Source organism: Cetorhinus maximus, chromosome 26 (assembly GCF_964194155.1).
Source record: "Cetorhinus maximus chromosome 26, sCetMax3.hap1.1, whole genome shotgun sequence".
Taxonomy (NCBI): Eukaryota; Metazoa; Chordata; class Chondrichthyes; order Lamniformes; family Cetorhinidae; genus Cetorhinus; species Cetorhinus maximus.
In genome coordinates, this window is record NC_135904.1 from 33,279,407 (window position 1) to 33,423,585 (window position 144,179).

General features: G+C 45.8%; 1 protein-coding gene across 1 annotated transcript; it reads left to right on the forward strand.

The window, feature by feature from the left end:
• The first annotated feature begins 37,598 nt into the window (after nt 1-37,598).
• On the forward strand, nt 37,599-119,110 carry tmc3 (transmembrane channel like 3). Its single transcript, XM_078530452.1, has 22 exons — nt 37,599-37,767; nt 38,255-38,401; nt 69,476-69,551; nt 69,986-70,067; nt 71,140-71,246; nt 73,168-73,266; nt 73,379-73,521; nt 75,140-75,287; nt 75,751-75,794; nt 75,901-76,048; nt 76,131-76,240; nt 78,384-78,462; nt 86,653-86,874; nt 88,695-88,823; nt 91,780-91,847; nt 101,109-101,237; nt 104,067-104,177; nt 104,306-104,431; nt 104,747-104,825; nt 104,932-104,974; nt 107,476-107,737; nt 118,231-119,110. The coding sequence occupies exons 1-22, from the start codon at nt 37,652-37,654 to the stop codon at nt 119,093-119,095; spliced, it is 3,333 nt and encodes a 1,110-aa protein (XP_078386578.1). The 5' UTR covers nt 37,599-37,651; the 3' UTR covers nt 119,096-119,110.
• Nucleotides 119,111-144,179: the final 25,069 nt, after the last annotated feature.

Here is a 144,179-nt window from a genome sequence, read left to right on the forward strand (position 1 = left end):
TGCATCTGCTGCCATTGTCCTTCTAGATGGTAGCAGTCCTGGGTTTGGAAGGTGCTATCCAAGGAGCCTTGGTGAGTTCCTGCAGTGCATCTTGTAGATGGTACACACTGCTGCTACTGTTCATTGGTGGTGGAGGGTGTGAATGTTTGTGATAGGATGCCATTCAAGCGGGGCTGCTTTGTCCTGGATGGTGTCAAGCTTCCTGAGTGTTTTTGGAGCTGTGCTCATCCAGGCAAGTGGGGAGTATTCCATCACACTCCTGACTTGCGCCTTGTACATGGTGGATAGGCTTTGGGGAGTCAGGAGGTAAGTTACTCGCCACAGGATTCCTAGCCTCTGACCTGTTCTTAGCCACAGCACTTATATGGCTAGTCCAGTTCGGTTTCTGGTCAATGGTAGCCCCCAGGATGTTGATAGTGGGGGTTACAGCGATAGTAACGCCATTGAACGTCAAGGACGATGGTTAGATTCTCTCTTGTTGGAGATGGTCATTGCCTGGCACTTGAGTGACATAAATGTTACTTGCCACTTGTCTGCCCAAGCCTCGATATTGTCCAGCTCTTGCTGCATTTGGACATGGACTGCTTCAGTATCTGAGGGGTCACGAATGGTGCTGAACATTGTGCAATTATCAGCGAACATCCCACTTCTGACCTTATAATAGAAGGAAGGTCAATGGTGAAGCAGCTGAAGATGGTTGGGCTGAGGACACTACCCTGAGGAACTCCTGCAGTGATGTCCTGGAGCTGAGATGATTGACCTCCAACAACCACAACCATCTTCCTTTGTGCTAGATATGACTCCAACCATCAGAGAGTTTCCCCCAATTCCCATTGATTCCAGTCTTGCTAGGGCTCCTTGATGCCACACTCAATCAAATGCTGCCTTGATGTCAAGGGCAGTCACTCTCACCTCACCTCTGGAGTTCAGCTCGTTGTCCATATTTGAACCAAGGCTGTAATGAGGTCAGAAGCTGAGTGGCTCTGTCAGAACTCAAGCTGAGCATCAGTGAGCAAGTTATTATTAAGCAAGTGCTGCTTGATAGCACTGTTGGCACCACCTCCATCATTTTACTGATGATCAAGAGTAGACTGATGGGGAGGTGATTGGCCAGGTTGGATTTGTCCTGCTTTTTGTGTACAGGACATACCTGGGCAATTTTCCACATAGCCAGGTGGATGCTAGTGTTGTAGCTGTCCTGGAACAGCTTGGCTGGAGGCAAGGCAAGTTCTGGGGCACATGTCATCAGTACTATTACTCTCTTGTTTCTGAGAGAGCAGAATGGGTAAGTGTAGGTAGATTGGTATGCACTTGTCTGCAAAATATAAGCTCTGCTGGTGATGGAATAGGTGCCCTTAAAGGTGTCGTTCTCAGATGTGACATTGCAATGTAAAGATCTTGCTTGGTCTGTCTACATTTGAAAATTAGGGAGTTCACAGTGTGAATCATTCATTCAGCTAGGCCGTTAGATCTAGAGTAATGAGGAGAAGAGGTAGTGTGATCTATATTCCACTTCTTACACATATCCTGAAATGGCTTACCAATAAATTGTGGGCCGTTATCTGTAATTATCATTCTAGGAACACCAAATAAACTGAAAATAGCACTCGAAGTGCACTCTACAGTTATGCTTGATGTATTGTGCATATGTCAAACAATGGGTACTTGATAAAAGACGATGACAGTGAAGTCATGGACATGAAAAAGGCCGGATGTAATTTTGGTCCAAGGATGGGCAGTATCCTCATGTAGAATCAATAGCTCTTTGTGCTGACTTGCCATATGCTCTTGACATGCGTCGCACTTTTTGATGATGACTGCAGTGTCATTGTTCATACCCTACTCATAGACTGTCTCTCTTGCGAGTGTTCTCATCTGATCTATGCCCATGTGTGAGTGAGTGATGGCATCTATGTTTTCCACGAGATTTATGATGTGAATCATGTGCTCCCCACTCTTCACCTTGTTGTGCACATCATTGTCATTTCCTGGTTTGTCAATCACCTCGTAAATGTTTCTGACAGGACATCGGGTGGTCATCCTTATTGTTTGAAGGAACCCATTGTGTACAGTCTGCTTGGATCAGTGCATGGCTCTTTGTAGCTGCATCAGCCTTTGCTCGAGTGCACTGCTGCTGCCAATGGCCCTTTCTGTCACATGCCTTTCAGAATTAATGGAAAGCTGGGCGTGCCTTTGGTACATGCAGAAGACCACACATTCCACATGTCTTGGTAGGTTTGAGTGTTCTAGTAAGTGCGTCAACAATTGAGATTATGCTTAAGACCTGTAACCTTTGGCAACATGTGAGGATCGCTTCGTACTTACATCCACCCTTGAGTAGCTCTTTGATGCTATACATTTGGGCTTGTCTATCACAGAATCACAGAATTGCAGTGCAGAAGAGGCCCTTCGGCCCATCGAGTTTGCATCAACACGAGGGGAACACCTGACCTACCTACTAATCCCATTTACCAGCACTTGGCCCATAGCCTTGAATGTTATGTCTAGCAGATCTTTCTGGAATGCTTCCATGGGAATGGATGCAATCTCCAACTCAACAATTCTGCCTGCTAGCTCTGCCTTTGAAAATTCACAGTACGTAGCCTTTTCTCTGCATCTGCTGATGGAGTGGGGTCTATGGATTGTGTAGGCTGTTGTCGAAATGGCATGAACTCCAGTTGATGAATGTGGATGTTTAACCTGATTCTCAACCGATCTTCCAATGTAGTCCAAATCATTTGGGGAACCTTTAGCTCTTCTGCTGTTAATCCTGATGTATTCAGCCTGTGTAGACCTTCATTCCCAATTGCTCGGCAAATTTTTATGGCTGCTTTTCTGGTTCAGATACACTAGAATCAAGAAACCACACCTCTGTACACTGTTTAAACATTTTGAATTCAGAAAGTAGGTCAACTGCATCCCAATTCAAACTGGGGAGTTTTTTGGGCATTCTGAGAATATCCCTTTGACCTTCCTTCCCTAGTACCTGGGATGAGTGTTGCTGTAGTTGCTTCGGACGCTTTTCCAAAGCTCCGCCTGTTATAATCTCAACCTTGTCTGGCCCGATATTTAGGACTTTTCTTTTTGCATGGTCGACTCTCCCTCACTATCGATCCAGCCCACGCCCTGGTCACTCGCCCTTCCCCACTGAGCTAACCTGATGCTAGCCCTCTCGACACCCTGTCCCACTTACTGGACTGACAGGGTATGTGCTGCAATCTCATTACTAGGGATCCGTCTACTTACCAGCTCTTTATTTGAGCAATATCCTGACACTGTGGTAATAACATTTACATTTTAAAATATTGATTGAGCGTGTCCTAAGTAAGACAAAGATCACAGTAATAGTTGGAAGAAAATTCATTTTGAGGGGTTGAGAATGGAACTAGAAAAGATAAACTGAGAAAAAAACTGACCAAAAAAGAAATAGAACAGCAGGAAATATTTAAATGGTGATCAGAAGAAATATTTGTCTCTAAAAACAAGAAGAAATCAAATAAAAAATAAACCAGCACGGCTGAATAAATATGTAAGGGTAAAATTGAAGTTCAAGGAAAAGGAGTACACTAGACTGCAATAATAATCATGATAAAAATAACCTGCTCACTAACGCTCGGAATTAGGTCCATCCAGGCCATTCGGTTCCAGATCTCATTACAGCCTTGGTCCAAATACAGGTAAAAGAGCTGAATTCCAGAGCTGAAGTGAGAGTGACTGCCCTTGACATCAAGACAGTCTTTGATGTGAGTATAGCATCAAGGAGCCCTAGCAAGATTGAATTCAATGGAAATAAAGGGGAAACTCTCTGACGGTTGGAGTCATACCGAGCACAAAGGAAGATGATTGTTGTTGTTGGAGATCAATCATCTCAGTCCCAGGGCATCACTGCAGGAGTTCCTCAGGGTCGTGTCCTAGGCCCAACGATCTTCAGCTGCTTCATCAAAGACCTTCCTTCCGTCATAAGGTCAGAAGTGGGGATGTTCATTTACGATTGCACAATGTTCAGCACCATTCGCAACTCCTCAGATTCTGAAGCAGTCCATGTCCAAATGCAGCAAGACCCGGACCACATTCAGACTTGAGCTGACAAGTGGCAAGTAACATTTGTGCCACACAAGTGCCAGGCAATGACCATCTCCAACAAGAGAGAATCTAACCAAGTCCCGTGGGTGTACAACAGCATTACCATTGCTGTATCCCCCACCATCAACATCCTAAAGGTTAGCATTGGCCAGGAACTGAACTAAACCAGCCATATAACTGCACTGGCTACAAAAGCAGGTCAGGAGCTGGGAATTCTGTGGCAAGTAACTCATCTCCCGACTCCCCAAAGCCTGTCCACCATCTACAAGGCACAAGTCAGGAGTGTGATGGAATACTCCCCACTTGCCTGGATAAGTGCAGCTCCTACAACACTCAAGAAGCTTAACACCTGGACAAAGCAGCGCAGTTGATTGGCACCCAATTTACAAACATTCATTCCCTCCACCAGCAGCACATAGCGGCTGCATCGTGTACTATCTATAAGATGCAAAGCATCATCTTGCTGGGGGGGTGGGGACAGTGCTGTAGTGTTAACATCACTGTACTAGTAATCCAGAAGCTAATGCTTTGGGGGCATGGGTTCAAATCCCATCATGGCAGATGAAAATTGAAATCAATTTTAAAATATTAGAATATAAAGCAAGTCTTGGTAATGGTGACCATGACAACCATCATCAATTGTTGCAAAAGCCCATCTGATTCACTAATGTCCTTTAGGGAAGGAAATCTGCCATCCTTACCTAGTCTGGCCTACATGTGACTCCAGCCCCACAGCAATGTGGTTGACCCTTAGCTGCCCTCTGAAATGACCTAGCAAGCCACTCAGTTCAAGGGCAATTAGGGATGGGCAACAAATGCTGCTCTTGCCAGCAACATATGTATCCCATGAAAGAATAAAGAAAAAAATGGCTCCTTCAACAGCACCTTCCAGGTTGTAAGTCCGCAGGAAAGTTAGGGAAAATGTTAGGATGAAACCACTTCAATGAGAGGGAAGCAGGTAATGGATACCTTATGGATAGAATTAGGAAATAAGAGAGGATTGAATTGGAAGTTTAGTGGTAGCTGCAAGCAGCTGTGGACTGGGTAGATTGTACAGTTGCAGAGATTAGACTATGCAGCAAAGGCAGACTGGTTGCAATGGGAGATTTTAACTTTCATAGAGCATCAGACAAGCAGGCAGCTCATGTCAAAAAGGCAGTGAATTTTTTGTGTCTGCAATAGTTTTCTGCAGCTATATGTCCTAGGGCCAACAAGAGGGCAATGCTGTATTAGATGTGGCACTGAGGTGCTGGGTGGTCTAATTGTGGTGTTTAAACTGACTAAAGGAACTGATAGCATTGATAGAGAGAAACTGTTTTCTCTGTCAGAGGAGTACAGAACATGGCCTTAGAGTTACAGCTAGACCAGTCAGGGATGATGCTGGGAAGTATTTCTTTACACAATGGATATTGGGGCTCCAGGATGCTCTCCCCAAAAAGCCATTGAGGCTGAGTCAATTGAAAATTTCAAAACTGAGTTTGATAGATTTTTGATAGTTCCATAACCTTTAATATCAGTGCCTAAGTCAGGTGGACGAAGTTAACATAATAGGTCAACTATGATCTAACTGAATGGCACAACAGGCTCGAGGGGCTGAATGTGCTTCTCCTGTTCCTATGTTCCTATAGCCCGTCCACAAAAAACAGGCAACAACTATCCTGTTAGCCCCCATCATCAGCAACGTGATAGGAGGATTTGTCAACAGTGCTAGTAAGTGGCACTTACTTCCCAATAACTCACTCACCTATGTTGAGTTGGTGTTCAGGCAGGACCACTTGGCTCTAGGCTTTACGCAGCCTTTGTCCGAACATGAAGCAGAATCTTGTGCCCCCCGTGGTGAGGGGTGGGTGAGGGGGGTGGAGGGTGGGGGGGGGGGGGTCACTTAATCAGGCAAGAGGGTGGCCATTAAGTCCATGGCTGGAAGACCCATGGATGGCCTTCCCACCCTGCTGCCAATTGAGCTCCTCAAGTCAGCAATTAATACTCAAGGCCTCATCCCAACATCGCTAGTTTTAACCCAGCAGCAGGGGGCTCACCCTACTGGAAGCACGACAAGCAAACCCTGGCATGGTTGTGTGCAGGCCCCCAGGGTGTCCCTCGTTCAAAGGCATTCAGTGCCTGCTCAAATGACCCGGCATCGGGAAGTGGGGGGGTGGGACACTGAAAGCCACCCTCCTGCCCTTGCTGCTGAACACCTCCCCCATGACCCCATCCTGCAGCCTCCACCTATCACTCACCTGTGCCTGGATCCCTCCTCGATCCAGGACCTCAGGTGGATGTAGTACTGGCAACAGCCACTGCCTACCTGGTGGCGCTGCTGAGTACAGTGGAGCTGCCAACCTCTGATTAGCGGGCAGCTCTCAGCAGTGAGACTTCCGCCCCTGGCAATGCCCACCCTTGGCCTGTCAAGTGCCTGAGTGACACAAAATGTGGCGGACCTTCTCAAAAAGAGGCAGGGTTCTCACTAGGTCTCCACCCAGCAGCTGAGAGCCCCGATGCCTCCACAAGATTCTGCCCATGGATATGAGCACAAAGGGAGATCGTTGTGGTGGTTGGAGGCCAACCATCTCAGCCCCAGGACATCTCAGCAGACGTATCTCATGGCATCAACCTTGGTTCTACTATGTTGAGCTGCTTCATCATAAATTCAGGAGTGTGGATGTTCATTGATGAATGAACAGTGCTCAGCGCCATTCCCAAATGCTCAGATAACAAAGCAGTCGATGCTCACATACAACATGAACTAAACAGCATCCAGGCTGATAGTTATCAAGTAACATTCACACCACACAAGTGCCAGCCAATGATCATCTCTAACAAGAGAGAGTGTAAATACTTCTCCTTGATATTCAATGGCATTACCATTGCCCAGTTCCCCACATTCTGTGGGACACCATTGACCAGAAACTCAGCTGGGCCTGCTATATAAATGCAGTTACTACTACAACAGGTCAGATGCCGGGCAATCTGCAAAACCATGGCTGCCATGTGTACAATAGTAACTCAGGAAGGCTTCTCTGGCATACATCTCAAACTCCTGAACTTCACCACCTTGAAGGACAGAGAAAACAGGTGCATGGAAACACCGTCACCTCCAAGTTCCCCTCCAAATCACACACAAATATGAATTGGACATATCCTGTCAATCCTTCATGGTCGCCAAGTCAACTTCCCAGGACACCCTGCCTAAAAGTATTGTGGGAGAAATTTCACCATACTGACAGTGGTTCAAGTATAAGGCTCACCTCCTCAAGGGCAACTAGAGATGGGCAATAAATTCTAGCTTTGCCAGCGACATCCACATCACAAGAATTGTTTTTAAAAATGGAGATAATGCCACCTATAAGAGTAATATCAAAAACAGGAGTGATGCTGGCAATGGGAGTAATGACAGAAATTGGGGTCATGCCAGGAATAGCAGTAATATCAAAAATGGGTGTAATATCAGCAATGGAAACATGGTACAGTCCTACAATGGATGTAACACCTGTAATGGCCCCCTATCCACCACCTTAAACATTCACTCCCTCCACCCCCGATGCCCAATGGCAAAAGCATGTACTTTATATAAAATGCACTGCTGCAATTCACCAAGGCTCCCTCGGCAGCACCTTTCACACCTGCCACCTCTACCACCTAGAAGGACAAGGGGGTCAGACACATGGGAACAGCACAGCCTGCAAGTTCCCCCCCAAGCTCACACCATCCTGACTTGGAAATATATCAGCCGTTCCTTCACTGTCGCTGGACCAGAATCCTGGAACTCCCTCCCTAACAGCACTGTGGGTGTACCTACAGCACACGGACTGCAGTGGTTCAAGAAGGCAGCTAACCACCACCTTCTCAGGGGCAATTAGGGATGGGCATTAAACGCTGTGCTTGCCAGCAATTCCCATATCCCGTGAAAGAATAATAAAAGGAGTGACACCAAAGATGGGGGCAATGCAAACAAAACAAGGGAATATCACTTGAAATAGGAGTAATGGCAGTAAACAGAGTAACACAAGTAATGGGAGTAACAGCAATAGGAATAATACCCACAATAGAAGCAATGCCTGCAGCGTAAGTAATACCTTCAATGGGCATGACACCTGTAATGGGAGAAATGTCTGTCAGGTTCAGCACTTTTGGTGTGTTCATTATTCGGTTATTTAACAAGTGTATGTGAGAATGACAGAGATACAGGGGAGAATGGTAAATCCAGAAAGGGTAGGTTTTGGGTCAGGTGGCCTGTTACAATGTTCAAAATCTGAAACTTGTCTCCAACCCACTGAACTTCCAATTTTAATGGAGGTGGGACAATGTGGTGGAGGGTGGTGGGTAAGTGGGTGGTGGGTGGCGACCAATCCACTCACAGGAGGCAGAATGGCCAGTTAAATATTTAATGAGACTGCATGGCTCAAAATGAACCATCATTTTAAATTTAACCCTGGTGGACTCTGTTTCCTGAGCTTTGGAAGTCCGGCAGTTAAAGAGAGGCAAGGACTGCTGAATTCAGGAGGCTAGTGCCTTTCCACTTACCAGCTAGATACATGCATTATTCACTCGCTGTGATCGGACACCCAGCTGACCCTTCCAATCAATCCTTGACTCTTCCTATCTAGCCTCTCGAACCTTTTGATTTGCGCCCCCCAACCTTTACAATTGCCCTCCCAACACTTCCAATCTTCCCTCTGGCCTCTGGTCCCTTCCTCCTCTCCCTGGCTGCAGCCTGGTGATGAATCCCAGTCCGCCTGACAGCCAACCAGCCTTTCAACCTCGCTGGCCGCAGCCAGGGAAGCAACAGAAAAAATGTTCGTCAGCTTTGTCATTAAATTTGTCAGGAACTGAGGGAGCTCATTCTCCAGGTTTCCCGACTGCAAAATTGCCCTCATCCCACCCCCTGCTCACCTCCGAGGTGAGACTGGGGTCATGGTATTGTTACAGTGTGAGAATGAATCGTGCAGTTTGAGCTTCCTTCATACCTCGTACAGCAGCACACAGTGGAAACATTGCAGCTATCCCCGTGAAGAGACTGTAATACCCTCTTACATTTATGAACATATCTAAAGAATGGTAGAGTGCTTTTATCTTGTGGATAATGATTTTGTACTCCAGCTTGAACATTAACATATCTCATTTGCCCTGAGCAGATTCTCATTCTAAAGAAACCAACATAATAAATGCTAATGGCATCAGTTACATCGAATAGCAAAAGATTTTAATTTACTGCAGTGCCTCTGACTATTAATCAGGTTATAGCTTTTACAGTGTGAAGCTTCAGTGAACACTTTAAGCTGATGCGAAGTCATATAAGTCTTGGAATTGTACTGAAATTCAGTTACAGAGATTCTATGTGCACTTATAGTTGGAGACTGAATGGTCAAATAATAGAATTAGGAATGTTGTTATTCTATAGAGACCAAATTCAGACCTGTACCTTCATAACGTGTTGTGAAGCTGGCTGACCTGAATTGCACCTGACATTTATTTAAGCCATGAAGCAGAACTTTGTTCCCCCCACTGCCTAATGAAGAGGGGAGGTTGGAGGTGGATTATATGTTAACTAAGGAAGAGATCTTGGTGTACAGGTTACTAAAACCATGAGCACAATGTTTCCAGGGTGTTAGGAAGGCAAAGAGAATATTGTGAAGCAGAACAAGATGCATTGTGAAGTGGAGCTAACCTTAGGGCAAAGGTTGTTAGTTGGTAGTGAGGTAGGAGACAGAGATTAAGCATAAAGGAAAAAGGTTCTCTGACTGGGGTAAGGTGATTAGTGTTGTTCCAAGGATCTAGACCGGGGCCTCAGGTTTTCACCATCTACATTAATGACTTAGATGAAGGAATAGAGATTTGTACATCCAAGCATGCAGATGATGCTAATTTAGGAGGAACAGTAAGTTGTGCAACAGGGAACAGCAAGTTACAAAGGGACATAGACAAAATGAGAGGACGTGTGACAGTTGGAGTTCAGAGCGAACACGGATGAGGTCATCCGCTTTGGATACAAGAAAACAAAGTGGAATACTTTCTTGATGGTGAGAGACTAGAAACCACAGAAAAACAAAAGTACTTGAGCGCCCACGTGCACAAATCATTAAAAACTATAACACTGATATAAAAAGTAAATTTTAAAAAGCTAGTGAAATGTTGGCCTTTATCGCAAGACGGTTGGGATACAAATGAAGGAAGTAATTCTCCAGTTGTATGGAACCTTGGTCTAGAGTTTAGTTTTGGCATTGGACCTCAGGGAGGATATTATTGGCATTGGGCCTTGGCTAGGGGTACAGCGCAGGTTTACCGTAATTATGCCAGGGCATAAAGGGTTAAATTATGACAGGAGGTTGAATTGTATTCTGTTGAGCTTAAAAGGTTGAAGGAGGACCTAATTGAAACTTTTAAAATGATAAAAGGATTTGATAGGGATTTTTTTAATTTATTGCTTCACGGGATGTGGAGTAGTCGATTGATGCGCTTTTGGACTAAGGATGGGTAGGAATTTCATGTGGGATCAATAGTGCTTTGTGCTAACTTTGCATATGCTCTTAACATGCCTTACACTACTTGACAACAACTTCAATGTTAGCGCTCTCTTCTCATACAGCATAAGTTGTTGTTTTCCTCTTATACTGGTATTCTCGTGGAATGTCCTGATGAGTGCAAGATGAAAAGCTGTGACATGTCCCTTTTTTCAGCAATACTCAACGTCATTGGTCATACCCGACCAACAGACTATCTCTCTTGCAAGTTTCTGTACTGTGGAATCATTCACAGTTTCTTCTTGTAGCTATTGGCATTCATGTTGCATTAAATGTACCAGGTCAATTTGGAGAACATCTTCAAGTTCGATGTCAATGAAGTCAACCTGCAAATCTAAGGATATATCTCCTGTTTTCACTGGGTTAGACAATCTGCTAAGTGTATCTAATGTGACCGTCAAATTACCTGACTTGTACCTAATCTCAGTCGTAACCTTGAATCTTTATCAAGAGGCGTTGCAATTTGGCGGTGCACAGGTCAATGGTTTTCGCCAAATCATCTCCAGTGGCTTGTGGTTGGTCTCCAACTCAAATCTTTTGCCATATAGGTAGGTATGAAAATGCATGATTCCAAACACTAAAGCTGATGTTTCCCATTCGAGGTTGGAGTAGTTAGCTTGCGTTACAGACAGAGATTTTGAAGCAAATGCAATCGGTTTGCCTTTTTGTAGTACACACGTCCCCAGACCATTTTGCGAGGCATCAATCTCCAGGATAAGCTTTCTCCCTGGGATTGTAAGATTGCAATGTCAATGTTTCTGATAATAACTGCTCCAATGCTTCAAAGAGTTTTGGCAGTCTTCATGCACAAGAAAGGCACATCCTCTCTCAACAATTCCCTTAGCATTGAAGATTTTTGAGTAAAATTGGGAATGTATGGAGACCAGAAATTCATGAGGTCTAATGTGGAATCATCCCAGATTTGCACTAGGTGCGGTAGGGGGTGGGGAAAAGAATGCTTTACCTGCTGGCCGCAATGGCGACTTTTCATGCTGTATCATCCCAAACCCGCCGCATTAATCGTGCATTCCTTGGAAATACACTGTTTCAATGGCGGGCAACTTCTGATTTGCCCACCATGCCATCACCCTGCTGCTTCCTCATGCCGGACGCCATATTTAAAGTGCAGCCACGCGCACACCTCTCAGTGATTCCAGCCCAGGACTGCTGCACAGAAAACATGGCCCCAAAAGGCAAGAAGACTGCAACCCCCCGATTCAGTGACGCATTCCCAGGATGCCTTCTGAACGCCATTGGAGCTTGCCACAATGTCCTCTACCCCCACTCTGGCCACAGGAGGCCCATCAGTGTCACCACTCAGGCTTGGGAGGTGATAGCAGAGGTGGGTCAGTGCCAATGCTGCACAGAAGAGGTTCATCATCCAGTGCAGAAAGAGGGATGAATGATCTAATCCATAAGGCAACCATCTCATCACTCTAAACTCACACACTCACAAGCCCATCACATATCACACATTCACTGGCATCTCACTCACTGCCAGCTCAAGGGACATCACCACCCATTCTCACACACCTTCACATCTCCATCTGGCTTCACCTCCTCTGGAGACTGCCTCCTCAGCCCTCACCCTCTTGAGGCCACTTGCACAAATCAACATGTGTTCCCACACACACACCCTGGGATACCGCCTTCCCCGTAATGCCCTTGCCTGAGGCCACTTATCCACCTTCCCCAAGCAAGCCAGAGCCCTGCAGCCATTGAACATCCACCCCCACCTCACGGCTAGTCTCGTAAGTAGAGGCCTGCCCGTAAGCCCCCTAAAAGTGATGTGGTGCTGCCAGCGAAGCCTGGCACTGATGACTGCGAGTTCTGCCCGAAGCAAGATAGGCAAACAAACTCAAAGTCCCGAGCGAAGTGCAGCTCACCAGGTACGCCGACATACACAGATAATCCAGCAGGGGGGATGATTCCAGCTAGCTGGGCTCATAATGATATGCAGATGTATTACAACGAGGTTCACGACCTCCAATGGCGGGAAACATGGCCTGCCATTGATGGGCAGAGCGGACGACTGCAAACTGATTTCACAACGTTGTGAAACCGATTTTTGGTCTTCTCACCATATCGTCCGCTCAAGCCGCCAAACACGCCCACCACCAATGAACACAGAAAATTCCACCACTAGACATCTTTACAGATCTTCCTTATCTTGAGAAGTTGGCATGGCCTTAATATCTTCTATTTTATTTGATTCAAGACGTATGCCAGGACGGCAATAAATAGAACCGAAGAAATTGATCTGCTGCCCATTGATGTCGCGTTTCGGACTATTGAACACCAATCCTTCATTGCATGCCACTTGCATTAATACGTGCAGATTATGGTCATATTCTTGCTTTGTTCTGCCCACAACAGCAATATCATCTGCGATAGAGATGCATCCTGGCACAGTGCATGTAATGTGATCCATATAAACTTGAAAGAGTTCCTAGCTAAAAGATAGTCAGAAAGGAAGTTGTTGAAAACAGTATCAACCAAATGGGGTATGAAACGTAGTAATCTCTTGGCATTTGTCCACAAGATGTACTGACCAGTAGCCATGCTTGGAATCAAGTTTTGAGAAGAAGTTTGCACCTGCAAATCTTGGATTTAGCTCTTCTAATGTGGGTATTTTGTAAGGACAACTTTTCAAAGCTGTGTTGAACATAGTTGATCAAAGCATACTCTCAATGATCCATCCTCCTTTATGACACATGTGATTGAGCTGCACCAATCTGCCTGCTCTTGTACTCTTCTAATGATTCCGTCTTTTTCCATTTTGTCTAGTTCGATATTCAACTTGTCTTGTATGTGGATGCTGCACTTACGTGGTGAACCAATTGATGGACTTGCATTCTCCTGCAAGTGTAACGTTGCAGCTCCCTTGACACTGCCAATTTTGTCGAAACATTCTGGATTATTCAACGTTACATCGTGAGCTGAGGTAATAGGAGTGGTTTCTGAGATTGATCTGCTTTGTTATGTCTGATTCCATGAATGTTGTAATATCACTTTAAGAGTGATATCCCTTTAAGAAGCTCAACATGCAGATGAGCCAGGTACCTGGATGTCATCATGTGGCTAGGAGCCATGGCCTCTCTCTGCACTGTAGTCCTCTAGCCAACAGGATATGTCTAGAGATTGCTCTTCCCCCTTGTATTGATTCAGCTGTACATAAACTTCACCAGAGATCCTCAAACAAACGGAATCCATGTATGTTATTTGTGTTACTTATACATAGCACAAGGATATCACTACATGATGTACAGCAGTGATTGCCCTCTTTGAAGTGAAAAAGAACAACAAAAGATACAAGCATGGAGACCAAGGGGAGAAACAGCAGACAAGGTTAAAAAGCACTCCAGAAATCCCCATGGTACAGAAAACAGATGAAAACAAGTACTGAACATGGAAGAAACAAGGCTCACTTACTTCACAAACTGTGAATACATTTAGGCTGGGCAAGTCCAGGCGAGCAGCCAGCTGCCTCAGGATCACACTACTTAAAGTAAAGGGTAGTTGGAAGACAGTTGAGGGTACAGAGTTAAATATAAAATGAAAAGAAAGTGCTGAAGGCACGCAAAGAGTACACAAAGTAAATTATAAAGCAAGATAAAAAGCAGAGAGCACAATAGGAACACTGCTGGACACACACAAATATTCCTGCATATCAATAGTGTCTGAAAAGACTAAAGAACAGCAGAAGGATGGATACCAAAACCCCCAGCATGGACTGGAACGCCACCGATGTCCTGTTCAAATTCCAACCTTTCAAACAAAGAACGCAGCCATGCTTCATAGACCAAGTAGTTACAGAACCAGATAAGCAAATCGTGAAAATATTGATAGTAATTGGTAATGAGGGGTTACACAGAATCAATACATCCAGTTTATCTGAAGAGAACCAAAAAGATCCCACAAATGTATGGAAAGTGCTAGAGGATCAGCTTCGGGTAAGACTAAATTTTAGAATTCAACACCTAGAATTGATGTCCCACGTGCAACAGACACAGGAATCAATATACCAATTCGTCAGCAGATGCTGTAGCAAGGACAACAAATGCTTTCAGAGGCTGAATTGTCAGAGCAAATAATGGAGTTGGTGATTGCCTCAACACCTATTGAAGTGTTCCAAAAAGATCTCTTGGGTAAAAAGAAAGGTCACAGCATTGATGCGCTGCTAGAAGATGACAGGAAGTACGAAGCCATTGTAGCTGGACAACAGCATCTTCAAGCACTAGGTGCAGCTCACAGTATCAGCACAATAGACAGGCCACAAAAAGCAAGCAAGCTCTGTGGTAAGTGCAGTTTGTCCTACCCACCATGAAGCTGTCCTGCATTCCAAGATCTGTGCAAGGTGTGCGGTGCAAAAGGACGCTGGGCCTGCCTAGGCAAGAAATCTGGCTCCAAAGACTCAGCCAGAAGGCACAGTAGGACAGGAACAAACAGAAGACAGGCACAGCAGCATGGCAACAGCAACAAGGAGAGAGCTAGAGACCTGTGCACATGCAAGCTGATACACAAAGTTCACAGCAAGACAGAGCCGAGTGGTGATCCAGAGTGGAACAGCTTTCGATCAGAGGATGAACAGACTTTCTGCATTGTGAATGGAACACATTGCGTGGATGAAGTCAGGCCACTGGATGCTTTTGCCACGATCGTGTCATATGCCCAAAGAAAGTTGGGAAACATAAATTCAAGACCAAGATTGACACAGGAGCTGGCGCAAATATCCTACCCGTCCAAAACCTGACGAACATGTACCTGGACCATTGGAAATCAATGGAAACCAACACTTGCTAAATTGACTGCATACAATGGATCACCAATCCCTTGCATTGATACACTAACAATGCAATGCAGCTACATCAATTCAGCACGGAAACCACAAATATTTCAGCTGGTAGACATAAACAGACCAGCAGTGGCAGGACTACCAGCATGTATGGATCTCAACATTGTGACTATCCGCGGGATCACCAAGGTACCAGTGACAGCAGAAGAGACCTGGAACACTCACATTGAGTGGGTCCAGGAGAGCGACAACAATTGTACCCGGACAGGTTTGACGCCAGAGGAGATTTCATAGGTGATGCTGTACTGCACCTCAGAGAAGACGCAATTCTGTCAATCGACCCTCCCGGAAAGTGCAGCCTTCAGATAGAAGCTTGAGTGTGAGCTGGATGATATGGAACACGATGGCATCATCCACCGTGTGCATCACCACACAGACTGGTGCAGTTCAATTACGTGCATTCGAAAGAAGGATGGTGCAATCAGGGTATGTCTGGACCCGAGGAAGAAGACAATCCTGGAAGTGGACGCCTCACAGAAAGGACTAGGAGCGTGCATCATACAGGATGGTAAACCGATTGCATTCAGACCCAAAAGCCTATCTCAAGCACAATCAAATTATTCCAACATTGAGCGTGAGACACTTGCTCTGGTATTTGGGATCACAAGATTCTACACTTACCTGTTTGGTCAGCAGCTCATTATAGAAACCAATCACAATGCACTGGAGAGGATCTGGCGCAAACCACTGGCCCCACCTCCACTACAATGACGCCGCATAAAAGTACAGGGGTATGACTTCAATGTCTGCTACAAACCTGGTACCAAAATGGTAACCTGGGACACGCTGAGCAGGCTGCTGAATGGGAACAAGAATGTAGACATTCCACTGGATCTACCAGTCGACAGCACGGACAGTGAGGTGGATGATGTGCTCAAAATCAATCTACTGCGTTTTGGTCAGCACAAGTGTGACCAACTTCAGCCAGAAACAGCCGATGACCCACAGCTGAAGGCACTGTGGAAAGTTATCATACAAGGATGGCTCGACACGATAAATGAGGTGCCAGCCAAGCTCAGATGTTTCTGGCCATACAGGAATAAACTCAGCATCTCAAGACGCATAATTTTCAAAGAAAAACAAGTACTTGTGCCTGAAGCTCTCTGACAGGACATACTGTCACTACAATCAAGACAAATGGGCATAAAGTGGACAAGACAACTGGCACGTGATAGTCTATTAGCCAGGGATTAACAGTGACAATGAGAAGCTTGTGAGGAACTGCAAGGTGTGTCAGAGACACCAGCCACAGGAACATAAAAAACCTCTACACCCCCACGAGGTTCCATCAGGTCCCTGCTCCAAAATGGCTACCGATCTATTTACCATAAATAGAGATGAGTTTATCTTAGTCACTGATTACTTCTCCAAATCTCCAGTTGTCAGGCAGGCAAGGGACATGTCAAGTGCATTCCTGGCAGACACATTGGATGAAATATTCAGTCTGTTCGATGATGAAATCATTTCGGACAATGGGACACAGTATACAGACAGACCTTTCGGGGACGTGTGTGCCAAGTGAGGTGTGAACCATGTGATGCCCTCACCACACTATCCCCAATGTAACAGCCTTGTCGAGCGGATGGTCTGCACTGCTCAATCGCTTATCCTGAACTGTAGGACAACGAAACAAGATTTTCATATCGCCATGTTACACCTCTGATCCACACCTCTGGATATGGGTTTACCATCGCCAGCAGAGATCATGTTTGGAAGGCAAGTGAGAATGGTCTTACCAAGCCATCACCCATCCAAATTCTTCGAGATGCAGGAGGCATTTCTCAAAAAACAAGAGAGGATGAAGATGATGCATGACTGGCATGCACGTGCACAACTACCTCAGCTACACGTAGGACAAAAGGTCAGGGTCACACACCCCACAATGGGAACATGGTTACCCACAGAGGTATCCAAAGTGTGCACTGAGCCCAGCTCTTATGAAATCAGAACATCCAACTGAGCAGCTTGAAGCAGAACAGAAGCCAGCTAAAAGCAATGCACAACACACCAACAGAGCACACCCAACACGAAAGAACACACCCAGGCGGCAACAATGGGATAGAACACCAGGACCACAACCAACACACCGACAACATGTCTGTGGATCAAGAACAGCCAAGGGTGAAAGCCACATCTCCAGGAGGTTACACCATAACAAGATCTGGAAGAGTTGCCAAACCATCAAAATGATATATGGACTCCTAGATTTCCAAATTCATAAATTTTACAATCATTATTCCTGTACTCGTAAAGCTCTCTCTGTATAACTAAGTTTACTATTACTCAGTGTCTATGTGTCTCACTTGTAACATTCGAGATTTATCTTTGGAAAGAAAGGGGATGTTATAATATCACTTTACGAGCGATGCCCCTTTAAGAAGATCAACATGTAGATGAGCAGGTACCTGGATGTCATCATGTGACCAGGAGCCACAGTCTGTCTCTGCGCTATAGTCCCCTAGACAACAGGATGTTTCTAGGGATTGCTCTACTGCTTTTACTGATTTAGCCATAAATAAACCCCCAGAGACCCTCAGGCAAACAGAGTCCACACATCTCATTTGTGTTACAGACAGATAGCACAAGGATATCAGTACAATGGACTGTTACTTGTGTGAGGCCATGGCATGCTGGTAGACCTGCAATTGCTGGGCCTTTAGTTTCCATGATGTAGAACATCTGTGACCCACAGGAGGATTGATTATACTTACAGCCCAGGACTATGGATCCTGCACATGGAATTAGTGAACTGTTGTACACTGAAAATTTCACAGCAGTAGGTTTTGCCATGGCCTACCGTGTCTGTGGATGCATGTCTTCTAGAATTCACAGGGATAGTATGTTGACACTTGCCCCTGCGTCAATCTCAGGCAAAATGAATAGTTACCAACTTTCTTGGGGCTGATAATTTGAATCTTGGCAAAGACTTCGGTTGGTGTGACAGTATCTATGTTTTCCAAGAGATTGACGGTGTGAAAAATATTTTCACTGCTCTTCGCCTCACCATGCACATCATTGTCTGGGTAGTAAATCACCTCATGTATAAGTTTCTGCCAGGATGCTGGATGATCATTCTTAATTGCTTGAAGATATCCATTGTGTACGGTCTGTTTGGATCAATGCACAGCTCTTTTGTAGCTGCTTCAGCCCTTGCTCTAGTGAACTGCTGTTGCCAATGGCCCTTTCTACCTCATGCCTTACAGAGTTGATGAAAAGCTGGACATTTTCTTGGTGCATGCAGAAGGCCACATTTCCCACATTTTTGCTAGTTTTGTGTGTTCTAGTGAATGCATCAACAACTGCAGTTCTACTTAGGACCTGTAAGCTTTATCAACCTGTGAGGATCACTTTGTACTAATGTGTATCCTTGAGTAGCACTTTGACGCTGTACAATTTTTGGGCTTGCCTAGCACATCTTTCTGGAACACTTCCATGGGAGTGGATGCAATCACCAACTCAATAATTCTGCTTGCTAGCTCTGCGTCACAGTACATACCCTTTTCTCTGCATCTGCTGATGGAGTGGTCTATGGATTCTGTAGGCTGTTGTCGAAATGACATGAACTCTAGTCGATGAATACGAAAGTTTAATCTGATTTGGACCCGGTCTTCCAATGTAGCCCATATCCCTTGGGGATCCTTTAGCTCTTCCATTAATCCCTGATGAGTTCAGCCTGTGTACACCTTAATTCCCAATTGCTAGGCAAATGTTTATGTCTTGCTTGTCTGGTTCAGACACGCCTGAATCAAGGAACCACAGCTCTGTACGCTGTTTAAACATTCTGAATATGAACAGTAGGTCAGTTGCATCCCAATTAACTGGGAAAGTTTGTAAACATTCTGACAATATCCCTTTGGCCTTCCTTCTTCTGTTGAACCTGGGATGAGTGCCACCTTGGCCACTTTTACCCGCTTTTTTGAAGCTCCACCCACGAAAATTTGTTTGTGGGATGTGGGTGTCGCTGGCTAGGCCAGCATTTATCACCCATCCCTAATTGCTTGTTCATAGGACATTGAAGAGTCAACCACATTGCTGGTGGGTCTGGAGTCACGTGTAGGCCATACCAGGCAAGGGCAGCAGATTTCCTTCCCTAAAGGACATTAGCGAACAAGACAATGGTTTTATGGTCATCATCAAACTTTCAAATTTCACCATCTGCCATTCATCCAAACCCAGGACCCCAGAGCATTACCCTGGGTCTCTGGAACACTAGTCCAGTGACAATACCTTTACGCCACAGCCAAGTTGTGGTGGGAACATGCCACAGAGTGGAATGTTGTCTTTGCTTTCTCGCCAATTTATCGTTCAGCAACTCCTGAAGCCACCCGTTATAATCCCAACCTTCTCTGGCCTGATTTTTATGACGGTTTTTTGGGGGTTTTTTTGTTTGACTCTCCCTTGCTCACTATCAATGCAGCCCACACTTTGGTCACTCACCTTTCCTAAACTAATCCAGTGCTGGTCCTCTCAACACATGGTCCCACTCACTGGACTGACAGGCTATGCATTGCAATCTCACCACGAGGGACCTGTCAGCTTACCAGCTTTTTATTGGAGCACTATCTCTGTCTTCAAAGCTTTTCTTCACAGTCAATCACTGTGTTTCCAACACTCTCCGATGCTGCAACTTGGATGCGGTCTGACCAAAACGCCCAGGGTCGTCTCATGCTTTGTAGCACATTCTAAGGCTGTTCACCATGTTGTACTTGTAGTTAATCTTGCTTCCACCTGTCTGACCACTGCTGATCACCATGTCATGTCATTATAATGATACAATTGCCTTGGGCTTATTTACTGTACAAGACACAAGGCACCAATTGCTCATGACGGTTTGGGTAAACGCATTGTAGGTTCATTTATTCAGACTAAGCACGTGAGAACAGTTATACATAGGTAAAAAGCTTAAAGACATCAGAGCTGTGTGTGTGTGTGCTCTGCTCAAAGCAAAAGTGAAACTAAGACTGGATTACATGACACACTTCCCTTCCAATGCTGTCATGCTAATATCCTTAAAGGCACATTAGAGCGATCAGAACATTTTAGATTGATACAAATATGGTAATTGCAACGCTAGAGCCACAGAGGCTTTTTTTCTCCCTGCAGCGAATATATCTAATGTTCAATGGACGCAAATTAAATGACGAGTCCATGCCACTGAAAGAGTAAGTGAAGTGCAGGATGTCACGGTGTGATAGCCTGCAAAACATTAAAACTGAACCTGTGAAAGAACTAGCATAAGATCAAAGTAAGTAGGACTCAAATTCTGGACCCATTGGTATGAAATGAATTTGGTCACTACTTGGATGGTGAAATTCACCTTGAAATGTTTGAGCCCCAAAAATGCATTCATACTGTAATGATCACAGAGTGCTATTTAACCCCACAAATACCCTTTTGCTCTGGATTCACTCTCCTTTGTCTCACTGATAAAACAGCCAGAGTCCATTCTGCACATTGTTCTGTTCAAGAGCCCACCATTTGGGTGAATTGTCAGCTCTTGTTAGTAGAAAGGAGACATCTCGTTCTCAGGATGAGCAATCAAAGCAGTAAGCAACAGGTTGATTTACACCGCCTGTTAACTAACAGGGAAGCGCTTTGAGCAAACCCGCCACAGCTTTGAGGGGGATGTTGGTTTTACATCCTGTCCACCATCTACAAGGCACAAGTCAGGAGTGTGATGGAATACTCCCCACTTGCCTAGAAAAGTGCAGCTCCAACAACACTGTAGAAGCTGGACACCATCCAGGACAGAGCAGCCTACTTGATTGGCACCCCATCCACAAACATTCACTCCCTCTACCATTGACACACAGTAGCAGCAGTGTGTACCATCTACAAGATGCACTTTAGGAATTCACCAAGGTTCCTTTGACAGCATCTTCCAAACCCATGACCACTACCATCTAGAAGGACAAGGGCAGCGGGTAGATAGGAACACCGTCACCTGGAAGTTCCCCTCCAAGTCACTCACCATCCTGACTTGGAAATATATCGCTGTTCCTTCACTGTCACTGGGTCAAAATCCTGGAACTCCCTCCCTAACAGCACTGTGGGTGTACCTATACCACATGGACTGCAGCGGTTCAAGGAGGGATCTCACCACCACCTTCTCATGGGCAATTAGGGCTGGGCAATAAATTCTAGCCCAGCCAGCGAAGCCCAAATGCCATGAATGAATTGAAAACAAAATTTTGGAAGCCACCAATGTCCTCAGAAGCTGTTCCAGGTGTCTTGATGCTGCACCAACCTTGAGCTCTTTCATAGTCTCCAGGGAGTTCTACAGGTCAGGAAGAGCTTCCAGGGATAGGTTACAAATGTAGTCTGTGGACTCCTCCCCTTTTTTGTCTGATGAAAACACCTGTGAGATGTTTTACTATACTAAAGGTGCCATAGAAATACAAGTTGTTGACATTTCTACATTGCAACTGACCTTATTGCCTTGATACAGCAGCTGGGGCTTCTGGCAGATGATGGAAAGATTTTGGTGAACTTGGACCCAAAATCAGATTCTGCCATCAATCCCCAAACTGTCAAAGTAATGTAGGATTCTATTGGTACGGGCTAGTCAGTTATACTGGCTACAAGTCAGTTATATGCATTAATGGCATTCACGTTTTGTACCTCTTAGCCAGGGAACATAATACATTTAGGAATCAGAGCTGGAGTAGACCATTTGGCCGCTGGAACTTGCTCCCCCATTCAATAAGATGATGGTTGATCTCCTACCTTAACTCCACTCTCCTGCCCTATCCCTTGATTCCCAAAAACCTTTTTCTTTCTATTCATTCATGGGACGTGGCCGTTTATTACCCATCCCTAGTTACCCCCTAGTTCAGAGGGCATTAAAGAGTCAACCATATTCCTGTGGGTCTGGAATCACATGTAGGCCAGACTAGGTAAGGACAGCAGATTTCCTTCCCTAAAGGACATTAGTGAACCAGGTGGGTTTTTACAACAATCGACAATGGTTTCATGGTCATCATCAGACTTTTAATTCCAGATTTTTATTGAATTCAAATTCCACCACCTGCCATGGCGAGAATTCGAACCCGGGTCCCAGGGCATTACCCTGGGTCTCTGGATTACTAGTCCAGCGACAATGCCACAATGCCATCACCTTCTACCCCAATGGCAACTATCACAGTAGAATGCTGGAATGGCACAAAGCGGTAATTCAGAGGAGATTCCAGGCCTACCTTTCACCTCCACCCCACACCCCACCCAACATCATTACATTCAGAACTATTATTACCAATAGCTGGAGATTTCCAGCGGTGGTCCACAACTCAACAGAGTTCCAGTAATGATGGCAGACCATGTAATATGGAAAATAGATACCCAAATGGTAGAAGGGAGGCAGACAGTGAGGTTTGATTAGATCATTGTCACAGTGTATTACACGATCATAATCCTTTAATTCAATGATGTCCATATACGGAGATTATGACTCAGGACGTACATTGAAACGTGCTCTCATTGCCAACATCATCAATGCAAACAGAATAATACAATTAGTAGCAAAGGGTGATCCTGACTCACAAAGGAAACAAGTAAAAGGGAATTGGATAGGTACTTGGAAAGGAAAGGTTTACAGGACTAGCTCTTTTATAGAGCAGGCACATTCACAATGGGCTCCTTCACTACTGTATGATTCTATGAAATGAGACAAACTAGTGCTTGGGATGCAACCATTTAAAGTTCATTTCCCTGAGTAAGTTAGTTAATTAAATAATTAGAAGAACATAAGAATATATGGAGTGTGAAAAAGCTTGTTTTGGCCAGTCAGCACATCTGAATTATTCTTATAAAAGCATTCCCCACTCTCCATTTGGCATTGGATTCAACCCTCAACAACGTACATCTAAGAACCGCTGCCTCTCTACTCTGCCGTACACCTAAGGCTATTACCCCCATACTATCCAACAGGGGAATTGTATCCGCTCTTGGAAGCTTTTAAATACAGATCACCTAGGTCATTTAATTTGTTATGGATCATTTAAACAATCACCATACAACACACATGGCTGATTTCCTAAGCAGTGACTTTTCAGTCTGTATTGACAGAGGCTGGATCTTCACACTCACATATCAAAATTATAGAACTGAGTGGATAATTAATTCACAAAATGTAATTATCAATTCATAGAAGGAATTTTAATTACTTTACTATGGAACTCCTAGATGAAATGAAGTGTAGTTAATCATTTCAATGGGTAACATTAAATTAGACTTTGCAGGCATTTTTATTTGATAGCAACAGCAACCATGGTAAATCAATCTGAGTCTGAATGTCACAAAGTGAACTGCATTACCCATTGGTATATGTTACATCAATAGGGTTTTCCATACTCCAGTCTCTCTCTCTCCCCATACAGTCCCTCTCCCCACTCCAGTCTCTGTCCACACTCCAGTCTCTCTCTCTCCCCACTCCAGTCTCTCTCTCTCCCCATACAGTCTCTCTCTCCCCACTCCAGTCTCTGTCCACACTCCAGTCTCTCTCTCTCCTCACTCCAGTCTCTGTCCACACTCCAGTCTCTCTCTCTCCCCATACAGTCCCTGTCCACACTCCAGATTCTCTCTCTCCCCACTCCAGTCTCTGTCCACACTCCAGTCTCTCTCTCTCCACTCCAGTCACTCTCTTTGCACTCCAGTCTCTTTCTCCCCATACAGTCCCTGTCCACACTCCAGTCTCTCTCTCACCCCACTCCAGTCTCTTTCCACACTCCAGTCTCTCTCTCCCCACTCCAGTCTCTGTCCACAAACCAGTCTCTCTCTCTCCCCATACAGTCCCTGTCCACACTCCAGTCTCTCTCCCCATACAGTCCCTGTCCACACTCCAGTCTCTCTCCCCATACAGTCCCTGTCCACACTCCAGTATCTCTCTCTCTCTCTCTTTCTCTCCCTCTCTACTCCAGTCTCTCTCCCCATATTCCAGTCTCTCTGTCTCTCTCTCCCACTCCAGTCACTCTCTTTGCACTCCAGTCGATCTCTCCCCATTCCAGTCTCTCTCCCCACATTCCAGTCTCTCTCTCCCTCCCCACTCTAGTTATTCTCTGCACTAGAGCTTCTCTCTGCTCACTCCCGTCCATCTTCTCATTCCAGTCTCTCTCTCCACTCCAGTCTCTCTCCCTACTCTAGGATTTGTGACTCCCCATTCTAGACCCTCTCTCCTCAGTTGAGGACCCCTTCCTTCTCTAGGCTTTTCCCCTCTCATCTTTCCTGTAAGGCCCTGGCCGAGTGAGCTTTATTCAGGTTGGAAGGGAACACTAAGACCCAGAAATTAGTTGGTACCATGCCTGTTTTAATGGCATTGAATAGGCACATAAACATCAATGGCAGGTGATGCAAGCGCACACATTCTGTGCCAGGTCTGTGCCACCCACCACACTGGTAAAGGCCTTTGCATAGACATCCAAGGTACACACTTGAAAAAATCATTTGGCCCTTTGCATCTCCAAACTGGGAGTTTAACACTGGACAAACTCTGTTTGTGACTGACTGCAGCAAGGCAGCCATGTTTAAAGGGACTGCTGGAGGTTGCCTCCAGAAAGGAATGTTTCCAGTTTATTTACTGGTTACTTACCGTGGGATCTCTCCTCCTGGAACCTTATTAAATTGCTGAGCTGCTGCTAGCCACCGGTAGCCCCCCCGATCCCAACTGTCCTCCCGCTCTCTCAGAAATTCCTTACCACCCCAACTGACCCCTGCGCTGTGCTTCCCCAGGGCTCACCACGACTGGTGCTCTCCTCCGCCCCCTCCCCAAGCACACAGATGAGAAGTAAATGAGGACAATTTTATGTCATCCTCCTGCCTGTCTCATTGGCATGCTCTGCACCAGGGTTGCATCCCCATTCAAATGCAATCCAATTCCAAGGCCTAATTTCTAGGCTTAAATGTCAATAGACTATTCCACAACAGAGCCCAGCCTGATCATTGTCTACACGGTCACCCTTCCTGTAGAGGTCATTCATGACCAAACAGCAGTGGGAACCCTGACTGATATTCCTTTGGTCTATGGGTACGGAGGCCAGGTGTAGCATCAGGACTAACCAAGGGTTAAACCTTTGACCTTCTTGATCAGCATTGGCTCAAAAACTCACAGGACAGGATCTTTGGATGGCGGGATCCCCCCCCCTCCGCAGCCATTTAATCTCCAAACGGGAACTGCACCCCTCGCTCGAGAGGAAGTCCCACCTCAGAGAGCAGCTAGCCAATTAGATTGGTCGGCAGCACTGTGGCCCCAGCAGCGCCACCAGGAGTGGTGGCCACAGCTGGGACTAAAAGCAGCCCCACCAGTGCCGGAGCCCACAGGACCAGGTAGGTGCAGGGTCTCACAGTGGGGATGGTAGGGGAAGCCCAGGGATGGCGGAGGGAGTATGCTGGCACTCTTGATGGCAAGGTCATGCAGGGGGGGTGCATTGCAGTCGGGGCGCAGAACTTATGGGGGGGGCACCCAATCTGGAAAGGGGGTCAGTGATGGAGGCATCCCACCCCCCCCACCTTTCCCACCCGAGGCGCTAGCAGGGTGATCTTCTGGGCTTATACCCCATCCCTGAACTCCTCCCGCTGGCCCAAAAATTGCAGCCAGGCAGGAAGTAGCCCTTATGTGGCCAATACCTGGCTACTTAAGCACCTCAATTGGGCAAGGGTGGCAGGGTTGTTCTTGGCATCCCCCTCATAAAATTGCGGACTGGCTAAGGGTTGGTGGGAAGGTGGTGGGAAGACCACCCACAGAATTTTACAGAACCCCCGCCTACAAATCTGTCAGCTGAAGACTGTGGAGTTCACAGCGTTACCATAATGGGCAAGATCTTAACTCATTCCAATCCCATTACACAGCTTGAGGGCTGAGTGTAATTATAACCTAGCTCACCAATCGTAACCTAACTTTTAACCTGATGGGATCAGGCAAAACATTGGGCAGAATTTTCTGGGGGGAGAAGACTGCTCGCACACCAGGGGGTAAAGTTGGCTAGAAACTACCTTGCTCTGTGCAAGCCTGGCCCACAGTAAGAATACAGCACGGGCAAGCTAAACTGTTTAACAGTGGGACTTCCGCCCCTCACTCAGGAGGATGTCCCAACCTCGGAAGCTGCCGATCAATCTGATTGGCTGGCAGCTCCATCCCTCGTGGCAGTGCAGGAGCTCAGTAATGGGCGCTCCAGGGACTGCAGGAGGAAGGCTGAAGAGGAACATGGCCACCCTGTTGAGGTAATTCTCAGGTTTCAGGGCCCGAGGGGATCCTAGAGCCCAAGAAGGGGAAGAGGGGTGTCGGGGGGCTGGGTCCTGTCGGGCGTGGAAGGAAGGGAGGGTGCCATGTTGGGGATAGTGTGACCCTGATGCACGCAGGGCACCCTCTGAATGAAATGCCACCTCCCCCTTCTTCCTGCCTTTGTTCCTGTAGGTAATGAAAAGTGGTCTGTCCACTCCTGCCCGACTGCCCACGCCAAATGTATTATGGCAATGGGGCAAAGTACTATTCAGGTCAATAGGCAATTGCTAACAAGCCTACTTGACTCTTAAATATCGATTTATATATGTCCAGTCAGCCAACTAGCGTATTATGTTCCAGTCCTACTCCGGCCCCCTCCCACAACTCTTTCTCCGGTACATCGATGATTACTTTGGTGCTGCATCATGCTCTCGTCGGGACCTGGAAAAATTTATTAATTTTGCTTCCAATCTCCACCCCTCCATCATTTTCACATGGTCCATCTCTGACACTTCTCTTCCCTTCCTTGACCTCTCTGTCTCAATTTCTGATGATAGACTGTCCACCAATATCCATTACAAGCCTACCGACTCCCACAGCTACCTCGACTACAGCTCCTCACACCCCGCTTCCTGTAAGGACTCCATCCCATTCTCTCAGTTCCTTCGCCTCCGTCGCATCTGTTCTGATGACGCTACCTTCAAAAACAGTTCCTCTGACATGTCTTCCTTCTTCCTTAACCGAGGTTTTCCACCCACGGTCGTTGACAGGGCCCTCAACCGTGTCCGGCCCATATCCCGCGCATCCTCCCTCACGCCTTCTCCTCCTTCCCAGAAACATGATAGGTCCTCACTTGTCCTCACTTATCACCCCACCAGCCTCCGCATTCAAAGGATCATCCTCCGCCATTTCCGCCAACTCCAGCATGATGCCACCACCAAACACATCTTCCCTTCACCCCCCCGACGGCATTCCGTAGGGATCGTTCCCTCCGGGACACCCTGGTCCACTCCTCCATCACCCCCTACTCCTCAACCCCCACCTATGGCACCTCCCCATGCCCACGCAGAAGATGCAACACCTGTCCCTTCACTTCCTCTCTCCTCACCGTCCAAGGGCCCAAACACTCCTTTCAAGTGAAGCAGCATTTCACTTGCATTTCCCCTAACTTAGTCTACTGCATTCGTTGCTCCCAATGCGGTCTCCTCTACATTGGAGAGACCAAACGCAAATTGGGCGACCGCTTTGCAGAACACCTGCAGTCTGTCCGCAAGAATGACCCAAACCTCCCTGTCGCTTGCCATTTTAACACTCCACCCTGTTCTCTTGCCCACATGTCTGTCCTTGGCTTGCTGCATTGTTCCAGTGAAGCCCAACGCAAACTGGAGGAACAGCACCTCATCTTCCGACTAGGCACTTTACAGCCTTCTGGGCTGAATATTGAATTCAACAACTTTAGATCTTAAACTCCACCCCACCACCCCCGGCCCTCCCCCCATCCCCACCCCGTTTCTCCCCCCTCTTTTTTTTTCCAATAATTTATATAGATTCTTCTTTTCCCACCTATTTCCATTATTTTTAAATCTAAAACTAAAACTTTGTTAATCTTTCCACCCCACCCCCACTAGAGCTGTACCTTGAGTGCCCTGTCTTCCATTCTTAATTAGCACCTTTCTTAGACAATATAACCACCTTCAACACCTCTTTGATCCTTTTGTCTGTGACATCTTTTGATTATCTGCTCCTATCACTGCTTGCTTATCTCCACAATCACCACACCCTCAACTTCTCTCTCCTCCCCACCCCCCCGCCTTAAACCAGCTTATATTTCATCTTTCTCCTAACTATGCTTCAGTTCTGCCGAAGGGCCGTGAAGGCTCGAAACGTTAACTGATTTCTTCTCCACCGATGCTGCCAGACCTGCTGAGATTTTCCAGGTAATTCTGTTTTTGTTTTGGATTTCCAGCATCCGCAGTAGCTTTTAGCTTTTTGTTTTTATATCAGCGTATTATGGGGGTGGTCTCGGGGTGGACAGGAAGGTGGTGGGCTAGCCACCCGATCTATTTTACATGCCCCCCCGCCCCATTAAAAACATGCTCAACGGGGGCACAAAAAATCCAGCTCATTGGTTTTACATTCCACCTGATTATACTCTGCATTAAAGTTATTTGAATAAATATTGGGTGGACCTAATTCTGGGGAACGAAGCCGGACAGGTGGCTGAGGTGGTGGTGGGCGAGCATTTTAGTGATAGTGACCACAACATGGTACAGTTTAAACTTGTTATGGACAAAGAAATAGACAAGTTGCAAAAAAATGTTTTGGATTGGGGAAGAGTGGATTTTAGTAAAATAGGGCAGGATCTGGCCAAGGTAGACTGGGAACAGTTACTCGTGGGGAAATCTACAGAGGAGCAGTGGGGGGTGTTCAAAAAGGAAATGGGGAGGGTACAGGCTCCACATGTTCCCTCTAGGGTGATAGGAAGGAGTAACAAGCCCAGAGAACCATGGATGACCAGAGATATTCAGGATACGATGAGAAGGAAAAGAGATGCTTTTAGCAGGTACAAGGGGAACAAATCAGCGGAGGCATTAGTGGAATACAGAAAGTGCAGGGTGGAGCTTAAGAAAGCAATTAGGACAGCAAAGAGGGGATATGAGAAAGCTCTGGCTGGTAAAAGTAGGGAAAATCCCAAGATATTCTATAAGTCTATCAATGGGAAGAGGATAACCAGGGAAAGAGTAAGGCCCATTTGGGACCAAGGGGGCAATCTATGGGTGGAGCCAGAGGACATCGGTAGAGCATTAAACGAATACTTCACATCCGTCTTCACCCAAGAGAATGAGGATGAAGGTATCGAACTCAGGGAGACAGACTGCGAGGTTCTTGAGCAAATTGATATAGGGAGTGACAAGGATTGAAGGTGTTGGCAGGCTTAAAAGTGGACAGATCTCCAGGTCTGGATGATTTGTGTCCCAGACTGCTGAGGGAGGCAAGGGAGGAGATCGCAGGGGCTCTGACCCAAATTTTTAATTCCTCTCTGGCCATTGGGGGAGGTGCCAGAGGACTGGAGAACAGCTAATGTGGTTCCGCTATTTAAGCAGGGTTGGAGAGATAAGCCAGGGAACTACAGACCAGTGAGTCTCACGTCAGTGGTAGGGAAACTATTGGAGAAAATTCTGAAGGAGAGAATCTACCTCCACTTGGAGAGGCAAGGTTTGATCAGGGATAGTCAGCATGGCTTTGTCAGAGGGAGGTCATGCCTAACAAGTTTGATTGAATTTTTTGAGGAGGTGACCAGGTGTGTAGATGAGGGTAGTGCAGTTGATGTAGTTTATATGGATTTCAGCAAAGCCTTTGACAAGGTCCCATAAAGAAGGCAAATGCACATGGGATACAGGGTAATTTGATAAGGTGGATTCAAAATTGGCTTAGTTGTAGGAGACACAGGGTGATGACAGAAGGCTGCTTTAGTCACTGGAAGCCAGTGTCCAGTGGCGTACCACAGGGATCTGTGCTGGGTCCCCTATTGTTCGTCATTTACATAAACGACATAGACGACTATGCGGAGGGTAGGATTAGTAAGTTTGCGGATGACACAAAGATTGGCCAGGCGGTTAACAGTGAGGTTGAGTGTCTTGGGCTACAGGAAGATATAGATGGGATGGTCAAATGGGCAGATAAGTGGCAGATGGAATTTAACCCTGAAAAGTGTGAGGTGATACACTTTGGAAGGAGTAATTTGACAAGGAAGTATTCAATGAACAGCATGACACTAGGAAGTTCTGAGGGACAAAGGGATCTTGGCGTGTGTGTCCATAGATCTTTGAAGGTGCAGGGGCATGTTAGTGGGGTGGTGAAAAAGGCATATGGGACAGTTACCTTTATCAATCGAGGTATAGATTACAAAAGTAGGGAGGTCATGTTGGAGTTGTATAGAACCTTGGTGAGGCCACACTTGGAGTACTGTGTGCAGTTCTGGTCACCACATTATAGGAAGGATGTGATTGCACTGGAGGGGGTGCAGAGGAGATTCACCAGGATGTTGCCTGGGATGAAACATTTAAGTTATGAAGAGAGGTTGGATAGACTTGGGTTGTTTCCGTTGGAGCAGAGAAGACTGAGGGGCAACCTGATCGAGGTGTACAAGATTATGAGGGGCATGGACGGGGTGGATAGGGAGCAGCTGTTCCCCTTAGTTGAAGGGTCAGTCACGAGGGGACACAAGTTCAAGGTGAGGGGCAGGAGGTTTAGGGGGGGATGTGAGGAAAAACTTTTTTACCCAGAGGGTGGTGGAATGCACTGCCTGGGAGGATGGTGGAGGCGGGTTGCCTCACATCCTTTAAAAAGTACCTGGATGAGCACTTGGCACGTCATAACATTCAAGGCTATGGGCCTAGTGCTGGTAGATGGGATTCACAAATGGTGCTGAACATTGTGCAATCATCAGCGAACATCCCCACTCCTGACCTTATGATGGAAGGAAGGTCATTGATGAAGCAGCTGAAGATGGTTGGTCTGAGGACACTACCCTGAGGAGCTCCTGTGGTGGTGTTCTGGAGCTGAGCTGATTGGACTCCAACAATCACAACCATCTTCCTTTGTGCTAGGTATGATTCCAACCAGTGGAGAGTTTTCACCCTGATTCCCATTGACTCCAGTTTTGCTAGGGCTCCTTGATGCCACACTCTGCCAAATGCGGCCTTGATGTCAAGGGCAGTCACTCTCACCTCACCTTGGGAGTTCAGCTCTTTTGTCCATGTTTGAGCCAAGGCTGTAATGAGATCAGAAGCTGAGTGGCCCTGGCGGAACCCAAACCAGGCATCAGTGAGCAGGTTATTGCTAAGCAATTGCTGCTTGATAGTACTATTGATGACCCCTTCCATTACTTTACTGGTGATGGAGAGTAGAGTGATGGGGCGGTAATTGGCTAGGTTGAATTTGTTCTGCTTTTTGTGTACAGGACATACCTGGGAAATTATGCCAGTGTTGTAGCTGTACAGGAACAGCTTGGCTAGGGGTGCGGCAAGTTCTGGAGCACAAGTCTATTGCCAGAAGTCTATGTTGTCAGACCCCATAGCATTTGCAGTATCCGGTGCCTTCAGCCACTCCTTGATATCACCTGAAGTGAATGGAATTGGCTGAAGACTGACATCTGTGATGCTGGGGACCTCAAGAGGAGGCCAAGATGGATCATCCACTCGGCACTTCTGGCTGAAGATTGTAGCAAATGCTTCAGCCTTCTCTTTTGCACTGATGTGCTGGGCTCCGCCATCATTGAGGATGGGGATATTTGTGGGGCCTCCTCCTCCAGTAAGTTGATTAATTGTCTGCCACCATTCACGACTGGATATGGCAGGACTGCAGAGCTTAGATCTGATCCGTTGGCTGTGGGATCACTTAGCTCCGTCTATCACTTGCTGCTCATGCTGTTTGGCACGCAAGTAGTCCTGTGTTGTAGCTTCACCAGGTTGACACCTCATTCTTAGGCATGTCTGGTGCTGTTCCTGGCATGCCTTCCTGCATTCTTCATTGAACCAGGTTTGATCCCCTGGCTTGATGGTAATGGTAGAGTGAGGGATATGCCAGGCCATGAGGTTACAGATTGTGTTCGAGTACAATTCTGCTGCTGCTGATGGCCCACAGCGCCTCATGGATGCCCAGTCTTGAGTTGCTAAATCTGTTCAAAATCTATCATTTAGCACGGTGGTAGTGCCACATAACACGATGGAGGGTATCTTCAATGTGAAGGCAGGACTTTGTCTCCACAAGGACTGTGTGGTGGTCACTCCTACTGATACCATCATGGACAGATGCATCTGCGGTAGGCAGGTTGGCGAGGATGAGGTCAAGTATGTTTTTCCTTCACCACCTGCTGCAGACCCAGTCTAGCGGCTATGTCATTTAGGACTCAGCCAGCTCAGTTTGTAGTGATGCTACTGAGCCACTCTTGGTGATGGACATTGAAATCCCCCACCCAGAGTACATTCTGCACCTTTGCCATCCTCAGTGCTTCCTCCAAGTGGTGTTCAACATGGAGGAGCACTGATTCATCAGCTGAGGGAGGGCGGTACGAGGTTTGACCTGATTCCATGAAGCCTAATGGGGTCCAGAGTTGATGTTGAGAACTCCCAGGACAATCCCCTCCTGACTGTATACCTCTGTGCTGCCACCTCTGCTGGGCTGGTGGGACAGGACATACCCAGTGATGGTGATGTTTGGGACTTTATCTGTGAGGTATGATTCCGTGAGGATGACTATGTGAAGTGTTGCTTGACTAGTCTGTGAGACAGCTCTAGGCCCCAGATGTTAGTAAGGAGGACTTTGCAGGGTCGACAGGGCTGAGATTACCATTGTCATTTCCGGTGCCGGGTGGTCTGTTTGGTTTCATTCCTTTTTTGTGACTGTGTAGCAGTTTGTTACAACTGAGTGCTAGGCCATTTCAGGGGGCATTTTAAGAGTCATTGCTGTGGGCCTGGAGTCACATGGACAACAATCGACAATGGTTTCATGGTCATCATTAGTCTTTTAATGCCAGATGTTTATTGAATTCAAATTCCACCATCTGCCATGGCGGGATTTGAACCCAGGTCCCCAGAGCATTTGCTTGGGTCTCTGGATAACCAGACCAGCGACAATACCAGGATACCATCAATGCCCATAAAATCTATCGATCCACTGCCCTTCTACGTAGAGAATTCCAAAGACTCACAATCCTCTTAGGGAAAAAAATCTTGCCTAATCTCAGTCCTAAATGGATGATCCTGTGATGATGATTCCTAGTTCTACATTCCTCAGCCTTTGGAAACAACAGCTTACCCCTAAGAATTGTATATATTTTAGTAAGATCACCCCTCATTCTTCTAAATTCCAGGGAACACAGACCCATTCTATTCAATAAAAGCACAGTAAACCAGCCCACCAAATAAATTTTACCAAGCAGTAATTTGGGTTTCACCCATCCCCCCACCACCTTTTAACATAACTACAGTCCTTGCAAAGCCATTATTTCCAACTCTATTTTTACGGAACTTATTTTCAAATGTGAGTAAAAACCCCCAGCCAATTCACTGATGTTGAATATTTCACTTACATCCCAACAAGACTGAATGGGATTGTGTTTAAATAGCCACACGACCACAACAACAGCGATTGTGAACGACCAGTACAGCCGATACCGTGGACATCATTAATTTGTCAAACGTCGGAGCTGATGAATATGATTGTAGTAAAACAAAGTAATTTAGAGAAAAGCTTAGGCTGCAGAGCTGCGCTGTTAGGAAGCTTTGGTTTTATTGTGTCTTCACATTGCAGTAAGCCAAACCGTTTTTTAAACAATCTTTCCTGTTGTATGTGGTGGCTGACAAAATCGGTTATACTGTAATGCTCTGTTCTTAAAGTCATCAAATGCTGGAAACACGCAGCAGGCTAGTCAGAGTCCAAAGAAAAGGTATTTCAGGTTCGTCAGGAGCAGCCCTAATCTTGTGACAGGCGTTACCTGAAATATTGGCCTGGCAATTGGTCTGCATTGATCTCCAGTACTTTTATTTCTGTGTCAATTCATGTTGAAGTCTTGTGGTGCAGTTGGCTAGTGTCCCTGCCTCTAAACCAGAACCTGTAAGTTTAAGGCCCATTCCAGGACTTGATGGTCAAGGGAGATGTGGCCAAACAGATTGAGTTTCAACCTGAAAATCCTTCCAAAACACTTACCACACCTGTGGTAAGAGCGCAGAGATTCCTGGGCAACCATGGGATTGAATGAAAGTTGGTGCCTCTACCATCGCTATCCATAGCTCCAGACTACAACATGCATGTCAAGTGCTTGTTGCCACAGCACCTTGGATCCCTTGAGTGAACTAAATCACAGGATCACCATATTCACATTGTAACTATGATATTTTATGCCGATTCTTCATCAGATTTGAAGGTCAGTACATTCTGAATCCAACACAGATCCAACTAACTTCTTCTCTGTTCTTCAAAGTGGCAATTGTTCATCAGACACCAAAGCCTGAAACTGTCTGTTAGTGATCTATGTGGGCAAATATTTAATACGTTCATGTGGCATTCCCAAGTTGACCGTTTTAACGTAGGAATTAATCCAGCTTAACACTACTAACATAAGAGGAGACCATCATTTGGTTCCATTGAGTGTTCTCTGCTGTTACCTGCAACACCAATTTACAGGCTGGAATAAAGGGTCAGAATCTAAAGCTGAAACATCATTTCAAACCTTGCTACATCGATATACTGGTGAACAGGGCCAGTGGAAGATTATTAGGGGACCTAGGTGAACTTTCAGCCCTGCACTAACCTGCACCCCCGGCCAATCCAAATTAACTTTCAAAGATGAGTGCTGAGCACCAATATAAATAAAAATTCTGCATTTATGATCGCAGATTTAATTAACATCAAAAAGAATATTATGATATTGATCATATTGTTTATACATCCTCATTTTTCTACATAATTCACAGGATGTGCACTCGAAGAACTGTATACTATAATGTGTAATATGGCTCACATTATGTTATACAATGTGTTCCTGCAACTGTTACTAGATGATTTTATGTGCAATTTACAGAATCAATAATCATCACGATAGAGTGGGCTAAATTAAATTACATCCTTTGATATTATTTATTGGTTTACTGTTTTACATGTACCACTTTGTAAAACGGTCACATAAACAGACTGAGGAATATAATATGAAATTTTGGGATGACTGCAAATTAAATACATGGAAATCTATATGTATGTCAGTATATGTGGATGTATAGCATTAGAATTAGACCTTTCATTCCAACTGCTGAAGCCTGTTTGTTTATTTATGTAGATTCATGAATAGTTAATTCAGTTTTTTGCCTCCCATCCCAAATTTTGCCTAGTTGTTGCACCAGCCTTACTGGTGGAGCGAATGTACCCAAGCGTCTATACCAGTTACTGCTTTATACTTTTTGGGCAAACCAGATTAACAAATAGGGGATAAATCAACAAATTTAACAAAATAAATTAAACAGTTTAAGGAAACAGCCCCTTAAAGCGACACTGTAACAAAAACAAAAATCTCAAAGGCAACTCAGCAAATCGAAACATAATGTCGTTGTGGGGACCAATGATGTGCCCCAACCCCCGCGGTGCCCACCGATCACAGGAGGGTTGCTGCTTTATAGATTCACTTATTTGTCATAATACCCAAGCCAGGAATGCAATACCCCATCTGGAATGGACTAGAATTCAATAATTAGCTGGTAATAATTCTCTACAATGACAATCTCGCATGCTGCAGAATTAATTTAGACAGCCGACGGCTTATCAGATAATAACCTTATTCTCCATCTGAAAAATAAGTGGCAGCATAAATTGACTGAAAATTGAATGCACCCTTATTGAGCCCATCATCAAATGTTCGCTTTTGATTTGACAGGCGAACCCATCAAAAAAACACAACACTCAGAAATAAATATCGGTAACCTTGTGGGGAAAGTGGTCCCAGTAGCAGGTGCCAAACTTCATGATGGGCTGATCATTAAAAGGATTTTAATATTTGTGGATTATTTTTACCAGGTGCTGTACTAGAAGCTTAAAGGAGGAGGTCAATCTATGCCATCTGTCTCAATGATATTTTGCTTGGTGGCTATATCCAAATAATTGTAGAATTGTAAACTTGTGGCAGTGTTTTTTTCTATGTTTATTTTTGATTAGGTCAGCGCTATCTTCAATATTGGGGGTTGGGGAATTGAAATTAAACTTCTTGTCTTTAAATTATTCAATATTTTATTTGTGGATGAAGCATTTCAACTGGCTGATCATTTAAATGAAGCGATGCAAATAGCCCAGCACAACTAATGCGGTGCTAGTAAAACTGAATTATCAAATCATTGGAGTTAATTGCCTTTTCCCACTAAATTCTTCCCCAATGTCGGATTCTATATTACTCCTTGTGCTGTTTAAGGAACTGGCTGCTCCAGTCCAATGTTAATCTGACTTCTGATCACTTTTTGACCTCTGCACTGTTCAAAGGAGTTCTTGTGATGTGGTGGAGCTAGAAGCTCCAGGTTCAAGTCCTACTTCAGGACTTGATGGCCATGGAAACTCTTTCGAGTTATCAACAGTCACAGATTGCAACTCTTTCGAGTACAATCACAGTTCTTGGTTTCCAGGAGTGGGACATGAACCCACAACCCTCTGATTCAAAGGCGAGGGTGCTATGAACTGAGCCACAGCTGACACCTCTTGATGGTCATGGAAGGTGTGTTCAAAATGTGGCTAATAAATCTGTCCAATCGGCCTGATGGCAGGTGGTAAGTGTGGGAAACTTTGCTGTCCAGCCACACTGTGGAATGCAATGGTAAACCACTGCTGTACTTTACCAAGATAATCCTGAACCAATCCAATGCCCTCTTAGGGCATGGTACCTGAAGGAGGAGGAGGAGAGGCTTTGCTCAAGTGCTTTTAAACAAATGTTGAACAAAAAGGTGAAAATCTGAAATTAAAAACAGGAAATGTTAGAAACACTCAGCAGGCCAGGCAGCCTGTGTGGAGAGAGAAACAGAGTTAACGTTTCAGGTCTGTGACCTTTCTGATCAAATTTTCTGCCTCTGTTCTCCTCGTTAAAAAAAAAAGGTTTTGGGTTTGAAATGTTAACTCTCGTTTCTCTCTCCACAGAGGCTGCCGGACCTGGAGTATTTCCAACATTTCAGATTCCCAGCATCTGCAGTGTTTTGCTCTGAATGGATCAGTGTGTCTGTCTGTGTGTGTGTGTGTGTGAGAGTTTGGGGAGTTATATGGGAAGTGCTGTGGGGAACGTCCCCTTTAAGAGGCGGTCGCCCAGGCTCTCGCTGCTCTCTGGCTGCGCTTCCCTGGCTGAGGGTCTTTGATCGGTGCTGGTATCCGCGGGGGGGTGGGTGGTTGAGGGTCGGATGCTGAGCGGGGACCTCCCTGGAGCTGAGCTGAGGGGCAGTGAGCGCACAGGCAGCGCCAATGACCGAGGCGGCCAACAGCAAACCTTCCAAAGCATCGCAACGGATCAAGAATATCCGCAAAAACTCCATCAACCGCAGGATCTACTCGGCAGCTTACGAAGAGCATGAGAACAGGTGAGACTGAGCCCCAGGAGCGTGTGTTTTGTGAGGGTTCAGGGCGGGGGAAATCTCTTATTAAAAAGTGGTCTTTGTGGATCAATTAGATTGATGTCCAATTTCAAGTATTTTGGAAGGTTCTGAATGGGTTTTTTTTTGTTATTAAGGTTTCTTTCCAAACACACACTGTTAACTTAATTGGCACTCATTCTAATTAAGTAATATATACTTATATGTAATTGATTAAATATATATGGATATAATATAGGTGTGTATTTTATGTCAGAGTTTTTCTGATGGGGAATGATGCTCGCATGTTATTTTTATTTTTTTTTTACAAACTACTGCAAAGGTTTCAACAAAAACCTGTGGACTGAAAGTTAAAACGGGATTCATTTCCTGGGAGTCGTTCTCAGTATGTGGTCCTTGCCTGGCCAGTTTCCATGCTATTGTGTCCTCGTATTATAGACTGAGTGCCTCTTGCGTTTGTCTAATTAAATCACAGTCATTCGGAGGACGATGAGCAGGAAGACGACAAGGCCGATTACAAGGACCCAGAAGAAATCTTTCAGAACATTCAGATTCAGAAGGAGATTATCTCCAACATTCGCTGCAGGTCGTGGCCAATGGGCCAAAAGCTGAAGGTGCTCAGGTAAAGCCACGGTGATGGTTAGGGGGTAGGGTTCCTGCTTACAGTCCCATCAAAGATCCACAGAGCCATACCATTCATGGCTGATGACAATCACTAAAGGTTTGCTGGGCCCATTGTGGCCCAGCATCTGGTGGATGTGAGTTGGTTGCAATTCATCTCCTTTAGTCCCCAATCTCTGTGGTCAGTTTCACCTGGTCTGAAGGTGTTTCAAACAGACTTTGCGAGTGACATCTGCGAAGTGACAGGTGGGCCTGCCAGGTTTGTCTGAGTTTTGCACTTCCCCTTACACAGATTCTGAGAGTTCTGCTGTGTAATCCCTGGAATTTGTACCTTTTGTTCCAGTTTTTCAGCCTTTGCAATGTAATATTTCATCTAATCAGAATCAGCCACCCTTTGTCTGCTGGCACGCAGGCTGACTGAGGCCCTGACAATATTAACCACAGCAATACCGCAAACTGTGTACAGCAGACAAAATTATAGAGGCAAGCAAGTGGAGTGCATTAAACCCATTCAAGATTCCAAAGTTTAATGTCAGCTTGCAAAATGACACAACTTTATTTTCAGAAAAAGGTGCTAGAGTGGGAATAAATTTTTTCTTATCCTATTGGGTTTACAATCTCCTGTTATTTTTCACTTGCCTTGTTAAGTAATATCCCGAAATATCAAATTTGCAGTTTCAGATGTTTCCCCACTCTAGCCGCAGTTCATATCCATCTGGAATCCTGCAGATTGCACATGCAGATGTATATCTTTTTCCAATTTTATGTTTTGCTACTGTTTGATTCTGTGATGCAATAAACTCATGATATCAGCATCATTCCTGCAACTGTGTGCCTCTCCCAACAGATTAAATGGCTGATGGTGGGAGGGTGGATGTGGGTACCTAGCTGTGATATTTCAGTCATCGTGGGTATGTGGGGCAGGCTTGGTGGATCAGTTATTGTCCCCTTGTCCTTCTATGTGCTATAATGTTTTTCATTCCCTCTGTCACTGTTGTGCTGCAGATAGCAGTTTGATGAAACTGTAGTGCTGGGAATCTGAAACAAAAAAACTCATAACATGTTGGAAACAGTCAACAAGTCAGTCAGCATCCACAGAGAAGTCAATGGGTGGAACTTGTTAATGGTTTTAATGCCATTGATTTCAGTGCAAATGAAAATCAGGCAAGGTGTAAAACCGGCTGCCTACTTGCTCTTTGACATTACAGGCAAAAACCGATCTCTGTCCAACACTTTGGGTTCCAGTCTTAGCCCAGACTGAGAAGGCAAGATGAACAAGTATTTAAATAAAGCCAGAGCAATGGGGAGTGGGTGTGAGAAGATGAAAGACCCAGAGCAACTGTCTGTGCAATGACCTCTAAAATGCTTAAAAGAAACAGGGGGAATTTTCAGATGACTAAGTTCATATTTTACATTAGAAATGAAGGATCAAAGAAAATTAACCCATTCGCTAGCCAAATGATTAAGGTGATGGGGTCGTATTCCATTATGCTGGGCAGGGTGAGGGTTACATAGTAACATGAAGAGGCTATTCAGTCCCTCAAACTTGTTCTGCTATACAAATAGGTCGTGGTTGATCTTTACAGCAACTTCACTAACCCACGGTTTCTCCATTTCGTCCTTGATACTGACACCCAGCAAAAATCTAACAATCTCAACCTTGAAAATTTCAAGAGTTCCAAATTTTCACTATCCCACAGCCCTGAACTGGGAGTATCAGCATAGACTTTGTGCTCAGCTCTCTGGAGAGACGCTTAAAGCCAAGGCACAGAAATAGGACAATGCTTGATGTTTACACTGTGACCCTGCACCTATTTGAGTAAAATTCCTGGGCAAATAAAGAATGTTGATTCTTAGTTCCTCAACCAGAAGGAAGAGATGAGAAGACAGGGGTTGTTGAAAACAGGCAAGCAAGCTGTAACTTAGGTTTGAAAATAGACAATTTTGGCAAAGCGTTGTTGACTTTTAGAATTGTGAAATGAGAATAAAATACAACAAACCAGTACTAAATTCAGAGGAGGAGTCTCCATGTAAATTGCCTTAAGATTATCAGAAGATTTGCTAAGGTACCTCCTACCTTAAAGAAAATGAGGTTTTAGACAATGCCTGAAGTAATTATTCAGGCCAGGGGCTGCAGAATGCCAGGGAGGAAGAGAACCTAAGATCATAGGACTTAGGAGTAGTCCATTCAGCCCTTCAAGCCTACTCTGCCATTCACTAAGATGATGGCTGATCTTGTTGGGGTCTCAACTCCACCTTCCTGTCTGCCCCCACTAATGCCTGACTCCCTTGTCTACCAAAAGTCTGTCTTAACTCTGCCTTGAATAAATTCAATGACCCAGCCCCCACTGCTGTCTGGGAAGAGAATTCCACAGATGAATGACCCTCTGAGAGAAAAAAATTCTCCTTATTTCCATCTTAAAAAGGAGGCCTCTTATTCTTAAACTATGTCCCCTAGTTCTAGTCTTCCCCACAATGGGGAAACATCCTCCCGGTATCTACCCTGTCAAATCCCCTCAGGATCTTATATGTTTCAATAAGATCACCTCTCATTCTTCTAAACCCCAATGGTTATTGGCCCAACTTGTTCAAACCTTTCTTCATAAGATAAGCCCCTCATCCCAGGAATGAGTTGAGGAAGTATTCTCTGAACTGCTTCTAACGCAAATATATCCTTTGTCAAATAAGGAAACCAAAACTGTACATAGGACAGTAAAGTCCTGCTATCTGCAGGGGTTACGTTCCTGCAAAATCACGTGGAGGGCGAAATCGCAAACAGCGAACATACTTCACAAGGGGAGTGAATTAGATCGGTTCCAGCCGTCGCAAAATTATTTGCCTGCTGTACATCTTCCAAATGTGGAAACCTCTTCAGCTCTTTACCTATCTCTTCTGAGCAGTGACATCCCTTAAATTCACACTCCGAACGTAAAAATGTAAAATGCCCTTGAATTCAATCATCATAAACAAAAGCTCCATCACCACAACATGCAATTAGAGTCTTAACTTCACCCAGTATATCATTGTTCTGCAGTGCCAGCATGTTATTTAGCAGCTTGGCTTTGAGTTTATTCACACTTCATAAAGAAGCTCGATGAACTGTTAACCCTTTCACCCAAACAAATCTATATTTCTGCTTCAACTAATTAAAACCTGCAAAGCATTAATCTGTAAAGTGGATCAACAGCTGACTGCCCATCCCCTCCCTCCCTCCCCCACCCCCACACCCCTCCCCCAATCTATACAGTATTGTGTCATCAAATTTGACCACTGACTACCTAGGAAGTCCATTTTTAGGCTCTTTCCCTCATTTGTCATCCCTTGAAGGTGATAAACAGCTATTTTAAAATGAACCTCAATAGAAATTTTCCAATTTCTGAAGATATTTCAGGACCAATACCATGGATGGGCGAAGATTTAGACCATGACGCACGATTGGGTGTACAAATCCTTTTGCGTGGGTAAACAAATTCCTGAAAGAAGAGGTCGCAAACTGCGGGAGTTTACGGTATTCCAGATGTGGTCTTGCCAAGGCCCTGGACAGCATGTAGTAAAATTCCCTACTTTATATTCCGTTCCCCTTGCAATAAACAGCAACATTCCATTTGCCTTCCTAATCACTTGCTGTACCTGCATACTAACTTTATGATTTATGTGCCAGGACACCCAGATCCCTCTGTACCTCAGAGTTCTGCAATCTCTCTCCGTTTAAACAGTATACTGCTTTTCTTCCTGCCAAAGTGAATATGTTCTCAATTTCCCATATAATCTGCCAAATTTTTGGCCGCTCACTTAACCTGGCAGTATCCCTCTCTACCTTCTCTTGACAACTGACTTTCCTACCCACCTTGGTGTCATCAGCAAATTTAGCTACCATACATTTGGAACCTTTAACCAAGCCATTAATGTAAATTGTAAGTAGTTGAGGCCCCAGTACTGATCACTGTGGCACGCCACTAGTTACAGCTTGCCAACCTAGAAAAGACCCATTTGTCCCTACTCTCTGCTTCCCATCAGCCAACCAATCCTTTACCCATGCTAATATGTTACCCCCTACACCATGTGCTCTTGTCTTGTGTAGTAACCTTTGATGTGGCACCTTATCAAATGTCTTCTGAAAATCCAAATACACCATATCTACAGATTCCCCTTTATCCACCTTGTTTGTTACTTCCTCAAAAAAACTACTAAATTAGTTAATCACGATTTACCTTTCACAAAGTCATGTTGACCGGGCTTGATCACATTATGATTTTCTAAGTATCCTGCTATAACCTCCTTCAAAATGGATTCTAGCAATTCCCCTATGGCAGATGTTAGCTAACTGGCCTATGGTTTCCTGCTTTCTGCCTCCTCCTTTTCTTGAATAAAGGTGTTACATTAGCTATTTTCCAATCTACTGGGATGCTTCCAGTATCCAAGAAATTTTGGAAGATTATAACCAATGCATCTGCTATCTCTGCAGCCACTTCTTTTAAGACCCAAGGATGCCTCCTGGAATCGAGCGACTATTAGGGCCCCTGCTGTGTCTCCATGACAGGAACATTCTCACTGAGGGTATGTCCACTGCCATCAGCCAAACTGGAGTCAAATGTGCACAGATGCAATGTGAGGATGCATAGTGTCTCCTCACTGCATGTTGTCATCCTCCACGAATCTAGCAGCTATGAGGGCCTCCCGAGCACGCCTGCCACGTCTGGCTAGTATGGTGGCCTCATTGCCATTGTCCTCACCTTCTAAGACTACCTCACCCTCATCCCTGTCGATGTCCTCATCAGAGGACACATCCAGCTCCTCCATCTCCTCCTCAGCCAGCTCCTCTCCCCGTTGCAGCGCCAGGTTGTAAAGGGCACAGCAGGTGGTGATGACAATGCCTCACACCCTCTGTGGACTGTATTGCAGGGCTCCACCAGACCCATCCAGGCATTGGAACCTCATTTTCAGCATCCCGATGGTCTGCTCCACCAAGTTGCAAGCTGCTGCATGAGCCTCATTATACCTTCGCTGTGCTGCAGTCTGAGGCTACCGCACGGGTGTCATCAGCCACATCCCCTGCAGGTAGCCCTTGTCCCCAATGAGCCATCATTGCAGCCTCTGTGGACCTTGGAAGACGTCGGGGGCCTGAGACCAACTGAGAATGTAGGAGCCGTGGACACTCTCTGGGAACCATGCGCAGCCCTGCAGGATGCGTTTGTGGTGGTCGCACATCAGCTGACCCATGAATGGATGCCCTTGCGACTGACATAGTTGACCGCTTGTTCCCACGGAGATCTGAGCGCCACATGAGTGCAGTCAGTGGCACCCTGTACCAGTGGGGAACCTGAGACCTGGGTAAATCCCAACACTCTTGCATCCTGGCTTTCCTGGTCCCAGGCGAAATGCACAAAGTTGTGTGCCTTCGCGAAGATTGTGTCCCTGATCTCATGGATGCATTTGTGGGTGAAGGCTTGCGATATCCCACAGAGATCACCTGTGGAGCCCTGGGAGGTGCCACTGGCATAAAAAGTGAGAGACACAGTCACTTTCACGGCCACGGACAGTAAATGCCCTCCATGTCCCTGTGGCGCCAAATCCTGCAGCAGGTAGCAGATGTGATTGGCAGGTTCCCTGGACATGTGCAGTCTTTAGGGGCACTGGTTCTCGGCCATCTGCAGGAATGAAAGGCGGTGTCTATAGACCCTGGGTCTAGCAATGGCCCGCTGTGGCTAGTCAGCAGTGTTTGCGGGAGCCCCAGTCACTCCTCCTTCCTGAGGGTGCTGCCCCTCCCTCCGTTGCTCTCTTCTCCTTCATCTCTGATCTCTCTAAGCCATGAGACATATGGCTAGGTCACCAGGCTCCATGCTCCTGATATACTCCTGCGTGTTGAAAGAGGATGGGTTAGCTTGAATGTTCTAAGAACCTCTCTTGGTTTAATCTGAAGGCCCCTTAATGCACCCCAGAGAGTGTTGGCCACCATTTGGATGGCCAGAGTCTAGTGGCTGCCAGAAACCCCAACCACCCCCACCCCACTTCACCTGACCGATTGGCAGCAGCTTTGCCCACTGGACTGCATGCTGTGCTCTCAGCTCAGGCACAGGCATTCTCCTAACCCACACTGCAAGGCTGCGCTGTTAGCTTGAACCATGGGGGAGACTGGTCCAAACCGGGATGATGACATTGCAAAGGGCTGTGAGCACCTCCAGCAGTGACTGCTCCATGACCAGATTTAGCAAGGAGATTGTACAACGTGCCCCGTCGTCCAACTGTTCTGCAGCCCACTAAAACACTCATTAATTTGCAGTCTGTGCCCGAGGGGGTGAAAAGCTCTGGAGCAATTGGTGGCACTTTGATGCCTCTGCATTGCTTGAGTGGGCAGATAAGCTAGAGGCCCGACCCCACGCATATCAATGCGACTGCACCTGAACTGTTTCAGCTGCAGAGAAATGGTCATTTTATACAAGGTTTCCCTGATGCGTCACCGCTCCTGGGAGGGAGCCCCCACCACACGTGCTTGTGCACTGTCATCAACCACAGTGCAGCCCTTAGACCATAAGACATAGAAGCAGAAATTAGGCCATTCGGCCCATCGAGTCTGCCCCGCCATTCAATCATGGCTGATAAGTTTCTCAACCCCATTTTCCCGCCTTCTCCCCGTAACCTTTGATCCCCTTACCAATCAAGAACCTATCTATCTCGGGCTTAAATACACTCAATGACCTGGCCCCCACAGCCTTCTGTGGCAATGAATTCCATAGATTCACCACTCTCTGGCTAAAGAAGTTTCTCCTCATCTCTGTTCTAAAAGGTCTTCCCTTTACTCTGAGGCTGTGCCCTCGGGTCCTAGTCTCTCCGACTAATGGAAACATCTTCCCCACGCCCACTCTATCCAGGCCTTTCAGTATTCTGTAAGTTTCAATCAGATCCCCCCTCATCCTTCTAAACTCCATCGAGTATAGACCCAGAGTCCTCAAACGTTCCTCATATGTTAAGCCTTTCATTCCTGGGATCATTCTCATGAACCTCCTCTGGACCCTCTCCAGGGCCAGCACATCCTTCCTGAGATATGGGGCCCAAAATTGCTCACAATATTCTAAATGTGGTCTGACCAGAGCCTTATAAAGCCTCAGCAGCACATCCCTGCTTTTATATTCTTTTATATTGCCCCAGCGCCCACTGCCAGCCAGGAAAATGCAACTTGCCTGTGCCCTTGACTGAATGCGTGGCATCTGAACCTTGGAGTCCAACAAGTCCAACCTTACTGTGCACTCACCTCTGGTTTCCTTCACAGTGCAGCCCACCAAGTACACATATATGTTGTTGTGAAACATGGCGTGCAGTCATGCCAACGTGCTTGGATTATCCAGCGTAGGGGGATGATTGCGGTGAACTTGGCTTGTAATGCGATGCAGAAGTATTACAGTGAAATTGCCGATGGCTGGAAACATGGCCCGCCATTGAATAGCGGTGCGGACGATGGCAAACTGGTTTCACGACATTGTGAAACCGATTTTTGGCCTTCTCACCATATTGTCCATTCACGCTGCCAAACACGCCTGTCACCAACAGACACAGTTCCGTGCAGCCAAGAGGCCTGAGTAGAGACGATTGTGTTGCCTGCCCAGTGCCAGGGCTGGAGAGGACCAGTGGGAGGGGGAGGATCCAGTTGTTGTAGTCCACATTAGTACCAATGTCATGAGGTAGGACTTGAAAAAGAGTTTCTGCTTCGGGATTTTGAGCGGCTAGGAGCTAAATTCTGCTTTTTAATTTAGCTTTAATTTAGCTTTTTAATTTAATTAATCGTCTCTACTCAGGCCTCTTGGCTGCACAGAACTGTGTCTATCCCCCCCTGACTATACTATTCCCTATTATGGCTACATTCTGATTTACTCCTCCTACTTCAATAGCTTCCTGTACCACATTGCCATGGTCAGTTCGCTCATCCACCTTATAGACCCCTCTCTCATCCATACAGGCTGCAAGAACCTCAAACCTGTTGGACAATTGCAAGGGCTGAGGCTGCTCTCCCTTTACTTTCTCAATTCCCTTGCCTGCCTGACTCGCAGTCACATCCTCTGGTCCCTGACCACTGACCAAATCAGAAGATCCTATCCTGTGGGTGGGGTGGGGTGGAAATCACCTCCTGGAACAAAATGTCCAGGTAACTTTTCCCCTCCCTGATGCATCGCAGTGTCTACAGCTCAGCCTCCAGCACAATGACTCTGAGCCAAAGCTCCTCAAGCTGCAGACACTTACTTAGATCATCCTGGTGTCCAGGAGTCCCACATTCTGCAGTCGTAACACATCACCTGCCCTGCCAACTTTATTGTGTGTTAATTAACATTATTTTTCTTAATAAATTTATAATTAATAAACCCTATTGTTCCTGATAAGCTTGTTTCAGAATGTAGGTTCCATCGGGAAACTCGCTGACTCTGATGGAAATCTCGATCCCGCTCGCCACCGCATTCACTCTCGTTCACCTCCCCCCGCCTCTCGCTCTCTTCACCTCCCTCCACCTCTCTCTCTCTTCACCTCCCCCCACCTCTCGCTCTCTTCACCTCCCCCCGCCTCTCTCTCTTCACCTCCCCCCGCCTCTCGCTCTCTTCACCTCCCTCCACCTCTCGCTCTCTTCACCTCCCCCCACCTCTCGCTTTCTTCACCTCCCCCCGCCTCTCGCTCTCTTCACCTCCCCCCGCCTCTCGCTCTCTTCACCTCCCCCCGCCTCTCACTCTCTTCACCTCCACCTGCCTCTCACTCTCTTCACCTCCCCCCACCTCTCACTCTCTTCACCTCCACCTGCCTCTCGCTCTCTTCACCTCGACCTGCCTCTCACTCTCTTCACCTCCCCCCACCTCTCGCTCTCTTCACCTCCCCCCACCTCTCACTCTCTTCACCTCCACCTGCCTCTCGCTCTCTTCACCTCCACCTGCCTCTCGCTCTCTTCACCTCCACCTGCCTCTCGCTCTCTTCACCTCCACCTGCCTCTCGCTCTCTTCACCTCCACCTGCCTCTCACTCTCTTCACCTCCCCCCACCTCTCGCTCTCTTCACCTCCACCTGCCTCTCACTCTCTTCACCTCCCCCCACCTCTCGCTCTCTTCACCTCCCCCCGCCTCTCGTTCTCTTCACCTCCCCCGCCTCTCACTCTCTTCACCTCCCCCACCTCTCACTCTGTTCACCTCCCCCGCCTCTCACTCTGTTCACCTCCCCCACCTCTCACTCTCTTCACCTCCCCCGCCTCTCATTCTCTTCACCTCCCCCTCGCTCTCGCTCTCTTCACCTCCCCCACCTCACTCTCACTCTCTTTACCTATCCCCCTCGCTCTCTTCACCTCCCCCCACCTCTCGCTCTCTTCACCTCCACCTGCCTCTCGCTCTCTTCACCTCCCCCCGCCTCTCACTCTCTTCACCTCCCCCCTCGCTCTTGTTCTCTTTACCTCCCCCCTGCTCTCTTCACCTACCCCTCTCACTCTCTTCACCTCCCCCCTCACTCTCGCTCTCTTTACCTACCTGCCTCGCTCTCTTCACCTCCCCCCACTTTTCACTCTCTTCACCTCCACCTGCCTCTCGCTCTCTTCACCTCCACCTGCCTCTCGCTCTCTTCACCTGCCCCACTCACTCTCGCTCTCTTTAGCTCCCCCCCTCGCGCTCTCCACCTACCCTCCCCACGCTCTCGGTCTCTTCACCTCCCCCTCTCCGCTCTCGCCGACTTTTGGAGGGGTGTCCCCTAAAGTTACTGTTCCTTGCGATGAGCTTCATTGGAACAAAGCACTAGGCCAAAGGCAGAGATTAGACTTGGAATCAGAGGAAGAGTTTAAAATAGTGATCTTGGGGGTACACTTGGATACAAAGTGGAGCTTTTCAGCAAAGCTTGATTACCTAGTCTCCTAACGCAGCCTTTAGTTCCTGCAATGTAGAGGAGAGCATTGAAAGACATAAGGAAATTCTTCAACTCCTGATGTTTTTACAGTTGGAGAAGAGCTGGCTACCTTGTCAGTCATGTTAGTGTTAAAACTACTGCAGCAGGAATGTTATTTTCAGTTTGATGCCTATTCACTGAGGTCCTGTACCACAAGATAACAACCAAACTGAAGTTGCTGGCACTGGCTTTTCAGTGTTCCATTCTTTGCTGCACAATGACCATTTTAAACCCACTGCAGGACAACACAATATGAAGTGTAACTTCCTGACAAGTTAACTACATCCCATTGATTAAGGAATGGTTCTAAGGTAGACGGCAGGTAAAACGCTGATATACCCACCAGCCACGTTGGTGGGTTTTCACACCGCATTTCCCAAACCCGCCACATTATTTATGCATTCCTGGGAAACACGCCGTTTCCAGGGTGGGCGGGCTGTTAATCGCCCAGCAGCCATCACCTCACCGCTTCATCACGTCCAGCCACGTGCACACATCTCAGCGCTTCCGGCCCACCACTGCTGCAGGGAAGAATGTCCACGAAAGGTAAAAAGACTGCAGCCCCCAGGATCAGCGACGCGTCACTGGAAAGCTTTTTGGATGCCGTGGAGTCCCACCCAGATGCCCTCTGCCCCTACTCTGACCACAGGATGGGCAGCGGCATAACCAACCAGGCTCGGGAGGTGGTCAGCGCCAACGCCCTTCAAATGCAGACAGCCACCCAGTGCCGCAAGAGGATGAATGATCTCCTCCGTTCCGCCAGGGTGAGTCACCCTTCTCACACTCTCCACTCACACACTCACAAACCCAGCACACACCCACAGGGCCCTCACTCACTGCCAGTTCAAGGGACATCACCATTGTCATGACTCACTGGGGACAGTGCACTGTGGTATCAAACCCCACTGCTCCCTGAGCCGTGACAAATGTGAAAAGTTTGATTTGACCACCAATTGCCCCAATTCTACCTACCTGGTTAATTTAGGTTAACAAAATACAAGCACCAGGTTTGTAAACTTAATAAGTAAATAACTGTTTATTAAACAAATTGTCTGTAACCAGTGGCAAAAGAAAGAAATATGAACTGCTAACTTTTAACTCTATAACTTAAACTGTACCCTTTCTTAAACCCCTATATACACACACACACACACATACACATAAAACATGGATTGTAAGGGTGAGATAAAACAGTTCAATAGCACCAATCTGGGGTTCACGATTAGATGCAGTGACTTTGTTTGCTTTCTTCCAAATTCCTTGTAGCTTGTTGTGGCTGACATGAGGTGGTTTCCCAGCACTTTCAGTCTGTGGTTCTCTGGTTGAAACTTACTTTTAATGTCCCTACTGGTGATTTTCCCCCTTTTCCTTCTGACAGGGGTTTCTCAAAGAAAGCAGGATACAGCAATGTGAGGAATAGCCAGCTAGCTACTATGGCAGGACTACTGGAGTCTTACAAAACACAGGAGAGAGATGTTTCAGGTCTTTCCTCTTTTCAAGTTAGGAGCTGATCCACTGCACCAGCCTCACACAAAATCTGGCCACTTGGTCAGGAGCCAATCAAAACATTGTTGCTAGGTAATCTCCTCTTAAACTAGGTCTCCTTTCCAGCACCATTCTGTCCAACCTGGCACATACCGTACCAGGATAGCAACATTGCAGATTTTCTTCTTCCTGCTCCATTGAGCATCTCTTTTAAACTGCAGCCATGGTAGTTTTTAAAGCCACAGTCCAATCTTAAAGCCACAGTCCAAAAAATAAAAATATGTTCTTTACATGCCCCCACCTTTAAAGAGAAGAAACGCCATTTTAAAAATACATTTCATCACAGGGTATGTGATACATAAACAACAAACCCGAGACTTACACTCATTCATGCGTCCTTCCCCCTCGTACAATCTCAAGTATTAACTGATTTCAGTGATTTACACCTGGGACAATGCATCCGCAATCACATTATCTTTACCGGCAATGTGAACAATCTTCACATTGAATGGTTGAAACAATATCCATCTAAACAGTCTCACATTTTGAGTCTTAAATTTCTCAAAGAACGCCAACGGATTATGGTCAGTATAGATTAGTATTTCTTTGTTATCATCATCTTTTTTCTGTTCTTCATCTCTGTTCCTTTGACCTTCTTTGCTCCTACTTCCATCCCTTAACTTACTTTGGGATTTTACATTTTTTCTTGATCTTTACTCTTGCCCAGTTCTGCATCATTGCTTCTGGATTTAACCCAGTTTTCTTTGTGTTTTTGTTCCATGTCTCTACTTCTTGAGCTCACATGTTTTTCCCTTTCTTTACTTTTTCTTTTACTTCTAGATTTACTTTACTTCTAGATTTATCCCTTTCCCCTCTATCATTGTCTTTACTTTGTTCTCTATCTCGGCTTCTAGATTTCAGTTTGGTCCATTTTGCTCTCTCTTGGCTATTACTCTGTTTATGATCTCGACTTCTGGATTTCCCCTCTTTACTGTTACTCTGCTCTGGATCACGTGTGCTGGATTTTGACTTGACTTGTTTCTCCTACTCTTTTCCATTAGTCTTCTCTCTTGCTACTTTACATGCTCCTGTTTTCATTTTGGGTAATGGCCCTACACAATCTACTAATACCCAACTAAATGGTTGTCAAAAACCGGTATGGGTATTAAAGGTCCTGGTTCGATTACATGTTGAGGTTTACCTACTACCTGACATGCATGACACGTTTTACAAAATAGCACTACGTCTTTATGAAGTCTCGGCCAGGTAAAATACCTGTTTATTGATGCTTGGGTTTTCCCTATTCCTACATGTCCTGCCATGGGAATCTTGTGTGCTACTCGCAATATCTCCTTATGATATTTGGGCGATACCACTACCTGATGAACAACCGTCCATTTCTCACCCGCAGGTCAGTGAGGGTGTCTCCACTCCCTCTTCAGAACTCCGTTTTTAAGGTAATAGCACTCCGGAACTCCTTCCACCTCAGCTTCAGTGTGAGCAGACTGTGCTAACTTGTTTAACTCTGGATCTGCTTTCTGAGCCACAGTTAAAGAAGACACGCCAAATGCTTCCTTTGAATTATCCTCATCCTTAAAGAAAGTTTCGGCTATTCTAACATCTGCTCGTGGTATTACTTTGACCGATGGTGATGAACTTTGTTTAGCCGTTGCCCTGGTCGCCACACACGATTGAAAAATACCAGGAATTTGTTCTTGTATCTGCTCCGTCTCTTTAGCCTCTCTCGGACTTTCCGTAATTATGGGCGAGGCTATAACCTTCACTCCTGCCAAATCATTCCCCAGGAGAAAATCAACTCCATCCACGGGGAAATTCTTAACCATTCCTACAACCACCAATCCAGACGACATATCACATTCCAATTGCACTTTGTACAATAGAATCAGGATATGCTCTCCACTTATCCCATTTACCAATACTTTAGCTCTCATTGAACTCCCTGGAGGGAAAACAAGTCCTTCTCCAGCAAAAGAGTTTGTGTAGCTCTTGTGTCCTTTAATATCATTATTGCTTTAGCTGCATCATTTTATGAAAAAGGGTTTATCTTCACTTTAGACAAAAACCCTTTATATCCCTCATCTACCTTATTCACTCCATCTGCATTCACAGCAGGTGTTTACCTACAGACCCTTATTTCTGTTAAAGCTATAATTTGATCCGTGGCATTTTCTTTTTGAGTTCCCTTTTTAGACTCACTCTTATGAATTCCAATAAGTCCCATTGGCTTCCTTCACAACTTCCAGCGTTCTGAACTGATGTTACAGTGGTAACACTTTGGCCTTCGAGTTTCACCTCCACCCTCAGTACCTTCATTCCTGGTCTGGGGAGGAAACCTCAAAGTATTCCCAGCTATGCATTCTTCCCCTGGCTACTTGTCTTCCTTTCACTCTCCCACTTTCTATCCTTTTCAAGTTTATGGGGGTGATGAAGAAAAGAAAGGTTTAGTTTTATAGTTCGGCTCATAATCGCCAGCCACTACTACTGCCTGTCTAACCATTGCAACCCTTTGGTCTTCCACATGGGTTCTTATTACAGAAGGTAAGGAGTTTTTAAACTCTTCCAAGAGAATGGTCTCTCTAAGAACTTCATAGGTTGTTTCAACTCCTAATGCTCATAACCATCTGTAAAAACTGCTTTGTTTAAGCCTTTCAAATTCAATGTAAGTTTGCCCAAGCTGTTTCCTTAAATTTCGAAACTTTTGTCTAACTGTTTCAGGGACCAACTCCTATGCACTCAAAATGGCCTTTTTCACCACAACATAATCGCTAGAAACCTCCTCTGACAGTGAAGCATAAATTTCCTGTGCTCTACCTGTCAATTTGCTCTGCATGGACAATGTCCAGTTTTCCTTTGGCCAGTTCATCTGTTTAGCTATCTTCTCAAATGAAATAAAGAATGCTTCAACATCCCTTTCCTCAAACTTTGGAAGAGCTTGTGCAAATTTAAACATCTCCCCACTGGGTTCTGATCTGGAAATACTGACGTCCCTTTTTTAACTGCCAGCATTCTAAACTGGAATTCTCTGTCTCTCTCTTCTCTTTCCTCCTTTTCTAACCTCACCATTTTTAATTCCCTTTCTTGTTTTCTTTCTCTCTCCTGCCTTTTGGCCTGTTCCCTTTGGAATGCTCTTTTTCCTTTTCTTTTTGTGCTGCCTCTGGTTCCAATTGTTTTATTTGCAACTGAATTTGAGCCCATTCCAATGAATCACCCCTTGGAGAACTCGGTATCTCGGGTATTCCTTCCAGTTTTAAATGCTGTGCTATCCCTCCGATTATCTCTGCCTTCCTAGCTTTGGCAGGCAATCCTACTCGTCACTTACTTGCCAATTCGATTAACCTGGCTTTTGGAATCCTGTGCAAAATTGTCAGGGACATCTCTTCCACTTGCAGGAAGGTTTTAGCAGTTTCCAGTGCCATCTTATTTTTGATAGGTGTTTCCTTTTAGATTTCATTACATACGAAATCTACACCCAAATCGTCATTGTCTTTTGTTTCAAAATATCCTGGACTCGAACCCCCAAACTTTGTCACGACTCACTGGGGATAGTGCGCTGTAATATCCAACCTCACTGTTCCCGGAGCTGTGATAAATGTGAAAAGTTTGACCAAACTACCAGATTGCCCTAATTCTACCTACCTGGTTAATTTAGGTTAACAAAATACAAGCACCAGGTTTGTAAACTTAATAAGTAAATAACTGTTTATTGAACAAATACTCTTTACCTAATGGCAAAAGAAAGAAATATGAACTGTTAGCTTCTAACTCAATAACTCTATCCCTTCTTAAACTGTGAGATACAAACAGACACACACAAGACACACAAAACATGGATTTTGAGGGTGAGATAAAACAGTTCAATAGCACCAAACTGGGGTTCATGATTAGATGCGTTGACTTTGATTGCTTTCTTCCAAATTCCTTATAGGTTGTTGTGGCTGACACGAGGTAGTTTCCCAGCACTTGCAGTCTGTGGTTCTTTGGCTGAAACTTGCTTTTAATGTCTCAACTGGTGATTTTTCCCCTTTTCCTTCTGACAGGGATTTCTCAAAGAAAGCAGGATACAGCGATGCAAGGGATAGCCAGCTAGCTACTATGGCAGGATTACTGGAGTCTTACAAAACACAGGAGAGAGATGTTTCAGGTCTTTCCTCTTTTCAGGCTAGGAGCTGATCTACTGCACTATCCTCACACAAAACCTGGTCACTTGGTCGGGAGCCAATCAAAACGCCGTCGCTAGGCAGTCCCCTCTAAAACCAGGTCTCCTTTCCAGCACCATTCTGTCCAACCTGGCACACACTGTTCCAGGATTGCAACATTGTAGATTTTCTTCTTCCTGCTCCATTGAACATCTCTTTTAAACTGCAGCCATGGCAGTTTTTAAAGCCACAGTCCAATCTTAAAGCCACTTTCCAAAAAATAAAAATATGTTGTTTACACCATTCATTCTCTCACACACATCATTGTCCTCATCCCGTCCACTGGATGACTCACCACCCACACATGCCAGGCATATTTATCATCTGGCCTGCAGGCGTCCTGCTTACACTTTCTCCATCTCCATTCATGCAGGAGAAGTAGACACACGGCAAGAGGGAGAGGTCGGAGACCGGTGGAGGAATGCCTGAAATCAAGGTTCTCACAGACTTTGAAAACAGAGCCATCCAGCTACCGGCGAGGATCTGGACTGGTCCTGTGCTGACAGTGAGGTCGGCAGTGAAGGCACCCTTCTTGAAATTCTGTCACAGTGTTGACCCACACCCTCCCCCAGCGCAGAGACATGCACCTCGGTGGGACCTAGCTTTAGAGTAGCCCCAGGATCACAATCTGGTGAGCACATCGCACTGTCTGAACCACAGTGGGTGGCAGCAGAGACCACCCTGGTGCCCAGCACTCAGAGGACTGCTGGAGGCCAGAACATTACTGAGCCCAAGTCAGGTGAGGAGCCTCTGGATTCGGTCATACCTCAGTTGCTGGAGCTGCAAAGACAAGCTCGGGAACATCAGGAAGGGATGTCCGCTGCACTCCTCAGATTGTAAGTCCATCCGCCTTTACTCTGAGGTGATAGCACCGGAATGCCAATGCACTGAGGTCAACACTGGTAGGGTTGCGGCCACCATGGAGACCTTGGTCCAGGACTTCGCTCCTGCACTGCTGCGCGGGCCCAACTCCATAGCTGATGCCATTGTTGACCTCCAACAGTGTGTATGTGAGAGGGGTGTGGGGTAGCTCGATCTCACTCCAGATACCCCTTCTCCTCAAGGGTCAGCCTGGGGCCCTCGGGCACCCATAGGGAGGAGGATCAGCAGGTGTACACTCCGGACCCATCCATCCTGGTGGCTCCAAGAGTGTCCAACCCATCCGACTCCCCTCTTCCTGTGACCTCAGCAGTTCCAGGCCCACAGGCCGAGGAGGGTACCACTGCCACACAGCAGGACCCCGAAAGCAGGCCAGGGCCCTCCAGGTCTTATCCTTCCAGAGGACACCCACAAAACTCATCACAGACAGGGGCATTGCAGCCAGCAGGCTGCCTCCGCCTCCACTGTGGATGTCCGGGGGGGCATCTTTATGTAGCGGCAGGGTTAGGAAAGTTATGGAGAATTAGCTGCACAGCCTGAGCACAGGTATTAATCACTTGTACACACTGTTCACTATTGTCAATAATCTCCTAAGAATGTCTCCCTGCCTATGGCTCCTTGTTCTGATGAGCAGTGTTCGTGTCACTCAGATGTGAAACCTTTCTGCACAAGATAAAGGCAGGTGTCTCAGACCAGGGCCTCTTCCCTGTGCTTTGTGCAGCCTTCAGACCAAAGTGATGGTCCGGCCTCACACTCCCTGGACACATTACTGATGCCTGCACCTCGATGGTGCTGGTCATTGCTGCAGAATGTAGTGGGCAGGTGTCACAGAGTTCCATCATTCTCTCTGTGTGGCTCTCAGCACCTTTAAGGTGGGGCTGGCCCCCATCTCTTCAGCATCTGTGACCAGTGATGCTGTGCTCCTGAAGGGCTCAGGTGCTGAAGGCGAACAAAGGATCAGATACATTTAAAGTTTCATGGCTGCGTCTCCGTGATATGACCCTGATCACAGAGCATGAGGGAGCTGCCCTCAGCCAGACAGGAGTCAGACATTCTCAGAGGCTGTGTGAAGATCTATGGAGTGTCCTCACCGCATGTTGTCATCATCCACCTGCAATCAAACGACTATTAGGGCCTCCACTACGTCTCCATGACAGGAGCATTATCAAAGAGGCTATTTGTGCTGCCATAAGCCAAACTTGAGTCAAATTTTCACAGACGCAATGTGAGGATCTATGGGGTCAACTGACTGCCTGTCATCATCATCCTCCACAAATCTAACAGCTATGAGGGCCTCCCGAGCGCGCCTGCCTCGTCTAGCCAGTGCGAGGCCCTTATCTCCATCTTCGGCGCCTTCAAGGACTATTAGGGCCTCCACTACGTCTCCATGACAGGAGCATTCAGCCTCATCCCCATCGGCGTTCTCCTCATCGGAGGAGACCTCCAGCTCCCCCATCTCCTCCTCAGCCAGCTCGTCTCCCCATTGCAGCACCAGGTTGTAAAGGGCACAGCAGGTGATGATGATGTGTGACACCTTCTTCAGACTGTATTGCAGGGCTCCACCAGACCGGTCCAGGCACCAGAACATCGTTTTCAGCATCCCGATGGTTTGCTCCACCAAGTTGTGAGCTGCAGCATGAGCCTCATTATAGCGTCACTCTGCTGCAGTCTGAGGCCGCCGCCCGGGTGTCATCAGCCATGGCCTCTGTGGGTAGCCCTTGTCCCCGAGAAGCCAACCCTGCAGCTTCTGTGGACCCTGGAAGACTCCAGGGATCTGAGACCAACTGAGGGTGTAGGAGTCGTGCACATTCCATGAAATCTGTGTGCACACCTGCAGAATGTGTTTCTGGTGGTCGCACACCAGCTGCCCATTCAGCAAGTGAAACCCCTTGCGGGTGATGTAGTCCACCGTGTGTCCCGACAGAGATCTGAGCAGCACATGAGTGCAGCGATCGCACCCTGAACCTGTGGGAAACCTAAGATCTGGGTGAATCCAATGGCCCTTGCATCCTGGCTGTCCCGGTCCCGGGCGAAATGCACAAAGTTGTGTGCCCTCGCAAAGATGGCATCCGTGACTTCATGGATGCATTTGTGGGAGGCTTGTGAGATTCCACAGAGGTCACCTGTGGAGCCCTGAAAGAGGCCGCTGGCGTAGAGATCAAGTGCCACGGTCACTTTTACAGCCGCTGGCAGTGGGTGCCCTCCATGTCCCCTTGGCACCAAACCCTGCAGTAAGTGGCAGACATGCGCAGCCTGCGGTGACACTGGTTCACGGTCATCTGCAGGAATGACAGGCAGGGTCTATAGACCCTGGGTGTCCCTAGATGCTGACCAGCGACAGCTCGCTGGAGTGCGGGAGTCCCAGCCACCCCTTCTTCCAGAGGGTGCTGCACCTTGCTCTGCACAGCCAGGAGCCTCAGTCACTCTCTCCTCCATCGTCTTCGCTCTCTGTGGCCATCAGGCATACAACTACGTCACCAGGCTCCATGATCCTGATGTACTCCTTCTGCAGAATGGAAGAGAGAGAGACATGGTTAGCATGGGTATGCTAAGAACCTGTCCTGGTTAAGTGTGAAGGCCCCTTAACATTTCCCGGAGAGTGCTGGCCACCACTTGGATGGCCAGAGATTAGCGCATTGTATGGCTGCCTGAAACCCCACTCACCCCCGCCCCACTCCACCTGACCGATTGGCAGCAGCTTTACCCACTGGACTGCATGCTGTGCTCTCAGCTCAGGCACAGGCATTCTCCTAACCCACACTGCAAGGCTGCACTGTTAGCTTGACCCACTGGTCCAAATCAGGATGATGACATTGCAGGGGGCTGTGAGCACCTCCAGCAGTGACTGCTCCATGGCCAAACTTAGCATGGAGATTATACAACGTGTGCAATCGTCCAACTGTTCTGCAGCCCACTAAAACGCTCATTACTTTACAGTCTGTGCCCGAGGGGTGAAAAGCTCTGGAGTACTTGGTGGCACTTTCATGCCCCTGCGCTACTTGAATGGGCAGATAAGCTAGAAGCCCGACTCCAATCGTATCAATGTGGCTGCGCCTGAACTGTCTCAGCTGCAGAGGAATGGTCACTTTATACAAGGTTTCCCTAATGCGCGGCCACTTCCCTCACCCCCACCCTATCCCCACCCTTCGAATGCTTGTGTGCTATATTCAATGGAAGTGGTTCCCTTGCCCTCGCCTCCCCCACTCCCCAAGTCACCTCAAAGGCAGGGCTGCCCTCCCCTCCCCTCCCCCCCCATAACTCTCCTCAAGTTTGAAGTCTAACAGACGACCCTGGTGAGTGCTGCACATTGTTACTGTGCACTCACCTCCGAGTTCCCCTCAAAGTGCAGCCCGCCCAGTGCACTCACTTTATGTGCTATTGTCAAACCCATTGGCGGGCTGAGCAGACAATCGCGAGCTGGTTTCGCACTGTCCTGAACCTGATTGCACCATGTTGTCCGCTCACACCACCGAACACGCCTGACACCAGAGGGCATGGAAAATCCCGGCGGTAATCTTGCTGCATGTGTGAGTGTGATTAAATTCATAATAATTGGGAAACTGCTTTGATTTTTTTTAATGCAAACATTTTTAAAAGTTGACACTTTCAAATTACATTAGAATTTTAAAAGAAATGCATTCATTGGTTAAGTGCCTCTTTGATAATATTTGTAGAGAATGAATGGGCTATTTGTGGTTGAAGCTATTTCTTACTAACTGGAGTCACATTTAAAAATTCCAATTTGCAGCCATCTGCTTGGGAATTTCAAGCCAGTCGATTATGTTGGGTCTCAGTTAGGGACCGTCTGCAATCGTCACCTGCTTTATCTATGTATTAAAAAATCTTCTCTGGGCCACACGCACCCTGTCCTAAAACCTTGTATCTGGGGGTTGTCAGAATTTTTGGGTAATATATCTGTAATTCAAACTCATCCTATGAATGTTACACAGTGCTGACAATTTCCCCATGTCAACACTGGTCTGTCACAATGTGGTATATAGAAAAAATTAGAAAACTCATAAGATGGGTGGCACAGTGGCGCAGTGGTTAGCACTAACACAAAAACAGAATTACCTGGAAAAACTCAGCAGGTCTGGCAGCATCGGCGGAGAAAAGAGTTGACGTTTCCAGTCCTCATGACCCTTCAACAGAACTGAGTAAAGTTAGGAGAGGGGTGAAACATAAGCTGGTTTAAGGTGTGGGGTGGGGGGATAGAAGTTGGGGGGGGCTTGGTTGTAGGGACAAGCAAGCAGTGATAGGAGCAGACAATCAAAAGATGTCACAGACAAAGGAACAAAGAGGTGTTGAAGGTGGTGATATTATCTAAACGAATGTGCTAATTAAGAATGGATGGCAGGACACTCATGGTACAGCTCTAGTGGGGGTGGGGTGGAAAGACTGACAGGGCATTAAAGATATAGATTTAAAAATAATGGAAATAGGTGGGAAAAGAAAAATCTATATAAATTATTGGAAAAAACAAAAGGGAGGGGGAAGAAACGGAAAGGGGGTGGGGATGGAGGAGGGAGTTCAAGATCTAAAGTTGTTGAATTCAATATTCAGTCCAGAAGGCTGTAAAGTGCCTAGTCGGAAGATGAGGTGCTGTTCCTTCAGTTTGCGTCGGGCTTCATTGGAACAATGCAGCAAGTCAAGGACAGACATGTGGGCAAGAGAGCAGGGTGGAGTGTTAAAATGGCAAGCGACAGGGAGGTTTGGGTCTTTCTTGCGAACAGACCGCAGGTGTTCTGCAAAGCGATCGCCCAGTTTACGTTTGGTCTCTCCAATGTAGAGGAGACTGCATTGGGAGCAACGAATGCAGTAGACTAAGTTAGGGGAAATGGTAGTGAAATGCTGCTTCACTTGAAAGGAATGTTTGGGCCCTTGGATGGTGAGGAGAGAGGAAGTGAAGGGACAGGTGTTGCATCTTTTGCGTGGGCATGGGGAGGTGCCATAGGTGGGGGTTGAGGAGTAGGGGGTGATGGAGGAGTGGACCGGGGTGTCCCGGAGGGAACGATCCCTACGGAATGCCGCCAGGTGGGGGTGAAGGGAAGATGTATTTGGTGGTGGCATCAGACCACAGTGGTTAGCACTGTTGCCTCATAGCTCCAGGGACCTGGGTTCGATCCTGACCCCTGGTGTACTGTCTGTGTGGAGTTTGTACGTCCTCCCCATGTCCATGTGGGGTTCCTCCCACCATCTAAAGACATGCTGGTTACATGGATTGGCTATGGTAAATTGCCCCCTCAATGCTTGTGTGTGTCCTGTGATGGACAATTTGGTGCCCATTGCCTGTCAGGATAGGCCTTGAATCACTGTGACCTTGACTTGGATGAAGTAGCTCTGGACGAGTGAGTGAATTGATAAGGTAATAGGTCACAGATTCATCCTTGTCCATGCTACACTTGTGACAAAGGAAAACTTTCTTGAAAAAGTGGAAGATTGAAAGTTATGGAGAGTGAGTAGGAGGAAAAAAATTAGACAAGTTGGCTCACTAACCTACATGGTCTGCCTGTATGTTATAATATTCTCTGATAAGGCAGCAGAAAAGTGACCTTGAACAGGGTTTTGATAAAGCAAGTAGGGAGAAACTGTTTCCTTTGGTGAGTGGGTCAATAACAATAGGTCATGGATTTTAACATAATTGGCAAAAGAAAATGGAGGTGAAATGAGGTGATATTTTCTCACATAGTGCATTCCAGATCTTAACAATCCTATCTGAAAGTGTGGTGAAGATTCATTAGTAGCCTTGAATCAATACTCGAAGGAGTGTGGAGAGAAATGGAAATAAATACATGTATATATTTTTGAAAAACAACCCAACTGTTGATGACTTGCATCTACCCATTTAATTTTAGAGACTTCCTTTCCTCCAGTATTTGCTTCAAAAAGCAAAGTCAATACGTAACCTTTCCTCACTCTCACTTTCCATACAGTGGGCATTATCCCATAAGGAACAATTAGCAATGTAACACTCATTGTGCACACTATATTCAGTATATTCCTTGTACAGAATCTTACTCAAAATATTTGACAAATACAATTCTATATCCACTGCCTCCAAAAGAGCCAGTGTTTCAGCAGCTAAAGTACTTTTAACAACTATTTCTGTTTGCTTAGCTCCCCAAGCGAAAGGACAATATTTCCCATTTTCACCCAGGAAATATTTTTTGGAGCTAACTGCACTGAAATACTCAGCAAGAAGATTAGTGTGTGGAGAATTTCATGTTCTTTGGGTCACCTAAGGATGGGAATTTAAGTATGTGTTTCTCCATATTTTTAAAATGTTTTATTTTATTTTAAAACATTCTCTACTTTAGGGTGTTTCATATTAGTACTTAAATCCAGTACATGAAAATTAGCATCTGGCCTCATCTGAGTGTTCACCAGTTCAGCTGGCCCATCAAACTTTGCAATTGCTCTGTTACTTCTTTTGATGCAGCATCATATTTTATAATCTAGCACAATTAACTGGAATGGGAGTAACACTATTAAAATATGATTATTGATTTAAAGTTATTCCAGACCTACTCAGATTAATGTCAAACCAATATATTTAAAAGCCCCACGAGCCTGACTCCTAATTTTAAATTCTTCTCTAATCTTATTAAGATTACTTTTCAAATCACTCTTCAAAACCCCTAGCTATTGACCTCACTTTAGCTTTCTAAGCACTTTTTAGTACAAATCCACTTATGTGACAAAACTGGTTGCCCCTTATCTGGTACTGGGGAATTATAATGTTGATTAAGATCAACTGTGAGATCCTGGAAATGTAGACCATTTTCCATATCTTGGAGATCCTCATCTCAATGAAAGCAGAGATAGTAAATAAAATTTATCTTCAGCTCAGCCTTAGGCAGACTGAGGAAAAGAGTATTTGAGGATCAGGATCTCAAACCCAAGATTAAGGTTATGATTTCCCAGGCAGCCATGATCCCTGTGCTCCTACATGCTTCAGAGACTTGGCCAACCTATAACAGGTTCCTCAAAGCTCTGGGGAAATACCACCAGTGGTGCCTTTACAAGATCCTCCAAATACAGTGGCAAGAAATGTCATCAAACAGCAGTGTCCTCTCCTAAGCCAATATGCCCAGCACTGAGGCACTAATCACTGAAAACCAGCTTTGCTGGGTGGGACATGTAGCTTGTATGCCTGATACTAGTCTCCTAAATTGTTCTGCTTGGAACTCAGTCATGGCAGGAGACCCCAGGTGGAGAGCGGAAATGTTTCAGTGGCATCTTCACAGTATTCCTGAAGAGAGAAAACATCCCTTCCAACTCATGGGAGTTGCTAGCTTGTGACCAACCAAGATTTGGGTTTATTCGGGAAGGCAGCAGATACATCGATAGGCTTCAGGAGCATGCAGAGGCAAAGTCAAGGTGTCAGAGAGAGCGCACAAACCTCCAAAAGCCTTATCTACCTAAACCTTCAAGTACCACCTGCTCAGCATGTGGCACAATCTGTTCCAAAACAGTCCAATCAGACCAGAGTGGAAGCAAGTCATCTTTGATCCCAAGGGACTGCCTAAGACCATGACTATGGAATAACCTCCAAAATTTCTGCAACTATTTAATTCATTTATTTTCCTTCTTATTAGTTTATCCTCGCACAGCCTTACATGACACTGGTCCACATTTCGAAGGTGTCTGTTTCTCCCACTCAAGACAGTTGTAGTCATATTATCATGGTGCAGTTGCAGGATTGTGATGAAGTTTCTTGGACATCCAAATCTATGTTAACAGAATCCAAGCCAGTTGGTAAAGTCAAAACCAAGACGCAGATCCTTTTTTCACTGAGAGAAGTTATTGACTTTATTCAGTCTCATAACTCTCCTCACACACCCAAAGTCCCAGTTATCCCCTAAGTACTTAATTAAACATTGCTCTTCACCTGTGTATCCATACAATTTAATTAACATATCATTAACAGATTCCCCGTTCTTTCTTTCACCAATAACTTTATAACGCACTAGAATTATTTCAAAACACATCAACGAGAAACAATTATTTTCCACTTTTCTTATAACCCATCATAATACAAGACGTCTCTCTTCTAGGACCTCCAAAAATTTCTTCAAGAAAGCATCCCTTTTAGTAAAACAGTCTGATAATTGGGGACTTGCCTCAACCCATTTTATCTCGGAGATCTCTGTTCTCTCTAACATTTAACAAGCTCAATGGGCTGAGTGGCCTATTCCTGCTCCTAATTCGTGTGTTCAATCCTTAACCTTTTCTCAGTCATGCTTTTTGTTTACTGTACATTATCCCATAGAGAATTGTTATCCACATAACATAACATTCAACAGGCAAACTTTTCTTTGAATGCCTCTTGCATAGGATTTGCCTCAAAATGTTTGATAAGTAAAACCCCTTATCTGTCGCCTCTACTAGAGCCAGTGTTTCTGCCATTAAGGTGCGTTTAACTACCTTTATTTTCTCTGCTTTCCAGGTCAATAGACAACATTTATTTTTCTTTCCCACTAAGAATATGATAAACCCTGCTGTACAAGAATATCCAGATTGGTATGTGAAGCATCACTAAAAATGACTAACTTCATGGGCGGAATCTTACGGTCCCGTCGCATTGGGGGGCGAGGCCGTAAAATGCAATGAGCCGTTCAAAAGTCCACTGACTTCGGCAGGACCGTAAAATCCTGCCAGCATAAAATTCCGCCCCATATCTTCTGGATCACCAAAGGCCGGATAGTTAAGTGCGCATTTCTCTGAATTTAATTTCTTCAATGTTTTATTTGCTCTCAGAGCCTCCTCAACTGTAGTATGTTTCATCGTAGTGATCTGTTCCAATGTGTCATAACTAGCATCAGGTCTAGTCTAAGTGCACAACAAGTTCAACTGTCCAACCAAACTTCTTAACTAGTCTATTTGTTGTTTGGGTGCAGGATCCTCTATTCGTGAGGACCTGGCCCGATTTATTGGGATGCAATTGACTGTTTCGCTTTAAGACGATTGATTCAAGGTCAGATCTGACTTATTCTGCTTGATGTCTAACCCTATATTAAAGGCCCTGATGGCCTCACTTCCAATTTTATATCCCCCTTAATGAACTTAACGAGTCATCATCCTTGAACCTGAAGTAAGTAGAACTTTCATACTCCTTAACCTTACTTCAGCCTTTAGTATTTAGAGAATCGACTTTAACCAACCCACTCTACTCACTGTGGACATGTATCCACTCTCTAACATAGCACAATTGAATGAGTACGCAGCTAGAACACCCATTACTGGACTAAAGTGTCTGGTGACCAGTACAATTCCTTCTGACTGATCAGTATCATCATCTTCCCCTTCTGATCCTTCCACGTCATGTGTCATTTCAAAGACCCTGTGATTCCGTTTCGGGCTATTCATTGCATAATGATATTTTGAGTCACATCCAAAACACCTGTTAACCATTTCTTGGTTATTCTTGGGGTTCATTCTCCTGCCATAGTTACCCAATTCCTGTTGTCTGTTGGAGCTACCAGAAGGGTCTCTATCCTCATTTCTTGTGTTTGTGATTCTTCTTTCCTTTCGATGCTTGTGCCCCATATCTAAACGGTCTCGAAATGCTGCCAGCAGTGAATTCTCCATCTTGTGTTACTACTGTTAGTGCCACAAAAGTGGCTGGAAATGAATGTTTTCCCAGAATCTTTTTTTAAAGCTTCAGACATCTGTTCCAAAAGCGTATCTCTTTCTGAGAATCTAACTCCAGTCGAGACCAGGAGCCTATCCATGGTCAATACTTTAGCACAATCCAACAGTTTGAAAGCAAGCACTGAATTAGGGATCTCCAAATAGAATTTCTGCAATCTGTTGTGTAACCTGTTATATTCTTCTATGAAATATCCATCCATCCTTCTAAATTTATCAAAGTCTGACCATGCCTCATATGCACTTAACAAACCATCCTTCTTATAAATTTTGTTCATAAATTTTAAGAGTTCATCCAAACCTCCTCAATTCCAATTGATGAACCTCTAGCTCTGAAAATACTCTGCACCTGACCCTGCTCCCAGTGGGGAGCGAAAGCCATACCTTGGTTTTTCTTTCATAAGGATGTAACCTATGTCCGTATATCCACTTCATTCTGCCATTGGTCATAAGGTTCAGCTTCTCAGAACAGTGGTAGAAAATCATACCCTGATGCTTTTCCTTGGTTTAAGCTATTCTTCTCCAAAGTAACTCCAATTACAAACTTCTGCCTGAAAATATGTCTTAGCTTTCAATCTTCACATTTGGCCCCTCCTATCACCCCCACACCCCAACCCTTGCTCTCAGCTACCAATGTTAACAGAATCCAAGCCAGTTGGTGAAATCAAAACCCAAGGCGGCGCAAAGCTATTCTTTACTTAGAGAGTTTACTTAGTTTGTTCGGTCTCGTAACTCTCCTCACACACCCAGTGTCCCCTGCTTATATGTGCTCAAAGTACTTAATTAAACAATGACACTCTGGAGCCAAATCCACAGAGCCTTGCAATTTACTGAGTCAAAGGTTTTGGTCAGGACAACGAATGCAATGAAGAGTTCTGGTGTTGTTCTCAACTTTTTTCTTGGATGTGTTTGCCATACTATTTACAACCACCTGACAGTGGCTATTCACCTCATCAAAGATCAAATGCTCTCTGTTGTCAGTATTAAATACCAGCAAGATGGAAAACTTTTTAACCTCAGTTGCCTCTGTGCCAAAAATAAACTGACTACCATGGAAATACCTGATGTACAGTTTGTGGATGCCTGTAGTGTTGTTGCCCACTCTGCACTAGATTTGTAAGCCACTCTCGATCTCTTCAATTCTGCATAGAAGAGACTCAGCTTGTCCTTGAAATTCCCCAAAACAAAACTGATATATCAACCCAGAACTGATCAGTCAAATATTCCACTGCTCATATATGTTTCAGGAGAGACTCTGGAATTTGTTGAACACTTCCCAAACCTTGGCAGCCTCGTCTCTCAAAAGGCCACCATTGACGGTGAAATCCAACACTGGATCAGCCGCGCCAGCTCAGCCTTCTACAAACTACGGCACCGAGTGTTTGACAACAAAGACCTCCATAAGTCAACAAAAATCCTAGTATACAGAGCAGTTGTTATCAGCACTCTCCTGCTCTGCAGTGAGACCTGGACTTTGTATCAGCGATACATAAGAGCTCCAGAGAAATTCCACAATCAATGCCTCCACCGCATCCTCCAGGTTCATTGGGAGGATCATTGATCAAATGCTATGTCCTTCTTGAATCCAGCTCCACAAGCATTCAGGCAAAACTCCTGCAAAATCAGTTATGGGGAACTAGACACTGTGCCCGGGTGACAGAAAACCATCTCCCGCCAGGTCTCGTTTTCTCAACTCAAGTGCCACTGTTCCAGGGTGGACAAGGAAAACATTACAAAGGCACTCTGAAACTCTCCTTGAAGTGCAGTAGCATTGAAATTAATGACTGGGAGGAGCTTTCTGCCAATCGTACAAAGTGGCGACATCTTGTCCATCAAGCTGCATCATTGTGACCAGCCAAAATGAGTCTAAGTGCCTTAATGATGAGGCAGAGGAGTGGCAGAGGGGAAAGAAAAGGAAGAAAATCCTGCACTCCAGATCCCACTAGCTTTTGGGGTGTTCTCCTCCATGTGCCCAAAGATCTGTGGGTCGAGAATCGGCTGTTCTGTCACATGAAGATCCATGGCAGAAACTTGGGGCCCTGAGTAGACATGATCCTCGAATTAAGGCACAGATGATGACAATGAGTTTATCCTGGAATTTATTGGCAGCCCCCAAAAAACCATAAGTATGAGGACTTCAGCTTCCAGTTCTGTTTTGAGAATGTTCTGTGCCCTTTATTTCCTTGTATAATCTATTCAAGCCACAGCCTTTGCTTTCACCTTCATGCCTGTTGGGACTGCTGCTATGAGATTGTTCTCTTGCAATATCGGAGTGTCTTTCTTCAGTTTGTGATTGTTTTCTGATCCACTATCAGTACTTGCAAGTGTTTTCTTACTCTCCACTCTTTCATTCCATTCTGCCAGTCCATGGACCTCACTTCTTGCCATCAACCTGAATATTCAACCAATATTTAAACTTGCTACTTCCTTTACATTCCACAATTGTCACATGCACTAGATACCTCAGTTCAAACTGAAGCTGAGAAAATTGCTTTAACGTTCCAAGGTGAAGGTGAGAAACAAACAAATCACCCACAGGGGAATGTGAAGAGAGAGACATTTCTTATAATCCAGACACACATTGGAACTCGTAACTATCTAAGGAAGAGACATTAAAAATGCGAAGTACTGGATATGGAAACGAGTGCCCACCCTGGGTTATTAAATATGTTACCTCTGTCCTGTGTGCCATGATCACTCACATTATCACTATCCAACCGTTTATCCACTCCATTCTGTACATCAGGACCTTCATCACAAAACACATGAACACTTGAAGTACAATGTGTCCAGTTTACTTCTATGGGCTGCTTAGAGTCCAAGACAGATTAATTGGAATTAATTAATCCTGAAAATGAACCTTAACAGTTTGAATGCCATGTTTGGTAATCTTTTACAGCCATTTACCTTACCAGATCCAGAGAGAGGGTTCCGGTGAAGAGAAATTTGGAAATCTAAAGAGAAAAGTCAAGACAGTAGAACGTTATAGTGATTTGGTAAAGACAGACAGAATGGAGCAGGTAGGGACAGAGAATTAGTGATGCATGAGCAAGTAAGACTCATTCAAATACTTACAGTAAAAAAATAAAATTAAAGCTCTTTATCTAAATGTACAAAACATTCACAATAAGACACAAGGACACAAGAAATAGGAGCAGGAATAGACCACATGACCTATCGAGCCTGCTCTACCATCCAATCCAATCGTGGCTGATCTTAGGCATCAACTCCATTTTCCCACCCACTCCCCTTGTCCCACAAGAGATAGATGAATAAAGTCACTTGGCAGTACAGAACTTGAATCTTGTTGAAAAGAGAGACTTGTTGCTGAAGCTTTTCAGGACAAACACAAGATGTACTCATCAGGACAACCACAAGAATGCCAAATTTCAAATGATCCCAAAAATTTATCCTACAGGAGAAAATGCACAATGGCTACCAAAATTTTGGTTTTCTGTCTCCTTTTTGTTTCCTTAGTTTCCAACCTTCATCTTTAGGTTGTTACCATGTTCTATTCTGGAAAGGGAGTTGGTGAAGGATAGAACTGGAGCCCATCTTTGCACACTTTTATATCTATTCACAGAGTCACAAAAAACAGCATACATCTCCTAACCGCAACAACCAGTTTTAGTCTCTATTTATAGGGGCTCAGGTGGATGTCCAGTTAATGCCCACTACCAAATTACAATTAAACACAATTGATGTGCAATTAACACCTAGTCCGAGATTCACCATTCTGCAGAAATAGTTTGTCCCTATCTGCCCTATCTATCTCCCTGAATGTGTTGAAAACTTTGATCAAATCACCTTTCAACTTTCGAAAATCCAGGGACTAGATCCCCAATCTGTGTAACCTCTCTTTGTAATTTAAAATTTGGGGTGGAATTTTGCAGCCCTGTCACGGTGGGGGTGGGCCCATGAAATGCGGTGAGCCGTTCAAAATTCTACTGACTTTGGCAGGAACAAAAAAAATCCCACCAGCATAAAATTCCGCCCTTGGAGTCCAGGTATCATTTTGGTAAACCTCCACTGTACCCGAAGCCTTATGCAGCCATTTATCAATGGGAAAGTAGTTACCCTCCACATTATGCAAAAATGGAATTCATAATGTCACAAGGTAGGTATGGGTGAGGAAAACCATTTGGTCCATCTTATTTCATTCATCAAGGAAGCTCTAGACCTCCTCCCATTGTAGTTGTCAACTAGATCTGAAAAAGCATCAGTGTTTCTGCATCCAGTCTATATGGGAACGATCACCACTTGTGAGAGAAAGAACCTTCCTGATATAAGTCTCAAATGTATCTTTTAGTACTTTGAATCCATAAATCCTATTTCCAACTCTCAGAATTAATTAGAAATAATTTTCTCAATTTATGCTGTTGATGCCATTTATTATCTGGAAGGTCACCAATCACATGCCTTTGTCCAGGTTCACGTTTTCTCATACCTCAGACCCGTAAACCAGTTCTATTACTCTCAATCAATTAAACAGGTGTATGCTGGAACAAAATGTTTGCAGCACTGTCCTATGATAGTGTAATTTTACACAGTGTGAAATGATGCTGGAATATTACACTATGTGAAATGAGTCTTTGCTATTACACAGTGCAATGGTGCTGTAATATTGCACAGTGTGAAATGATGCTGGAATGTTACACTATGTGAAATGGTGCTGTAATATTACACGATGTGAAATGATGCTGGAATATTACATTATGTGAAACGATACTATAATATTACACAATGTGAAATGATGCTGTAATATTGCATAGTATGAAATGATGCTGGAAAATTACACTGTGAAATCATGCTGTAATATTACACTATGTGAAATGATGCTGGAATATTATACAGTATGAAATGATGCTGTAATATTACACATTGTGAATGAGCCTTTGCTATTACACAGTGTGAAATGGTGCTGACTGTCAGTTGGTTTTGTTACAGACAAGCCAAAGAGATTGTGTTGAAGTATGAAGGCAGATTAACAAGGACAAGAGGCTATCAGGCTGCAGGGGCAGAAGTAAGTTAGTTTCAGCACTGAGAAACAAAAGCTTAATGGAAATGAATGTCCTGTGAAAGACCTTTAAAACATGCCCATAGGAATTTCCTCCTCTTGCAGTAATTAAGCTTCTCCCATCCTTTGAATATTTATAACACAGGTCACAGGTTTAATTAAGATGTTCAGAATTGTGTAATGAAGACATCCTTTGTTAGAAATGTAAATTATCTTTTTGTCACTTACCTCAGTTAAAGAGTTATTTAATTCAAAGATGAAGTATGGAATCCTTTGTTTGAATTCTGTTATAATAAATATTTAGCTTGGGTGATTTGATTGATGTTCTGATTGCACTATTTGTTTCAGTCCTCTCTGCTTTGAACTCAGTTGTCAGATGGTTTGGTTGATAGGTTTGTTGCTGCATTGTAATTTACTCCCAATCCTCTCTCAAATTTTAGATGTGGAAAAAATTTGGGAGACTGGTGTACAATGTAACCGTGCTTTTTATCCCCTGGGAAATGAGAATAAAGAAAATAGAAAGTAAGTAATTCTAGAAAAAGCTTAAAAATGTGTATTTTATTAGATCGTTGTTTGATTCATTCCCTCCTGTGTCAATGGTCAGGCACTGCGCTGTAGCCCTCTCTTATTGTGGCACAGACTGAAAAATGAAACTAAAGTCTTGCTGTAATGAAAAGCCTGATATGGCATCATTCAACCCCTATATTCACATGGAGAAAGAGCAGCATAATGTATGAATCACAATTTATGTTTCGTGCACTGCTGAATTAAAAGGATAAATTCTCACACAATATTATCCTGTACCTGACCATGTCACACTAATTTGTGTGACCACTAACTCACAGAGGGAGCACAGAGTGTGTGGGTTCAAACATCTATAGTGGGGAACTGGGTGGTGCAGTGGGTTACACTCCCAGCACCAGGACCCTGTTTCCAGTCTAGGTTGAACAAATGAAAGTCTTTGCCAGCTGAATAATCTTAAATGAAATGAGTTTGGACGCTTAATCTCTCGTGCGTATAATTTATTCTGTCTCACTAAGAGAGGTGGCTGATATGGGGATTGGAATGCAATGATGTATTTGCGTAATAGGAAAATGGTTTTGTTGGGGTTGAGGCACATTGTTGGGACAGAATGGAGGAAGATTTGCTCTATAGCTATCTGTGTGCCTGATCTGGGAAGCTTGATGCTGCCAATGGCTACCTGAAATGGGAAGCGTCCATTCCCCACACATCACTTGTCCTGAGGAGGACAGTAGTGCAAGTTAACATCTATCGAACTTTGAAACAATCCAGAACTTATTGTAGATATTTATATTAATATAGAAATTGAGGTAGAAGGTCAACCATGACCTTATTGAATGGCAAAGTTGGTTCAAAGGGCCAAATGACTAACTCCTCCGATCTCTTATCTTATTTTTATTGTTGCTGTCTTTGAAATTTGGTGTTCTTGCATCTGTCCTGATGAGTACAAGATGAAATTCTTTGACAGCATGTCGCTTTTCTCAGCAACATTTCTTATCTTCTTAATAAGACATTGCGCCACTGGGAGTGTGCTACTGTTGTGTGTACTAGTGAAATATTTTATCATTGTTAGGTCACTTTGGCTCTGGAGTTGCTTCGTATTTTATCTTTTTGAGATGGATGTTTGGCATCAACATAGTGCTGACTATAATGACGGGAGCGTTTGTTATATTACCAGAGGTAGGTGGTACTGCATGCTGTTTTTTTTCATTCGTTCATGGAATGTGGGTGTTACTAGCTAGACCAGCATTTATTGCCCATCCGTAATTGCCCTTGAGAAGGTGGGGAGCTGCCTTCTTGAATCACTGCAGTCCATGCGGTGTAGGTACACCCACAGTGCTGTTAGGGAGTGAGTTCTAGGAATTTGACCCAGCAACAGTGAAGGAACGGCAATATATTTCCAAGTCAGGATAGTAAGTGGCTTGGAGGGGACCTTCCAGGTGGTGGTGTTCCCATGTGTCTGCTGCCCTTGTCCTTCTAGGTGGTAGTGATCGTGGGTTTGGAAGGTGCTGTCTAAGGAGGCGTGGTGTGTTCCTGCAGTGCATCTTGTAGGTGGTACACACTGCTGCCACTGTGTGTCGGTGGTGGAGGGAGTGAATATTTGTGGATGGGGTGCCAATCAAGTGGGCTGCTTTGTCCTGGATGGTGTTGAGTTTCTTGAGTGTTGTGGGAGCTGCACTCATCCAGGCAAGTGGGGAGTATTCCATCACACTCCTGACTTGTACCTTGTGGATGGTGGACAGGCTTTGGGGAGTCAGGAGGTGAGCTCCTTGCTGCAGGATTCCTCGCCTCTGACCTGCTCTTGTAGCTAAACGAACGTCTTGTGTTTGAAGTTGATTTGTCCAAAATCCTCTGCTCATATCTTGTCCCACACTCAGCCCTGCTCACCCTCAGTAATTTCTCTCCTCACCACTTTACACAAGCTCCCTGTCTCCAATGGTACATATTGAATGAGTTTTCACTTTTGGGAAGAGTCTAATTCTGGTGATAGCAGATCATCCACCACCTGCCTACAGCCTGCATGGTTTCCTTTCCATAAGACTTGGTCAGTTTTCTAGCCTGTCAAAAGTAAAATTTAATTTGAATTGAATTTAAAAGCCTTACCCCTCTTTGCAATACCTTCTGTGTCCAGCTAGGTCGCCATGGTTAGACATACCCTGGGAGATTTCATCACATGACCTTCCACCACCCTGCCCCTTAAGTCCCGCCATTGGTCGACTGTCAGGTCCATCATCAGAGTGCTGCCCTGCCCATGGCCAATTGGAAAGCAACAGGCTGTTCATTACCTGATTGGATGATTCCTGGCTGTCAATCAAATCGATTTCTTCCCCACATCTCCACCATTTTTATAATTAAGGGGTTGATTTTAAAGTGAAAATAAAACAGCTTTCTTCTATTGCCCCACTGATTTCTCTCCTGACTTTGTTTGCAGCAGTGCCCAAGAGATTGATCTTTTAGTCTTGGAGACTCCTAGACAATCCTGAAGGTTTGGCAACTTCTCTGTGGCCTCACTCACTGCACCTCGGCAAGTTCCTCCAGCCTTCTCTCCCCTTCTATGCCTTCCAGCCCTTTGACCCCAGCCTCTGGACTATTTCCCCCTTCTTGCTTCTCCCCCGTCCTGTCGCCGCACTTCCAGCTGTCCCAGTCCAACTCTTTCCTTAACTCCTCACTGCTGCCACATCCGTCTTTAAAAGCCCCAAGCCTCTCCCGTCATCTCTCCTACAGAGGCTCGCTCCCGGCTTTCCTCCCTGTCTGCGAAGCACTTTGAGACATTTCCTACATTCAAAGGTACTCTATAAAGTCAAGTTGGTGTAAATTGAACTGAAAGGAATGCCCATTACATAAATAGACATCATTCAGTTGGAGCGAGATTACAGTAGCATGAATGTTTCGTCCAATGCAACAAAACAAGATAGATCCTTTAATTTTAAATTTAGTTTAAAACGCTTTGATGTGATATTTTGCCATGTTGCATTGTCTATCATTAACTTGCAGAAATTAACATATTCAATTCCCTTTTCAATCAGTCTAATATGGGTTGACATCAGTTCAGTAAAACCAGTAATGGGATTGCATCTGTTTTGTGTTTTTTTTTTACAAGCTTTTAGCAGGCGCTCCGTTTGGAAGCGTTCCCAGCAAAACTATTCCTGCAGGATACGTCGCATCCGCACAAGATCTGGACACCATCTGGTCACTCGGGGCAAGCCTGTCAACATCCTTTATTACTTTACCAATATTACACCCCAGTGAATTGCTTAAACGTCTAATTAAGCCAGTGCCTTGTTCTGACTTTCATTCTGTCTGCCATGCAGGGCTACCTCCAATATTCGGTAATGTTTTACGGTTACTATGGCAACGAGAGGAAGATTGGGAGGTCAGGCTATCGTCTGCCGCTGGCCTACTTTATGGTTGGGATGGCAGTGTTTGCCTACAGCTTCGTCATCCTCCTGAGAAAGTAAAAACTCTAAACTGCGCATCCTCCTACAATACTAACATGGATTTCTAGTTATTTGGAGTATTTTCTGCTGGTTTGCGATGTTTCTTTGACTTTCTGGTTGCCGCATTAACAGGGAAGTGGGGTGAAACCGGGGGTGGGGGGGGGAAGAAAACCTGGCAAGGCCGGGGACGCACTGAGGCCTTTCTGAGCTTAACAGCAGGACCTCGCTTTAAAAAAAATCCACTTCAGCCTCCTGCCTGACAACTGGCCCAATGGGCCGTGTGGTCAGCAGGTGGGACATTAAGTGAGTGACCGGGCCCTCAGCCGTCAGTACTGGATGGATTAAGGCAGGAGGTTATCATCGGGAGGCAGGTGGAGATGGTGTCAGCGGGGGAGCGGTGACAGCCAGGCGGTAGTGATCTTTAACACTTAGCTTGGCTGGTGAGATCCTCCTGCCTCAGATCTGCTGCTGGGAATCTCACTGCTCGGGATGCCCCACCGTTACTGAACTCCGGTGCCAACGTTGTCACCAGGTTGTGCCTTTTCAATGTTAATCAGGCCCCCACTTGTCATTTGGAGAAGCCTCAGCAATGGCCTGGTTTATGTTTGTTACATTTTAAATAGGTTGGGGTCAATTTGTTTGGATTAGTGGGGAGGGGGGCTTAAAATCGAGGCCCATGTGTCTGTTGCTTCTTCTGCTTGTTTTTCTATTTGGTCCCACCAGTTTTATTCATGTATCTGTTTGTTCACAAGACGTACAGATGGTTATCATCGGTGTTTACAAGACCTGAGTTCAGTTTATCCCCATTCGTATAAATGTCCTTCTCAGCTTTTTAGCCATTTTGCCGACAATGAAACAAATATTGTTACAAGATCAGGTTATAGCAAGGGGAAGAACCCATTTCATAATTGCCAATGCTCTCAACGAACAGAGCAGTGTTGTGTTTGCACTGTATTTGTGAGGCGCTGGCCCAGAAATTTGGCTACCCAGAGCCCATTTTTTGGATACTTTTGCGGCTTCCTAATCCTCCAATATGGCAAAAAGGAATTGCAGAGTCTTCATGCGCTAGAGATGCCCATCGTGTTAGGTCAGGAAATGATTGTGCTGTGTCTGGGCCTGAAGCAGGCATCAGGTTCTTTGTAAGTACAAACAAGGGGGGTGCTAAACCAGTTTGAGACCCTCCTCCTCCCAGTCTAAGGGCGGTTTGACCAGCTGAGGCACTTGGCATCTGCTGCTCTCCGAAACCAGGCCTTAAAGGAGGAACTGGCTGCACACCACGACCAACAAGATGAGATTTTAAAAGATTCTTGCTTGACTGTGGAGCCAGGAGGAGCAGAAATCCACATCCTGACCCCCCCAGATTCAAACCATGCCACCATTAACTCCATACCTGAACGCCCCTCTTCCTCACTCCTCTGTGGATGAACGGCCTAACCTCCCATTGCGTGGCACCAATGAGCTGTGAGTTGCTCTCCTCAGCTCACCTGCTTTTTGGAAACGAAGCCCAAGACCCAATACCACCAGCACCTCAGAGTTTAGTATCCAAGCGCATGTGCCGCATCCGAATTCCTTGTCTGTGAATGTGTCTGTGTCTGTTAAAATGCAGAGTAACCCCTTCATTGTTTTGTTGGTTAGAATGGCGAAGAATTCCCGGCTGAGCATGGCAAGCACTTCAGATGAGAACTACACTTTCTGCTGGAAGGTCTTCTGTGCCTGGGATTATCTGATCGGAAATCCAGAGGCTGCAGAGAGTAAAACAGCCGCAGTGATCAACAGTATCCGGGTAAGAGGCCGCTGACGACCCACCCCCCAGCTGCTAGAAATATGCCCGTACAATCACACAGCACAGGAAGAGGCCACTTGGCCCATCGTGCCTGTGCTGACTCTTTGGAAGAGCTTTGCAATGCTCTTTCCGCGGGCCACTGCAGAATTTTCCTTTTCAAGTATTCATCCAGGATTCCCCTTCGAAAGTTACTTCTGAACCTGCTTCCACTGCACTTTCAGGCAGAGCATTCCAGAGCACAACAACCCATTATGTAAAATATTTCCCCTCATCGCACCCCTCTGGTTTTCTTTTGCCATCACCTTAAACTCTGGTGACCAACCATCCTGCCACCTGCTTATTCACTCCGCAAAAATCCCTCATGTCATGTATATTAATCCAGTGCTCGTTTCATATGCATTCTAGTTTTCACATGAGTGTTGGTTGCTAACTGGTAAACACAAAACGTCCGTTATTTTTGCAGGAGGCGATTCTGGAGGAACAAGTGAAGAAGAAAGACAGAAGCTTGTAGGTGTTGGCCAAAGGGAAAATGCAAAAGCACAACTTTAACATAAAAATTATACCGTTTGTTACTCAATCGAAAATAACAGGTTTCACCTTATCGTTTTTCCAGGGCGATGGTAATAAGTTTAAGGATCCTTGCCAATATTCTGGTACTTCTCTCACTGGCTGGCAGTATTTACATCATTTACTTTGTTGTCGATCGCTCTCAAGAGTTAGAGCGCACCAAGGTTGAGTTGACGCTGTGGGAAAAGAATGAGGTATATGCTTGTCCTTGAAGGTGTTTGGCATTGAAACACCTGATACGTGAATGTACTCACACACTGACTGCTTTCTGTTTAGGTGAGTGTGGTTGTTTCACTCATCACCATGATTGCTCCCTCTGTGTTCGAACTTGTGGCTCAACTGGAGATGTTGCATCCCAGAACCACGCTGCGCTTCCAGCTTGCCAGGTATGAGCTTGTCTCCCTTCCCGTCTGTCACCCAGGTTTGGCATTCCTGAGAAAGGCTAAATGAGTTGCTTGCTGGCATTATTTAATCATTAATGTGTGGTAGGCACTGGGTGCCTCGTCTACATAAAATAAATGTGAAACTCTTATCCACCTAGTGCTGCTGTCAAGTGAGAGTGAGACCCTGTTAATTGTTTAAGGCACAATCTATCCTCTCAGAGCCAAGCCCCAAAGCCTAGAGACAGAAAGATATAGCACCTTCTGTAAAACTCACTGGTAACGGGGGGATATGGAGCTGAATAGTTCTATGAAATGTTGTAAATGTTGGCCCAGACCTTCCATCTCTGGATGGTTGGAGACCTGACATACCCCAGTAGATGTGGTACAGGACCCCTCGGAAGTTCCCACATAAAGATTCCATGGGAATCGCTCGGGAAGTTTGAACTTCCGATGGGCAATTCCCCTGCCCCCAGGGATCCTCCGAAAAGGTCTCCAACTCTGAGTTAGAGTCAGACACCGTGCGGTTCCGACTTACCTGAATAGTTACCCAGGTAATATTAGACAGGGAAAAGCCTATTTAACACCTGGGTAACTATACAACTAACCCCCCCAACCTCCCCCATTTCACCCCCAACTCCACCCCTGACCCCCATGACTCCCCTGACAGCCTTGACTCCCCCACTGACCCCCTCAACTGCCACTGAACTCTCCGACTTCCCCCCTCGAGCCCCAACTCTCCCTTGACCCAACCTGACTAGCCCCCTGACCAGACTTTGCCCCCAAACTGACCTGACCCCACCACCCATGACTACCCCCTGACCCGACCTATCTACCCCGCCCCCCCCCCCGACCCAGGCTGACTGACCCCAACTTGACCACTCCCGACCCACCTACTCACTTCACCCACCTGCCACCCTGCCCACCTCACCCACTTACTTTCTCCCCTGTGGTATCTCAAAGAAGCTTTGGGACATTTAAACTCATTCCCTCCCGGAATATGGCAGCTGGTGCTGTAAAAGAGGGAGCAGCTTCTGAGTGGATTCTCTGCGTTGTTCCCTCGGGGGGTTTGCTGGGCTGAGTCAGTTCTGCAGGATCCAACATTGGAAGATAAGCCAGAAAAATCGGAGGAAGATAAATGTGTATTTTTTTTTCCCTGATCAGAGTTGGAAATAGGGGATCCTGATCGGAAGATCTGGGCCACTATTAAAAATAAAGCGGGATCAAACATAGGGCAGTGATTTAAAAGACACCAAACTATCTAATATCGCATGTTGAGATTTGACTGTTTTCTTCCCTAAAGGATAAAACTTCTTAACGTTCCATAACAGCTGCAGATTTCACTGGAATTGCAATTTATTTTTACTGTTGGTGCTGGAAGAGCTCCCCAGCATTGGACTTGGGGGGGGTACCCCAATGATGCGCTGGGGAACCCCTCTGGGAAGTTCTCAGGTGAGAGTTTGCATGGCAATTGCCCAGAAGTGCACCCTTCCTCTGGACAATTGCATTGCGCTGGGAACCATCCGAAAATGCGAGTTAAATCACAAACTTCGGATGGTTTCACCAGAGTTATACCAATAGTTACCCAGAAAAAGTTAGAAGAATTAAAACCTCTTCTAACTTCTGGGTAACTGTTGTAAAGACCCAGTCCGACCCCATGGGACTCCCCCCACCACTGCCCCGACCTCTGACACCCCCCCACTCCGACCTCCGACACCCCCCTACCCCACTGACCTCCGAACCCCCCCAGACCTCCAACTGACCGCACCCCCCCCCCCCCCCCCCCCGGACTACCCCGGCCCTCCAGCCGACACCCCCACCCCACAAACCCTATGCACTTACCTTAGACACTGATCTTCTCCCTGGCCCTTTACACTTTCCTGCCCAATAGTAGCAAATGCTGTAAATAAGGGGGCGTGTCTGGACACTGGAGCTACATTGCGCTGGGGTCTGCGAGGAGTCTGTCGTTGCAGACCCCAAGCAGCTCCGGTGAACAGAAGTGGCGACGTAATTTTCAAGACCAGGTAAATAGGTATATATTTCTTCTAATTCCTGTGGGCCGGCACTTTCTGATGCTAGTGGGAGGTTATGGCCCCTGGTGTTACTGTTACTTTCATTTTGTTGAATGTTATCTCTGTCTGTAATGCAGGGTGTTGGTCCTATACTTGGGCAATCTCTACAGCTTAATCATCGCTCTGCTTGACAAAGTGAACAGTATGAGCATGACGGTAAGCATTTAAACTTAAGACAATGCCTTTGTATTTCCAGTGGAGGGGGCTAACTAAGGGAGCAGTGAGTTAACATTTTGACAATCACAGTGTCAAAGAGGTGCCAAGGTGAATGATAATTAGAGTAAATCCTCCCCACCCCTTCCTCACCACAGCTTTACACAGGAACAAAATTTTAGAAACTTCTCCCACATAACTAGAGCCCCTTCCTAATTCATTCCAGCGCAATTTGCTAGCCCTATTGGCGAGGGTTTAAACCATCTTTGGCAGGAGTATGGGAACCAAGAGCTGAGAGGAATACCAAGATGCACAGAATACTGGGAGAGAGATAACACTGGAGTAAAAATAGTAAGTTATTAAGCGGAATAAAAACAGAAAATGCTGGAAAAAACTCAGCAGGTCTGGCAGCATCTGTAGAGAGAGAAAAACAGAGTTAACGCTTTGAGTCCGTATGACTCTTCTTCAGAGCTGGAGAGAGACTCTTCAGCATCCAAGGATACTGAGGGAAGTAAGAGTGGAAATTGCAGAGGGACTGACCATAATTTTCCAGTCTTAGACTCAAGGTGGTGTCAGAGGACCGAAAAATTGCAAATGTTGCACACTTCTTCAAAAAAGGGTATAAAAACAAGCAACTACAGGCTAGTCAGTTTAACCTCGATGTTGGGGAAGCTTTTAGAAATGATAATTCGGGACAAAATTAATAGTCACTTGGGCAAATACAGGTTAATTAAGGAAAGGTAGGACAGATTTGTTAAGGACAAATCATATTTAACTAATTTGATTGAGTTTTCTGAAGAGGTAACGGAGGGTTGATAAGGGTAATGTTGTTGATGTGGCTCAAATGGACTTCCAAAAGGCATTTGATAAAGTGCCGCACAACAGACTTGGGAGCAAAGTTATTGTTCATGGAATAAAAGGGACAGTAGAAATAAGGATACAAAATTGGCGGTGGTTGACAGGACCCTCAACCATGTCCGGCCCATCTCCCGCGCATCCACCCTCACACCTTCCTCTCCCTCCCAGAAACATGATAGGGTCCCCCTTGTCCTCACTTATCACCCCACCAGCCTCCGCATTCAAAGGATCATCCTCTGCCATTTCTGCCAACTCCAGCATGATGCCACCACCAAACACATCTTCCCTTAACCCTATTGGCGGCATTCCGCAGGGATCGGTCCCTCCGGGACACTCTGGTCCACTTCTCCATCACCCCCTACACCTCAACCCCCTCCCACGGCACCTTCCCATGCAACCGCAGAAGGTGTAACACCTGCCCCTTCACTTCCCCTCTCCTCACCGTCCAAGGGCCCAAACACTCCTTTCAAGTGAAGCAGCATTTCACTTGCACTTCCCTCAATTTAGTCTACTGCATTCATTGCTCCCAATGCGGTTTCCTCTACATTGGAGAGACCAAACGCAGACTGGGTGACCACTTTACAGAACACCTGCGGTCTGTCCGCAAGAAAGAACCAAACCTCCCTGTCGCTTGCCATTTTAACACTCCACCCTGCTCTTTTGCCCACATGTCCATCCTTGGCTTGCTGCATTGTTCCAGTGAAGCTCAACGCAAACTGGAGGAACAGCACCTCATCTTCCGACTAGGCACTTTACAGCCTTCCGGACTGAATATTGAGTTCAACAATTTTCATGAACTCTCTCCTCCATCCCCACCCCCTTTCTGATTCCACCCTTTTTTTCCCAATAATTTATATAGATTTTTCTTTTCCCAACTATTTCCATTATTTTTAAATGTATTTCCATCCATTGTTTTATCTCTACCTTTTAGCCTTTTTCGATTCTTTCACCCCACCCCACCCCCACTAGGGCTATCTGTACCTTGCTTGTCCTGCTTTCTATCCTTAATTAGCACATTCCTTAGATAATATCACCACCTTCAACACCTCTTTGTCCTTTTGTCTGTGACATCTTTTGGTTATCTCCACCTATCACTGGCCCTCTATCCAGCTCTACCTGTCCCACCCCGTCCCCCCACCGAGGTGTGTGTCTCTGTGTTGGTGGAGGGTGTGGGTGAGCGCTGTGACGAGACTTCAGGGAGGGTGTCTGTGGATTCCTGTGAGCTTGATTGGGGGCCCTGGGTCCTGGACTCTGTCGGCTTTTTCCCAGATGTGCCTGCGAAAGCAAGGGGAGATAATTAGTGCATGGCAGTGGCCTGTGAAACAGGACACATCACTCACAGCATGGTTATCTGATGGATGTTACACTGATGGACCCTCACTTGGTAGAGCAGCACCGACCTCACCGTCAGCACAGGAATGGTCTAGATCCTCGCCGGCCAGCTGGATGGCTGTATTCTTAAAGTCCGTGAGGACCTTGATTTCAGACATTCCTCCATCGGTCTGTGACCTCTCCCTCTTGTTGTGTGCCAGCTTGTCCTGTACGAATAGAGATGGGGAGAGTGTAAGCAGGATGCCTGCCAGGCCAGATGATAAGTATGCCTGGCATGTGTGGGTGGTGAATGGTCCCATGGACGGGTTGAGGACAATGAAGGTGAGTGTGGGAGAGTGAATGGTGATGCCCCTTGAACTGGCAGTGAGTGAGATCCCTGTGGATGTGTGATGGGCTTATGAGTGTGTGAGGTTGAGAGTGATGAGAAGAGTAACTTACCCTGGCAGAATGGAAGTGATCATTCACTGGGTGGCTGTCCTCTTCTGAAGGGCATTGGCGCTGACTACTGCTGGCACTGCCCCCCAACCCAGATTAGTGATGTTGCTGTCCATCTGATGGCCAGAGCTGGGGTAGAGGACATCACGGGGAGCCTCTGGCCTGTCCAAAAGGCGCTGGACAGACATGTCATTAAACCTGGGGGCTGCAGTCCTCTTGCCTTGTGGGGCCATGTATTCCGCGCAGCAGTCAGGGGCTGGAAGCACTGAGATGTGCGCGCGCGGCTAGACTTTAAATATGGCGCCCGGCATGATGAAGTGGCGAGGTGATGGCGGACGGGCGAATGAGAGCCCGCCCACCATGGAAACAGCATGTTTCCCAGGAATGCATCATTAATGCAGCGGATTTGGGACGATACGGTATGGAAAGCCGCCATTGCAGCCAATGGGTTAAAGGTCGTTTTACCCGCCCGCTACAGCACTTAGCGCAAATCTGGGACAATTCTGCCCTATGCATCTGATGCCAATGACATTTCAAAATGCCGACCACCTACACCCACAGTTCACTTTATACCCAGTGTATAAGTCAACCCCGGATCTTGGAGGAATTTTTTGAGGCTTCAAAGATCAACTTATATGCTGAAATAGTATCTGTTTTTTAATGACGTTGGTTGAGGGATAAATATTGGCCTGGGCACTGGGGAGAACTCTGTCGTGGTCTCTTATGGTCCGCTGCCACTATATATGTTGAGGGTCTTGATGTAGACTTCAAGGGATCTGTCTCTATGCTATCCATGCTGAGCAAGATATTGGGCAGGATTTTCGGGTCGTCAGGCGGGCCCAGGAGTGGCCGGGAAATGGCCAATTAACGGCCATCTAGCATGAAACGCGCGCTGACAGGCTCAGCGCTGCCGAGGTGGGGGGCGGGAGGGGAACGAGTCAGCTCGGGTGCGGGGGAGGGCGCAATGAAAGCTCCCTGAAGGCAGAGAGCTGTCTCGGGGAGCTGGAGCATTTTAAAATCAGAAATAAAGATTTGGAAAATCTGAAAAAAATGTTCCCACATAGAACTCACTCACATGAACATAAACTTAATAAAAATTATGTCAAAACATTTTTTTTTAAAATCCCACCCGTGGATGAGGCTTCCTCAAAAATGCAAAGGCCGCCTGGCCGATTCGCCCACCCATCAACCATAAGGTTGGACGGGCAGCGAAAAATCTCTTAATTAATACTTTAATGGCCTTACTAGGCCTCTTAATTGTCGTCGGACACGTTGCCGACTCTCACATGCGCCCACCGACTGAAATATCGCACGTGTGCGCAATGACGTTGGGACGCTTGTCCGTCGCCATCACGCATTACTTTATGCCCAATCAGGTCGGGCCCATTGAGACTGATTAGGGTTCTAGATGAAAACAATTAGATGAATCTAATTACTTGCAATAACTATATACAGCTCTGCACAGGCCTTGATCTAGCCTGGATCCTAACAGTTACATAGGCTGTTTACCTGACTATGTGCCTGATTCACAAAAGTATACATGAAGTCTCACTGATACAGAGTCACAGACAGTACTGAACATCTAACATGGAGGCTGTACCTTTTCTCCTCCAACCTTACAAACGGTGATGTCATAGTGACGTCACTATGCAGCTTCTAAAGATCTATGTCATTGGCTTCATTGGCAAAGTATACAATATCACAACAAACTCCTTCTTCAAGATAGTTTCATAGGATCTTCCACATGCATCTGAGGGAGCAAACAGGACCTGGTTTAGCTTCTCATCCAAAACTTGGCACCCAAGACAGTGTGGCACACCCTCAGCACTGCACTAGTGTGTCAGCTTCGATGTTTTTTCAAGTCTCTTAAAAGGGCTTGAACCAATGACCTTCTGATGTAAAGGCAAGAGCACTACCAACTTGAGTTCATTGGCTGTAAAGTGCGGGACATCCTATGTTTATGAAAGATGTAACATAAATGAAGCTCATTGTTTTCCTTTTCTGATACAGTCCATCAAGGCTCCACATAATTTTATACGCCTCAGTTATGTCTCCCCTCAGCCTCTCAGCTCCAAAGAAAACAACCCCAGACTATCCGTTCTTCCTCGTATCTAAAATTCTCTGTTCCTGGCAACATCCTTGTAACTCTCCTCTGTATGGCCTTTAGTGTAATCACATCCTTCCTGTAACATGATGACCAGAACTATACACTAGCTGTGGTCTAATTTGTGTTTTATACAGTTCCAGCATAATATCCCCGCTTGTCACCTACCCTGCCGCTTGCAAATTCTCCCCCCACTCCCAACTATGGCACCCGATTTTATGCCTTTGGAGGTGGGTAGAACATTCCGGCCTATCATTCCACTGTTTTCTGCAGTATTGAACCCTCAGTATCTGACATAAGCTTCTTTTGCCTTATCCTACTTTTTGACATCCAGAGGAATCTTGATTTGGGAGTCCCATCCTCCTTCTTTGTGAGAATATATTTGTACTGGACTCTCTTTAGCTCCTCTTTGAATACCTCCCACTGCTCTGACACTGATTCATCTTCAGCTGTTTCCAGTCTATGATTGCCATGATTGAGATGAGAGTGACTGCCCCTGACATCAAGGCAGTATTTAACTGAGTGTGGCATCAAGGAGCCCTAGCAAAACTGGAGTCAATGGGAATCAGGGGGAAAACTCTCCACTGGTTGGAATCATACCTAGCACAAAGGAAGATGGTTGTGGTTGTTGGAAGTCAGTCATCTCAGCTTCAGTTCCTCAGGATAGTGTCCTAGGCTCAACCATCTTCAGCTGCTTCATCAATGACCTTCCTTCCATCATAAGGTCAGAAGTGGGGATGTCCGCTGATGATTGCACAATGTTCAGCACCATTCGCAACTCCTCAGATACTGAAGCAGTCCATGTCCAAATGCAGCAAGACCTGGACAATATCCAGGCTAGGGCTGACAAGTGGCAAGTAACATTCACGTCACACAAGTGTCAGGCAATAACCATCTCCAACAAGAGAAAATTCAACAATCGCCCCTTGATGTTCAATGGCATTACCATCACTGAATCCCCTACTATCAACATCCTGGGGGTTACCATTGACCAGAAACTGAACTGGACCAGCCATATAAATACTGTGGCTACAAGAGCAGGTCAGAGGCTAGGAATCGTGCAATGAGTAACTCACCTCCTGATTCCCTATAGCCTGTCCACCATCTACAAGGCACAAGTCAGGAGTGTGATGGAATACTTTCCACTTGCCTGGATGAGTGAAGTTCCCACAACACTGAAGAAGCTGGACACCATCCAGGACAAAGCAGTCTGCTTGATTGGCACCACATCCACAAACATTCACTCCCCCAACCACCGACGCACAGTAACAACAGTGTGTACCATCTACAAGATGCACTGCAGGAATTCACCAAGGCTCCTTAGACAGCACCTTCCAAACCCACGACCGCTACCATCTAGAAGGACAAGGGCAGCAGATAGATGGGAACACCAGCACCTGGAAGTTCCCCTCCAAGTCACTCACCATCCTGACTTGGAAATATATCGCCGTTCCTTCACTGTCACTGGGTCAAAATCCTGGAACTCCCTTCCTAACAGCACTGTGGGTGTACCTACACCACATGGACTGCAGCGGTTCAAGAAGGCAACTCACCGCCACCTTCTCCAGGGCAACTAGGGATGGGCAATAAATGCTGGCCCAGCCAGTGACCCCCACATCACGTGAATAAATAAAGGAAATCACATCACAGCTTTCTAACATTGTCCTTTCCCCGGTTAAAAACTTTTGTTCTTGTTCTACCCTTGTCCTTCTCTGTAAATACACTACTCTAACTGAATTATGCTCATTACCAAAATGTTCTCCCACTGATACCCCTTTCACTTCACCAGCTTCATTTCCTAAAAATAAGGCTACTATTGCCCCTTCACCTGTTGGGTTTGCCACATGCTGGCTAAGCAAGTTTGTCTGAATGCATTTGAAGAATTCTGCATCCTTTATATATTTTACTTTGATTTTATCCAGTTATAATCTGGGTCATTGAAATATCTCATTATTACTGACCTGTTCCTGCACTTTGCAGTAATTTGCTTACACCTTTGTTCTCGCTCCGTCGGACTATTTGCAGGTTTATCGTACACTTCTAGCAAAATAAGCCTGCCTGCCCATTTTTCGTTCCTCAGTTCAACCCACATGACCTCATTTGATGCTCCTTCTAGAAGAATACTCCGTCTCGATCCTTTCTTTAACCAACGTTACGACCACCCCCTCCTTTTTTTTTGACCCTCCCTTTATTGTGTCGGAAAGCCCAGTAACTGGGAATGTTGAGCTGCCATTCCTGCTCTTCTTTCAGCCAAGGTTCAGTAAAGCTGTCTTTCTTTTCGATGAGGTGTTAAACTAAGGCCCAAATTTCCCTCTTAGCTGAACACAATAGATCCCATGGGCTGGATTTTACACTCCCCACTGGCGGGTGTGAAGGTGGGTGGGGCTGGTCAAATCCAGCGGGTGGCCTTCCCACCATCAACCTCTCCCGCCCCCCGACCTGTCCAAAATTGTACAACGGAGGCGTTAGGCCTGCCCTTGAGCCTATTGAGGCACTTAAATGGCCAATTAATGACCGCTCAAGGACCACACCCCGTCCTCGCCAGTATTTTTACCCACAGTGGGGAAGGCCCACGTCAAGTGAGAAGTCTGGCAGCTTTAGCTGTACAGGCTGGTGTTGGGCAAGTGGGAGGAGGGAACCTCCTTTGCAGGTCCCCTGGACCACTGGAGGCACAACCCCCCTCCCCCAAAGGTCTTACCCCCTCTCCCCCTCACCACCCCCAACTTTAACCTTGCCTCTTGAACCCAACTCCCTCACCCCAGACTAACCTGGGCACCTTGGCTTTATGGGACTGTCTATAGTCGTAGCAGTGGCCACCACTCCGGGCTGGCGTTGCTGGGACTGCAGAGCTGGTGGTCATCTGACTGGCTGGCAGCTCCCTAAGACGGGCCCTTCCTAAGAAAGGGGTGGAAGTCTCACCTTAAAACGATTTAATGTTTCTCCCGGCATTAAATTGCTGAGGGGCAGCCGTTGGGATCGTGGGCAGGCTTGCTACCGGAGTGGGAAACGGGGACCGCGGTGCCCTGTAAATCCAGCCCATGGTAATATTCAGAAAAACGTAGGAGTTTTCTCCCCAGAATATCGGCCAATATTCCTGCTTTAACCAACCCCATTATAACAGCTTCTCCGGATTGCTTCCTGTGTGTAACCTCGCTTCCTGCAGATTAGCTGCTGTGTTTTCTACCTACAACCGTGGCTGCACTTCAATAGTACAGTGCCTGTAAAGTGCTTTGAGATGACCTGGTGCTAAAAGGCGCTATACAAATGCAAGCCCTTCCTTTTGTCTTAAAATTGGTTGAAGTGATTGAAATCTAAACTAAAAGGAAATCTGACAGATTAAGCAGTTGCTGAGCTATAACACAGCCTGAACTATTAATAGAGTTTGAAATCGCACAAAAGAAATGGAGTAATGTTTATTCCGTGATTGGAAAATCATTGTGTTGTGCCTGAACCATTTTCTGCAGGATAACTCCAATGATACAGGCACTTCGTTTTTGGCAACCAGAGCTCTCCCTGAGGAGGAAAGCCTCTCGACTATCGTACCGGAGATTAGGCTAAGGCCGCACAGCTCATTCAGCTCAGAGGACAACAAAACAAAACCTTTAACCAAGTTTAATAAGACAGCTTTGTTCGACTACAACATCCTGTCTCAGCAAGATCAGTGTTGGGAAACCTATGTTGGACAGGTTTGTGACTGTATATCTGCATTAAGGCGGGTTCTTTGTAGTTTTACATATTGTTGCTTCTGCGTTAGAATAGCAAGGCGCCTCAACAAACAATGAGCACTGAGATTGCTTTTGGGACTGAAACTGGTTGGATGTATCCCTAGAAGTTTCATCACATGACTTCCGGCCACAAACTGCCCCTCCCCCATAACAGGAAGGGGGACAGGTGTGTAGCCCACCACCTTCCCACCCACCCCCAAACCTGGCCCCATAACATGGTAGGTGGACGGGCGCCGACATCAGCAGCCTGCCCGCCATTTTGAAATAAGTAGTTAATAGGCGACTGAGCTTGTTACTGAGACAATTGGACTACATGTTACGCTGCCCACACCATAATATGGTTGGCACAAGCACGCAGCTGGGAGTGAGAGGGCCTTTTTTTTTAACTTTGTGGAAACAGAGGGAAGGAAATGTGGGGCACTTCATTGGCGGGGGGGAATCCCCTATCAGATTGGCCCAGCAGCTTAAGGGCGGGACTTCCTCCCACTGAGGCCCCACTCTCTGCTTGTTTAGGCCACCAGAAGCACATTATCACTACAGGGTGGCTACAGTTCCAGAGACTCACGACCCTCAGAGAGGAAAAATTTCGCCTCATCTCTGTCCTAAATGGGCGACCCCCTAATTTTCAAACAGTGACCCCTAGTTCTAGATTCTCCCACAAGAGGAAACATCCTCTCCACATCCACCCTGTCAAGTCCCCTCAGGATCTTATATGTTTCAATCAAGCTGTCTCTTACTCTTCTAAACTCCAGTGGGTATAAGACTAGCCTGTCCATCCTTCCCTCAAAAGACAACCAGCCCATTACTGGTACTAATTTAATAAACCTTCTTTGAACTGCTTCTAATGTATTTACATCTTTCCTTAAATGAGACCAATACTGTACACAGTACTCCAGATGTGGTCTCACCAGTGTCCTGTATAACTGAAGCATAACCTCCCTACTTTTGTATTCAATTCCCCTCACAATAAATGATAACATTCTATTAGCTTTGCTAATTACCTGCTGTACCTGCATGCCAACATTTTGTGATTTATGCACTAGGACAACCAGATCCCTCTGCATGTTAGAGCTCTGCAATCTCTCACCATTTAGATAATATGCCTTTTTTTATTCGTCCTGCCAAAATGGACAATTTCACATTTTCCCACATTATATTCCATTTGCCAGGTCTTTGCCCACTCACGTGACCTATCTACATCCCTTTGTAGCCTCTTTACGTCCTCTCCACAACTTACTTTCCTACCTGTCTTTGTGCCATCAGCAAATTTAGCAACCATACATCTGTCCTTTCATCCAAAACGTTGATATAAATTGTGAAAAGTTGAGCCCTCAGCACTGATTCCTGTGCCACAACACTCATCGCATCTTGCCAACTAGAAAATGAGCCATTTATGCCGACTCTCTGTTTCCTGTTAGCCAGCCAATCTTCTATCTATGCCAATATGTTACCCCCTACCCCATGAGCTTTTATTTTCCGCAATAACCTTTGATGTGGCATCTTATGAAATGCCCTCTGGAAATCTAAGTACAGTACATCCACAGGTTCTCCTTTATCCACAGCACATGTTACTTCTTCAAAGAACTCCAATAAGTTGGTTAAACATGATTTCCCTTTCACAAAGCTGTTACAGGCTGAGTGTCCTGAAAGACAGGCTGTAGCATAACAGCAAAAAAGGTCACCATACAGCTAATTGATTTCATCCTTGTGGCCAGCTATTCATGTAAACCATTGTTCATATATACATCACAAGTTAAATAAAGGACAATTTCTATCTTCAGGAAATGCTGAAGCTGTCAATTATTGACATGCTTTTCACCGTGGGTAGCATCCTGCTCATCGATTTCATCCGGGGACTATTCGTGCGATACTTGAGTGATTGTTGGTGCTGGGATCTGGAGAGTAAATTTGTAAGTACTGCGCAGATTTAAATTTTGCACCATTTTCACTATATATTTACAGCAGGCCTCATGCCCCTCTCTGTCCCCCCACCCCCACCGGAGCCAGTTTTCAAAATTCCAAACAAATAGGTGAGTTTCAATGGAAAATTCTGCAATGGAGCTGCTTCTCCAATCACAGGTCGTTTCTCTCCCACGTTTGCTGCTGATAGCCTTTCAGCAGCCAATGAGGGAGAGAAACAGTCTCTGATTGGAGGAGCAGTGAACGCCGGTGTTGGCGAGTGCGCTGAGAGTTGCCAGGCTGAGGGAAGCGAATGTATGGCGGGGCTGCAGCCCAGGGAACCAAGTAATGGTGGGGCTGGAGTCCGGGGAGCCAAGTAATGGTGGGACTGGAGTCCGGGGAGCCAAGTAACGGTGGGACTGGAGTCCGGGGAGCCAAGTAATGGTGGGACTGGAGTCCGGGGAGCCAAGTAACGGTGGGACTGGAGTCCGGGGAGCCAGGTGCATCGGGCCTGTGGAGAACAAAGTTTTGGGTGTCTGGGAGGAGATGGTTCCATGGTGAGTATGTGGGAATGAGTGTATGGGGAGGGCGGGGGGGTAAGTGAGTGTGTCAGTGAGTATGTAGGGGGAGTGAGTGTGTCCCTGTGAGTGTGTCCCTGTGAGTGTGTGTCTGTGAGTGTGTGTCTGTGAGTGTGTCCCTGTGAGCGTGTGTCTGTGAGTGTGTGTCTGTGAGTGTGTGTCTGTGAGCGTCTGTCTGTGAGTGTGTGTCTGAGTGTGTGTCTGTGAGTGTGTGTCAGTGAGTATGTAGGGGGAGTGAGTGTGTCCCTGTGAGTGTGTCCCTGTGAGTGTGTGTCTGTGAGTGTGTGTCTGTGAGTGTGTGTCTGTGAGTGTGTGTCTGTGAGCGTCTGTCTGTGAGTGTGTGTCTGAGTGTGTGTCTGTGAGTGTGTGTCAGTGAGTATGTAGGGGGAGTGAGTGTGTCCCTGTGAGTGTGTGTCTGTGAGCATGTGTCTGTGAGCGTGTGTCTGTGAGTGTGTGTCTGTGAATGTGTTGGGAGGACATAAGGAGGTTGCGGACGGATACAGATAAGTTGAGTGAGTGGACAAAAATCTGGCAGATGGAGTGTAATATAGGAGAATGTGAAGTTGTTCACTTTGGCAGGAAGAATACAAAAGCAGAGTATTACTTAAATGGAGAACGACTGCAGAATTGCGAGGTGCAGAGGGATCTGGGTGTTCTAGTGCATGAATCATAATAAGTTATTATGCAGATACAGCAAGTAATTAAGAAGGCTAATGGAACGCTATCCTTTATTACGAGAGGAACTGAACATAAAAGTAAGGATATTATGCTTCAGTTACACAGGGCATTGGTGAGACCACATCTCGAATACTTTGTGCAGTCATAGTCTCCTTATTTAAGGAAGGATGTAAATACATTGGAGGCTGTTCAGAGGATGTTGACTAGATTGATACCTGGAATGAGAGGGTTGTTTTATGAGGAAAGGTTAAACAGACTGGACTTGTTTCCACTGGAGTTCAGAAGAGTGAGGGTGACTTGATTGAAGTATATAAGATCCTGAATGGTATTGACAAGATGGACGTGGAAAGGATGTTTCCTCTTGTGGATGGGTAGGAACGAGGGGGCACTGTTTTAAAATTAGGGGTTGCCCTTTTAAGACAGAGATGAGGAGAATTTTTTTCTCTCAGAGGGTTGTGTGACTTTGGAACTCTCTGCCTTAAATGGCAGTGGAGATGGGGCCATTGAATATTTTTAAGGCAGAAGTAGATAGATTCTTGTTAGGCAAGGGAATCAAAGGTTTTTGGGGGTAGATGAGAATGTGCAATTTAAAACACACAGATCAGCCATGATCTTGTTGAATGGTGGAGCAGGCTCGAGGGGCTGAATGGCCTACTTCTACTCCTATTTCATATGTCTGTATGCGTGAGAGAGTGTGTCTGTGAGTGTGTGGGTGAATGAGAGAGGGTGAGTGTGTGAGTGTCTGAGGGAGTGAGAGATGGTGTCTGTGAGTGTCTGAGGGAGTGAGAGAGGGTGTCTGTGAGTGTCTGAGGGAGTGAGAGAGGATGTCTGTGAGTGTCTGAGGGAGTGAGAGAGGGTGTCTGTGAGTGTCTGAGGGAGTGAGAGAGGGTGTCTGTGAGTGTCTGAGGGAGTGAGAGAGGGTGTCTGTGAGTGTCTGAGGGAGTGAGAGAGGGTGTCTGTGAGTGTCTGAGGGAGTGAGAGTGGGTGTCTGTGAGTGTCTGAGGGAGTGAGACAGGGTGTCTGTGAGTGTCTGAGGGAGTGAGAGAGGGTGTCTGTGAGTGTCTGAGGGAGTGAGAGTGGGTGTCTGTGAGTGTGTGGGGGAGAGAGAGAGTGTGTATGTGAGTGTGAGGGGGAGTGAGAGGGTGTCTGTGAGTGTGTGGGGGAGAGAGAGAGTGTGTCTGTGAGTGTGTGGATTTAGTGAGAGGGTGTCTGTGAGTGTGTGGGGGAGTGAGAGATTGTGTCTGTGAGTGTGTGGGGGAGTGAGAGATTGTGTCTGTGAGTGTGTGGGTGAGGGAGAGTGTGTCTGTGTGTGTGGGGGAGGCAGTACAAGAGACTGAGGGACTGAGTATGCGGAGGGAGAGGGTTGGAGTGTGAGTCTGTCTTGTGTACACACACACACACGGTGAGGGTGAGGGAATGAATTACCCCAAGTCTGACCCTCACACTCTGATTATTTTTATTAATTAGTATTGTTTAGATTAACACATTATTATTATGACATTGCTGTACTTTTGTTTCTTCCTTTAAGACCTCAACCTGTTTTTTGAAATTCAGTCTATTCTTGTGCCAAACCTTATCTTTCCGAAAGTTGCACATTAGCCCCTTGAGTGAGAAAAATATGCAAATGTAGCCCCTGCCCGAACCCAAACAGAAAGGTTGGACAAGCCTGGTTTACAACATGTTCTCAGTTTTTATTTCAAATCTCTTGCAGCCAGAGTACGGAGAATTCAAGATTGCGGAGAATGTCTTGCATCTCATATACAATCAGGGAATGATATGGTAGGTAGCACGACTCATACAAAGGTCAGCTGTTTCTCATGGGTGAATAGAATAAATCAAAATGCATTAAAACCAAAACATCAGGATGGTAGGAGGCCATTCTGCCCCTCAAGCCTGTTCCCCCGCTCAATCTGTATCCAAAATAATGGGAGGTCGGGATATTTCCTCTCTACCAATTGCAATCCAAAAATTATAATTAATTTGAGATATTGGCCAGATTTGCACTAAGTGCGGTAGTGGGCAGGAAAAAAGGTGTTTTACCCGCTGGCCGCAATAGCAGCTTCTCACACTGTAATATCCCAATCCCGCTGCATTAATGATGCATTCTCAGGAAACACATTGTTTCCATGGCGAGCGGCTCTCATTGGCCCGCCCACACCATCACCTCGCTGCTTCATCACACCGGCCGCCATGTTTAAAGTGCAGCCGCGCGCACACATCTCAGCGTTTCCAGCCCAAGACTGCTGCACGGACAACATGACCCCAAAAGACAAAAAGGCTGCAGCCCCCAAGTTTAATGACCCATCCTTCGAACACCTTTCGGACACAGCGGAGACTCGTCCTCTACTCCCACTCTGGCCGCAGGTTGGACAGCAGCATCACCAATCCAACTTGGGAGGTGGTGGCAGCGGTGCTCAGCGCCAACGCCCTGCAAAGGAGGACAGCCACCCAATGCCAAAAAAGGATGAATGATCTCTGTTCCGCAAGGGTAAGTTACTCTTCTCATCACTCTCAACTCACACACTCACAAACCCATCACACATCCACAGGGATCTCACACCTCAAGGGACAACACCACTAACTCTCACACACCCTCACATCTCCATCAGGCTCATATCCTCTGGAGCTCACATCCTCATCCTGTCCATGGCTCCGCTCTCCACACAAACATTCCACACAGAGCCATGTGTCCTGCTCACACTCTCTCCATCTGTTTTCATGCAGGAGAAGCTGGCTCACATCAGCAGGGAGAGGTCCCAGACCGAGGGTGGAGTGGCCCACATTAGGCCCCTCACTCACTTTGAGGAATGTGCCATCGCACTGACTGGTGAGGATGTGGACCGTGCCTGTGGTGACAGCGAGATCGGTGGCAAACATTCTGGTGAGGATCCTGCACCACATCATCTCTCTCTCCATGTAAATGTGAGTGCTCTCTCTCCTGCTTTTGACTCTGCTGCCATGCACTAATTATCTCTACTTTGGTTCACAGGGAACTCTGCCAAGCGACTGACACCCTCAGCCAGCCAGTCCCTCAGCTCCATCCATGTCCTCACCTCCAGCCAAGAGGACACCTCGTCCATTGAAGAGCTGGAAATAAGCAGCCTGGAAGACCCGTCACAGCGCTTACCCACACCCTCCACCAGCGCAGAGACACACACCTCGGTGGGACCTAGATCTAGAGCAGGCTCGGGTTCACAATCTGGTGGTTGCCGCACGGACACGTGTCCGCAGCAGCAGGAGGCAGGCTCAGCCGAGCTCCCCGGCACTCGGAGGGCTGCTGGGGAAGGGGCATCTGTGAGGTCCGAGTCAGATGATGAACTTCTGGATTTGGCCTTCCAACTCATCGTGGAGAGTCAGCAGAAGGCGTGGGAATATCACACAGAGCTGTTGGAAGCCCTCAACAGAGTGGGACAGTGGAGTGCATCTGCCTGCTCTCTGATGTAGTGGTGCCCACATGTGTGGGTATGGAGGTGTCCGTGGGGAGGATGACGAACGCTATGGAGACCCTGGTCCAGCAGAACGCGGAGATGTGTGCAGACCTGCACTCCATCGTGGTTGCCATGGATGAGTTCCTGCAGTGGCAACACTGGCATCCCTCCAGGTGCTCCTTCTCCTCAAGGAGTCAGGCCGGGGTCCCCGGGCACCCATAGGGAGGAGGAACAGCAGCTGGACACCCCTGGGTCATCCACTCAGGAATCTCAGAGACTGTCCACTCCCTCTGAGCCCCCTTTGCCTGTGACCCCCCTCAACCTCATCCTCTGTCACCCCAGAGGGAGCACAGGAGGCCTTCAGGAGGATAGCCAACATGAGCTGAGGCCCTCAAGGCCTTGGGTCTCCAGAGGACCCGCATCAAAGGCATCAAGACCCATACCAAAGGCATCAAAAGCAGCAAGGCCAACCATTGCACAGGCTGTCTCCACCCCTGCTGCAGATGTCAGGGCAGCACCTAGAAGTCTGAGGCATTAAAAACTTAAGACATTCTGATCACAGTTGGTTGCACGGGTGAACACATTTTGTCATTTTACAATCTGAAAATGTATGCACTTTCGCTGAATAATGCAAGCACTCTCCCACGCACACAGATCCTCCCTCCATCACACTCATCTCAATGTCCTGAGCATTTTCAATGCTTCCTGATGGGGTTCGCTTTCAGTTGACCATCTGAACTCACCTGCGTCTCCGCCCAGCCACTGATCGCACTCCTATGCAGCATCTGATCTCGCCCACCATGACTCTCGTTTCACTTTCAATTTAGCCAGCATGGTGGTAATATAGTGTTTCTTTCACTCCCCCAGTCACCTATTTCCTTTCCCCCATCACTGTTGACCACCCACCCCCGCATCACCTTCCACTCCTCTCTGTGACCTACCAACCACAACCCTTTTCTTTTGGGGATGTCCAGGTGAATGTGTACGTTGCCTTTCTTCCCAAAAATCCCACCCTGAAGTGTTTTATCACTTCTTAACAATTTAGAATACACACACAGCTATCTGCTTCTGAACTCCAACTTCCTGTATGAAAAACAGAATGTTCCTTTATTCCTTATTCCCCACCAGAGGGCAATACATCTGGGACTCAGTACACCCTACTGTCAGGTTTCATATAACAATTCATTTAAATAAAATTTCCTTTTACAAAGAAAGCATAAACATTAAACACAAACATCACACCTCCTCCGCATTTAGCCAGGAACAAATCGGTCTGCAGTTTGCAGATTTGCTTTGGCCCAGAGAGGAGTGTTGGTTTAGGTATCTCTGTTTGTTTGCTTAGAAATGGGAGGTTCTGTTGTTCCACTCGTTTCTGTTCAGGTTCAATAGTTGCAGCTACAGGTTTGTCAGCTGAATCAAGTCGGGTTTCACCAACTGGAGCAGATATTTCCCAGAAATCGTCCACTGTGACTGGAGATCCCTGGAAATTTGGTTCCTTGGATTTGGCTTATCTAATCTGGTCAGTGTGTCTCTTCCAGATTCCACAGGAAGATTCAACATCATAGGTCAGTGGCCCTCGGCGCTTGATGATTCTTCCCAGGAGACACTTCGGTGTTCCACACTCATTTCAGACCCAAACAGACTGATCCAGATTAAACTCACGAGCTGGTTTACTTGTGTCATGTGACCTTTTCTGATCAAGTTGCCTTGAACCAATCTTTCCTTTCAAATCTGGACACAGCAAATCCATTCTGGTACGCAGTCGGCTTCCAAACACCAGCTCAGCAGGAGATACCCCTGTTGTTGAATGTGGAGCGTTACAATACATCATCAAAACGTTCTTCAGCTTCAACTTCCAATCTGTTTGTGTCCTCCCCTTCAATATGGCTGTTTTGAATGTCTGGACAAAGTGCTCCGCTTCACCATTTGAGGATGTGTGGTAAGGTGAGATGAGAATCTGCTTGGTCCCATTGTTTTTCAGGAAATGTTTGAAATTCACATGATGTGAACTGTGTGCTATTGTCAGACACAATCAGCTCCGGCAATCCCAAAGTAGTGAATACATTCCAGAGAGCATCAATGGTCTTTGCTGAAATAGTCAACTTCATGGGAATAACATGAGGCCACTGTTTTCTGGTTCTGTTGAAGGGTCATGAGGACTCGAAACGTCGACTCTTTTCTTCTCCGCCGATGCTGCCAGACCTGCTGAGTTTTTCCAGGTAATTCTGTTTTTGAACTGTCTAGCAGAGTCAGCTCAAATCTACACATGTAGTAAGGTTTAAACTTGGTAGTCACTCCTTGAGGTACACACCAACCCTTTTGTGTGTACAGATAAATTTTGGAGAGCACAGCATGCCTCTGTGTTTCAAGTCGAATTTGATCCACTTTAACAGGTAACGTGTCTATCTGGTTCACATTGAAAACAGTGATTTCACTTCGGGTTGTGGAGCTGTGGTGTAACAGGAGTCTGGAAAATGTGTCCGCTTTTCCATGATTCTCAGTCGAGCGAAATGTAATTTCGCACTGATGAGCAGATAAGATCCGTGCCCACCTTTGTAGGCGGCAGCGGCAAGTGTCGGGGTTTGTGACTTCGGGCTAAGCAACCAGGTCAAAGGCTTGTGGTTTCTAATTAACATGAATTTACGTCCATACCTGTATTGGGTGGAGTTTCTTGACTCCGTGGATTAGTCCAAGAGCTTTCTCCTCAATTTGAGCATAATTTTTGTTCTGCCTTGGACAATGTGCGTGAGGCATAGGCAATGGGCCTTTCACTGCCATCAGGAAGTGTGTGGGAGGTGACAGCTCCAACACCATATCCAGGTGCATCACAAGACAGGCTGACAGGTAACTTTTCATTGAAATGTGCCAGGACTTTAGCAGAAGTGAGCTGTGTGTGTGCTGATGGCTGTATACTTCCTGGAATCTTCACTCCGCTGCATTTGAAAAACTTCCTGTGACCGGTCAAGCTTTGTGAATAATTCACCTCCATTCAGAGCAGCGAACAGGTCCTCAATTTTCGGTAGTGGGCACTGAAACACTTCCAGGAAAGGATTACTGGTGATTTTATAGTCACCACATATTCTGATAGACCCGTCATCCTTCACTAATGGGACTATTGGAGCTGCCCACTCTGCATGATCAACTTTCTCAATTATCTGGAAGTTTTTGAGTCATTCTAGATCCTGCTCGATTTCCTGTCACATTGAGAATGGAACTGAATGTGGTTTGAAGAACCTCGGAGAAGCTTTGGCCTTCACAGCAAGTTTGGCTTTAATGTCTTTAATAACTCCAAGACCTTCTTTGAAGACATCAATGTGCTTGTCTAACCAGGACTGCAACATGGGGTTGCAATGTACCTTATTTATTTTATTCCAGTCCAGCTGAATTTCTTTTAGCCAGTCCCTGCCCACAAGCGATGGGCGATCCCCTTTCACAATAAGTGGCAACCTTGCTATTTGATCTCCGTATTTAGCTGAATAGACAATTTTCCAAGTATATTCACAGGCTCACCAGTGTAGGTGCTAAGCTGCAGGAGAGTTTTCTCCAATGGGCATTTCTTGAAAATTTTCTCCCATGTCTTCTCTGCAGCAATAGAAACAAATTCTCCAGTGTCAACCTCCATTTCAACCATTTTACCATTTAAGACAACACCAACTTTTAGTCCTTCATCTAGTTCTAGAGCAGACTGAATGCAATGCAATTGCTCTTCCTCATTGTCGCTGTTTCATTTTCCGTCTCGTACGGACTCGCATTACTTTAGCATTTTGTTTCCAAGTAATGCGTCTTCTTAAACTGCCTGTTCATTTTCAAGTGCGACTTGTCTGCGTGCTCCTCGTGATGCCCTTTTCTTGGCTGTACTGCCTTATTGTGATCAGCCTTTGATCCACATACACTCTGTATGTGTCCTTTTTCCACAGTGGTGACAATCAGCTGTTTTCCACCTACAGGCTTCTGCATTTTGCCCTATTCCGTTACAGCAGTAATGTGTTTGGAAGCAAGTATACCCTGACTTTACTATTTTAACTTTGACACTGTTGGAATGCACTTTCAAATCTCCAGCTTGTTTCTCTGCCATTTCTATGCTTTGTGCAATCTCGAACACTTTCTTCAGTGTTAGCTCTTGCTGTGCTAACAATCTACGCTGAATTCTTTCATTTCTTAGTCCACAAACCAAGCGATCATGCAACGTTTCTTCCAGGTAACCTTTAAACTCATAATGTTCTGCTAATTTTCTCAACTCAGCCAGGAACTGGGAAACTGACTCACTCTCGTGCTGTTCTCTTCAGTGAAACTTGAATCTCTCGGCATTAATTGCTGGTCTGGGATTGAAGTGCCCACAAGCTCTTTAAAGCTTTTACCTGCTGGTTTGTCAGGAACAATGAGATTTCTCAGTAAAGTGAAATTTTTCATTCGGATGACTGTAAGAAACACTGAGGCTGGCTTTTCCCCTTCAATCTCATTCGCAATGAAAAACTGTTCCATTTGCTCAACATAAACTACAAAGTCAATAGTAGCTGGATCAAAAGTCTCTAAAGCCCCTAATAATGATGATCCCATCCTCGACACCATTTGAAGTGTTTTGTCACTTCTTGACAATTAAGGACACACACACACAGCTATCTGCTTCTGAACTCCAACTTCCTGTATGAAAAACAGAAGGTTCCTTTATGCCTTATTCTCCACCAGAGGGCAATACATCTGGGACTTAGCACCTCCTACTGTCCGGTTTTATATAACAATTCTTTTTAACTAAAATGTCCTTTTACAAAAAAAGCATAAACATTAAACACAAACATCACAACCCCCACCAACATTCACCTCCACGACCTCCTCCTTCCCACCCCCAGGGTCTGTGTCTGCCTCCGAGTCCCCACCAACCAACCTCGCCGTCCCTTATACCAATACCATCAACCCCTCACCGTCTCACCCTGCCGCCTCACTCTGCCCCCTCACTCTGCCCCCTCACTCTGCCCTCAGTCATTCTCACCATTCCCTCATACCAAGCCCACCCTCTGTTCGCTCTACAGGAGGCAGTCATGGGCTCACCAAAGCCCCCCCTTGCACATTCGCCTGGACATCCCCCCAACTTGGAACTCCATCCCCCTCTTGAAACCCCTGCTCCCCCCAGAACCCTTCTCTCCCTTTGAACTCCTGCCCCCCCGGGACTCCTCCCCCGACCCTAGTCCTTCCCCCAACCCCTGGACTCTAGCCCCCTACTCCCCACCCCCCCCAACTTAGCCTTTCCCCCTTCCTGATTCCTTCAGACACCTTTACCTTTTCCCCAACCCTTAGCCCTCCCCCTTCCGGGCTACTTCCTCCACTCATACTTCTTCCTCCACCCTCTTCGTCTTCCATCCTTACTCCCTCCCCTCGCTGCACTCCTTCCTCCCCCTGGACTTCTTCCCCTCTGCACGCTCCTTTCCCCCTCCAAACTCCTTCCCTTTCAGCTTTCACACCCCTTATACCTACCTCTCCAGGTGCCGCCTTCTCCCCTATTACCCCCTCCTCCCCCGTACTCCCTCCCCCCTCACAACCTGCCCGCCCAACAACTTCATTCCGCCCTCCCAACCTCACCCCCTGACACCTCTTCCCCTCCCAGTCAATCCTAGACTTTCCTCTCCCATCGACCATCATCTGTTGTGAGCACCAACAGTGACTTTGCAACTTCCACTGGCTGCTTGGCGGAGGAGCCATGTCCATGAGAATCTACCCAGCGTGCCGTGGTCATTCGCCCAGTTTGCCGTTGCTGTTGGGCTCCAGCGTCTTCTGCTCCTCGGATGTTCGCGATTTGAACGAGGCCCTGGCGGTAAATCCCAACTTCTGCACATCACAGTTCTCAAGACATATTTTCCTGTCAGTGTGGGCGGACGATCCAGCAGTGGGAGGATGACTACGGGCTGGGCTTATAATGATATGCAGATGTATTACAATGAGGTCCCCGGCGGCCGATGGCGGGGAATGCAGCCCGCCATCAACAGGCTGAGCTGACGATCGAAAACTGGTTTCATGACATCGCGAAACCGATTTTCATCCTTCTCGTCATATTGTCCGCTCACACCACCGAACACACTTGATACCAGCGGGCACGGAAAATCCGCCCATTCCATGGATTAAGGGCTAATAATATCAGAGTTTACTATAGTTCCCAGTGTTATCATAGAATCATGGAATGATTACAACACAGAAAGAAGCCATCCAGCCCATCATGTCTGTGCTGGCTCTCTGAAGGAGCAATCCACCTCGTGCCACACCCCTGCCCTTTCCCTGTAGCACTGCATCTTTCTTTCCTTTTCATAAAATGATGCAATTCCCATTTGAAAGCCTCTCAGGCCATGCGTTCCAGATCTAACCACTTGTTCTGTGAGGAAGTTTGTCCTCCTGTCACCATTGCTTCTTTTGCCAATTACCTTAAATTTTGTGTCGGTGGAACAGTTTCTCCCCATCTACTTTGTCCGACCCCTCACAATTTTGAATACTTCTATCGAATCTCCTCTCAGCCTTCCCTTCTCCAGGGAGAACAGTCCCAACTTCTCCCATCTTCTTCCAAACTGAAGTTCCTCATCGCTGCAACTATTCTCATGAATCTTTCTTCTGCACTACATGCCTTTACATCCTTCCTAAATTATGATCCCTAGAACTGGATGCAATACTTCAATTGAGACCAAACTAGTGTTTTATACAAGTTTAACATAACTTCCTTGTTTTTGTATTCTAAGTCAGGTTAATCTGAATTTTGTGCCTTTACATTGGTGTGTGTGTGATGATTTAGTGTATGACATCTCTTCAGATTGGAATTCACGCCCTAGAATTGACCAATACTGCTCCATCTGTGACATTCATTCCCATCTAATACTGCTTCATTCCTAGAGCAGGAGCCACCAAACGTACCTCTGAATAGAATTACTGCAATATTCCACCCACACAGAAGTTAAAACTGCCCCAGATTTAGTGAGGTGATTATCGTGACACACTTTTTAAAAAAATGATGATGTGAAATATGAGCAGAGATGAGGTCATTGTCTGAGTCACCACATTTTTTATACCAAATAATTTAAAATTATGAAAGACTGGAACCATGTAGTTAGAAGCGGACTGTCTTGGTAGTTGAGAGGCCATTGATCCAAGATTAAATGCCCGAGATTTAGAACAGGGGCAAGGAGAAATATCTTCAAAACAGAGAGTTGTGAGTCCGTAGGGTTTGTTTTCAGGGTTATTGGTTGAGGCAGAAACAAAATCAACATTCAAGGTTAGGTTCAATAGATGCATGACGGAAAAGGGCTTGAAGAGAAATGGGAACAGGGCAAATAAATGTCTTTGAGGTTGATATTAGTAGCCTGTTTCTGCCTTGTAACTTTTATGTCATAGATATTATCGTCGCCACTCTAAAATATATGAATAAAAAAGAAGCTTTTGGAAATAGCAGCTGGTCAGTCAGCATTTGGGAAAAGACTGGTTAATATTTTGGGTGCAGCACCTTCCTTCTGAAGAAGGGTCTAACTCCCAGCACAATAATAACCTATCCTTCATCTTCACAGATGCTGCACATTTCCAGCACATCTTTACTTCAGATCTCCAGTTTTTCCTGTTTTTTCTTTTTGTCTTCAATCTTTAGGATGGGTGCTTTCTTCTCACCATGTCTTCCGGCATTCAACGTTCTCAAACTGATTGGCCTCATGTACTTAAGGAGCTGGGCAGTCTTAACTTGCAATGTTCCACATCAGCAGGTATTCCGAGCTTCAAGGTGAGTGCACCATATAAATAGCCTCATGTTCACGGTGAATGAGTTGTGATGGACATGGTTACTTAGCTCAATATTGAACATAATTAGAAGGTATTAAGAAACCATTGGCTGAATTAGAACAATAAAATGCTTGTGACAATGTATGATCAATCATGCTCTGAGTGATGCATGTTTGTTAAATTAAAAACCCTTGTTGAAGTAACATCCTAATTATATCATTCCTTCGGCTCCATGTAATTAGTACGGATGTCTCTCAACTGTGCTTCTTATTTCTCTTGTCGGAAGACTATGTACTCACTTGAATCACCTGGATTTTCATGTTTTCAGTTTTTTCTTCTAAGAGTTTCAGAGTTGAAAATGTGTCTGGGTGATTCCCCGATCCCACATCCTGACAGAGAGATTGTGCTTGTGAGGAGTTTAGATCAGTGGTGGAATTACAATCCCGTGGTCCCAAATATTCTGGAGCAGGGCTCAGTGGTTGAGAACTCCAGAACATGGATTCACTTCCAGAGATTTTGCTATGCGCAGTGGTACTGAAAATATCTTTTTGGATGAGCAATCTGCTACTGTTAAACTCTCTGTCAGCTAACCTCCAGTTATTAGTAACTAAATTATAAATTATTAATAAATGGACACAAACATTAGAGCACAACACTGGGGGCTGAGGGGAGTGAAATTATTTCTGTCACACACGAGTCAAAAGGGAAGTAACACTTTTATCCATTTTTACCCCTTAGTTCTGGAGCCTGGGCAGAATAGAGCTAAAAAATAAAGCACAAGTGAGCGGCCAAGGGAAAAGCACCTTCAAGATCACAGTTCATCAATTAATCGGCCACTTAAACTGCAAAGACATTTAAAGTTTCATTCACCATCCCATTTACAGCTGGTATGAACAGCACATGGTTGTGATTTCAAAAATGCAGAGAGAATACAGAGGTCACGGGGCAAGATTTGCAAAAGATGCCATCCAACTTGAAGACAGGTGGCATTGAAACGTTAGACTGAGTGAGGTAAACAGCCTGTCCTATAGGGATAAAAGCAAAAAACTGCGGATGCTGGAAATCCAAAACAAAAACAAAAATACCTGGAAAAACTCAGCACGCTGAGTTTTTCCAGGTATTTTCATTTTTGTTTTGGCTGTCCTATAGGGAGGTACCGGAAGAAGATGCTTTTAGGCCCATCTGTAAGTAGCCACTGATGAGAATCAAAGTAAGCTAGAGATGATACTTGAGCATCTTACAGCACTTTCCCTGAGTTGATTCAATTACTACAAAATACAACTACAACAACTTGTGCTTAGATAGCATCTTTAATGTAATAAATGTCCCAAGGCCCTACACAGGAGCACTAAGCCACGAAAGGAGATTTTAGAGCAGATGGCTAAAGGCTTGGTCTGAGAGGTCATTTTTAAGGAGCGTCTTAAAGGAGGAACAAGAGGTAGGGAGGCTAATTCCGGAGCCAGGGGCCCAGGCAGCCAAAAGTGGTGGAGCAATTAAAATCGGGGATGCTCAAGAGGTCAGAATTAGAGGAGTGCAGATATCTCAGAGGGTTGTGGAGCTTAAGGAGAGGGACAAGGCCATGGAGGGATTTGAAAACAAGGATAAGAATTTTAAAATTGAGGTATTGTCATATTGGGAAACAATGTAGGCCAGTGAGCACAGGGATGAAAGGATGGGAGTTGGGTATGGGTTGAAGAGTTCTGGGTGACCTTAAATTTAGAGAGGGTAGGAAGTGGTCAGCAGTGTATTGGAATAGTCAAATCAAGAGGAAACAAAGACACAGGTGAGGTTTACAGCAGCAAGCTTGGATTTAAGGAGTAGGTTGGTTCTGTGCCTCCTCCATTCAGGTGTAAACCAAGTATTTACCCAGCTCTACTTTTGAGAGAATTAATTAATGGAATATCAGTTGCTTTTGCTAAGAGCTTATTCAACTTGCCTCATAAAGGGTTGGTAACTAGAGGAAACATATTTGAGAAAATTGCCAAAAGGTCAAAGGAGAGATAAGGGGAAATTATTTTACACAGTGAGTTGTTAAGATCTGGAATGCACTACCTGAATGGATGGTGGAAGCAGATTCAAAGGTAACATTCAAGAGGGAATTGGATACATGTTGGAAAAGGGAAAAAAACAGAACTATATATAAACAATGGGGGACTGGGACTAATTGGATGGTTCTTTCAAAGAGCTGGCACAGGCACAATAGGCTGAATGGCCTCCTTCTGCACTGTAATATCGTATGTTTTACCTTGAGGCTCTTTTCTCCGCCTCTGTGTTCACAGCCTAAATTAAATAGGCTGCTTCCATCCACAGTAAGGATGATCATTTACCCAAAGTTCTTACTGGGACAAAGCCGTGAAGGCTCCTGGCCACCAATTTTGATTAAATAAGTGAGTACTGAGTGCTTTGGCTATTGTGTAGCTCACTGAGAATGATTCAAGAGGATGAATTCATCAGGCCTACACTCTGAGCGTACAGCCTCAGCCCTGGACAGTGGAGAATGGAGAGTGGAGGTGGAAAATCTTTATTCTGATGAAAGAATACCAAGGTGAAACTTAAACTCTCTCGCTCCATAGATGCCACCAGAACATTACCAGCAATTTTTTTTTCAGATTTCAAACATTTGCATTACTTTACTCACAAATTTAAGAAAGATTTTATTTGCTTGAAAATCAGGAGTGGTTTGAACCAAAGGCATTGACTTTCCCACCCAATCCTTCAACTCATGTTATAATTGAGTTATAATCCACGAGAGTGGAGTCTTCACATTATTACTCCATTTTGCTGTCGGTGATGATAAACCAGATGGTATTGTGTTTTGTTTCCTTCCCAGGTCAAATAATTTCTATCTAGCCATGACCCTGTTCATGCTCTTCTTGTGTATGTTACCAACTGTCTTCGCTATAGCAAGATATCGGCCATCTCCAACTTGTGGGCCATTTAGGTAATGGTCTTTAATACCAAGTCTTCACAAAAAAAAAATCTTATTTGTCAATGATAGAACAGAAGCCCTGTTTATTGAAGCAGCATCACAGCAATGGTAATCCAGATTTTATTCTTCCTCTTAAACAGCGGTCAAGATAAAATTTATGACATTGTGTCTGAGACGATAGTCAGTGATTTCCCTGTCTGGTTCAACACAGTGCTGAGTTATGTCACCAGCCCTGTGGTGGCTCTTCCTGCCTTGCTGCTACTTTTGTAAGTACAAACACAGCAGTGTGTGACTGTATTTATGGTTTTTAGAAGTCATAAGCTTCACTGTATTTATTGTCTTATGTGCACAAGTACAACAGGAGTGACCAAGACATGTTTACATACAATGTAGCTACACTACAACCTAGCAAAGAGCTAATCCTTACATATTACACTAACGTAAATTCATTCAACTTTGAGACGTAGAGAAAAGTTTGTATACATTATGTGTATTATATATCTGTGTGTGTATTATGCATATATTATTAAAATACATTGTATATAATCCTGCTAATTGTTGGGCTCCTTCTCCCCTTCTAGTATGCTGATATATTATCTCCAGTCAATTGCACGCTCACTAAAATTTACCAATAATCAGCTCAGGATGCAGCTCCAAGTTGTACGTATTATATTTGACCTTTAGAAAACTTTGAGATTCTCTCGCACATGGCAATCTCACTAGAACAGAAAAGTCATGTAAATATTTGTGTCCTTTCTATCCGCAGGAAAGAACAGAAGATAAAAAGAAAGTATTCCAGATGGCAGTTGGTAGGAGAGTTTCCTCATTTCATATCTAACAAATCGCTCATGTTATTTCATGCAATACGTTAAACTGAGGAGAAATCACATTGCATAGAAGTCCTGCTTATATTTTTCTGTCAAACCTGTTATCAGTATCGGTATGTAATTGTTAGTGCTCAGAGTTGCAATGGAACTTGAACACTTTCCAGTTGAGAGATGACTCTCCAGATATCTCGCTGTTTATTCAGGGGAATGGAGCTCCTGATTATATGACTCAGGAAAATTAGAGGCCTGGACCATGTGAATGTGATTGTTCATTGGAAGGGTAGTTAGGAAAATCAGAAAAACATTGTAAAGACCCTATCCCAGACCCAGTCTTATTACTGGAAGTCTCGGATCTGCCCAGTCAAAAATAGGTATAAAATGAATTACTTCTTACCCATTTTATCCCCGTTCTTTGCGAATGTGCCAACATGTGTTGGAGCATCAGCATCAGTCCTAACTTTTGGGCCGGATTCTCGTGGAGGAGGCAGGAAGGTTGATTCAGGAAACTTCTCGACCCAGCAGTCGTGTCTCTTTTGAAAAGATACCTCCACCCCCGCCCCACCCGCCATATTTCCGTTCTAGAGCGACAAGGGTGAAATGGAATCAGGCCCACCACCTCAGGAGGCAGGCCCGAGACAGCAGCAGGGGTGAGCAGATATTAAGGTCGGCAGGCTAGAACGCCCACCCCCATTATTCTGGGACATCAACCCAGTTTTAATGATGAATGTCAGGTCTTCTAACCCTCACTCCTGACCCTCCATCTACCCAACATGTCCCCTCCATTCCCCCTCATTTTTCCTATGTCACCTCCATGCCCCCATGCCCTTCCACGCCCCCATATTCTCCATGGCCCCCATTCCCCTGCCACCTCCATGCTCCCTCATATTCCCCATGCCACCCTATACCCCCTCATATGCCCCAATGAATTTCCATTCCCCCTCACAATCTCCATGCCCCCTCATTTTACCCATATCAATTCCATACCCCCATTTATCCTCCATGCCATCTCCATTCCCCCATGTATCCCCTATAGCTATTCACCCAGCATATAAAAAATGGGAAGACCTCAGGAACCATGTCCTTGAATGGGAGATGAAAAAAAATTAAACTTCTAACAATCTAATTGAAGTGTCATTAAAAAACACACTTCAAACGCTTCAAGCTGAAAAAAACTTCTGTTCATAAAAGTCAATCAAAAATTTAAATCCCCTCAGCTGGTTAATCTGTTATAGAAGAAACATCTACTTCACTACCACAAAGACAGATAATTCTTTAATACCCTCTTAGAACTGTTAATCCAACTGTGAACACAGCCCGCTGCTGAAATAAGTGGTTTTGGAGCTTTTGGAACTTTGTCAAGCATTCATAATGGCCTCAGCTATCACAGCATGTAGATAATTTGAGGACAATTCGAGGTATTGGAAAAGCAAAATATCTCAAAAATTTGAACAAAAGGTTAAGGGAGCCGTTTCATGGTGCTACTGTTCAGTGGCTATGTGAGTGGTATTTTTCACTAACAGGATGCTGCCATCAGTCCAAACATTCCTTCTGCCTGCCTCATAGGCTGTATGTCCCAGTGATTGGCTGATCTAATCAAACAGCTGGAGTTACAGTGAACACTAACAACATAGGACATAGCCTACTCTTCAAGAAGGGTAAATTCAAAACTAATCTTCGGCAACAATATTTCAGTGAGTGAGTGGTGGATCTATGGAGCGGGTTCTAACTAGGGAGACATTGGATGCAGCTCGTATTGACTCATTCAATGCAAATTAGACAGATTTATTTTAGAAAATAGTATTCCAGGTTACAGTATTTGAGTAACTTGAGACATGGCGTGTGGCGACTATGGCGTGTTTGGGGGGGGAGCTTTGGATCTATGGTTTCCAAAGCTTTCCACCACAGGGGTTTTGCCTAGATCTGTTGTAGACCAATGGATAGAGATTGATTGCCATAATTGGTCAACAACTCCATTATTGTTTTATTAAGCGACTATCAGGACGGTCAGTGAAATCTTGGGGCAGGATCTTTTGGCCCCAGCCACCGCCAAGATCTTCCAGTTCTTAATGGGCTTTTGGCTGGGCTGCCGATTCTCCCACAGTAGGTCCCACCACAACAGGGCCAGAAAATCCCAACCTTGGTCGTTTCTTGTCTAGCAGTTTCTATAGAAAAATGCCTTTAGTGGGTGAACGGCAAGAGAAGCAGAAATTCCAGCGAGACAGGATTACACCAAAACCTCCTTTCTTTATTCTACCTATCAAATTTTCCAAAGCTTAATTATTATTTATATGTCGACAGAAAATTGTGTACAGCCAATGTCTAGATTTTGGATACCAGCTTCTGGGGGCAGGAGGGCTGCACACGTTCAAACTATTTCATCAGATCAGCTCACAAAACTGCCCTTGTCCTTATCCAGGGCAAAGATTGGAAAAAAAATGAATAACATGCGGTGATTTAATTTCGGGAAATTTCCCTTTTTTCAGCACGATTCCAACATCTGGAGGACGGTGACAAGAAAACTGAGCACGAGAGCAATGTCACCAGCCAGGAATCCTCGCTTCAGTCTTCACCTCGGAGGAACGGAAGCGTAACGAATTTTGACTCCCCGCTCAGTGCAGGGAGTCGCATTCAGAGCATTTCACAACAGGTGGCTCATGCTGTTGATGTTACTCGGGTTCCCAACCTACCTGAAAACCCATCTACAACTGCTGCACAAAAACACAGGCGTGAACACGCCTTCCAGAGGTCAGATCTCCGTTTGATTCCTCTGTCTCTAAATTACTAATTACTCTAAATTGCTAAGCCATGATAAAAAAAAATCTATGTTCCAAAATGTCTTTTATGAAGATTCATTGTAAACCGGCCATAGTTTTTGTGGCAACTCCTTGATAAATGAGCTAAGAGTGAATTTCCCAATCATAATCTCACCATGGGGAACTGCATTGACTAGGAGTGAGGAATGGAGAATCAGGGCTGTTACATTATAGCCTGTCTCTGATCCCCGTTCCCTTTCTCCATGGCTTCCCCACTGAGAGTGCGGGATTACCCCCTCCAGTCCCAAGACACTTCATAGGAGTAATTAGCAAACAAAATCTGACGCCTAGCTACATAGGGGAAATATTAGGGACAGGTGATCAAAAGCTTGGTATGAAGGGTAGGCTTTAGGGAATGTCTTAAAGGAGGAGAGAGGGGTAAAGGAAAGGAGAGGTATAGGGAGGAAATTCCAGACCTTGGGACCCAGACAGCTAAACAATGGAGCAATGAAACGTTAATGCAAGAGGCCCAAATTGGAAAAGTGCAGAGAACTCAGAGGGTTGTATGGGGTTGGAGGGTGCTACAGGGATGAGGAGAAGTAAGACCATGGAGATTCTGAAAACAATGTAGGTCAGCAAGCCCAGAGGTAATGGATGAACAGGACTTGGTGTGAGATACAGGCAGCAGAGTTTTGGATGAACTCAAGTTTACATAAGGTGCAAGGTGGAACGCCAACCAGGAATAGCATTGGAATAAAATTGGAATAGTCAAGTCTAAAGGTAACAACGGCATGGATGAGGTTTTCAGCAGCAGATGAGCTAAGGCAGGGTAGAGGCAGTTGGTGGAATTAATAATCGACATTAATCACCCTGGGAATCCAGCACCCAAATCAGCCAAATCTACAAAGGGTCAATAAACATAATGAGCAGAAGTTGGCAGAGGTAGGCTTTTCGTGTTTGAAGCAAAGGAGGGTGAAGGGAGCATGATGAAGTCTTCGAATATTAAAATAGCCTAGGATTTTGTCCTACGCATGAACATTAAACCAGGAAAAGCCACTGGATCAAGGAGGGGCTGAAGAATCTCATGCTTCCAGTGGGAAACTGCATCCACAGGAAGCGCAAGTTAGAAAATTAAGGCCAAATTGGTCTACTCCTGCCTCCAGCCCTTATTCCCTTCGAGTACAACTGCACCTTGGAGTTTGCAATTAGGCGCTAGATGTCGTTACGCGAAAGGACTATCCTGTGCCTTTTCTTACAACTGTGATATAAGATGCAGACTGCTGCCGGTGTGGTCAGATATTTGGACCGAGCCTACAATGTCACTGATCATAAAAAATTAACTTTAGCTTTTCCAGCCTACGACGCAAGGTGAGAATGGAGTAAAGCTTCTGCTCTGGGTCCAATCAGGAAATTTCACCCAAAATACACTTGAAATTTCACTGGTTAGGTTACGCATCAGGTTTCTTCAAATTAATTTCCGTAAAGGCAAACGGAAAATGACCCATCGACGAGGATAGTGTAATAGAACATAATTATTATTTTTCCTTCAATTTAAAGGGTATTCCATGAGGTATTTAAGTATGTAAAAAGAAAAGTATTAGTAAAGACAAATGTAGGTTCCTTAAGTCTGAAATGGGAGAATTTATAATGGAGAACAAGGAAATGGCAGAGCAATTAAACAACTAGTCCTCTCTTCACGGAGGAAGACACAAATAGCTTCCCAGGAATGCTAGGGAACCAAGGGCCTAGTGAGAAGGAGGAATTGAAGGAAATTAGTACTACTAAAGGTGCTGGAGAAATTAATGGGGCTGAAAGCCGATAAATCCCTAGGATCCGATAATCTATATCCCAGGGTACTAAAGGAGGTGGCCGTGGAAATAGTGGATGCATTGGTTGTCATCTTCCAAAATTCTGTAGATTCTGGAACAGTCCTGGCAGATTGGAAGGTGGCAAATGTAACCCCCACTATTTAAAAAAAGGAAGGAGCAAAAAAACAGTGAATTACAAACCAGTTAGCCTCATATCAGTAGTAGGGAAAATGCTACAGTCTGTTATAAAGGATGTGACAACAGGACACTCAGAAAATATCAATAGGATTAGACAAAGTCAACATGGATTTATGAAAGGGAAAATCATGTTTCACAAACCTACCGGAGCTTTTTGAGGGCGTAACTAGCAGAATAGATAAGGGAGAACCAGTGGATGTGGTGTATTTGGATTTTCAGAAAGCTTTTGATAAAGTCCCACATAAGAGACTAGTGTGTAAAATTAAAACATATGGGATTGGAGGTAATATATTAGCAATGGATTGAGAATTGGTTAGCAGACAGGAAACAGGGAGTAGGAATAAATGGGTCTTTTTCGGAGTGGCAGGTGGTGCCTAGCGGGGTACCGCAGGGGTCAGTGCTTGAGCCACAACTATTCACAATATATATCAATGATTTGGATGAGGGAATCAAATGTAATATTTCCAAATTTGCTGATGACACAAAACTTGGTGGGAGTATGAGCGATGAGGAGGGTGTTAAGAGGCTTCAAGGCAATTTAGACAGGTTGAGTGAGTGGGCAAATATATGGCAGATGCAGTTTAACATGGATAAGTGTGAAGTTGTCCACTTCAGTAGGAAAAATAGAATCGCAGAGTATTATTCAAATGGTGAAATGTTAATCTACAAAGGGACCTGGGTGTTCTTGTACACCAATCACTGAAAGCAAGCATGCAGGTGCAGCAAGCAGTTAAGAAGGCGAATGGTATGTTGGCCTTCATTGCAAGAGGACTTGAGTACTTGAGCAAGGATGTCTTACTGCAGCTGTACAGGGCCTTGATGAGACCACACCTGGAGTATTGTGTGCAGTTTTGGTCTCCTTACCTAAGAAAGGATAAAGTTGCTATGGAGGGAGTACAGCAAAGGTTCACCAGACTGATTCCTGGGATGGCAGGATTGTTGTATGAGGAGAGATTGGGCCGGCTAGGCCTGTATTCACTGGAGTTTAGAAGAATGAGAGGAGATCTCATTGAAAGGTATAAACTTCTGACAGGGATGGACAGACAGGATGCAGGGATGATATTTCCTCTGGCTGGGGGATCTAGAACAAGGATACAGGGTAGACAATTTCGGATTGACATGAGGAGAAACTTCTTCACTCAGAGGATGGTGAACCTATGGAATTCTCTACTACAGAAGGCTATAGAGGCCAAGTCACTGAATATATCTGTTAGGAAATAGAGATAGTTTCAGTAAGTTATATTGGTATTTGTGGGTGTTGGGAATGAGTTTTAGCTTTGAAGTTTACGTTTGATTTGTATTTCTGTATTTGTGTGTTAAAGATCAAATGGAGTTTTAGGTTCACTTTAAAAGGTTGCTTGCATTTCTAATGAGAGTAGAAATGGAAAGGAATAGTGCTGTTGCCTAGCAACAGTGGGGCCAGGTAGGCAGGTTCATCCAATAGACATACACACAGAACTAATGAAACAGCAGTTTTAAGTTCAGTTGAAGCCAGGACCAGAGAGACTGGACACTGGGAGAGGGAACTGCATCTTTCCCAAAAGAACAAAAGGGTCCCAAGCGAAGAAAAACCCCAAAACACCAGGAGAATGGAAGAGGGGAAAGTCCAAAGGAGACCTTGGAGTCAAAGGAAGGACAGGAAGCTGGGAAAAGTGAAGTTAAGAGTGAGGGGCAGAGAGAAAGGCTCCAAGATTCACATTTAAAGTGAGAACAGCTTGTAAGAAGCAAGAAGGTTCAAAGAGACAACTGAAGGTCTGTAATTCTTTGCTATGGGCATGTGAAGCAGTGGTGTGCTGGTAAGGCTGAGTCAGTGAGAGAGAGTGCATGGAATTCAGCTTGAATACATGTGGTAAGTCAGGGAAGAGGAACATCAGAAGGAGAGTTCGAAACCCTGGAGGTGAACCCTTGTGGAAGGTGCCTGAGAGAAAACATCAATTTGGGAGAAGATTCCATGGTGAGGTCTTGGAGAATGGAGATTGGAAACCCTCATGTGAAGGACGGAATTCAGTGAGACTGGTTGGCTCACGGTGTGACAAGCGTCTGGGGGGAGTTGGAAGAGATCCATAGCACCTGGTTGAGGTAGCATCTGTCACTTGAGGTCAGAATGTGGTGTGTCTGACCGCAGGGTGCCATAGGTTTATATGGACTGGGTACTTACTGTGTACATTAAAGTATAAGATAGCTTTTGTGACTTGTGTTATCCTTACAAATCTGTATATATCTGTAAAGGTTTAATTGTGGGTGAAGGAGTATTGTAATATAGTTCATCTTTTCTTGTTGAATAAATGCTTTATTGTTTTGTAAAAAGTTCACCGGATGACTCCTGTGACTCTGTTCAGTAACTATTCTCCACGTATTTAAACAAACAAAATAAAAGTTAATATCTATCAAGCTGGGTTCCAGTGTGGGACAAAAACAGAAAATGCTGGAAAATCTCAGCAGGTCCACCAGCATCTGTGGAGAGAAAGAAAACCGTTAACATTTCAAGTCCATATGACTTCTTCAGAACTGGGATCACGCTTGTCTGGGGTGGGGGGTAACCTCAGCTGGGGATCATAACAATATTTAAGAAGGAAATAGATAGATTTCTGGACTCTAAAGGCGCCAAGGGGTATGGGGAGAGCACAGACGTTGAGATAGATAATCAGCCATGATCATATTGAATGGCGGAGCAGGCTCGAAGGGCCAAATGACCCGCTTCTGCTCCTATTTTCTATGTTTCTATTTAAGAGAGAGAATTAGATGCAGCTTTATTAGGGGTTGGGTGCAGGAGGGGGTGGGAGTGGTGAGCAGAGCCAGGTTGCTGAGGATGGGAGAGGGGCCGACTCGAATTAAAAGTTGAATAAAGGAAACATTGAAAGCGCTTGCAAAAAGCTTTAAACACTAAAGCCCCTAAAAGCACGTATGTAAACACAAAAACTGGAATGCAATTAATAGCCCTTTAAAAGCACTTGAAAACAACTGTAAGCAATTGAGGACAAAAAAACATTAAGTACAACACCTACCAGAACACTGGGGCAATGCTGAACCTCGAGGGTCATGCCTTCCTCCAATGGTCTCAAGGAGGGCACCCCCAACACACCTGCACCTCACCACTGGCCTTGTGAATCCCTTCAATGGTTCATGCTCCAGCCGGGAGAGAAAGTTCCAGCTGCTCCAGCATAAACAGGTGAGGTGCTGATGAGATAAAAGCGAAATACTGCGGATGCTGGAAATCTGAAATAAAAACAGAAAATGCTGGGAAAACTCAGCAGGTCCGGCAACATCTGTGGAGAGAGAAACAGAGTTAGCGTCTCAAGTCCATATGACTCTTAAGCCTTACGGACTGGAAATGTTAACTCTGTTTCTCCCTCCACGGATGCTGCCAGACCTGCTGAGATTTTCCAACATTTTCTGTTTTTATTTTATATTAATGTTTTGATGAGGTTTCACTTACTCTACGAATGACTTGGAAATAGTTTAAGAAAAACTAAATACTATTTATTTACAATATTTACAAAGACCACATGGCAAGTACCTTGTTCTCTGGACACAAACTGTTCTGTGTCTTGCTCTCTTGGAGCCTTCTGGTCATCCAACCCTGATGTCATGCTTACTTCATCGTTAATATCATTGTTTGATTAACATAACCATTAACCTTTCACTCTACAGGTAAAGATACACTTTGAACACAGTCAGCAGCGGATATCTCTGCCTCTGCGCTGGCCAAAAGAATCTGGGCCATTCCTTTTCCCCAAAGGGGCTTTGATGCCTTCTCATATGTGGAGGTTCATTTTCTTCAAAACTAGTGGCATTTTTTTTTCTTTTTGTAAACATGAACTGAGTAGATTTAAGAATAGCTGACATTATACTTTGCAAATAAAATAGGGAGTTCTAATGATAATGGACCCAGAACTTCTGTTCCCGGGGTGGGGGGTGGTGGTGGGGTGTTGTACCACATAGGTACCCCAGACAATGTGCTGGCGGACCCCCTGGAAATCCCCACCAAGAACTGCATGAGAAGTTTCAACTTCAGTTGGGCAATTACCCTGCATCTGGGATCTGGATTTAAATCAGAGACTTTGGATGGTTCACTCTCATAGCAGAACAGTTACCCAGGAAACATTGGAAGGATTAAAATTATTTCTAAGTCCTGGGTAACCATAGTACTGACTCCCCAACCACCCCCCAAACTAAACTCCTGAGTCCCCGCCTACCCCCGCACTTCCCTGATCCCGGCTCCCTGACTATCCTCCCATCCCCTGATCACAACCCCCACCCCGTGACTACCCTCCACCATCCTGACCCTCCGCATCACCCCTACTACCCTCCTGACCCCTTTGACTATCCTACTGACCCTTCTCCGCCAATTGCGCCCCCAGCCACAACTACCATCCCGACCCCACCCCCAACAACCACCCTAACACCACTTATCCACCCATTTATCTTGTGCAGCTCCAGATTAGGGTAAGTATAAAGGATCGGAGTGGCAATCGGACTGTGATTGCCAATCCTCAGGAGCTCTGGGCCATAGGCTTTACTTAATTTAAAGATTCACATTGAGATCAGAATGTTTTGGATGTTATTGTAATGTATGACTGTGATATCCAATATAGGTGGTCAGCCTGTTTGTGTGTGGGGATGTGCCTGGCTGTGATCTGCAATTTTGAAAGCACTTTTCAGTTTGAGATGCAGATAAATCTTTCCTTAATGAGGCTGTAATAGGAGAGTGAGCAGGTACTGTCCATTACTGAGCATCTGCCATTCAAGGGGCAGTGAGACGAATGATATTAATAATCATACAATAGATCATTGTCAGTCAGGTTCACGTGAGAGTAAATTATTCAGCACCCCATTCTGGCAAATCATGTTTTGTGCATTTTTATTTAACAATTGGAGTGTGAAATGGACTTTGAACATTCCGATACAAGAAAATGGTTATAAATCCTTCACTTCTGAGTGATGCTCTCATAAATATTTAGGCTTTCATACTGCAATAAAAGTGATTGAATATTGTGTGTGTCTACAGTTTAAATTATGCCAAGCCCTTGTGCCATTGCACTTGGGGACTAATTCCTTATTTTTATGTGTCATAAGGCCTATACTTAAGATTACCTGTCAGCTTTTTCGAAACCTAATGTCCTTTAGGGATGGAAATTTTTTTTTTTATTCAGCCACGTGATGTTGATATTGCTGGCTGGGCCAGCATTTATTGCCCATCCCTGATCACCCTTGAGAAGGTGGTGGTGAGCTGCCTTCTTGAACCACTGCAGTCCATGTGGTGTAGGTACACCCACAGTGCTGTTAGGGAGGGAGTTCCAGGATTTTGACCCAGTGACAGTGAAGGAACGGCGATATATTTCCAAGTCAGGATGGTGTATGACAAGGAGTGGAACTTCCAGGTGGTAATATTCCCATATATCAGCTGCCCTTGTCCTTCTAGATGGTAGCAAATGTGGGTTTGGAAGGTGCTGTCTAAGGAGGCTTAGTGAGTTGCTGCAGTGCATCTTGTAGATGGTACACACTGCTGCCACTGTGCATTGGTGGTGGAGGGAGTGAATTTTGTGGATGGGGTGCCAATCAAGTGGGCTGCATTGTCCTGGATGGTGTCGAGCTTCTTTAGTGTTGTTGGAGCTGCATTCATCCAGGCAAGGGGAGAGTATTCCATCACACTCCTGACTTGTGCCTTGTAGATGGTGGACAGGCTTTGAGGAGTCAGGAGGTGGGTTACTCATCACGCGATTCCTAGCCTATGACCTGCTCTTGTAGCCACAGTATTTATATGGCTAGTCCAGTTCAGTTTCTGTTCAATGGTAACCTCCAGGATGTTAATGTTGATAGTGGGGAAATCCATTGATGGTAATGCCATTGAATGTCAAGGGAGGATTCTCTCTTGTTTGAGATGGTCATTGCCAGGCACTTGTGTGGCACGAATGTTACTTGCCACACGTCAGCCCAAGCCTCGATATTGCCCAGGTTTTGCTGCATTTGGGCGTGGACTGCTTCAGTATCTGAGGAGTCGCGAATGGTGCTAAACTTTGTGCAATCATCAGCGAACATCCCCACTTTTGACATTATGATGGAAGGAAGGTCATTGATGAAGCAGCTGAACATGGTTGAACCTAGAACACTACCCTGAGGAACTCCTGCCAGTGATGTCCTGGACCTGAGACAATTAACCTCCAATAACCACAGCCATCTTCCTTTGTGCTCGGTATGACTCCAACCAATGAGAGTTTTCCCCTTGATTCTCATTGACTCCAGTTTTGCTAGGGCTCCCTGATACCACACTCAGTCAATTGCTGCCTTGATGTGAAGGGCAGTCACCCTCACCTCACCTTGGGAGTTCAGCTCTTTTGTCCATGTTTAAACCATGGCTGTAATGAGATCAGGAGCTGAGTGACCCTGGTGGATCCCAAACTTAGCGTCAGTGAACAGGTTAATGCTAGTCAAGTGCTGCTTGATATCACAGTTGATCACCCCTTCCATCACTTTTACTGATGATTGAGAGTAGGCTGATGGGGCGGTAATTGGTCAGGTTGGATTTGTCCTGCTTTTTGTGAAATCTGCCATCCTTACTTGGTCTGGCCTCCATGTGACTCCAGACCCACAGTAATGGGGTTGACTCTTAACCTCTTTCTGAAATGGCCTAACAAGTCACTCCGTTCAAGGGCAATTAGGGGTGGGCAACAAATGTAGCAACGCCCACATCCCTTGAAAGAATAAAGGAAAAAAATGACCTGTTGGCCACCTTGGGTGAGTTTACTTCATTGACATATAAATTATGTAAGAAACGAGGAGCTGTAGTGTGATTCATTTAGGGAAATAAATATTTTATGTAGTTGTAAGCAACAGCATAAAATTTCTTCTAGTTTCACATGCAGTTCATATTACTGAATAATTTCTATAAAGTTGCAGTGCTGTAGATGCTTTATAGGGTGCTAGAAGTTACTAGGCAACTATTTTATTTTAATATCTTGCTGTCCAAGCTTTTGGTGAATAGCACACAATGGTGAATTGTGCCTGTGTTTAGTAAATGATATTCCAGACATTACTTTTCATTCAACCTCATCATTGTGAAGAAACAATCGAGGTGAATTTCACCTTGGGTAGTAGCGCAGAACAATTGACAGCAAATCAGCCGCCCATTTTACACTCCGTCCCTAGTCTCCTTATTAATGGGCTTCAAAACAAGCAATTGCCAGTTTTATGCTATTGCCCAAAGCGAACGTCAGTCCCTCTGGCACTGATTCTCACCTTTATTGCCTGGACACTAATCTGGAAGAGAGGATCGCCTGTTCATTATAGAACCCAACCAGTAGTCATTCTCTTGATTTTGGGATGAGCAGTGGGGGTGCAACCTGCTCCACGAGTTTACTGCTCGGGTTGTAAAGGTGAAAGTGAAAATGAACCCCATTGCTACCTCAATACAGCGGCAAAGAACTGATAACCATATCCCTGTGCATGTTGATCAGTAAGTACATGGTGAGCAGAGCACTATGACTCCCATATAGTCCTGCCTTTTAACAAGCAGACTGCACTGAGATATGACTGACTTGGTGAGCTGTGTCATCAGCGTGACGTGGTCATACCCCAGCATAGTCAGGCCTCATTGCAATTGAGATCAGCAATGGGAACCCATTCCTTTCCAGCATCTTCAGGGCTTTCATGTTGCTTTTGGAGTTTGTTTCCAATCCAATGACGTAGTCCTTTACTTTGTTGAGAGTGCCTTTTAGTTTGGGTGTAGCTTTGTGTTATTAGTTTTTGGTGTAAATGATGAAGAGAAGTACCAAGATAAGCAATTACTCCTGAACTGGCAGTGGTTGCCAACAAATCCATCTGATGCATCACAGCCTGCACCTGGTGCTCAGGTCCCCAATCACCTTCATTAAATGGAAAGCTCAAGTTTAAACGTCCCTTTCCAACTACAGGTTAAACACTCATCGCCTTCAAGTTAAATTCCCTGTGAATCAAGAAACGCAAATTGCAATAAAAATGATTTCTCAGGCTGCTGTTGACCATGGCTTGAAATTGATTTTACAAACAAAACTTATACTATGTATCCTGTACTCATTGCAATTCGCTGGAGAAATGATTCTGCTTTCATTGGGAAATTCTGCTGTAGTTTCGGTCATATGCTCTTGTTGTACTACTGCCAAGTGACTGCTATAAAATAGACTCTGTTTACAGTTTGGGTAAAATAGACTCTGTTTACTGTAAAATAAACTCTGGTATAAATCCTGTCCTGCCTCCAATTCATTAGCTGACACTATGGTGTCAATGCTCACTCTGTAATTTTTACTCTAAAGATGGCAGCTCCTTCCCCTCGTGGATACAGGAATTTTATCCAGGGGTCATGCCAGGAAGAACAACTCAGAAAAATGGGACTTAATAACACGCTTTTTTAAAAAATGTAGATGCGGGAAATATTTCTGTTTGTGATCTCTAGCTGGCTGCGAGTTTATGACTGACTGAATCTTTATCTTGACTCTCCAACTAGGAATCCAGGCGGCTTACAGGGAGCCACAAGTGGACATTATAGAGGGAAACTGCCCCCCAGCCGGGTAACCAAATTACCTGAAGATATTCATCCCGATGCCCCATTTAGGAAATGCGTCAGACCACTGCACTATTCACCCTCAGAAAGGGCTCCGCAGATGATTCTGGGCCGCAGAGTGCACACGGCGCGTTACATACTAGTCAACGAGCGTGAGTCAAGGAAGAGATTAATGCGCTCGGCTGCACGAATCCCAAAGCACTATAAGGTGGATGAGCCCAGGGGGGTGGTGGAAATGTTGCCAAGAAATATGAAAAGGTACACAGTTCACGGAGCACAAAGAGCAAACCCTCAACTACACTTCAGCGGAGGGGAGGAGGATGAGGAGGAGCTAGAGCAAGGTACGTTTAGCAGGTCACCTCGCCCGCACTCGCTGAATGATCTCCACCAACCAACTCGCTTTTACATCGGGGACAGCAAGGACAGTCGAATATTGATCGGGAAGGACCTGACCCAGATTCGGTATGAGTATGAGGACTCTGAGCCCCCGCGGGACCATGCGGGCCCCGGGTCATCGCAAGCTCAGCGGATTGGCAAAGGTCCGGTACCGACCAACCAAAGTGTAGGGGCTCACGTCAAATGGAAAACAAAGCAGAAAGCAGACCAGTCACTGACCGAGTCGGACTCCATTTCGATAGCATCGAGCAGCGATCAGCAAAACAGCAGCACCGACCAGTACATCCAGGTCATTCATAGTAAGGACAAGTACTTGAAATCGTCCAATGAGAAACTGAGTAGAACCAAGTCAAGAGTGAGCATTGAACTAAATGTGGCAGAGGCAAATGATCTGATATGTTCAAACGTCTAGACCCTTCCCTTTGTGCACACAACAGGACAACCAGCATCGAACAAGCCACCACATAGAGTAGTTGAGGTGAATAGCACAGCATTTAAGGGGAAGTTGGATAAGTACGTGAGGGAGAAAGGAATAGAAGGATATGCCGATAGGTTAGGGTTGGGAGGAGACTTGTATGGAGCATAAACACTGGCATAGACCTAAAAACAAAAAGCTAAAAGCTACTGCGGATACTGGAAATCCAAAACAAAAACAGAATTACCTGGAAAAACTCAGCAGGTCTGGCAGCATCGGTGGAGAAGAAATCAGTTGACGTTTCGAGTCCTCACGACCCTTGGGTCGTGAGGACTCGAAACGTCAACTGATTTCTTCTCCACCGATGCTGCCAGACCTGCTGAGTTTTTCCAGGTAATACTGGCATAGACCTGGTGGACTGAATGGCCCATTTCTGTGCAGCAAACTCTGTGTAAATCTATGTCGTATAGAAGATCCATGATTGAATTCAGAATAGTACTCCTGTCATATTTTTTTTAATTGAGTATTCTATCTTAGTCGATCACTTCTAATTCAAGGATTGTTTTCAAAACTGAGATTGATTGCTTTTTGTTGGGTAAGGTTATGAAGGGATCAGGATCAAAGGCAGGTTAAAGGAGTTAAAATATAGATCAGCCAAGATCTAATTAAATGGCGGAACGGGCCCGAGGGGCAGAATGGCCTCCTCCTGCTCCAGTGTTAAATTTGCTGCAACCTTCTCAAAATTGGGAGATGCTGCCCATTGTTTAACTAACTAGAACCATCAAAACCATGGACAAGCTTCAGCTTCAAACACATCACTGGTAAAGGGGTCGGAACTGTGGGGCACAGGTTATATCTGCTGAGTTAGATTGAGATTTATCCCTGTGAATCAGCAAGTGTCCATGACTTTTAAAGGAACAGTCATTCCTTAGTTAACAAAATAAAAATGACCCTCGTGTTAATCACTGCTTTTTAAGTGAGGAGCCTCAGCATTGTGGCCAGTCGCAAGATTCTGTGCTGGGTGCACTCATTCAGAAAATTTGGCCCGAACAGCCCCTTAACAGCAACAACTTGCATTTATATAGCACCCTTAACTTAGTAAAACATCCCAAGGTGTTTCACAAGAGCAATTGTGAAACAGAATTTGACACCAGAGCCACAAAGTGATCAGCCATGATCTAATTGAATGGCGGAGCAGGCTCGAGGGGCCGAATGGCCTACTCCTCCTAATTCGTACATTCCCATGATACTAAGACAGGTGTCCACAAGAGGTAGGTTTTAAAGGGGGAAGGAGGGATTGACGGTTTTAGGGAGGGAATTCCAGAATTAGACCCCCCATCAGCGGTGAAAGGAGGTAAATTCCAACCTAACTGAGGCTTGTGTATATTGTCTTTATTTTGGTTATTTTAAATTCAAATGTGAACTTGGCCACAAATGAAACAAAAACTGATTTTACAGAATGTCTGTTGAAAATTGAGCTAAAATGTACCGTTAAACTACTCGATCTTTCTACCTTCACATCAACTGTTCCTGGAACTCACACAGTATGTATTCACAGATCACTGACTTGACCGCATGTTTGAAACCTTAGGACTCATATTTTGTGTTGCTAAGACCCTGAAGTATTGTTCAGATATAAATATTGATTAAAAAGGATTCCTTAAAAACTGAGCATGTCATCTTCTGTTTCTTGAACAATACCAGGGTGGCGTCACGGTGGGGGGTGGGACTGCTGGCTGACTCCGCCCCATAAGGTGAGAAGCTAATTTGCATATTTAGATGGCACCTGCAGTACATGCGCTGCGTGATACACTGGGAGAGTGCTGGGAGCTGGATTACCAGGAAATCAGGTGCTGCCACTTGGGTAGGTGAGAATGGGCAGCTCGACACACAAATAGAGCATCAGAGACCAGCCAAGAGGAGGGGGTAACGACTAAGCCCAGCCTTGTTTTTAAGCGTGTCTGCCTCGGAGTCAGATGGTTGTGGGTTCAAGTCCCAAAGTAGAGACTTAAGCAGAAAAGCTAGGCTGGCACTATCGGTGCAGTACTGAGGGAGTGCTGCGCTGCAGGAAATGCCGTGTGCAGTATTGAGGGAGTGCTGCGCTGCAGGGAATGCCGTGTGCAGTATTGAGGGAGTGCTGCGCTGCAGGGAATGCCGTGTGCAGTATTGAGGGAGTGCTGCGCTGCAGGGAATGCCGTGTGCAGTATTGAGGGAGTGCTGCGCTGCAGGGAATGCCGTGTGCAGTATTGAGGGAGTGCTGCGCTGCAGGGAATGCCGTGTGCAGTATTGAGGGAGTGCTGCGCTGCAGGGAATGCCGTGTGCAGTATTGAGGGAGTGCTGCGCTGCAGGGAATGCCGTGTGCAGTACTGAGGGAGGGCTGCACTGCAGGGAATGCCGTGTGCAGTACTGAGGGAGTGCTGCGCTGCAGAGAATGCCGTGTGCAGTATTGAGGGAGTGCTGCGCTGCAGGAAATGCCGTGTGCCACAATCCCGTAAACCAAAATAACCACGTTTACCACATGAGCACTTTTTAAAGAAAATCTGTTCATGTTTTTATTAACTTCTAACAATTTTTCACCGATTTAACAGTGAATTAGACACATACTCGCAAACTTTCCCACGTTGCCATACTAACATGTTTCTCGTTTGATGTGCCCAGTTTGTGCAAATTGAACAAGCCTCATTGGGAAGGTTGAGGTAGAGAGCTGAGGAATTTCTTTGCCTCACCCAGGAGATTGCATTGCTAGGGAGAGTTAGGGAGCATGGGGCTCAGGTGTAACATGACTATGTTAGAGGAATTTATAATTAGATGTTCTATCTATTCCTCAAGTCAATAAGGTTCTTGTAGCCTGCATTTGTAGATTTATTGAATGTAGAGTAGGTGTAATTAACATACTATTAAGAGAGAGTGCTTACAACCACATGAGGTCATGGCAAGGTTAGAGGATCATTCTGAGCTCTGTATTTTAAGCAAAAACAGAATTACCTGGAAAAACTCAGCAGGTCTGGCAGCATCGGTGGAGAAGAAAAGAGCTGACGTTTCGGGTCCACATGACCGTTCAACAGAACTGAGTATAGTTAGGAGAGAGGTGAAATATAAGCTGGTTTAAGGTGGGGGGTGGGGGAGAGAAGTTGAGGGTGGGGTGGTTGTGGGGGCAAGCAAGCAGTGATAGGAGCACATAATCAAAAGATGTCACAGACAAAAGGATCAAAGAGGTGTTGAAGGTGATGATATTTGTCTAAGAAAAGTGCTAATTAAGAATGGAAGACAGGACACTCAAAGTACAGCTCTAGTGGGGGTGGGGTGGAAAGACTAACAAGGTATTCGTTGTAGATTTAAAAATAATGGAAATAGGTGGGAAAAGAAGAATCTATATAAATTATTGAAAAAAAAAACAAAGAACAAAAAAAAACAAAAGGGAGGGGGAAGAAATGGGGTGGGGATGGGGGGAGGGGGAGTTTAAGATCTAAAGTTATTGAATTCAATATTACGTCACATCAACAATTTCCAGTTCCCTGGCCCCAACCGCTTCCTCTTCACCATGGACGTCCAATCCCTCTACACCTCCATCCCCCACCAGGATGGTCTGAGGGCCCTTAGCTTCTTCCTTGAACAGAGGCCCGAACAATCCCCATCCACCACTACTCTCCTCTGTCTGGCTGAACTTGTTCTCACACTGAACAATTTCTCCTTTAACTCCTCTCACTTCCTCCAAATAAAAGGTGTGGCTATGGGTACCTGCATGGGCCCCAGCTATGCCTGTCTCTTTATGGGGTATGTGGAACATTCCTTGTTCCAGTCCTACTCCGGCCCACTCCCACAACTCTTTCTCCGGTACATCGATGATTACGTCGGTGCTGCTTCATGCTCTCGTCGGGACCTGGAAAAATTTATTAATTTTGCTTCCAATCTCCACCCCTCCATCATTTTCACATGGTCCATCTCTGACACTTCTCTTCCCTTCCTTGACCTCTCTGTCTCAATTTCTGATGATAGACTGTCCACCAATATCCATTACAAGCCTACCGACTCCCACAGCTACCTCGACTACAGCTCCTCACACCCCGCTTCCTGTAAGGACTCCATCCCATTCTCTCAGTTCCTTCGCCTCCGTCGCATCTGTTCTGATGACGCTACCTTCAAAAACAGTTCATTTCACATGTCCTCCTTCTTCCTTAACCGAGGTTTTCCATCCACGGTCGTTGACAGGGCCCTCAACCGTGTCCGGCCCATATCCCGCGCATCCGCCCTCACACCTTCTCCTCCCTCCCAGAAACATGATAGGGTCCCCCTTGTCCTCACTTATCACCCCACCAGCCTCCGCATTCAAAGGATCATCCTCCGCCATTTCCGCCAACTCCAGCATGATGCCACCACCAAACACATCTTCCCTTCACCCCCCCTGGTGGCATTCCGTAGGGATCGTTCCCTCCGGGACACCCTGGTCCACTCCTCCATCACCCCCTACTCCTCAACCCCCACCTATGGCACCTCCCCATGCCCACGCAGAAGATGCAACACCTGCCCCTTCACTTCCTCTCTCCTCACCGTCCAAGGGCCCAAACACTCCTTTCAAGTGAAGCAGCATTTCACTTGCATTTCCCCTAACTTAGTCTACTGCATTCGTTGCTCCCAATGCGGTCTCCTCTACATTGGAGAGACCAAACGCAAACTGGGCGACTGCTTTGCAGAACACCTGCGGTCTGTCCGCAAGAAAGACCCAAACCTCCCTGTCGCTTGCCATTTTAACACTCCACCCTGCTCTCTTGCCCACATGTCTGTCCTTGGCTTGCTGCATTGTTCCAGTGAAGCCCAACGCAAACTGGAGGAACAGCACCTCATCTTCCGACTAGGCACTTTACAGCCTTCCGGACTGAATATTGAATTCAACAACTTTAGATCTTAAACTCCCCCTCCCCCCATCCCCACCCCGTTTCTTCCCCCTCCCTTTTGTTTTTTTTTTGTTTTTTGTTTTTTTTTCAATAATTTATATCGATTCTTCTTTTCCCACCTATTTCCATTATTTTTAAATCTACAACTAATACCTTGTTAGTCTTTCCACCCCATCCCCACTAGAGCTGTACCTTGAGTGTCCTGCCATCCATTCTTAATTAGCACTTTTCTTAGATAATATCACCACCTTCAACACCTCTTTGATCCTTTTATCTGTGACATCTTTTGATTATCTGCTCCTATCACTGCTTGCTTGTCCCTACAACCACCCCACCCTCAACCTCTCTCCCCCCCGCCCCCCCCACCTTAAACCAGCTTATATTTCACCTCTCTCCTAACTATACTCAGTTCTGTTGAAGGGTCGTGTGGACCCGAAATGTCAGCTCTTCTCCACCGATGCTGCCAGACCTGCTGAGTTTTTCCAGGTAATTCTGTTTTTGTTTTGGATTTCCAGCATCCGCAGTAGCTCTTTGTTTTTATCTCTGTATTTTAAGCCTCTGAATCCAAGTATTCATTAAAGTCTGCCACCTTGAATACATTTCTCTCCCCAACAAAAAGTTAAGATATAATTCCATATAAGAATTGAATTGAGCTTTTCAATGGGAGACCCCCTTATTTTTGAACAATGTCCCCTAGTTCTAGTCTCTCCCACAAGGGGAAACATCCTTTCAGCATCCTCCCCTTCACGTCCTATCTTATATGTTTCAATAAGATCACCTCTCACTCTTCTAAACTCCAATGAAAACGATAATCGCCCAATACCCTCTTGAATGCCTCAATCGAACCTGCCTCCACCACACTCCACCACATTCCAAACGCTAACTACTCGCTGGGTGAAAAAGTTTTTTATTCACCTCATATTTGCTTCTTTCACAAAGCACTTAAAAACTGCGTCCTCTGGTTCTCAATCCATTTATTTATTATTATTTATTTATTATCCATATGAAAATTCATAAGACTGTAAAGGCTATCTGCATAAAATGATAACCATACAAAACTCAAGGCAGTGACAGCAGAATTCTAATTCATCTCAGTCTTTTCTAATTCCCTAACTTACTTTTTAAGGGTATTAGTTGGCACTAAAATACATGTCCACAAGTCGGTTCAGACATGCTCTGTCTAGCCCAGGTGACCACAGTTCACACGTTAACCTGTGATGTATCTCTAGGTACTGATGGTCTCTTGCTCAAAGTTCTCATTTTTGGAATGGTCCTGTACAAGGGGTGATCTCTCCTCCTGTGACTTATAGAGAATTGGGCGAAAATCAGATTTGAAGAAAAAAGGTTTGAATAAAATTACATGAATAAAGTGGATTTGAAGCTCAAATTGCACTTAGTGGACAGTAATATGGCTCAAAAGCAAAACACTTCAAATGCTGGAAATCTGAAATGAAAACAGGAAATTCTGGAAATACTCAGTAGGCCAGGCAGCATCCGGGGAGAACGAGACAGAGGTAATGGGCCAGATCTTCCCCTCTGCTTTGGAAAATGTGAGTCAGGCCAGTTTCCCGACTTCGTGGTCCCGAACCCATCATCTTATCCCACGGCCACAGAATTCTCGCCTCTGTGAGACGTGTGTGAGCAAGGTTCAGGTCTGCCACCTCCTTAGGCAGGCCCAAGTCAGTGATGGAGGCGGGTAGGTGCAGAGGAGGGCTGGTTAGAAGACCCACCTCAATTCCTGTGACATTGGCCCAGTGCTCTGCATGTTGTTAGGCCCCCTAGCCCTCAGCCCTCAACCCTTCACCTCCCCATGACCCTCCACGTCCCCATACCTCCTCTATAACCCCTATACTCCCTATACCCGCTTCATAGCCCTATACCACCACTATGACCCCCCCATGCATCCTCAATTGCCACTCGCCAAGTAGCCACGATGTACAGGCCTCATGAAGCATGTAATAGCAAATGGAAAGCCTTTGAAATGGACTTCAAAAAATAAACATCTTATGCACTCCTAAAACTGTCAATCAAATGCACATCTATTCATACTTCAGTAAAAAAACCTCTAGTGGTACTGAAAAACATGAAATCCTCTTAAGTGATCATAATGTCATGAAAGTAAACAAACATCCATTCAAAAACCATATGAAGGATAGATAATCCTATTATATAACTGTCAATAAATCTACAATGCATTCAGTCCCCTGGACAACTATGTAAACAATTCCAAACCATTACAGATTTGAAATTCAATCAAGCATTCATAATGGCCCTAGCTGTGCCAACAAACCATTAGAGCTGAATACAATTGGCCCATGTGAAATTGAAGGAATAGATGGCCTGGCTTTTTTTCTAAGCTACAGCAGATAGCCTTTCATGAAAGGAGTCCAAGAGCAGATGGCTAGTTTTTTTTTCTAACCTTTTGCAGTCTAGACTTTTAAATCACCATTCAGATCATGACAGCAGGGTTCCTGAGCACCATTTTCAATAGTTTTGAATGCATAAGCATCTCAACACTTCCACAATGCTGGCCAATATAACGGTTAACTTATTTTTTCAGTACAGAGCCTTGCGATCAATCACTGCATTAAAAACACATCTAACCTATCAGACATCATCTAATAATGGCTTTTGAAATTGTCAAGACCTTTAAGCTTACCTGTCAGGATGTTCCCAACTCCTCTGCAGGCTTCCTCAGGGGCTCACAAACTCACTTATCTGGTGTGGTTCCCACAAGCTTCCAAATTCCTCCCGTAATCCTGTAAACTCTCCTATCACCTCTTCACTTAGCCTGTCTCCGCTCTTCAATCACTCTGACAATATGGGTAACCCTTTCTTGCCCTGCTTGGCATGGCTCTGCCAAATCCTGTGCTAGTGAGTTCTCACGCTGGCCAGACTGTGGAGGGAAAACAGCTGGCCTATTTTAAATATCCATGCATTGTGCCCCTGCCCCAAAGTCGGCCCAGACACAACCCTTACACAAGATTCTTGAGCCATTTACTGCAGAAGAGTGGCTGAGAGGGCTTTGTTTTAAGTGTATTTGTTCACAGGATGTGGGCGTCACTGACAAGGCCAGCATCTGTTGTTCATCTCAGCCTGCTAATTGTGCCACATTTATAGTGGGCTAGAGGAAATGAATGTTGTTTAGCCCTGAGCAACATTTCCATGCTTCTCGCAAGCTCTTGCCATTCCTTGTCAAATTCAAACTCATGACATTCGTTCTCCTCGTCCCCACTACTAAGCAGTTCCTGCTTGCATGCACAAACTAGGATGGGAACTTTCTGGCCTCAGACTGTGTCAAGATCAACAAATGCTTCACCCAACAGAAGCGCCACAGAGTGATAGGAAGGGACAGAGACTGATAAGCCAATGGGAGAGGCACCGTGTAATTGTATATCTATAAAGATACATGTGCAAGGATGCAAGGATGTGTAAGCATTAGAGAGAGTGCAGAAAAGATTGACGAGAATGGTTCCAGGGATGAGGAACTTCAGTTACATGGATAGATTGGAGAAGTTGGGACAGTTTACCTTGAAGAAGAGAAGGTTAAGAGGAGATTTGATAGAGGTATTCTAAGTCAAGAGAGGTCTGAACAGAGTAGATAGGGTAAATTGTTCCCATTGGCAGAAGGATCAAGAGCCAGAGGGCACAGATTTAAGGCAACTGGCAAAAGAAGCAATGGCAACATGAGGAGAAACTTTTTCACCAGCGAGTGGTTAGGATCTGGAATGCACTGCCTGAGAGTGTGGTGGAGGCAGAGTCAGTCGATTATCTGAAAAAGGATGTACAGGCCTACAGGGAGACGGTGAGGGAGTAGCACTAGGTGAATTGCTCCTTTGGAGAACCAGCACAGACAGGATGGGCCGAATGTGCTTCTGTGTTGTAACAATTCTGTGATTCAGTGAAGGTTTACAGGAGAGAAAACCACTTTGAAGTAAAGCATCACGATTGCAGTCTAGATTAGCTCTGTGCAGAAATGATCTTTCAATTGAAATTATAATTGCAACTGTGAGTGCTGTGGGAATCCAACATCTGCCAATGGTACTCCAGGCCCAAGGCAGCTCCATTCAGCTATTAATTTAAACATATGTCTCTCCTGGTTATGCGCCAAAGACCTGACTCTCGAACACATCTTCAGAAGCTCTCAACCAGAAGTTATGCATCTGAGCTGTGAAGCACAGGCTGTTTCACTTCACTTCTCGAAATCAGTATGATCGACATTACTTCAGCTGAAGCACTGTGTTCAATTGATGCTGTGCTATGAAAATGCTATTTGAGACAATTAAGTGTAAATACGACACATACATTAGAACTGTGACAGGGTGTGACTCTTTCCCTTGTGACTGAGAGACTATCAAGTGTGATGGTGTAACACATTGAGGTGAGATGGACATGCAGTCAATGATTCATGTACAGTGTAGTAATCTGACACCGTTAAAGTCAATTTAAAATCTTACATGCTGTGTCTGACGTAGGCAGTGATCTTTAATACTTCTTAACAAATGAGATTCTGGTTACTATTCTATACTATCCAAAGAAGTAGGTGAGGAAATTGCTTAAGTGTCAGAGGTAATTTTCCAAAGCTGCCTGTGTTCAAGTGCTATGGCTTTGGATTGGAAAATTGCAGATATCAATGCATTATTTAAAAAGCGAGGGAGGAAGTTACAGACACATCAGTTTGATATCAGTTGGGGAGACAATCCCGGCATCTGTTGCCTGAAACAGAGCCTCGGGGGAGAGATTTTGCATTTTGGGCCAAGTCCCTGACATCAGGGTCAAATATGAGCCCCGGTCCCGCACTCTGGCAGGAACAAAAAAATAAACAAGGATTTTGCCTTGAATGGACAAGTAGTGGCCCAGATGACACACTTGCTTTCCAATTCAGGACAGTGGGCAGGCTCTGAAAGGAAAGGGCCAATAGGAGGTCCTCCACCAGAGAAGGAGCTGCAGTCGACCATTGCAGGTAAGAGACAGAGAGGATGCTTCCATCTTGAGGTGCCCTCCCAGTATCTTTTAAAAATTTGAAATAAAAATGCCCACAGCTGCCAGGCCTCATGTGTGGTGGGGTGGTTGGGGGTGGGATGGGATGCGGGAGGTGGGGTTGGGGGTGGTGGGTATATTGGGGCCTCAGAGTCTGTCCAGACACTGGCCATCAGGTCAGGAGGCTGCCCCCGGGCTATAAGAATTTTGCTTGCTCTTTGCCTGTTGGGGGGCGGCAGTGGTATAGTGGTATTGTCACTGGACTAGTAATCCAGGGACCCAGGGTAATACACTGCAGTCCTGGGTTCAAATCCCACCATGGTGGAATTAAAAGTCTAGTGATTGCCGTTTAAAAAAACCCCACCAGGCTCACTAATGCCCTTTAGGGAAGGAAATCTGCTATCCTTACCTGGTGTGGCCTATGTGTGACTCCAGACCCACAGTAGTGTGGATGACCCTTAAATGGAGGGTGTATTGGGGCCTCAGAGCAATGGCCACCAGGAGGCTGCCCCCTGGTGTTTGCTCTTTGTCTGTGGGAGGCAAGCCACTCAGTTGTATCAAACTGCTAAAAAGTCAGTGAAGAGGAATGAAACCAGATGGACCACCCAGCATAAACTTAGTCTCTGGAAATGACAAGGGCAAACTCAACCCTACAAAGTCCTCCTCACTACACCTGGGGGCTAGTGCCAAAATTGGGTGAGCTATCTCATAGACTAGTCAAGTAACAACCTGACATAGCCATGTTCACTCAATCATGCCATACAGATCATGTCCCAGACACCACAATCACCATCCCTGGGGGTATGTCCTGTCCCACAGTAGGGCAGAGGTGGTGGCACAGTGGTATACAGTCAGGGGGCAGTTGACCTAGGGGTCCTCAACATCAACTCCGGACCCCATGAAGTCTCATGGCATCAGGTCAAACATGGGCAAGAAAGCCTCCTGCTGATCACCACGTACTGCCCCTCTCAGATGCTGAATCAGTGCTTCCTCCATGTTGAACACCACTCGGAGGAAGCACTGAGGGTGGCAAGGGCACAGACTGTACTCTGGGTGGGGGACTTCAATGTCCATCACCAAGAGTAGCTCAGTAGCACCACTACTGACCGTGCTGTCTGAGTCCTAAAGAACATAGCTAAGGGGAGGCAGTGATATTGTCACTGGACTGATAATCCAGAGACTCAGGGTAATGCTCCAGGGACCCAGGATCAAATCCCACCCTGGCAGATGGTGGAATTTGAATTTCAATAAAAATCTGGAATTAAATGTCTAATGATGACCCTGAAACGAGTGTTGTAAAAACCCATCTGGTTCACTAATGCCATTTAGGGAAGTAAACCTGCAAATAGTATGTGATGCCCGACCCACAGTAATGTGGAACTGGCCCTCTGAGCATGGCAATTAGGGATGGGCAATGAATGCTGGCCTAGCCAGTGATGCCCACATCCCATAAACATATAAGGGGACAAAAAAAACAGAGCTGCTAGACTTGGTCTGTGACAGGTGGTGAGGAAACCAATAAGAGTGAAAAACATTCTTGACCATATCCTCACCAACCTGCCTGCCGCAGATGCATCTGTCCATAACAGTATCTGTAGGAGTGACCACCGCACAGTCCTTGTGGAGACGATGTGCCATCTTCACATTGAGGATACCCTCCACCCTGTTGTGTGGCATTACCACCGTGCTAAATGGGATGGATTTCGAACAGATATAGCAACTCAAGACTGGGCATCCATAAGGTGCTGTGGGCCATCAACAGCAGCAGAATTGTGCTCAAGCACAATCTGTAACCTCATGGCCCAGCATATCCCCCAGTCTACTTTCAAGCCAGGGGATCAAACCTCCTTCAATGAAGGTGCAGGGGGACATTCCAGGAGCAGCATCTACAAATGAGGTATCAACCTTGTGAAGCTACAACACAGAACTACTGACAGCTAAGCAGCAAATAATAGCAACTAACGGATCAGATCTAAGCTCTGCAGCCCTGCCACATACAGTCATGAATGGTGGTGGACAATTAAACAATTCACTGGAGGAGGAGGCTCCGCAAATATCCCCATCCTCAATGATGGATGAACCTAGCACATCAGTGCAAAAGATAAGGCATTTGCAACAATCTTCAGCCAGAAGTGCTGAGTGGATGATCCATCTCGGCCTCCTCCTGAGGTCCCCAGCCTCACAGATGCCAGTCTTCAGCCAACTTGATTCACTCTACCTGACATCAAGAAATGGCTGAAGGCACTGGATGCTGCAAAGGCTATGGGCTCTGGCAATAGTACTGAAGACTTGTGCTCCAGAACTTGTTGCGCCCCTAGCCAAGCTGTTCTAGTACAGCTACTACACTGGTATCTACCCGGCTATGTGGAAAACTGCCTAAGTTAGCCCTGTACACAAAAGGCAGGACAAATCCAATGCAGCCAATCACCACCTCATTAGTAAAGCAATGCAAGGGGTCATCAACAGTACTATAAAGCAGGACTTGCTTTGCAATAACCTGCTTACTGATGCTGAGTTTGGGTTCCACCAAGTCCACTCAGCTCCTGGCCTCATTACAGCCTTGGTTCAAACACAGACAAAAGAGCTGAATTCCAGAGGTGAGGTGAGAGTGACTGCCCTTGACAGCAAGACGGCATTCGACTAAGTGTGTCATCAAGGAGCCCAAGCAAAACTAGAGTCAATGGGAATCAGGGGGAAAACTCTCCGCTGTTTGGGAGTCATATCTAGCACAAAGGAAGATGGTTGTGGTTGTTGGAGGTCATCATGACAAACAGTCCACTTGATTGGCATCCCATCCACAAACATTCACTTCCTCCACCACCGACGCACAGTAGCAGCAATGTGTACCATCTACAGGAACTCACCATGGCTCCTTAGACAGCACCTTCCAAATGCACAACCACTACCACCTAGAAGGACAAGGGCAGCAGACACATGGGAATACCACCACCCTGAAGTTCCCCTCCAAGCCACTTGCCATCCTGACTTGGAAATATATCGCCGTTCCTTCACTATCGCTGGGTCAAAATCCTGGAATCCCTCCCTAACAGCAATGTGGGTGTACCTACACCACATGGACTGCAGCGGTTCAAAATAGCAGCTCACCACCGCCTTCTCAAGGGCAATGAGGGATGGGTGATAAATGCTGGCCCAGCCAGCAATGCCTACATTCTGTAAATGAATTTTTAAAAATAATATAGTCTGTCGGAGTGACGTTCTTTCTTGTGTGCTGATCTGTGAGGTACTGGTAGAATCTATAGCCTTGCTTTAAAACCTGCTTGGGCTAATTTAGAGCTGCAAGATAGTCAAATATCAGGAGTGGTAGAAAATAATGGAATGTGTATGATGCCATGCCCAGGTGAATACTGTTCACATGAACACACTTATGATTGAACAAGAGCCACATGACTGTGGTGTATATCAATGATTTGGACATAAATGTAGAGGTCATGGTCAAGAAGTTTGCAAACCACCCAACACTTGGCCATGTGGTAGATAGCGAGGAGGATAGCAGTGGACTGGAGGAAGATTTCAAAGATTTCAATGGACTGGTCAGGTGGGCTGAAAATTGACAAATGGAATTCAACCCAGAGGAGTGTGAGGTGATGCAGTTGGGGAAGTCAAACATGGCAAAAGATAACACAATAAATGGGAGGATACTGAGAAGTGCAGAGGAAGTGAGGGACCTTGGAGTGAATGTCCCTGAAGGTAGCAGGACAGGTCGATAAGGTGTTTAAGAAGGCACATGGAATCCTTTCCTTTATTAGTCGAGGTATAGAACATATGAGCAGGGAGATTATGCTGGCACTGTGTAAATCATTAGTTAGGCCACAACTTGAGTACAATGTGCAGTTCTGGTCACCTCATTACAGAAAGGATGTAATTGCACTGGAGAGCGTACAGAGGAGATTTATGAGGATGTTGCCAGGACTGGAAAATTGCAGCTATGAGGAAAGATTGGATAGGCTGGGGTCGTCCTCCTTGGAACAGAGCAGGCTGAGGGGAGATTTGACTGAGATGTACAAAATCATGGCGGGGGGTGCTGGATAGAGTGGATGGGAGAGGCCTATTTACCTTAGCAGAGAGGTCAGTGACAAATAGAGGCAGAAATCTTCAACTCATTTAAAAGGAGTCTGGATATGCACCTGAAGTGCTGTAACCTACAGGGCTACGGACCAAATGCTGGAAAGTGGCATTAGACTGGGTGGCTTTTCTTTCGGCCGCCACAGACTCGATGGGCCAAGTGGCCTCTTTCTGTGCTGTAAACTTCCTATGATTCCATGGCTGTGTAGTGAAATGTACATGGACAGTTCTAATTAGTAGTTTCAGGGAAGCCGGCTGGGGTGTTGCCAGCGTTAAGAACAGTCCCCTATGAGAAAAGAAGTGCAGTCTGCTGTCCAGGTACAATGTGGGAAGCATATACCTCACATTGTTCTGTACACCATTGCCTGAACTTTATCTCTGGTGTATAAGTTTGTCCTGCCACTCCCATAAAAAGGCTGCACCGTAACTGAATTTTATTGTCATGTCCAAGCCTGTTGTAAGTAAGAGGTTCGATCCCTACATGGCGGCAGCCTTGCTCCCGATACTGCAGGCAGCCTCTGATAATTGGCCCTAATTGCCTCTAAATTTCCCTAAATAGTTACCTGCCGCCTGCACGCTATTCTGCTCTCAATCCCACCTGCAGGAAAATGCCTCAGGGATAAGATGGTGCCAGCAGCCCAGTACATCAGCCGGCAGTGCGAAATTAGGTGCCTACACACCTCTGTTCTGCCCCCATGTCGGGGTGAAAATCCTGCCCGTGGAGATTCCTCCATTGAAGACAGCCCTGAAGTTAGCACTGAAAATACACTCAGAGTCAAGCCCATTTTTTTGACATCATTTACACTCAAGTATCCTCCAAAGTTCATTAACACACACACAAAGTTAAAATATAAAAGGGGTGCAAATCAGCACTGAGCTCGCACCGTAGAGGGGAGATTGTATCTCACTTGAAACTATTCATTTACGCAACCTTAAAACAGGCCTGAGTATATTTGTAAGTATATATATATAATATATCAGTATATATGTAAGAAAATTTAAATTTCAACCCATCCAACCATCATTCATACCTCACAGCTGTCAGGCAATGACCATCCCCAAGAGAGAGAATCCAACCATCGCCCCTTGACATTCAACGGAATTACCATCACTGAATCCCCCACTATCAACATCCTGGGGGTTACCATTGACCAGAAACTGAACTGGACTAGCCATATAAATACTGTGCCTACAAGAGCAGGTCAGAGGCTGGGAATTCTCTGGCAAGCAACTCATTTCCTGACTCCCCAAAACCATTAATAATAAAAACAGAAAATGCTCTGAAGGAGGGTCATACGGACTCGAAATGTTAACTCTGCTTCTCTCTCCGCAGATGCTGTCAGACCTGCTGAGCTTTTCCAGCATTTTCTGCTTTTATTTCAGATTTCCAGCATCTGTAGTATTTTGCTTTTCTCCCCAAAACCATTCCCTATCTACAAGGCACAAGTCAGGAGCGTGCTTGCCTGGATGAGTACAGCTCCAACACAACTCCCCACCCGTCTCCCTCCTGCCTGATTAAATGCCCCCCACCACCACAAAACCTGCTTCAGGGAGGGCACAAGGTTCCATCCCTATTCTGGTAAGAATCCAGAATAAGGAGGCTCAATTTTAAAAGCATGTTGGGGGAGGGGCAAGGGCTGCCCTGTAGCTGACGGTGGTGCACAAGCACGTGCGGGGTGGGGAGAAGGGAAGCGACCACACATTAGGGAAACCTTGTATAAAGTGACCGTTCCTCTGCAGCTGAGACAGTTCAGTCGCAGCCACATTGATATGGTTGGATAAAAGCGGATGCTGGAAATGAAGAACAAAAACAAAAATACCTGGAAAACTCAGCAGGTCTGACAGCATCTGCGGAGAGGGATACAGTTAACGTTTCGAGTCCGAATGACTCTTCATCAGAACTAAGGAAAAATATTCTCTTGCAACAGAGCACTCAGGGGGAGGAGCAGGACCCTCAGGAAGAAGTGGTGGCTGGGCTCCCACACACGCCGCTTAAGAACCACATGGTCTTTCTTCAGATGACCCAGAACCAAGTGGCGGCCAGCACTCCGGCAAGCATTAAGGGGCTTTGAGATGGAGCTGGAGTCGCACACGTAACCATGAGAGGTCCCTAGGAGACCAATGCTAACCCTCGCATCTCTTTCTTTCATCCTGCAGGAGGAGTATATCAGGAGCATGGCGCCTGGTGACTTAGCTGTATGTCTCATGGCTTACAGGGAGTGGAGATAAAGGGGAAGATAGCGACAGAAGCACCTTGCTGGGCAGAGGGGGGAGCAGCAACCTCAGGAAGAAGGGGTGGCTGGGGCTCCCACACACGCCAGTGAACAGCCACAGTGAGCCATCGTGGATCGGCGCCTAGCTAGACCCAGAGTCTACAGGTGGTGCTTCTCATTCCTGCAGATGACTGAGAACCAGTGTCGCCAAAGATTGTGCATGTCCAGGGGACTAGTCAGTCACATATACCACCTGCTGCAGGATTTGGTGCCATGGGGACATGGAAGGCATCCACTGCCAGTGGCCCTGAAAGTGAACACGGCGCTCAATTTTTACACCAGTGGCTCCTTTCAGGGCTCCACAGGATATCACAAGCCTCCACCCATAAATACATCCATGAGGTCACGGGTGCCATCTTCGCGAGGGCAAAGAACTTTGCACATTTCACTTGGCACCAAGAGAGCCAGGATGCCAGAGCGATTGGATTCACCCAGATCTCGGGTTTCCCACAGGTGCAGAGTGAGATCAACTGCACTCATGTGACACTCAGATCTCCATCGCAACACATGGTCAACTATGTCAACCGCAAGGGATTCCATTCGCTGAATGTGCAGCTGCCGTGCAACTACCACAAATACATCCTGCATTTCTGCACAGGTTTCCAGGGAGTGTCCACGAATCCTACATCCTCAGTCGGTCACAGATCCCTGACATCTTCCAGGGTCCACAGAGGCTGCAGGGTTGGCTCCTCGGGGACAAGGGCTACCTGCAGAGGCCGTGGCTGATGACACCCGTGCGGTGGCCTCAGACTGCAGCAGAGTGACGGTATAATGAGGTTCATGCTGCAACTTGCAAATTGGTGGAGCAGACCATCGGGATGCTGAAAATGAGGCTCTGGAGAATGGACCAGCCTGGTGGAGCCCTGCAATACAGTCCATAGAGGGTGTCACGCATCATCGTCGTCTGCTGTGCCCTTTACAACCTCGAGCTACAATGGGGAGAGGAGCTGGCTGAGGAGGAGATGCAGGAGCTGGAAGTCTCCTCCTCCGAGGATGATGTCGATGGTGATGAGGGTGAGGAGGACCTTGAAGGCGATGCTGACTCCGATGAGGCCTCCACACAGGCCAGGCGAGGCAGGCGCATTCGGGAGGCCCTCATAGCTGCTAGATTTGTGGAGGATGATGATGACATGCAGTGAGGAGACACCATAGATCCTCACATTGCATCTGTGAATGTTTGACTCCAGTCTGGCTTATGGCAGTGCAAATACCCTCTGTGAGAATGCTCCTGTCATGGAGACGCAGTGGAGGCCCTAATAGTCGCTCGATTGCAGGAGGATGATGAAGGCATGCAGTGAGGACTCTCCACAGATAGCCTCTGAGAATGTCTGACTCTTGTCTGTTCGAGAGCAGCTTGTGCTCTGTGATCAGGGTCATATCAGAGACGTAGCCATGAAACTTTAGAAGCACCTGATCATTTGTCAGCCTTCAGCATCTGACCCCTTCAGGATCACAGCGTCACTGGACACAGATACTGACGAGATGGGGCCAGTCCCACCTTAAAGGTGCTGAGAGCCACACAGAGAGAATGATGGAACTCTGTGACACCTGCCCACTACATTCTGGCAGCAATGACCAGCACCATCGAGGTGCAGGCATCAGTAATGTGTCCAGGGAGTGTGAGGCCGGACCATCACTTTGGTCTGAAGGTTACACAAGGCACAGGGAAGAGGCCCTGGACTGAGACACCTGCCTTTATCTTGTGCAGAAAGGTTTCACATCTGAGTGACAGAACTGCTCATCAGAACAAGGAGCCATAGGCAGGGACACATTCTTGGGAGTTTATTTACAATAGTGAATATTATATTATTATACCCGTGCTACACCTTTTTAATTTTCCTAACTCTGCTACTACATCTTGTTGCTCCCCGGACATCCACAGCAGAAGTGAAGGCAGCCTGCTGACTGCTACACCCTGTCTGTGATGACCTTAGCGGGCGTCCTTTGGAGGGCTGAGACCTGGAAGGCCCAGGTCTGCTTTCGGGGTCCTGCTGTGTGGCAGTGGCACCCTCCTCGGCCTGTGGAGCTGGAACTGTTGAGGTCACAGGGAGAGGGGATTCAAATGTGCCGGACACTCCCTGAGTCACCCGGGTGGATGGCCCCGGAGTGTGCACTTGCTGATCCTCCTCGCTATGGGTACCCAAGGGCCCCTAGCTGACTCCTTGAGGAGAAGGGGTAGCCGGAGTGAGATCGGGCTGCCCCGCACCCCTCTCGTGTACATACTGCTGGAGGCCAACTACGGCATCATCGATGGAGTTCAGCCTGCGCAGCAGTGCAGGAGCGAGGTCCTGGACCAAGGTCTCCATGGCGGCCGCCATCCTATCACTGTTGACCTCGGTGCGTTGAGATGCTGGCGCTATCACCTCAGACTGAAGGTGGACAGACTCCTCCATCGTGCCTCGCAATCTGAGGAGTGCAGTGGACATCCCTTCCTGATTTTCCCGAACTTGCCTTTGCAGCTCCAGCAACTGTGACATGACCGAGTCCAGAGGCTCCTCATCTGACTCAGGCTCAGAAAATTTCTGGTCTCCAGCAGTCCTCCGAGTGCCGGGGACCTGGGAAGTCTCTGCCACCACCTGCTGTGGATGAGACAGTGTGATGTGCTCACCAGATTGTGATCCCGAGGCTACTCTAAAGCTAGGTCCCACCGAGGTATGTGTCTCTGCGCTGGGGGAGGGTGTGGGTGGCGATGTGACGGGACTTCAAGGAGGGTTTCAGCGGATTCCTCTTCTGAGCTTCCCTTGGGGCTTGATTGGAAGTCCTCGATTGTGGACTCTCTTGTCCGTTTGGCAGATGTGCCTGCGAAAGCAAGTAGAGATAATTAGTGCATAGCAGTGGCCTGTGAAACAGGACACATCACTCACAGCATGGTTGTCTGATGGATGTTGCACTGCTGGATCCTCACTTGGTAGAGCAGCGCCGACCTCACCATCAGCACAGGACCGGTCCAGATCCTTGCCGGTGGCTGGATGACTGTTTTCAAAGTCCATGAGGACCTTGATTTCAGACATTCCTCCACCAGACTGTGACCTCTCCCTCTTGCCGTGTGCCAACTTATCCTGCATGAATAGAGATGGAGAGAGTATAAGCAGGATGCCTGCCAGGCCAAATGATAAGTATTCCTGGCATGCGTGGGTGGTGAATGGTCCCATGGACGGGATGAGGACAATGATGGTGAGTGTGAGAGAGTGAATGGTGATGTCCCTTGAACTGGCAGTGAGTGAGGGCCCTGTGGATGTGTGATGGGTTTGTGAGTGTGTGAGTTGAGAGTGATGAGAAGAGTGATTTACCCTGGTGGAATGGAGGAGATCATTCATCCTCTTTCAGCACTGGGGGGCTGTCCTCTTTAGCAGGGCATTGACACTGACCACCACTTCCTCCCAAGCAGGATTAGCGAGGTTCTGCCCCTCCTGCAGCCAGAACAGAGGTAGAGAACATCTCAGCGAGCCTCCACTGCGTCCAAAAGGCGCTTGAGGGGCATATCATTAAACCCGGGGCCTGGCGGCTTTTACCCTCTCGGGACCTGCAGTCATGGGCTGGAAGAATTGAGACGTGTGCACGCGGCTGCACTTTAAATATGGTGTCCAGTGTGGTGAAGCAGCAAAGTGATGGCGTAGTGGGCGAATGAGAACCCACCCGCCAAGGAAACGGCATGTTTCCTGGGAATGCATTATTAATGCAGCGGGTTTGGGACGAGATGGCGTGAGAAGCCGCCATTGCGGCCGATAGGTAAAATGTCATTTTCCCGCCCGCTACCGCACTTAGTGCAAATCTGAGGCGAATCCGCCCAATGTCCGAAAATCACTTCTGTAATACGTATGTGCCCTTTCATTTTGCCACACAATGAAATATGCAACATAAAATACTAAAATTCAGAAAAATGAATGTTGCACAGGTGTTGACAACTGTGATTGACTGCATTCCAGGAGATCTCATCACATGACCTCCAATAGCCAGCCCCCACGCTCCCACCATTGGTCACTCAACATGTCCGTTCTCGTGGTGAACCACCTGCGCAACCAGTTGGAAAGCGGAGACACTCCTTGTCATCCGATTGGTTGATGCTTGGCTGTCAATCAAACAGCCTTTGTTCTCCATCTTCAATATTTTTAACACCAATATTTATTCCTAAGAGTAGGAGATAAGCACCATTTTTTATTGCCCCTATGAACTCTCTCCCGAGGAGCTTGCAACAGTGTTTGGGAGATTAATTTTTAATTACTGGAGACTCCAGGACAATCCTGGAGGATTGGCAACTCTAATACTGTCTTAATCGAGTTAATCGGGTTAATCGAGCTGCTATTTCGGAACTGTCAGAAATGAACTTACTGTGTCAGTCATACTTCAAGCACTCATGAAGAGAGAGCAGATAAGCACCAAGGCTTGAGTATGAACAGTACCTCCTCCATAAATGCTATTGTTTATTCATTTGTTATTACAAATTATACATCTCCACTGCTGGACAAATAGAGCTTTCAATATTTGGACTCCTTAAGTGGCTCGTCAGCTCCTTGTGAAGCAATAAAGGATTATTGTTGTTTCTCTTTCAGCGAACAAAATCTTTTCTCTCAGCAATCACACAGCACAAAATGCTGCAGTACTATCAGTAGTTCAGGAGCATTGAAATGGGTTTCGTATCTCAGCCATTTCCGGGGGGGTGGGGTGGAAACAGAGGAATTTCAGTCCTCAGTGTCAAACAAAATGTATGAACAATGCGCAGGACTCAATTTAAACTGGCCCTTTTGAATTGGGAGTGAGGGCTGATGGCGGGTTAGTGATTGAAGCAAGCTTTGTCCAGGCTCTTTATTTGAGCCACGGTATCAGCATCTCCCCTCCAGGTTATCTGAGCGATCACTGTGAATGAAAGAGTCCTGATTTAAAGAAATAGGAGGAAAAGGCGGATGAGTGTGTGTGGCTGGAAAAATGGTGCAGGAGGGAGGGCTTTAGATTCCTGGGACACTGGAGCTGGGTCTGGGGGAGATGGCACCTGTACAAGCCGTAGGGTTGCACCTGAACAGAGCTGGGACTGTGTTCCTTGCGGGCCATTTTGCTAGTTCTGTTGGGAGGGCTTTAAACTAACTTAGCAGGGTGTGGGAACCAAGAGAAAATGTTAGGGAGGAATACCAGGGTGCACAAAATACTGGGAGGGACAGATAGCACTAGTAAAGAGAATAGGCAAAGTCGGGATGAGGGAGAAAGTAACAAAATCTAAATCAGGGTTACTATGCATGTATGTGAATGCATGGAGTATAGTAAATAAGACTGGGGAGTTACAAGTGCAGACTGCCATGTGGGAATATAATGTGGCGATAACAGAGACCTGGCTCAAGGAAGGGCAAAACTGGGTGTTAAATATTCCCCGGTACAAGGTGTTCAAAAAAGATCGGAAAGGAAGAGAGGAGGAGGGGTGGCGGCATTGGTTAAGGAGAACATTGCAGTGCTGGAGAAAGAGGATGTCCCGGAGGGTTCAAAGACAGAATCAATTTGGCTAGAGCTAAGGAACAAAAAGGGTGCAATTACATTGCTCGGTGTAGTCTATAGGCTGCCAACTAATGAGGAGGACGTAGAAGGACAAATCTGTATGGAAATTTCAGACAGATGCAAGCATAAAAGAGAATTTATAATGGGTGACTTTAATTACACAAACGTAGACTGGGGCAGTGGTAGTGTAAAGGGTGGAGAGGGGAAAAAGTTCCGTGATAGTGTTCAGGAAAAATTTCTACAGCATGTGTCCAATCCAACAAGAAAAGATGCACTTGAACTTGGCTCCTGGAAATGAGATAGGCCAAGTAGTTCAAGTGTCAGTGGGGGAACATTTAGGAGTCAGTGATCATTGTATTGTACGTTTTAGGATGATGATAGAAAAGGACAATAGGCAACACAGAGTAGGAATAATTAACTGGACAAAAGCTGACTTCATTGGGGCAAGAATGGAACTGGGCCAGATAGACTGGAACAAAAGGTTGGTGGGACAAACTGTAGCTGAACAATGGGCTACCTGCAAAAAAGAATTGGTTCAAGGTATATTCCATTGAAAGGGAAAGATAGGGCAAACAAATCCAGAGCTCCCTGGATGAAAAAGGAGATAGAAATTAAGATAAAGAAGAAAAAGTGTGATTATGACAGGTGTCAAGTAGAAAATACAACTGAGAACCTAGAGGAATACAGAAGGTTCAGAGGGGAGGTGAAAAAGCATATTAGAGAAGCAAAGAGGGATTGTGAGAAAAGACTGGCAGCTAACATAAAGGGGAATCCCAAAGTCTTCTATAGACATATAAATAGTAAAAGGATGGTAAAAGGAGGAGTAGAGCTGATTAGGAACCTAAAAGGGGATTTACACATGGCTGAGGTGTTACATGAATACTTTGCATAATACTTTGCATCTGTCTTTACCACGGATTAGATGCTATTCAGGCCATTGTGTCAGACGAGGAAACTCTGCCACTAGAAGGGCTCAAAATTGATAAGGAGGAAGTGTTGAATAGACTGTCAGTACTTAAAGTTCACAAGGCATCGGGACCAGACCATATCCAAGGATATTGAAGGAAGTGAGAGTAGAAATTGCAGGGGCACTGGGAATCATTTTTCAGTCTTCCCTAGACTCAGGGGAGGTGCCAGAGGACTGGAGAATTGCAAACATTACATCCGTGTTCAAAAATGGTTATAAAGATAAGCCCAGCAACTACAGACCAGTCAGTTTAACTTCAGTGGTGGGCGAGATTCTAGAAACAATTATTTGGGATAGCATTCATAGTCACATGGAAAAATATGGGTTGATAAGGAAGAGCCAGCATGGATTTCTGTAGAGGAAATCGTGTTTAACTAACATGCTGGGGTTTTTTGAAGAGGTAACAGAAAAGGTCAATGAGGGTAATGCTGTTGATGTGGTGTACATGGGCTTTCAAAAGGCATTTGATACAGTGCCACACAACAGACTAATGAGAAAAGCTATTGCTCAGGGAATAAAAGGGGCAGGAGCAATCTGGATACAAAATTGGCTGAAAAGTAGGAAGCAGAGAGTAATTGTCAATGGATATTTTTCAGGCTGGAGGAAGGTTTGTAGTGGAGTTCCCCAGGGGTCAGTATTGGGACCCTTGCTTTTCCTGATATATATTAATAATCTAGATCTTGGTGTGCAGGGGACAGTTTCAAAGTTTGTGGATGTTACAAAATGTGGGAGTATTGTAAACTGTGAGGAAGACAGCGTAGAACTTCAAAAGGACTTGGCAAGTTGGTGAAATGGGCAGATAGGTGGCAGATGAAATTCAATGCAGAGAAGTGTGAGGTGATGCATTTTGGTAGCAAGAGTATGGATGGACAATATAAAACAAGGGGTGAAATTTTGAAGGTGATGCAGGAGCAGAAAGACCTGGGTGTAAATGTGCATAGATCACTGAAGGTCGCAAGACAGGTGGAGAGAGCAGTTAATAAAGCATATAGTATCCTGGGCTTTATTAATAGAGGCATAGATTACAAGAGCAAGGAAGTTATGCTGAATTTATATAAGGCACTCAGATCTCAGCTGGAGTACTGTGTAGTTATGGGTAACACATTATAAGAAGGAGGTGAACACATTGGACAGAGTGCAGAAGAGGTTTACAAGAATGGTTCCAGGGGTGAGAAACTTCAGTCAAGAAGATAGATTGGAGACGTTGGGACTATTCTCCTTGGAGAGAAGAGGAAATTTGATAGAGATGTTCAAAAGCATGAAGGGGCTGGACAGAGTAGATAGGGAGAATCTGTTCCCGCTCATAAAATGATCAAGAATGAGAGGGTGATTTAAAGTGATTTGCAAAAGAAGCAAATGTGACATGAGAATAAACTTTTTCATACAACGAGTAGTTCGGGTCTGGAATGCACCTGGAGGTAGGTTCAATCGAGGCATTCAAGAGGGCATTAGATGATTATTTGAATAGAAACAATGTGCAGGGGTACGGGGAAAAGGCAGGGCATTGGCACTTGGTCATGATGCTCATTTGGAGAGCCGGTGCAGACATAAAGGGCCGAATGGCCTCCTTCTGTGCCATTAAAATTCTGTGATTCTGTGAAAGGGACCTCAGCAGAGGTCAGAATGTCTGCAACCAATGAGAAGGCTGACAGAAAACCAATGATGGCAGGAAGACAGAGGAAGATTCCTGTTCATGCCCCCAACCCTCCCAATCCCCTTTTCCCAGTTCTCTGACTCTTTCTTCGAGGCAGTGAAGGCCAAAAGTCTTGTTTCCTGTAGATTGGAGGAAGAACACCCCGAACCAAGCATATGTGGCTTGAGATAACAGAGGTAGTGAGCAGGAGGAGAGTGGCCCCCTTCAGCTGCATTCAGTGCCGCAAGAGGTTTAATGGCGAATATGCACAGGAAGAGTGAATGGTGTAACACTTCCTGATGCCAAGTGCACACTCTAACTTACCTAGCATTGTCCACACAGCATTCCTCAAAATAACACACCTTGCTGCTCCTCGCTCTCGAGGCACCTCCTCACATCCCTCATCTCAGGAACAATTCACACTGTCCATTATTTTGACATTCCATTCTCTTCACACGTTCCACTTCTCACACTCAAATCACTCATTTCAGGGAGATAGTGCAGAACTTCCAGGGAAAGACAGGAGACAGAGGGTCGACCTGCAGTGATAGCCTCATTGACCGCAGCAGAGGGCCAGGTATTAAAGATCAGCAGATTGCCACAGTCCATGGGCTTAGGTGATGTAGAGATTGGGACTCTCACAGACCCAGTAACAGTATTAGATATCACATTGCCACTTGGCACATAGCACTCACATGTGCTGAATTGATGTCACTATTAACTGAACTGTCATGATCTGCACAATGCAAAGTTTGAAACTTTTCCTCGTGTC

Coding starts and splice junctions, on each gene's coding strand:
- tmc3 (XM_078530452.1), top strand. CDS start 37,652: ATGACCGAGGCGGCCAACAGCAAACCTTCCAAAGCATCGCAACGGATC. Junction 37,768..38,254: donor TACGAAGAGCATGAGAACAG/GTGAGACTGAGC, acceptor ATTAAATCACAG/TCATTCGGAGGACGATGAGC. Junction 86,875..88,694: donor GGGAAACCTATGTTGGACAG/GTTTGTGACTGT, acceptor TTCTATCTTCAG/GAAATGCTGAAGCTGTCAAT.